Source organism: Cupressus sempervirens, chromosome 8 (genome assembly GCF_028749045.1).
Source record: "Cupressus sempervirens isolate cs-2001-9-10 chromosome 8, ASM2874904v1, whole genome shotgun sequence".
NCBI classification, from domain to species: Eukaryota; Viridiplantae; Streptophyta; class Pinopsida; order Cupressales; family Cupressaceae; genus Cupressus; species Cupressus sempervirens.
Genome location: NC_143125.1, coordinates 509,137,663 through 509,281,841, shown reverse-complemented (window position 1 = coordinate 509,281,841; position 144,179 = coordinate 509,137,663). Strand labels below are relative to the sequence as shown.

The 144,179-nt window shown below is 35.5% G+C and overlaps 1 protein-coding gene across 4 annotated transcripts; it reads right to left on the bottom strand.

Annotated features, from left to right (window-relative positions):
- Window positions 1-48,957: 48,957 nt before the first annotated feature.
- On the bottom strand, window positions 48,958-129,872 carry LOC149543428 (mitochondrial uncoupling protein 1-like). Of its 4 annotated transcripts, none has more exons than XM_089798217.1 (10): window positions 129,749-129,872; window positions 129,404-129,608; window positions 128,893-129,102; window positions 92,452-92,530; window positions 60,302-60,435; window positions 60,115-60,213; window positions 59,904-60,008; window positions 50,697-50,774; window positions 49,461-49,547; window positions 48,958-49,342 (listed from the first exon to the last, which is right to left on the bottom strand). In XM_089798217.1, the coding sequence occupies exons 2-10, from the start codon at window positions 129,488-129,490 to the stop codon at window positions 49,307-49,309; spliced, it is 915 nt and encodes a 304-aa protein (XP_089654343.1). In that variant the 5' UTR covers window positions 129,491-129,608; window positions 129,749-129,872; the 3' UTR covers window positions 48,958-49,306. The 4 variants fall into 4 exon arrangements, with proteins under 4 accessions (XP_089654343.1, XP_089654341.1, XP_089654342.1 ...); XM_089798215.1 differs by having other exon boundaries at window positions 129,731-129,864; XM_089798216.1 differs by having other exon boundaries at window positions 129,727-129,841.
- Between the last annotated feature and the right edge of the window lie 14,307 nt (window positions 129,873-144,179).

The following is a 144,179-nucleotide window of genomic DNA, read 5'->3' as shown; positions in this document are numbered from 1 at the left end:
AATGATATTTTTAAACATTTATATGCTAATACAGTCTACTATTTTGGAAAATACATTTAAATCATATTTACTTATGTAAAATTTTGTAGTCCTTTATTTTATTTGAAATGCTAGAAAAATTAAAGCAAAGGAACATAGTCTAAACAGTACTTTACTTCTCAATTTTTAGCTATGCCACCAAGATGTGCAAATTTTCAGTCTGAAGATGAGAGAAGAGAATATCAAAGAGATTACGGGTGTAGACAAAAAGAAAAGATGGATGATATAGAAAAGGAGAAACAACGTCTACTCTATAATGAAAAACGAAGAGAGAGATATGCTAGAAAAAGACAAGACATGATGGATACAAAAATAAATAATCAACATAAATTTCTAAGGAGTACAAGTAATTTAGGCAGTCCAACTGTCTATAAACAATATAGACCATCAGAAGTTGAAAATGAACAACACTCAATTACAACTTTTAACTTTCCTTCTATAGAGAATGGCATGCTTCAAATATCTCAAAATCAAATGGACTATATATCATGTGAACATGAAGAGGTAGCTGAAAGCCAAAAAAAAAAAATTTGCACTCGATATAGTGTTCAACAAGATGAGCATAATGTTGGAGACATGGAGCAAAGAATGTTGGAAGGAACACAAAGTGGAAACATTTCAAAAAGAAGTGTGGGTAGAAGGAATTGTAGGAGGAAATATCATAAAGATTATAGAAAATAACGAAAAGATGAAATAAATGAAGCTGAAAAGGAAAATAAACATCTCATTCACAACCAACAAGATAGGCAACATAATGCTAGAAGAAGAACATAGAGAATATTAGAAGAAATACAAGTCCATAATAATAGTTTGACAACTGCATCAATGGGTGAAAATGATCGTCCTACATTGACAGGTGTAGCACCACTAAATTCTATGGATGATGTCATGCCTGACCACTACTTCATTTTTTTTGCATATTAGGACTTTGTTGTTATAAGTTCCTTTCAGATGTTATGTTTTTATTTTTGTAGAACTTGGTTTTATTAATGTCCTTGGGACATGTGATTATTGCTGGACAAACTTTTTTGTTTCAAAAATACTCTATTTTGAGCTTTGGTAGAGGCACTTATGAATCTGACAAAATTTCTTATGTATTTAGAATTAACGTCTGATGTTTCTAGTTTAAACAATATTGCTGTGTATAGACTTCAGGTAAAATATGACTGGTAAAACTATTGAAAAGTTTTTAAATTAAGCTTAAGTTTTATGGTTGTAGCTTACATATTTTATTGCATGTCAACATATTGTTTATGATTATCATGATTTATGTTCAGTGTAACAGTATTAATATTAATACGCTATAAATTGGACATTTACGGAGCTTTGGTATGATTTAGTTGCAATTAATCCATTGGCCTGTGTTGAATTTAATTTAACAATGTTGCTTAAGGTTATGAGTTTATGTACTTGATATTTTCCTAACCCTATGTTGGCATGTCATATATGTGTGTGTGTGTGTGTGTGTGTGTGCGTGCGTGTGTGTGTGTGTGTGTGTGTGTGTGTTGTTTTTTTTTAAAAGGGTCTATATATACCTAAGTTTATTTTCTAAAATCTATTGCTATTAAAAAGGGGTTTAAAAACCCGCGGCTGTTATAACATATGTGGCTATTGTTTTATTCATATATTATATTTGAAATGAATATTTTATTTCCCTAAAACCCTAATGGGTTTCGAATGCAAAACTTAGGGATTTCCTTTGTTAGCAAGCCAACTATGGAGGTGGTTGCCATATGCACGACTCTATGTATGGTTTCAGTTTCTTTTAATGCATTTTATGAAGGCATTAATATGTCATTTATCACCTGGTTGGCCATTTCATTTTGGTTCAGTGTTGCTGGGTTTTGGCCAAGAATTGGGCCGCTTTACTCTGTGAAGTGAAACACATGTGAGGTGTTTTTGAAGTATGGGCACCATGGTTAGGAAGAAGCCTTATCTTATGAGGCTGAGCATGTTTGTATTACACACATCTTGTCATTCAGTTGCATTACTTCTAGTTTCTTTTGTTATTCTTTTTTGTCAAAGTTGCTCTCAAGTTTATCAATGTTGGCAAATTGGAAAGTGTGGTTTTGACTTGGCATTTGGGGCTTTGGCAATGAGCTTTATTGTAGAGCTTTGTGTTGAACATTTTCCATCCACTATATCGCACGTAGGGGCAATTTCTTACCCTACTCTCTCTCTATTTACAATTGCATTGTTATTTTGATAAGCATGTTTGTAAATGGTTATTAGTTTGATATGATGTGTATTAACACTCAAGAATGGATATATGCAGAGCATGGCACTGTGTGCAATGCTTAGCCCTGTATATATCCACACTTAAATGTGAAGTATGGAGATATCATTTTGGGTTTTGCTATATATATATTTGGGCTTTGCCCTAAACATACATTTTTCTCCAAGTTGAACCTGATCAAAAACTCATGCTTACGACAATAACAATGCATGTGATTGTGTAAAACATATGTGTCATGTCCCCTTTTCAAATAATTAAAAAAGAAAATCTTTGCTAAGGCAGGTGGGCCCAAGAAAGTGAAGTTTCAGAAAAAGGGGGTTAATCTTTGGAAACCGTTGGACTAATAAATGAAAATTATTATTAAAATAAGTTTCATTAACCTCTCTTGGACGTGAGTTACAGTTATGCCCTCTTTTAAAGGGTTTGGAGGCATTTTGGGCTCATTCCAGAACTTGATTTTTGCTCATTCTTTGTTATTCTTCAGAGGCTGCCAAACCTGTGGAGAAGGAGACCCAAGAACGGGAGTTTGCAGGTTTCCAGGGAGACCCAAGAACGGGAGTTTGCAGGTTTCCAGGAAGGCTAAGGACGGGAGTTTGAAGCCATTCCATGTGCATGCTCATACAGAGTTTGCCTTTGTGCTAAACAGTGCAGATTTGTGAGTTTTCGGGTGTATTTTTTGTATGAGTTTGGTATTTACAGTTGAGTATTTCATATCAGTTTGGGTTGCTGCTGTATATCAGACTTTAAATGTTAAAATAGAGCTGAATATATATATTGGGACGTGATTAAACTTCTGAGATAGATTATTAGTGTTTTTGTGGTGTTTCCGGGCATATTTTGTGCTATTTCGGGAGCCCGATGAGCATAGTTTTGGTCCTACATTTTCGAGCTGTTGTGTAAAGGCTATACAGATCTGGAAATGTAAATTTGTAGGCTGTTATGCTGCTGAAAGTTCTTTAAAAATTTCCACTTTCAGATTTATTAATAATTGGTGAAGCTGTGAAGCTTTTGGCACAATTTCTGGCATACCCGATTTGGGGTTTCTTGAGAAATTTGGAGGATCTTTGTGATATTAGTTGTTTGATCTTAAAGATCTGATTAAAGGTTGGAAATATCATGTAAAATCAGAAAAGGGACATTGCAGTGGTATCAGAGCCATGATCTTGCCAGCCTGAGGGTTTGTAGAAGTTGCAGGTTAGTTTTGACAACTACCCAGATCTTGCATGTCAGTTTTGACAACTACCCAGATTTTGCATGTCATAAATTATGGTTGCATGTTTCTTCTAATCAGATGCATGTTAAAATTTATGTTTACATTCTACTTCTAATCATTTTCATGTTAGTTCTTGGTGAATTTGGTGGTTGTAGAAGTTTGCATTTCAGTTTTGACAAGTACCCAGATCTTGCATGTCAGTTTTGACAACTACCCAGATCTTGCATGTCATAATTTGGTGGTTGCATGTTGCTTCTAATCAGTTGCATGTCCAAATCTATGGTTTCATGCTACTTCTAATCATTTTCATGTTAGTTCTTGGTGAATTTGGTGGTTGTAGAAGTTTGCATGTCAGTTTTGACAACTACCCAGATCTTGCATGTCATAATTTGGTGGTTGCACGTTGCTTCTAATCAGTTGCATGTCCAAATCTATGGTTGCATGCTACTTCTAATCATTTGCATGTTAGTTCTTGGTGCTTGAAGAAGTTATATCCTATTGGGGTTACACTCTACTTTATCCAGAATGGACAGGTATAGTACAGAGTCTCAGAGGGAAGGATCTTGGACAATTGATAGCCAGAGTCAAAATAGTAGAAAGGATGGTTATTTAGACATTCGAGATAAACTTATGAAAATAAGCCATGACATGTCTAAACAGTTGGTTGAGCACCACCGTATAAATGACATGTTATCTGACCCAGCTAAGGTGGATAAGTTGACTGGATTTCTATTTGGCAGATTTTCTCACAGGACAGATAACACAATTCCCAAGAACTTGCATGAGGAGTTTGAGAAACTAGCTGATAGCCAGGTAGAGGTCTCAGATTCTACTCTACCACAAGAGGTGGTGGGAAAGGATATCACACAGATTGATAGTAACAGTCAACTTGATACTCAAATTGAGACAATTGTTTACAGGTCGTCAAAGGGTGATGCCACAGGTATTCAAGATGGTATAGTTACAACAGGCAGTAACTACAGTGTAGTGGGTTCAGATGATGATTATGAGGATGTTGTTGTGCAAGATGGTGAGATACCTGGTAGAGATGAGCAGACATTGAGCATTCATGACTTTGCTGAGAAAGAGTACCAGGCACAGTTAGATGCTTCATCACATGAGGTTGAGGCTGGTAGTACTTCACATGATTTGTCCAGCCAGCTGAAGGTGAACCAAGATAGTATTGTGACTTCATTATCTCATCATGACAGGTATGTGGAGTTAGTTGGTATTGGTCATATTACTCAGGTGAGGAGTTTGCTTGAGTTACCAGTTGATTCTAGTTTACGGATATGGACTCGAGATTGTTATATTGGCATTTGGGATTCAGTTGACTGGAGATCTTTAACACTTTTTGGTAGCAGTGTTTGTTTGGGTGCTATCATGGATTTGATTAGCAGATTACACAGTGTTGTCTTTTCTTGTGCCAGTATCTTGTTTGATGTTGGTATTAGTTTTTATACACCAATGTTGGGCTTTGTTCATATATCCAGTCGACCATACTTGCTGGAATGTGTTGATGATATTTCATATTTGGCAGTGTGTATAGATGAGTCCCAGGATCATATTGGCATTGATGACATCCAGGAGGATGCAGTGGGCAGTTTTGAAGACTTAGTTTCCTTGGGTACAGAGGAGTTGGACAGCAATGCTAATGTTTTTGATACTCCGTATGTTGATATGAGCTTTAGATTTGATTCACAGGATATGGATGGTAATACTCTAGAGACTAGTAACTTTGAGGACACTCCTTCGGACAGTGCATCAGAGGAGGTTTGTAGGAGACAGTCAAGCCAGTGCCATCATGTGTCTAATCAGTTGAGAGTTAGTGACCAAGACATTGCTATCACTTGCCAACATTTCGATGCTGCTCGTCAGTTGTTAGCAGTTTATGGATGGGGTTCTCCTACTAGTGATGAGCAGGGAGGAAGTTATCTTTCCTTGACAGAGATCCACTCTTTATGGGAGGCTATTCGGATTTTGAGACAAAATTATATGCAGTTGGTAGCCGACAGAGATTATCTTATGGAGTGGGGCAGTACAGCATATGATGCATTGTTGGCCAAGGAAGATGAGGTGAGTGAGCTTACTGAGCAGCTTGAGGTGACTTCTGAGATTCTTGAGAGTACACAGTTGGCTCTCAAGGAGTCACAGTTTCATTTGGCTAAGGTGACCATGGAGTTAGAGCGACTACAGTCTTTACCTAATTCTATACAGTCACAAGCTGTGGTGTTTGGTGATTCAAGGATGTCCATGGCCGAGATTGTTAGAGACAGTGGAGATGGGGATGCATCCATCCTTGATACTAACATTGGCATATCAGGTTCATTCCCACTAGAGTCAGGTTCAATTGAGTTGGGTGCTGTAGCAGATTTTTGTGGTGTGCCTGACATGGTGGTGACCTCTAGTACTAATGGCACGAAGACTAGAGATGTTGTATCAAAGACCATGTGTGACGTTGGTGAGCTGATAGTTGGCATGGTTCCTACTAGTAATACTACTCCCTTCGCAATGTCTTCAGAGGTAGTAGTCAATTCCAACTTGGTTAATGATCGATTGCAGTTAGTTACATCTGGATTGCAGTCTGAGCCACTGACTGAGATTGGTGCATTCTATCGGCATTACACTGTGAGGTATGCTCATCTATCTACCTTTGATGACCATGTTGATGAGATGATGATACAGAGATGTACTTTGGTTCCTAGTGCTTATCATCAGTTATGGGATAGTTTGATGCCTCGGGATGAGAGTTGTGATGGGCATGACATGGTGATAGGTCCTGCAATTGACAAGTTGATAATACATGACTTAGAGCAGGAGTTTTGGAGTGATGCTTTAGCAGGTGTTGTTATTGATTCTACTCCTTTGGCTATGACATCTCTTGACTTAGCTGGTGATCAGTCACAGTGGGTTGTATCACTTCTTCATGGTGAGCTGTTGACTGAGGTTGGTTTTTTTTATCAACATTATATTGCAGGGTATGTACATCATTTAGTATTTGATCCTTGTGCTGAGGAGTTGATGGCAGACAAATTTGGTTTGGATTCCATTTCTTACTCTTTATCTTGTAATGTCTTTTCACCATTAGCACTGTATGGGAGTTATGGTTATGAGATAGTGGCCGATGATTTGCAGAGTTGTGTTGACTGCAGGAGTTGTACAGTGTGTGGATTCTCCATACTTGGTATAGTTTCATTCGAGAGGGTTCACCATTGTTGCAGAGTTGGATTGTACATTCCATATAGGCCAGTGGGATGCGTTGATGGTATTTACTGTGTTGGTAGTTTGATTTGTCCACTTTACTTGGGTTCTAATGTTCTAAGAGTTTGTGCCTCATGGATTTTTGATTGTGGTAGTGGTGATTTCGGAGTTTGGTTGAGCTATAATTGTCAATTTGATTATGGATTCCTCTTGGTCATATTGCAGAGGATATTACAGGAGCCTGTGTTAATTGGTAGTAGTATAGTTCATGACTACATTTGGGATCCAGGTGGATTGATTGGTTTATTGTTCAGCAATTGCTTGAGGACAAGCAATGATTGGGAGGGGAGGACTTGTCATGTCCCCTTTTCAAATAATTAAAAAAGAAAATCTTTGCTAAGGCAGGTGGGCCCAAGAAAGTGAAGTTTCAGAAAAAGGGGGTTAATCTTTGGAAACCGTTGGACTAATAAATGAAAATTATTATTAAAATAAGTTTCATTAACCTCTCTTGGACGTGAGTTACAGTTATGCCCTCTTTTAAAGGGTTTGGAGGCATTTTGGGCTCATTCCAGAACTTGATTTTTGCTCATTCTTTGTTATTCTTCAGAGGCTGCCAAACCTGTGGAGAAGGAGACCCAAGAACGGGAGTTTGCAGGTTTCCAGGGAGACCCAAGAACGGGAGTTTGCAGGTTTCCAGGAAGGCTAAGGACGGGAGTTTGAAGCCATTCCATGTGCATGCTCATACAGAGTTTGCCTTTGTGCTAAACAGTGCAGATTTGTGAGTTTTCGGGTGTATTTTTTGTATGAGTTTGGTATTTACAGTTGAGTATTTCATATCAGTTTGGGTTGCTGCTGTATATCAGACTTTAAATGTTAAAATAGAGCTGAATATATATATTGGGACGTGATTAAACTTCTGAGATAGATTATTAGTGTTTTTGTGGTGTTTCCGGGCATATTTTGTGCTATTTCGGGAGCCCGATGAGCATAGTTTTGGTCCTACATTTTCGAGCTGTTGTGTAAAGGCTATACAGATCTGGAAATGTAAATTTGTAGGCTGTTATGCTGCTGAAAGTTCTTTAAAAATTTCCACTTTCAGATTTATTAATAATTGGTGAAGCTGTGAAGCTTTTGGCACAATTTCTGGCATACCCGATTTGGGGTTTCTTGAGAAATTTGGAGGATCTTTGTGATATTAGTTGTTTGATCTTAAAGATCTGATTAAAGGTTGGAAATATCATGTAAAATCAGAAAAGGGACATTGCAATATGGGTATTTGGCTTCCTCAGAGTCGAGCTCTAAGAGAACCCATATCTCAGAGTTCATGGGTATGCGTGGCTCGGCCACAGTCACGACCTTGCATTAGATTGCAGACTCATGACTGATTAAGGGCACAATCACTCTATTAAAAAAATTTAACTTGGACCAAGGGTTAAGTCATTATATTAAACAGTGCACTTGAATACTAAGGCTCGGTCATTATATATTAAAAATAGTTTGTTGAAACCTAGGGATTCAGATAAGGTGTTGAACCATTGTTAAATGACGACATAGATAATATAGTGAACAGTATATGACAACTGATGGTAATGACATTTTGTCAAATAGTTAAAAGGAAGCTTGAAACAAGTAGAAATATCATTGCAATAGCATAATTTACTTATTGTGTTATGGAAATTTGTAGAAAGATATCAAGTTATAATAGCTTATGTTTTATTGAATTGTGCATGTGATCTTATTTCATTCACAATTGTATAAGGTATTACATGATAGTTGAAAAGTAGATAGCTGATGTTACTCAATGCCAAAATGGACATTATAAATTGAACAGTAAGTGTGCATCTTAAAATATAGTAGACTTCCATTCTAGTTAATTACGATTTTTGGCATGCTAGAAATTTTATAGTACCTATGTGAATGGCATAATGATTTGATTATAGTTTCATAGTTTCGTATGTTATTGAGATTTTAGTTATGGGTAGTAGCGTATTGTCAAACAGTTTGTGTAAATTCAAAAATTGGTAATAGCCTATGAGTTGTCCATAAGTAGAACTTGCAATTGGAAATTGGAAATAATGTTGAACATAAGGTATCATTGTTAATGTTCTTCTGTTTAAAACATTGACAGAGCTTGAACATTGTGGATTCTGTTAGATATGATTTATTTGTTTGGTTATGTTGTGAACCATTTCTATGGTATTTATATGGTGTTTTTGAAATGAAGGTTTTATGAATTAGAATCTATTATGTTAATGATGTTATTCAATTCATTATTGATATGGAAATTATTTTCAATGGAAAAGATGGACTAATGATATATGTTTGATGAGAATTTTATATTGAACAAGAATATCATATGCATTTTGATTTGTTATCTTGGTCATTTCGAAGTTAAATGTAGACAATTATGTCAGCAAGAAATTGATTGTATAGTATTAGGATTAAGTAAGTATCGTTAAGCTGAGATAACAGTTTAATTGTATTTGTGTGATCTTGATATTATAGGTTTTGTTTATGTTGTTATAATTTTATAAATTTACCTTTGAAATTGGCAGAATAAGATGTATTACAAATAGATGAAAGGATGTAGTATCATGTTGTATACTGATTTTATATCTGTTGTATGTACATTCTTTTGTAAATTTGTTGATGTTTATTTTAAGAATAGTTGTGATAAACATATATCGGTGTGGCTGAATTTGGTTTATCCTATTCAGTTAATTAATTCAGTGATAAGTTTAAAAGGAATTGGGTGGGTTAATTACATATAAAAGACATTGGCCTTACCTATGACTTAAACCAATAAGGTTAAGTATGGAGAACAAGGCAAATCTCTATTACGTCATTTCACGAGTACCATAGAGAATCCCACTATGAGTTGTCTATGAGCTTACCATACACGGATGCAGTATCTTAGCACCATAGTGATGACACTTTAGTATATATATGATTCATTTACTGGCTATTCTTAGTGCGAGTTTAATTTTGCATTGTTAAGTAGATGTTTACTTCTTGCATATTAATTTTAGAATTGCACTATGTTAAGTGGATCAGATATCTGCATTATGGTTATGTGTATGTTATTCTAACATGTATGCAGGTGGATTATGCTTTTCAACTCAGTGTGTATTGAGCCCTCTTTGTGTTGTGTTGCATTTTTGTGTGTTTTTAGGTGCTTCAAGTTGATTAACAAGTAGCTAAGGATGATTGTTGAAGTTACATCTAGAATCAGAATTTGTTACTTGTAGGGTCCATAAGTTGGACATAGGCATTTAAGAATGATATCGTACTTCATTATTGTATTGAACTCAATATGTATTAGCATTATAATGGAAATTTATTTTGATGATATCTTCTTCTATTTTGAAGTTTACGAATTGAGAGTGGCTTAATCATTGTTCTTATTCTTGTAATATGTTGAATAATTTTTTTTTTTTAAATTGTGTTCATTGTACTTGTTCTTTGTTTCAAATTTATTATTTATGTTTAGTGTAACATTACAAATAAAAACATGAGTAAACAAAATGAAGATGATAGTTGTGGTATAGAGACTGAGAGGAGCTGGAGTTGAGTACCCTCCGAATACATTAGATGACGTAATTCGTGATATAAACCCTCGGTTTGATTTTGTATGTATTTTGGCTATGATGGATTTTCATATTTTACCCTTGTGAGTCTTTGGAGTATTTTCTATTAATTAAGCCTAATTAAAAGATTTAATTAATGGTTTAATTTAATGGAAGATTAATATGATATTTTAATATTTATTTTATTTAATTAATTGGGAAATTAATTAAATAAAATAATTAAATTTGAAGATAAAAGTTATAAGTTTAAATTTGGAATGTGACAATATTTATTTTAATAATAATATATTTGGAGTTCATTTTTAAATAAATGACTAAATAATATTATTATTAAAGCTAATTAATATTTTAGCAATTAAGTTTTGAAAATGAAATTTAAAAGTGGAAAATATATTAAAATTATTAAAAGATTAAAGGTTGCATGATGTGTGCGCATGATTAAAATATAAATATATTAAGATAAGAATAAATGGAATTATTATAGTTAGTGCATGAGATTTAATAAATTAATAAATTAAATTGGAAAGAGTAAATTAAATATTATATTAATTAATGTGCATTATTTGCTCACATAGGAGTTTGTGAATTCTTGAGAGTTGTCATGTAGACAACATAGGAGTTTGCACTCTAATAATGCACAAGTTGTCTACACTTAGTCCAGTTAGCATTTTATTTGAGCACATGGTGTCTACAACCTTATGACTCATCTAGAAGGTTGGAGAAGACTCATGCTTGGTTGTCATGCTTATCTTCTAGTTGTTTCTAGACACATTCTAGATGCATCTTAGAGGCTTTTAAATAGAGGCTCTCTTAGTGTGTTTGGACAAGCTACAAGCTTCAAGCTTAAATGGAAGCTTCAAAGCTTACATGCATTTTGAGAAGCTCATATGCTTCTACATGCTCATATGTTTCTACATGCTCTTATGCTTCTTCTAGCACTTCTAGTCTCTTGGAGGATTCGGTTGGCTTGGATCTTGGGAGAATTGTGAATGATGGAGAAGGAAGGGATTTTCTATGGACTTCTGAGGCATGGAAAATTAGCATCAGTGTCCAGGTGCACTCATGATAATCACATATTCTATTTTCGCTCTTTCTCTTCCTGTCTTCATCGTGTCTTTTATATGTGTCTGAATCTTCTCTATGATTGAACCTATAATTTGAAATTGGAATCTAGATATATTATTGGTTGAGAAGAAAACAATAGAAAAACCCTAGATCCAATTAAGGAAGAAATTAGATCTGAATCGGGTTTGGGTTCGAATTAGAATCAAATTGAAATAGATTTGAAAATGGTTTCAAGAGTTATAGCCAAATCCATTAGAGGAATTATTGGACAAATTTAGAGAACAAATATTTTATAGGAAATTATTAAAGTTGGAAGCCTTTTTGTGCATATGTTCTTTATGGAAACATACATGTTTATATATTTTCAAAATCTCCACACACACACACACACACATATATGTTTATACTGAAAAGAAAACTTTGCGTGTATACACACACACACACACACACACACACACATATATATATATATACATATATACATATATATATACATACATGTGTGTGTGTGTGTGTGTGTGTGTGTGTGTGTGTATATATAATGGAAGTCGAATAATTAAAAAATTGAAATCGCATTTGAAAACATTTTTACAAAAATGTTATAAAAAAAAAATTATACAAATGTTGGGGGGGCAAGGGTCTCACCCCACCCGACCCCTTTTCCTTACTTATTTCTATCGGCGGTCGCCTGTACCCGCTAACGCAGGTACTGCGACTGCCGTCATAGGCCCTACGTCAGAGGGCAGGGCCGCACGGCCTTTGTTATAGTTGTTCAGCGATTTTAATCGCTTAAACTTTGAAACGCCTCCCTCTTTAAAATATTATAAAGTTTTTAAATTCGATTCATTAACATTAGTTGTTATTGTGTTTTAAATCGATTCTATTTATAAATTGATGTTTATGAATATTGTGACTCAACATTAATAGTATCAAGTACTAATTAATGTAAATTTCATTGTATATATTTAATAATGTATATAGCTATCAATGGCAATATATGTTATTACATATTATTTAATATGTCTATAAAGTTATGATTTAACATTAATATTTGTAAAGTTACAAATATTAAATGTTATGCTCAATATGTTACATTGATTATTATTATAGTCACAATAATGCTAAATATGGATTATTAATAATAGTCTGTTAATTATTAAATTAGAATATAAGACATTAGTATTCATAGTAATGAATCTAGTATAATAGAATTTTCATTAAGAAGACTAAAGCAAATTGTTATTGCACTATCAGTATGAGTATTAGCAAGTTGGAGTCTAATGGTTGACTTTTAATATTGATTTTATTTAATATATATTAAATACTATTTAATATACATTAAATAATTGTGAGATGATAATTTATATTGTGTTGATTTAAATTTAGAGACTCTAAATGATATTGGATTAAGATTGAATTATTATGTTGTTGGTTAATACGTTTAAATAACCTATTAATATACCTTAATGGTGTTAAGAGTTAGTAAAATATTAACTAATGAAGTTATGGAGGTATTCTCTAGATCGATTATTTATAGTTGTGATAAGTTTATTATTTATTACTGTTTGTTGTAAATTATTAATAAATAATAGTATAATGGTTTAAATGATTATCGTTAAATGTTAGTTTTCATTGAGGAGTGATGAATGTGATCATTATAGATTTATTGATAAGATTTCCAAGATAACTTGTTATTATTATTATTGAAATATTAATATTTGGATTGAAGTTGACTTTTTACGTACAAACTATTGTTAGTCAACTGATATTCATTGGGTTGATGGTATGGAGTGTGTAATTATTAACTAAATCAATTAACTAGAGTTAATTGGATTTAATTAATAATTATGTTATGTGATAGAGATTTAATTGATATAATTCTTTTAACGAGATTGCAAATATTTATATCGAAGTTGATAGGTCTTATTTTTATGACTTGAATAATGACCTTAGATCTTTTAATAGTGAGACGTAGTAATATTGAATTGAAAACAATTAAATGACAAGAGTCATGGAATCATGTACCTATGTTAATTGGTAAATTAAATTGATCATTTTAATCAAATTATAATCTTCTTATTCGAAGATTGATAAATTGGCTCTCTTATAATGTAACGAATAATGATCCTTGAACTATGTTGAAAAGTGAGGTAACATTAAGTAGAGTCATTCAATTTGTAACATTGATCTTAGCAAAATAAAGTGAATGATTTTATTAAGTGTCAAATGATTTAATATTTATCCTTCAGCTATTCTTAGAATATTATTTTAATGATGGAAAGAATAATGCTTTTGGGGAACAAACGGGTTGACTTGTACGTCAAATGATAAAATACACTTGAAGTATACTTGAAACGAAAATTGGAAACCTCTACACTTGATTCAACTATGTAATATAGCAAAACCAAAACATGTGTTTGCATTGTGTATTCTATATGCTTCTTGTTTTGGGTTTTTGGGTTGACTAGTGTTGACCAGTCCTAGGTTGTTACCAGAGGCTCGGGGGCTATGAGATGTGATGGCATGTTGATCTTATTTGGTCTCGATCTTTATAAAGCCAACCATGGTTATGTGATGGAATGCTCTATGAGATGTTTGTATTTACTGATTGTTATTGTTCATCAGTCTTCATGTGTGAAGCTGAGAGGTATGTGTATGAGACACTTGAGCTAATCATTTTTGAGTCATTGATCAGTTATCCTTGGTTTATTTTCTAGTCGCCATGATGGGACTGAAATGTTGATTTATTTTTTGATGATGTCATGTTGTGACATGTTTGACTCAACCATTTTGGAGTCTTCGATCAGTATGATTTTGAGATATTCCTGGTTGCTTGTTGAGAACCAATGGATATGGTGATTTATTTTGAGATATATTTTGGTTATTGAGAACCAATGATTATTATGATTATCAGTGATGCCTTCAGTTGCCAATAGAGAACTGTTGTGGTCATTATTTTCTATGGATGCTTTTTAGATGCTCATGGAGATTTGATGATTCTTATTATGGAAATTTGATGATTCTTATTGTGGATATTTGATGCTTTTATCATGGATATTTGATGATTCTTTTTATGGATTATCTTTTGGATTTTCTTTACAATCGCTTGTATAGGACTGTGGTGATTTATGATTCCATGAGCTTAAGGTAGGTTATCTACTTGTAGTGTCGGGAAGTGGCTTGCAATGGGGGTCGGGGTCCTAAGTGGCTGCCAAGGTAACTAATTGTAAGTTTGGTTAAGTGATAACATTTACACACTAAATGGGGATTAAATGAACCTAAAAAGATAATTTTTTTGGTTCTCGCCCATGCCTTGAGTGCTTGTATAGGCTAGGATGGGAGTAATGAGAACGCATGGTTGTGACCGTGCATTTCGTAGTACGCCTCATCAGTATGAGAGGATACTAGTGGCCACATGAGATCAATATGGACCCGTGGAGTTTAGCTAACTGTCAGGGTAACTTGTACGTGATAAATGCGATGACACTTTCCCGCTTGCAGAGTAGGTTTCCTATATGTCATTGTGTGCCTCTGGGAATTAGATGTCAGTTTTGTGTGATGGAACCTTTGAGTTAGTATACTTTTAGGATTCTTGGACTTAAAGAGATTTATGATATGTGTTTTGGATAGCTTGTATGGGAATTGAGATTATCTCCTCAGCACAGTGGGAGTGGACCACTTAGGTTCCACGTGGTCAGGTGGTAGTGTTTTTCCACTCTTATCATTTGAGATCCGTCTGAGACACCGTGGCTGATGTTTTCTTGTTTGGTATTTATCTTCATTATGTTCTTGGAGCATTATGATAGATGATATACCTTATGATGGATGTATTTATTGGTATGTTTCTTATATTGATTATTTGCATATGTTAGATGATGGTATCCTATGCTTTACTTTGCATCTTAGTAGGATGTTTTAGGAGTGACATTCCTACTATGATAATGCCGATGATCTCTTTGGTGCTTTGGGATGTTATGCACGGAGGGATGGCTAGGATCCACGATGGTCTAATGATGCTATTTACGGTTGTGAGGAATCCATGCACTTAGTTATTTATGTTTGTGATAAATGGTTATCTTTTATGATGGATGTTATATCTTTATGATGATGATGTATCATGTATGATATGTGGTTTCATTTACTTTAATTGCATCATGGATTAATACTGGATGATGATGTACTTTATTTACATGGATGATTTATTTTTTTAAGCCTTTCATACCTTGTAACATGTACAGTGGATGATTGAGCTAAAAATGTAGTTACAAAAAGGACACTTGTAATATTGTTTAAGAATATTGGATGTAACATTGCTAAGGATGTGATGTTAGATGAATAAATAATTTAGATGTGATACAACGTTAAGGGATCCTTTAAAGAATGTAATCTGTTATGTATGTATGTTATGTTTACTTTCAGTTGGATGTTACTATTGCTTCCGTGAATATTATGAATGGTTTTACTTTCATGTTTATAAAAAAAAAAAAATTTGGCAAACTTAGTGAAATTATTTGGATCCCTTGGCGGGGCGTTACAGTTCAACTGTCCATTCCAAACTGAAGATTCAAGTAAATAATTTTAGACAGTTGGAAGGAACATGTTTGACAAGTTTCTAAGAAGAACTAAGTCAAATAAGATATATTTTAATAGATGAAATGAGCTTTCTTGGGGAGAATTTGCTTGAGAATATAGACTCCAGACTTCGTCAAGCATTTCCTCAAAATTCCCATCTTAACTTTGTAGGTATTCTATAACAAATTTAGAATTGATGTAGTAGAGAAACAAAAAATTAGCATGAATAGTTTTTTATTATAGAATTGCTAATAAGTATTTTATATTTATTTTTAGGTGTCTTAGTGATTTTGGTTGGTGATCTTGGCCAACTCCTTCCTATGAAAGATAGGGTAGCATATGATAGTAGGAGACATGCAAAAATACTATGGGAAGACTTCAAGATTGTGATTACATTGGAAAAAGTTTATAGGCAAGAGGGAGAGAATCTAGATCAAAATAAGTTCCGCTAGTTGCTCACAAATATTAGGTTTGAAGTATATGTTATGTAGGGGAGAGAGATTATTAGAGAGAGAGAGAGAGAGAGTACAATAAAAGATAGAGCCAAAACTAAACCAAACGAAACTCTAACCACAAAATAACCTTAAATACAATTTAATGTTAAACCTTCCTTTAATTCATTACATAATAACCCTAGCCAAAAGTGAACCTTATTAGTGATTAAATGTTGACCCGAATTGAATCATAACCTTAAACCTAATAAACCTATAAATGGGAATGAATCCTAAACTTAGTTTTTAGAAAATTGTATCGTCATAAATTTTCTAATAACTCTAGATATGACACACTAATAAAATTATTGTTTCATTTAATTTTTAATGTGATATCAAAACCTACATTCTATTTGATTTTTTTTAAATAATTGAACAATAGGTTTTCTATTAAACCAAAATAAATGATAATACAAAACCAAAATGAAAGATAATCCTAACTCCAATTGCTTAAAAAGTCATTTTGAGTGCTAACCCATACATTCAATTGGGTTAAAAAATTTAGTCTAAAACCTATTTTTTATTCTTTATATAATCCTATAAAAGTTCAATTATACATATAATCAAAACCCAACATTTAATTAATATATATTCCTATTATTTTAAAAATAATAATAGTGACCTAATTTTTATTCTTTATATAATCTTATAAAACTTCAATTATACATATAATCGAAACCCAACATATAATTAATATATAATCCTATTATTATAAAAATAATAATAATAACCTAATTTTTATTCTTTATATAATCCTATAAAAGTTCAATTATACATATAATGAAACTCCAACATTTAATTAATATATAATCCTATCATTAAAAAAATGTTATTTCAACCTAACCATATAAACTAAACTAAAAAGAAAAAAACCTTGTCCCTAAACCAAATAGACCCTCGATCCTACTCAAATTGACCATTTTTTATATTGAACAAAACAACCCCAACCCCAACCCCATATTAAATTAGACCCATTTTCCCAATGAAAATCTAATTCTCTTAGAAAAAGTAAATATATAATTACAATTTTGTACAAATCTAAATTAGAGAATTAATATACTAATCTAATATTATATAATAAATATAAGAATTTTGTTTGCACAATGTCCTCTCCCAATGCTACTAGCTATATCCATATTATATATTTATATAATATATATAGATAAGCCTACAATATCGAGGCTTTAATTTATTTGCAAATAATCAAAATCAAAAATTAAAGCCTAGATATCTCTCGACTTATCTATATATATTCTATAAATATATAATATGTATATAGCTAGTTTATTATTCAATCATTTATTGTAGAAAAGTAACTAAATGTACTTAAATAATCTTATTTATATCTATCATAGTCTTTTTCTTTTCACCTAAATAATGTATGACAAAAATTAAATTAATTGATTGTTTAAAATGTATCTTATTAATTTCAGATAAAAGATTTTACAATATATTTTTAAAACAATCTATAAAAATATTATACAATTCTTAATCTATAAAATAGGAAAATTCCTTAAATTAGGTATCAATATATATAGAGAAGAGTGTAAGTATTGATGATCCAAATTCTTTTACTAATATTTCTAATAAGATTTTGTTTCCTATAGTTTTATCGAAGGTTTTCCAAATACCCTATATGATAATATTTGATCATTTTTATTATATATTTATTATATTAACATCTACAAATAATTTATTTATGTCTAAACATAACGTATTCATAAATTAGATCTTTAAATTAAATTATTAATATTCTTATTGTACTTGTCATAGGCTAGTACTATTGTATTCAGTTTACACAACTAGTGAATTAGTTCTACACAAATGGAGCAATTACAATGAAGTATTTTTACTTCATTTCAATATGTCTAAAGTTTCAATTTTTTAATTGATTAAATATATTCTTAAAAATAATTGATCTCAAATATAATTGGCTCAAATTATTTGGTCTTATAAGACCCCTTTTTTTGGAACTCCACCATGGTGCATTTTTAACAACAACATTTTACAAGACTATTTATAAATATAAATATGTAACATTGTAAATAAACATAATTGCATTTGTCTACAAATTAAAAGCATGATGTATTTGGTTTTTCCATAGATATATGGGAAATTTATGCTATGCTTCAAACATTTATTGAAGAAAATATAAGTTAAACTTCTAAATCTAGGGCAACAAAAAATTCAAATATTTATTTTAATAGTTATGATTCTAACTAATTATAAATTCGTTTAAAATGTGCTCTTATTAACTCAATACAATTCTTTTTTTAAAACATATTTCTTGATAGCTACAAAACCTATTTTAATAATTCTATGATTAAATGTAAAACTTTAAATTTGTAAAATATACAACTACATAATTTCCAATAAAATATTCTTGAAAATTCTACTTACGCAAATTAAGATATCAATTTATTCTTTCTCAAAACACATACACTAATAACAATAATATGAATTGACACAAACAATTTCAAATTATTTATTTCAATAATTTTAACAATTTATTAATGAGTCTCAAAAGCATATTTATATACAATAAAATAAAATTATAATTATATTATAAATAATTTTTAAACTCTGACGACAAGTACACACCACTACTTGGCACTTGTTTCTATATATCACAATTGCTAACTATATCTTCGTAATTATTTCTACAAGGCAGTAACTCTTGAGATAATAATTATTGAGGTGGGAGCGAGTAGCTTTGTGGTTGTCCGCATCAAGAAGATTCTCTTGCAAGATCCTCCTTTTCCTTAATACCACTATTCATGTTCCTCAAACAGTGAAACACAAATTGTTTCTCAATGGGACTAAATTTCATGCCTAGGAATCCCATCTTTTCAAAGATGCACACTTCAAAATAGAATACAAGAGAACAAATTGGAGGGTGGCCTGAGCTTAAACTATGAGAATAATGGAAGGGCCCTGATTCTCTCCCTTTATATTGGCATTCCAAGTGGAAACTTAGTCAAAAAATTAATAGTAGTTCAAAGCATTTTTCAAAATAATTTCAAAAAAAAAAATCGTACAATTCAAATCAGAAAAACTCCAAATTCAAAATTCAACATTCCCATCTTGAACATTTCCCATTAGGGCGTGATGATTCTAGCAGTGATCTATGCACTCAATAGTCTAAATAAATTATTCTTCATTTGTTTTAAACTAATTATTCTAACCAAATCCTAATTGGATACAACAAGATTAATAGGGGAGAGGGACCAATAGTGGTGAGGGCTAACTTCGTCAACATGTAGCCGCTACATGGGATGTCGTAAGACCTTCTTCTTTTTTTAAATGTAAAATGGACATTGAACTACCTACAACTAAGGTCTGAAGGTGTGACTCATCATGCAACTCGTTAAAATAGTACACCTAGTGAAATGTGTCTAAAAAATGACTTTTTGAACATTCAACCAAAGGTTAATCTAAAAATCTCTACTAATTGAATTTAAAATTATCATTTGTTGTTAATAAAGTATTGTATAACTAAATGAAATGTAACATATATGCAACTTAAATGGACAAAATAGTTATTATTAATCATAAATATTTGTTATATATAACTTTTATATATAACACAAAAGGACAAATACTTCAACATAAAAAGATTATTTGTTGTTATAAAAATAACACGTTATTATATAAAATACAACCTATATCCAACACATAGGGACTATTAGTTGGACACTGATTTTTTTTTGACAATCTCACACATTTCATGAGAAAATACAAGGCATTTATCGGTATTCACCTTTTATATTTGTGATTATACATATTATTGATATGGTTTACTTTATGCATATACATTGCAATAGTTGTACACATAAGAATAGTATGTGTACACTAAGATATCAATGTTTATTTAAGTGAGCATATTATGTTTTGAGTGACATACATATATTAGATAGCTAGGATATTTTGTTTGGGACAAAAAAGTTGTTTATTTCACTCATTAATGAATTCATTTATTTATTTTTTCTATAACATTTATAAGTTTTCATGTGTTCAAGTATTGGTGTATTTTTTATCAACATTTAGATTTTTTTATATTTACAAATAGATCAATTAATTACAATATATAGTAAAAATGTGTTGGAAGATTGGAATCTATGTTCACCATAGGGTGATCCACTATTGGACCCCGCTCCACCATTGGGTCCTCTCCCCTATATAAACAAATTGAGAACATGTTATGCTAAAACATTTCACAAAATTCCACATGGCCTTTTATACTTCAAATCAAATTAGGACATGGTAATTAAAAGGTTGCAAGTTGAAGTAACCCAAGCAAATGACGTAGCCCTAAAAACTAAAAGATAACTTACACCTGTCCTTAAAAGAGACTCCAAAATAAAATGGAAATCTAGCATTGCCACAAGGACATTGTAACCATAAAGATGAGATAACTTTGCTTCCATAAAGGATGATAATGTACCAATTAAAAAAGTGTTGTAGGGCAGCATAGTTCCTATCATTGTTGGTAGGGTAATTTAGTGAAATAGAAGAAGGTAGAAAAGGTTTTGCAGAGAAGTTCCTGCATTGAAAAAGATTCTTCAGGATGACAAAGATTCTTCAAGAGGAAAATGTTGTGTGAGAAGAATTATGGCATCTGAAAAATATGAAGAAAAAAAATTCATAGTCCCAAGAGTCATATGACTAAAGATTTCATAGAAATGCATCTTACAAATGTCATGTATAAAGTGATTGTACACAACATATGTAAGATGTGTCTCTATGAAAAATACTTCTAAAATAACCACAAGCATATAATCTCATAACACTTGTAAATTCACTGTCAAATATTATACAAGTCATAAACAATAATCAATCCTACAATAAGAATATGTCATAGAACACTTTATCTCAGTCAAAGATTGAGTTGGGGCCACCTAATATGTCTAATCTTGAAATCCACAACAAAGGGGAGACGACAAGGTCAAAAATATTATTAACTATTCAATATGTATTTTCAAAATATTTCACAACCACTTGAAGTTTCAAGTGATTTCAGGTATATTGATTCTCAATATTTTCTTACATATGTGTACATTTCATTATTCGATTCTAAAAAATGAAGCATCAAATACATGCACAAACTTACAACTCGGCCAAATTTATCCTTATAAGTATTTTCCAAAGAAAACTATTGATTTCATTATGGAAATATCTTTGTTTGTAAAATAGTGCAAGATGACATTAAGTAAAATCCTTTTTTTTAAATTGAAATATACCGAAAGATGATTAAAAGAGAATTGAGGACTAGAGGACTTCAGCAAATTTGGTGTAAACAAGAGCTTTGCCCTCTTGTTTAAGCCTTTTGGTCATAATATTGCTTCAGATGTAGATATTTACTCTTTCATATGTTTCTTTGATTCCTTTCAAAATAAATTGAATGTTGTTAAAAAATAACAATCATTGAAATAGTGAAATCAGATATTCACAATTCATAATGATTAACATGTTATGCTTATAACTATGCTTAATTTATTTGTTTGGATCACACTTCATGATCCATCATCAGGATAAGAGAGTTGTAGTAATAAAAATGAATGAAAATGTAGACCAGTATTTCTTACAATTGGGATAAACTAAAAAGTGTCATTTTCCTAAAATATACTTCTCTAAAGATAATATCTAAAAGGAAATATTCATATACATTCTGAGTCCCTATAATAAAATTAAAATAACAATTTTTTCATGACTTATTAAATGTAGAGAAACTTCTCCTAATCATATATATCAGTATACGTAGTAGTTAAATATTAATCAAAATAAGTTGAAATAGAGCATGATGGAAGGTTTTTTTTTTAAATAGCTTCCAAATGAATGTATCCACTTATAATTCAATGAAATTGATAAAAAAAATGCAACTACAAAATTTGGTTATCAACCAAATTATAGTCTTATTGAGTTTGGACACAATAAATCCAAGTGTCAAATGGAGGAGGATTCTCAAAAATAAGAATAAATAAACCAGAGATTATTTTGATCTAATGTGAATTATCCATTTTGTTGTAAATAATTAACTTGGTACTTATGTAGTGAAGAATTTTTTTCTTGTTCATCCAAATAAAAATAAATAAATAAAATAGATACATCAGTATTTTTGGAATATGGAATAGTAATGTAACACACCTGCTCCAAAGTCAAAAACATTATGACAATCCATGATCCAAGTTGCCCAAAATTGGGGATAAATCCTTTGTAAAATATTGGGCCCTGCAAAAAAATTGAGATACTTTCTCAATCATAATCTTGATTTTCATATTGTCCAAAAAAGAAATATAACAAGTGTCATAGAAGAGATTTTAAGAAACTTGTTCTTTTCTAGCTACCACTAAGTTACCATTCTGCTAAAAATTTGAATGCATTTATCTAATGAAGTGCAACTTTTACTGATATACTTGAAACACCAAATGTTTTGTTTACTTCTCAAACACATAGAACTAATAAGAATTTTATGAAGTTTGATGAAATAAGAACTAAAACTCCAAACCTGTTGAAATATTTAATGCAGTAGGTTGGTTGTCCCTGGAGCCAAATGCTCACCTACCACCCTGATGGTAGGTAGGTGAGTTCAAATTTGAAAAGAGGAGGAATGAATATGATCTATTCCATTAGAGTAGAGGGATTGGATTAGTTGCAGAGCAGAGAAGTGCAAGAGCACATATTAGAGAAGGAAATCCATTAGAGTTATAAGTTTAAAGTCTTAAGTTTTCTCAATTTGAAGTTTTTAGGGTTTGTCTAGTTGAAGCTAAATGCTCCCAGATTTTGTAATAGTTTTGTTGAATAGAATATAAGCAAGCAGGAATACTTGGCAATCTATTGCCCTCTTTCTTTTTAACTCTACATGTTTTGCATTCAAGATTTCCATACCTGCAAGTTTAGAAGTTATTCTCTCTGTTTTAATGGAAGTTTGTTATACTACTCACTTGGTGATTCTATCTTTGTTGTTATTGTCCACCTTACTCGGCATCCTCTATTGCCGAGCTCACTGATTTCTCCAGGCATTGTTCTATGCAGCCATTAGAGTTGTAAGTTTAAAGTCCAAAATTTTCTCAATTTGAAGTTTTTTGGGTTTGGCTAGTTGAAGTAAAATGCTCCTAGATTTTGTAATAGTTTTGTTGAATAGAATATAAGCAAGCAGGAATACTTGGAAATCTATTGTCCTCTTTCTTTTTAACTCTACATGTTTTGTATTCAAAATTTCCATACTTCCAAGTTTAGAAGTTATCATCTTTGAGTTTTAATGGTAGTTTTTTATACTACTCACTCGGTGGTTCTTTCTCTGTTGTTATTGTCTAGCTTACTTGGCATCCTCTATTGCTGAGATCACTCAACATCCCTTTCTACCAAGCTCACTCGGCATACACTATGCCAAGTTTCCCTAAGAGTTGAGCACACTCAATTCCTTCATGTGCCAAGCTTACTTGGCACCGTCCAACTATCACTTGGCACCCTCTTGTACCGAGCTGAGCGAAAAAAATTTGAAGTTGTGATTTATTTTTCACAAAACAAAATATAACGCCATTGAAATATTCCTAGGATGTGTGCGTACATATTTCAGTGGAGAGCATCATAGATAACGACCTTGATTAGATTTTTTTGTTTGTGTATCAAATTTCTTTTTATCAAGCTTAATTCAATACGTAATGATTTGAAATGATTTAAAACTTTGATAGAATAATGATTAATAGTAAACTTTGTCACTGCTCAAGTTAGAAGTTTATCATTTGTATATGTCATTGTTATATGATTTATGATCTTCTTGTTCATGTTTAAAGTCTCCCTTCTCTGTTATGCATCTAAACATTTAACATATATTATTATTACAAACAAATTATGAATTTGAAACTGAAAACAATAGATTATATTTGCAATCGATCAATATTTTTGAAAAGCTATTGTCATAAATCTTTAAAAGGCGTCGGGACCAATGTGTTGAAAACATATTCTTTTCAATTCTTTCGATTGGGAGGACTACTCTTTTCACTCTCTTTTGGAAGGAGGTTTCCCTAAAAAATTTGAATTTTGTGGCCTTTGTAAATTTGGACCACCTTCATGAGGAAGATTTTACAGTGTGTCTGATCCCAACCAAACAAAAACTCATTTGTTAATTATTGGCAAATAATTCAACATTAATTCAATAGAGCAACTACAAAAACAAAGCAACTAACCAACTGGTAATGTTTACTGTTTGAAATAGAACATTCTTTCCAACATTCCAATGATTGAATGAATGATCTTTGCCATGTAAAAAATACCTTGTGTTATTGGAAGAACAAGAATAATGTTAAGAAAATACACAGAACTATTATGCTATGCTAGATGAACGTTTTTTCAAAATTATCCTACTTAAAGTCACACTTGAAATGATCACAATTCTATAGATTTTAACATTGTCAAGGTTTTATATTGTTGATTGGGACATGCTAATCTCCAAGGTTTTATATTGTTGATTGGGATAGGCTAATCTCCAAACAAAATGTACTAAAGACAAAATAAAGTCAAACTTTTGTTTTTCCAAATTCACGAAAACATAGTTAAAATCATGATTTTTTTATTTTTTTTAAATTGGTCAACCATACAGTTTGTAGGGAGGATAGCTGTGTCCTTGTTGATTTTCTATCATTTATCATGCTGCTAATTTGACTATTATAGCTTACACATGTGAATAATAAAATAAAAATATGAATAATATTAGTAATTATAATATTCTTTTCTTATTTGTAAAAATTAAAATAAATATAATATAAAAATTTTAAAATATAATATAGAATAATAATAACAATAATATAGTAATATAATACTATTGTAATTACACAAATGAATACAAAAATATGAATAATATTTTTTGTGTATTAGATATATAAGGAGTTCAAAGATACAAAATAAAAATCACAGAGTATCAAAGAAACAAAGGACCAACCTCACACAACAAAAAAAGAAGATTACATATAACCTGAGAAGATAAGAAAAAGATGGAGTAGAGAAAAACAACTAGTGGAGCACATCATCAAAGGTGTCCACCCACGTTGTCCCACCCATAGGACCTTCCATCCAAACCATGATCTTCTGATCTTGAGTTTTTTTAAGCATGTAGATCATCTCGCTAGTAGTGCTTTGAGGGTTTCTTTTAATCTCCTTGTTGATGAGGTTGACAGTTTGATTGAAGGTGTGTATATTATCCAAGTGCAACCTCTAGAAGTACCCATTCTTCACCTCATTAGCGAAGAAGGTGGCATGACCATCCTTAAGCAGCCTTTTGAACTTAGACTTGTTGATTTTCATGGTAATTTGAATCTGCAAAAAAAATTTAAAATATGTGAGACTTCGAAAAGACTCAGTAAACAATCAGGGGATGTTTTGAAACCTTTCTTCATTTCTACACTTCCAAATTTTCCACAAAATGTTAGATGAGAGAATGTCCCAAAACATGTTAACATCTTTTTTAGCATTAAAAATAAAACCAGTAACAATTTCAAAAATATTGAAAGTAGAAGGGATGGATATACCAAACATCAACCAAACCTCTTTAGCAAAACTACACTCAAAGAAAATATGTCTTCCAGTTTTCGAGGTTCTACAAATGTTGTAATAATTAATATCAGAGAAAGTGTTCCTTATAGGAAGCTTGTTGAGAATAAGCAACCATTTAAAACATTTAATTTTAGGATCAATAGAACTTTTCCAAAGATTATCAAAAAGCTTATTCTAGGAGGGAACATCCAAATTAGTATACCAAGTATTATTAACATGACTAATAATTTCTTCATTGCAATTTATAACAGTGTAAATATTCTTAGCTTTAAGTTTGGAGATGATGATACCATCAGGCCATTTAATTTTTAAATAACTATTGGAGCCAACATGACATAAAGTAGGAATATTCGTACTAGCCTTGACTATCATATTATAAGTCTTCTTATGAGAATCAGGAAGGTTAAATTTATTCTTTAATTCATCCCACTGGATAAGTCTATCCTTTTCAAAGATATCAATAAATTGTTTGATCCCATGGTTGGCCCAATTCTTGGTGGAGCACCCTTGGGTAAGAGCAAGGGGTTTATTACCCAGCTTAAGGTTCCACCAAATGGATCTTTCCCCATGGAGGGTCTTATCATCATAGAATTTTTTTTTTTGATGAATTGCCTAACATGGTTCCAGGCTTTCCAAATGGACTTAAATACCACCGAGCCTTGAACAATGATAGGAAAATCACCACAAATGAGATCAGTGAGGGGAAGATTCTTCCAGAATTTGGCATTTTTTGGATATCCCCTCTCAATATTGTTACAAATCAGAACTTTCCAGGGGTCATCTCCCTCCAAGGCATGAAAGATCCATTTGGAGGCCAAAGCAAGACCACCTAGTCTTAGGTCTTTAAGCCTCAGGCCCCCAAGGAGCTTGTCAACATGACATCAATTACATTTGATAGAGTGAATCTTGTTACTCCTTTTCCCATCTGACCAGAGATACTTCTTAATAGCTTTCTGGATTTCCAACACTTGGTAATCATTAAACATCCAAGTAGAGGCATAGTATATATTGTAAGAAGAGAAAAAAATTTGACACACTTGGATTCTACCAATAAAAGACAGAGACCTATTGTGCCATTTTTTTAGTTTATTATGAATCTTATCCTTGGCCAGCTCTGCATCTCTTTTAAAGAGGGTTCAACGGAGAATGGGATACCTAGATATTTGACAACTTTAGAGGGGCCACCCCATTGGAAACCAAACTTATCAAACTAATCAGGAGGTTGGTCTTTCCATCCAAGACAAATAGACTTAGAATGAGATAACTGAGCTCCGAAAATTTACAGAAAAAATTGATTATATTGATCATGGTTTCAAAATTAGCTTCAAAGGCTTCATGAAAAAGAGAGGTGTCATCATCAAATTGGCAATTGATAATTTCCTTACTATCAAGAAGGGTGATGCCTTTAACCATAGGGGATAAAGTGTTGTCCCTAAGAATATAGAAGAGAGCTTCAAAGGAAATAACAAAGAGGGTTGGGGCAAGCGAACAGCCTTGTCTAATCAATCTTCCCAAAGGGAAAGGGGCTGAAAGAGATCCGTTAACATCAACTTGAGCATGAGCATCTTTGAGAAGCATTTTAGCAATGCCACAAAAGAAAGAGGGGAAACCAAAAGCATCAAACATCATATTGACAAAATTCCATTCAATTCTATCATAAGCCTTTTCAAAGTCCAGCAAAAACAAAGAAACATTTTGATCAGTGTGCTTGGCCCAATTAAGAGCTTCCCAACTAGTAATCAGATTTTCTAAGATATATCTATAACCCTTAACAAATTCAGTTTGGGTAGGACAAATGAATTTGGGAAGAATGGTTTCCAGCCTACGAGGCATAATCTTAACCAAAATTTAATAAGAAACATTTAAAAGAGTTATGGATCTCCAATTCTTAATAAGGGATTTATCACCCTCCTTAGGGATGAGTTTGATAATTCTAGAATTAATATCTCTACCCAGAGTTCTAGTATCAATGGCTTCATTGTATATGTTAAGTAAAACTTTGCAAATCCATTTGCTATTGGCTTTGTAGAATTCCATAAGTAGCCTATCAAGTCCAGGGGCTTTATCATTATTAAGGGAGTTGATAAATTTTTCAATTTCCTCAAGAGATATGGGTTGCTCGAGGATGGAGGCATCATGATCCGAAATCCTTTTAAAGATAAGATTCCTACATTGATCTCTAAGAGCTCTAGCATCCTGAGAGTCTTTGGAAGTGAACAGATCTTCATAAAATTGAGAAAACTCTTTCTTAATAATGTCTATATTCATAGTTAGTTGATTGTTAATGAGAAGCTTAAAAATAGTCTCCTTAGCCTATTTTTGCTTAATAAGATTGAAGAAAAATTTGCTACCTCTATCTCTAAATTGTAACCAATGGCCTCTTGATCGAATTCTAGCTCCTAGAGCTTTTTGATGTTGATATTTTCTAAGAGTGTTCTTAGCATGAGCAAGTTGATGACAAAGATAAGGGTCATCAGACTTGTTTTGGATAGTCATTTTAGCATTATAAAGATTATTGTTAAGCTAGGACTCCTTATATCTATAGTCCTTGGCCTTCTTTTGACCAACAATCCTTAATAAATTTTGCCAAGCAAAAATATCCAAGTTCCATCTACTAATATAAGATAAGTAGGGATAATGAGACTCATTAATGAGTCTTATAATAGAAATAACAGTAAGGATATCTTCATCTTCCAGAAGACTAGTATTAAGGATGAATTTATGGTTAAAATGATTGCTGAAAATAGGGGAGCAACCGAAGTTAACTGAAATAGATATAGGGTGATGATCTAAGAGAGTGGTAGGGGAAACAAGCACAAGGTTATTATGCTTGTCTAGAAGCACAGAGAAAAAACTATTATTAAGATAGAAACGATCTAGCCTAGAATAGATTCTAGACTGACCTTTTTGAAAATTGCACCAAGTATACCAAAGCCCAAGGTTATTGTTCTTGTTCCCACTTAACGGATCAAAAAGAGATTTAGCAAATTTAAAATTATTCTAGGAAAGTTTTTCCTGATCTTTCTAGGAAAAGGGAAGACCTCCCATTTTATCTTATTGATCTTCTATCATATTAAAGCCACTTCCAAACATCCAAGGGATATCTAGAAGCAAGTTGAGCCAAGACTAAAACATAATCCTTTTAGTATAGTCATTGGCAGCATAAATAGAACATATACCAAACTCTAAATCATTGTAATTAAAGATCATCCAAATAGCTCTGTTGCAAGGAGAGAAATCAAAACTCTTAATTCTAGGTCCCTAATTAGGGCTGACTAAAATTGCCACTCCTCCTCTTTCCTAAGGATGATTAGTGGAGAATTTGATAGCATCTTTCCAAATAAAGTTGAGATTGGATTCAAGATTGAATTTGATAGATTTAATTTATTGCAACATGATCATGTCAATATTATTTCTAGAACTGAGAAAAATTTTAACCATAGACTTTCTATCAGGACATTCAAGTCCTCTAATATTCCATGAAATGCAATTCATTGAGATAGAATTTTAGAGTTAGATGCCTCAGCACCCACAATGTCTTCCATAGGAGAGAAATCACCAGAGTTTTTGTGGTTCTATTTTTTATTGTTCTTGTTTTTTTTTTTGAACCAAGAGGTCTCCCTTTCCTTTTTGTGGTGAGGATATCCTCACTATCAGATAGAGAAGGAGAGGCAATATCTAGCATCGAAGGCTAGTTATTAGCTAAGGATGGGATTGTCGGTATAACTTCAACAAAAAATTTATCAGAAATCTCTTAAAAAATTTTAACTTAGAGTTTCGGTCCTGAGGTTAAGAGTTTGGCGAGGGTTTTTAAAGCGGAAGAGTAGGGGGCAGAAAGCTTAGCAGAGTCATTAACATTCAATTTAACCGTTGGAGGAGGGGGACAGACATACAGATTTAGGGCCAAATTAATTTTATTCAACCCATTTTCCCTTTTTTGGTTACAGTTTGAAAACCACCAACATCCACGATGCTAGTAGTAGTCGCATTTTGAGAGGATGGTGTTGGCAGAGAAGAAGGGAAAGATTGCTAGGAGGCATAATGAGAAGGCAAAGAGTTGGTTTTAATAGAGGAAGAGGGAAACAATTGGGTAGAGGTAGGGATATTCAAAGGATTAGAGTTTTTAGGAATTTTATTTATGATAATGGGGCAGTCCTTCCTAAGAGGCCCTTCTTTTCTGTACAAAAAACATGCGTTCAACCCTCCTAGGGTTTCAACTAGACAGGAAACCTCTTCACTAGCAATAGTAATGGTGAGCTCTTTAGGTAAATCATGACCAAGTTTCAAAGCAATAAGAACCCTAGCATCTAGATGGGGGACCAACCGGACAAACTCATCCATGCACAAAAATTTTCCAAGGGGTTTGACAAGTTGAGGAACAAATCGCCATAAAAATGGAGGAATATGCTTAATCAAGACCCATTTGGGGGCTGAGAGGGCAACAACCTCATATAGGTTAGCCTTAGAGCTCCAAGCCAGAGCTCGGAATGTGGAGTTGCCAATAGTCCAATATTCTTTCTTAAGCACAGCAAGCTAAGATTCATTATTGTTAAAGAAAACAACAAACAAACCTTTATGTATTTTCCTACAAAAGGAGATTTGATAGCCAAGTTTCAAATTCCAATAATTGTGAAACCAATCATTTAAAAATTTCCTGGCAAGAACCTTGTCAATTTCAACCGCAGAGAAGAAAATGGCAGTGTTCCTTAACCTTTATTTTTCCTTAATTATCTCAATTAACATTTTAGGGTTAGGAGTAACATTAAATACAGAAGGATCCCCAAAATGCTTACCATTTGTTGGGTTTTCATCGCATGAGGGCGTGGTGAAGCGAGCACCAGAAATAATTGGAGGAGACGAGCTTGCGACTGTCTCTAGAAAGGATAACACCAGTGTTAACATTAGCTTTGGTAACATTGTTACTAGTATTAACCACAACATTAGACTTGGGCATAGACGAATTAATGGTTAGCAGTATAGAGCCAGCCAAAAAATTAAAAGACATATTGATTTTAGGGTTAGGGGGAGAGGATAGATCACACTTGGAGCAGTTCTTGTTCGTCAGGTCATTGTTGATGAGACCTTCATTGCTTGCCACCTTTCCATTGCTTGCGTTATTCGAGTTCACAGTGACACTAGCAATATCTGCCAGTGGATCGCGGTCTGACATGCCCCTATCAACTAATTTCGCCAACTTCAACAAAATTCGCTAAAATCCTAAAACTCCAAATATGAATAATATTAGTAAAAAAAATATGAATAGAAACTTTAGAAAAAGTGCCACATTACTTGCTCTTATAGTTTTTATTCTAACTATTAATTTGAATTTGAATTTAAAAAATTAGCAATTAAATTAGATTAGAATATGGTTTGCCAAATTCATTTATGAGATAGTTGAAATTTGGTTTGTTTTGAAATGTAGAGTTTAGCACAAAATTTTAATATTAAGAATTGAATTTCAAAATAGTATCAGATTAATTTAGCATTCATAAAATACATACAATATATCAAATAATTGTAAATAGAAAATAAAAATTAATTTTTATAATATATTAAATTAATAACTAAATTAAAAAAAATTAAATACCAAAAACTAGTTATATGTAATGTAGAAATTAATTGACCTAGATAAACTATATTATTATAAATTTTGTATTTACAATAGTTATCAAAATAAAATATTAATTTTACAAAAAATTGATTAACTAAAAAATAGTTCTTTCTCATTCATTGATTGGATAGTACTAGCCTATGGGAATTATATTTTTGTTGGTGATTTCTAACAATAAATCATAGTTTAGAAAATAAGATTTTGAATTTCATTTTGTTAAAAAAAATTACATTTATCTACATAGAAACTTAAAAATATTTTTTTTTAAATTAAATCTCTAACAATTCAATAAAAACTCCATAAAACACATCAAAATATAAGATTGTTTAGAGAATAATAATAAATTTATCATAAAACAATACAAGGTTGTCATTGAACAACAAGAAAATTACAAAGACAAAACCATACTTTAGTAACAATAAGTGTGTGTTTTGTATTTTTTTTTAAACTTAGAAATAATGTGAGAGAGTAGAAATAAAGATTAAACCATAAAATGCATTAGTATTAATACATCTATATTTGTTTAAACCTAATGCAACTTGCTTGTTATATGACGTTTATTATGCTCACAACAAAAATTTCAAAGGATTGGCCTATTACATTCCTTTTTTTGGTGTAAATGTAATTATACCTCAACACGTTAATTCTTATCTTGCAAGTCACATCGTGTAAATGTATTTGTTTTTTGATGAATAGTTTGTTTCTATTAAAAAAATATACTCAGATTACAATTCACAAAAAAAGGTCGGGGGACACAAAATCACCCTGTGAATGAGTTCACACAGTCAAAGCTGGACTAAAAATAAAGCCACAGCCAGAAACAACAACTATTTATAAAAAGAAAAACATATAAGGCAACCTCAGGCTACCAAAGCAGTGCCAGCCGAGGGTGGTGGATCATCTTTGTCATGAAAACCCCAATCATCTTTGGGATTGGGGGGTGGGTTGGGAACAGTCCAGCCATCATCAGCAGCAGCAGTAATAGTGGCAACCTCTGCCTCTTTAACCTATGGCCACAAAGAGGAGATCGCCAATTCCATACGAGGTCACTTCCTAGAATGCGCACAATGAGTACTAGGAGGAGGAGTCGGGGACCAACCAGAACCACCACAAGGTGGAGAAGCTGAGCAGCGCCTCCATCTACCATCACCACCACTGGGAGAGCGATGGTGGGAAGCCTAGGAGTGCGGGGTGTGCAAGTGGTAGCTCGAGGAGTGGCACCGAGGACGGCGGCCATGAGGCATCGAGGTATCTGCTGAGGCATCAAGAGGAACTCTGGCAATAGTGTAGGGAGCATTGCCCCAGTGGTTCAGTAGCTCCTGCAGGTGAGCTACCTCATGGGAAACTTTGTTAGTTTGCACCAGAATCTGCATAATTACATTATTATAAATGCATGCCTTAGTGTACATAGAAATATTAACATCCAAAAAATTGTGTGTGAAAAGAACAACATTCCTATGTTTCCACAGAGAAAACAAAATTTCCAGCATGAAGGTATGCCAAATCTGGGTGAACCTCTGAGGAAATCTGGGAGAGTCACCTAGTAAGATCATGTGCCAAGAAAAAGACTCAGGCCTAAATGGCTTTAAAAAATAATGAATCCAGTGCCAATAATTTTGAGCACGCTTACAAAACCAAAAAACATGCAAGAAAGACTCTGGTTGTCCACAAAAGGGGCATCTAGGATCAGGAACCCCAATGTGTTTGAGTCGAGGCCCCAGGGGAAGACCTTGGAAGGCTAAGAGCCAAGAAAAATGTGCAATCTTGGGTTTAGTTATAGCATTCCAAATGGTATCAAAGTGTTTTCTCCATTGAGAAAGAGAAGATTGCAAATGTCATCTCTAGTTTAGCGTATCCATCATCAGGAGATGAGGTGAAAGCCATATGTATCCCAAACTTGGCTTGTAATTAGAAAATGGAGTGGTAGGATACCACTTCCAATCAAGCCACCAAGGTCGAACAGACTAAATCCCCACTTTATGAACTAAGTACACAAGGATGAAAGAAAGCAGAAGGTCAAAAGTTTGTCTATCTGAATAGATAAGGTCGTACTGTACTTGCATATCTTCCCAGGTCCTGAAACTCATGGTGACCCTTGAAAAGAGGTCCTTAGGATTTTTGATGTCATGTTTAAAAAAATGCAGAGAATTGGCTCTTGAGTCTTGGCGAAAGGAGTACCCTAAATGACAAACCGGGGAGACCACCAAATGTTCTGCTGATTCAAGGAGAGGCCATTGTGGAATTCATCTCCAGCCCATTAAAGTCAGGGTTTAATAGCCTCCCAGGCTTTCTAGATGCTCTTGATGACAAAGGAGCCCTAAATGGCCATTGGCTCACGCATGATGAGAAGGGTTTGGAAACCAATCCCCTTTCATGTAGGCCTGTTGAAAGGAAAGCCGGAAGAAATGCAGTGCTGAACCAGAATCTTCCAAGCTTCATCTCCTGAAACAGCCCTAATAATCCATTTTACGCAAAGAGAAAGGCCTTGTTTCTGAGTGGACAATAGGCCAAGACCATCGGACTCTTTTGGGAGACAACAAAAACCCCAAGCCACTCTGTGAAAGCCACGATGGTCAGAACTAGAGGCCCAGAGAAAATCCCTGAGCAATCTTTCCTCCTAAAGCTATGCTCCAAGAATGGATTAGCAAGAGTTGGACTCCTTATGGAGTCTGCCTTGACGCTATGCAAAACCTTACCAAAGGTTTTTTTAAAATTCACTTCACTAACCCATCGCAAGCAGACGCGATCTTTAACAATGAACCTTGGTCTATGTGTTCTTCTTTTCTTGTTTTCAAAAAATGGTCATGAGACTTCACAGTCTCGGATGATAAAAAGCTTAGGGTTCCTGTGTGGGTCGAGTTCCCAGGTTTACCCCTGCCATGCTGGCCTTTCATTGATTCCATTTCCAAAGCCCTTGGCAAATTTTTCACCAAGGAGCCTGAGAATTTTTTTAATGCTCGCCCACAGCAACTCATTTGCATTGAGGTGGATCTTTCCAAGGATCTTAAGGATTCTATGGAAATTTAGATTGGGGCTCAAACCTTCTGCCAGAAGGTGTTGTACTTAACCTCCCCAACACCTATTATAGGTGCCAGTCCACGAAACACAAGATCAAGGACTGCCCTTTGGCTATGCCTAAGGTCAAGCCCACACCTAAAAAAGTGCCTGTCAAACAGGTTGAGGCGAAAAAAGAAGAATGGGTTACTGTTGGGCGTAAGGGAATGGCTCGCTTGAATCCCTTGCCCCCCAAGCAATCTTATGTTGTGATCGCCATGGTTCCTCCTATACCCACAGGAGTGTCAATTCCAGCCAGCATAGGAATGCAAGCAGCAGACAAAGGAACTACTCCCAAGGTTTCACAGGTTTCAAACCCTGCTGGCATGATGGGGATAAAGGTGGCCACCAGGGCTTCTGCCTTGGCTGGGGTGCATACTCCTCTTGCTACTTCCTCGGTAGCACCACTAGCGACATGATGTTCTCACAGTCCTCCTAGATGTGTGGAGATACCAGAGGTGAAATGACAGGTTGTAAGTTCAGAGGGTTTTCCATTTGACTTCAACCATGTGTCTACCTTCTTGCAGAATAGCTACTCCTCTCTTGAGGACGAAGATGATATGGAAGAGTTCTCATGAACTTCCTTTCATGGAATGTTCAAGGTCTCATAGACCTCCCCAGAAAGTACTATGTCCGGGATGTTTGTCATAGACTTGGTAATTTAGATTTTTTGTCTGCAAGAAGTTAAAATTTATGGTTTCAAGCTTTCTTCGGCATGCCACGTAATTTGGCAAGATGGCATAATGTTTTCTTCTCAGCACGAAGCTAGCCAAGGTGGTGTAGTTACTCTCCTGTCACCTCGCCTTCATTTTTCTATTATTTTGCATGGTTCTGACCCCACGCATAGAATTATTTGGCTTTTGCTTTCCATTAACAATTATTCTTTTGGAGTCATTAATGTTTATGTTTCCAATGATGTTGTGGAAAGATCTCAGATGTGGGCCTGGTTGGCTGACAATTTTCCTCCAGCTACTTGGGCCATGTGTGGAGACTTTAATATGGTTGAAGTGGCCTCTAACAAAGATGACATTGTACCTTTTCGCTAGACAGCTGGGGAAAGACAAGCCTGGTATTACATGTCCAATAAATTGGGCCTTTTTGATCCCAATACCAACCATCGTCAAGATAGTGGGGTTTGGCACACTTGGTCCAACTTTCGAGCTGGCTCTGATCACATATTAAAATGCCTCGATTGTACTATGATCACTACGAATTCCCTATCAAATTCTGAGTTAGCCAAACAAGAATAGGAATACATATTCTTATTCTCTATTTTAGAATAACAATTATTCCTATTCTCATATTCTTATTCCCGCAGCCAAGTGGACCCTAACCTCACCATAGATCTAGAGAAACACTTTGAACTTTACTCAAAATAAATAATCTATTATGCTATAGCAAAAGATTATATTATTATTATTACTATTATATTATACTATTTTGTTATTGTGTGAACATATATCAAAATATATACTTTTATTATCATAATTTAGGTGTATTCTATATGGTTGGTGTTGGTAATGTGAAAATCATAAGGTGTTTATAGATTATAAGTGTTATTATAATATAGAATATATATGTAATATAAGCTATTTAGAGTAGATTGTTCATTATAATATAACTTATTCAAAATTTAAATAAATCCAGTTTTCATAGTTATGAATGTTTGAAATCTTATATCTTTTATTAGGAGCATGTATGTTTATCTAGGTAAACATTAGACTTTGCTCAATTATAGAATTATGGTAGATAGAAGGAAATTGTCACTTTACACAAAAGTATTTTATTTTCTTAGAATGACCCTAGATAAAAGAGATATGATTATGTTTTATTGTTTGGTATCTTGTTTATTTCAATTGAATTTATTAAATAATTAAGTGAGATGGTTGTCTTTTAGTTTGTAGCACCATATATTGTTAAAATGAGCATACACAAAGTGGGATGCTTATCTTTCATTATGTAGTGTATTTTTTAATAGAATAGTTAAAATACATAAAAGGAAGATGATAGTATTTTATTGTGTAGTATCTTGTTTTCTTAAAATGATCATAGATAAAAGGAAAGTGGTTATTTTGTATCGTGTATTATTTTTTTTCTTATGATGGTTGAATACATAAAATAGGGTTGGTTGTGCTTTATTGTGTAGTATATGTTCATGTTATAGCATGGAGTGATACTTTTCACTAAATTTGAATTATAGAAATATTCTTTCTTTATTAAAGACAAAAAAGGGTCCTCACTTCGAAGAAGGGAGACATTGAAGAGTCAAGACAATGAAGAGCTAGAAAATTTTGTATATTGCTCAAAATGTATAAAAAAATTGTGATTGATATTTCTTGTTAAGTATTGTATCAAATGCGTATTTCATTTATTTTCTACAAGACCATGGGGTAATGATCATTGATTCAATTTTATCTTAGTTTTGGCATTGCAAAGGAGTCTTCTACTCTTTCATTAATATATAATTGATATACTTGTGGTTGAGTTTTTTCTCCCTCAAATTGAAGGTTTTTTCAAGCTAATTCTTTGTCTGATTGCACATTATTTTGTACATTATGACTTCTTTTTTTATGTTTATTTATTTTAGTTTGTTATAATTTGAGCATGTATAAAATCTTCAAAAGAAACATCTTGACAGAGAAATTTTATGTAGAAGAAGGTCTAGAATTATAAGTTTCCACACATATATATTGACAAGACACTTAATTTCCCTAAATCACCAAACTCTTTATATATATCTAGAAGAACCAAGATGCTCTCCTATAAATATTTAAAATTACTATAACAATCCTATCACAAATGTTCAATAATTCCTTATGTAATACATTTTGTTGGTGCATTTTCAAGAATTCCTTATAATTAAGTTTTTTTAAAATTAAAATAGAAGTCCTCCATTGTGAAAAAAGTAGTAAGATCTTGATTTATGTAAGAAATTAAATTTTTATCCAAAGTGGTCTTTTTATCTTTGAAGAAGAGCCTATAATGCATTGGTAAATTGTGAGCCTCTCATCAGAGAGGTCTTGGGTTTGACTCTACTCGAGATTAATATATATTAATAAATAATCCTACAAAAACAAAGCTTGTAGAAGAAAATATAAAATTTTCAAAGAAATATAAACTTTTTTCCCTACTTAATTAGGGAAGTAAAATGATTATGTAAACCTTTTTACTTCTAAAAAATGTTCCTATGATTAGTAAGTTTTTTATTTTCTCACTAATATCTCACAAGTAGTGTAGAAAAGTTTTTGGTGGCTTTGATTATGGATTGAGTTTTAATCTTTATTCTATTGAATCAATGGCTTTAGGCTCTTGCTTATCAAAAAAAAGTTAATCCCATGATGGAATTTTTCTCTTAATTAGCTCACCGCAAATCCATAGAAGCACTTGAACTTTACTCAAAATAAATAATCTAGTATGCTATGGACATATATGCAAAGATTCTATTATTATTATTATTATTATTTAAAAATTGTTATTGGGACATATATAAAAATACTATATTAGTATTATTATCATAATTTAGTTATATTTTATATGGTGGATAAGTGCAAGAGATTATATTATTACTATCAAAATTTAGTTATATTCCATATGGTGGGAGTTAGTAATGTGAAAATTAGGACTTAATTGCAATCATGTTGTAGAGCTAGTGTAATACAATATAGGTTTATCTTATTATATTATAGAATTTTTATGTAATTTAAGTCATTCAAAGTAAATTGTTCATTATTGTACAACTTATTCAAATTTAAAGTAAATCAAGTTTTCAAAGTTATGAATCTTTGAAATCTTATATGTATATCTTCTATTAGGAGCATGTATGCTTACCAAGGTAAACTTTAGACTCTCGTCAATTATAGAATAGTCATAGATAGAAGGGAAATGGGTATCTTATTTTCTTATAATGAACCTAGATAAAAGAGATATGATTGTGTTTTATTGTTTGATATCTCGTTTTCTTAAATTAATTTATAAAATAAGTGAGATGGCTATCTTTTAGTTTGCAGTGTCATCTATTGTGAGAATGAGCATAGATAAAAGTGCTCGATGATTATCTTTCATTATTATGTATCCTTTTTTAATAGAATACTTAAATACCTAAAAGGAAGATTGTAGTCTTTTATTGTGTAGTATCTTGTTTTTTGAAAATGATCATAGATAAAAGGAAAGTAGAACTATTTTGTATCATCTATTATCTTGTTTTCTTATTATGGTTGAACACATAAAATGGGGTTGTGTATTTTATTTTGTAGTATATGTTGATGTTATAGGATGGAGTGGTTTTTTTCCCTAAGTTTGAATTATATATATAATTTTATTTTTATTAATGACAAAAAAGGGTCCTCACTTTGAAGGAGTGAGACATTGAAGAGTCAAGACAATGAAGAGGTAAGCAAATTTTATGTATTGTTTAAAAAGTAATTTTCTTTTGTGGTTGACATTTCTTGTTAAGTATTTTATCAAATAAGTATTTCATTTATTTTCTACAAGACCATAGGAGTTATGATCATTGATTCAATTTTGTCTCAGTTTTGGATTGTAAAGGAGTCTTCTACTCTTTTATTAATATATAAGTGATTTACTTGTGGATGAGTTTTTTCTCCCTCAAATTGAAGGTTTTCTCAGGGTAATCCTTTGTATCTTATTGCACATCAGTTTTTACATTATGGCTTCGTTGTTAATATTTATTTATTTTAGTTTAATATAATTTGAAGTTGTACAAAATCTTCAAAAGAAGAGCATCTGGAATTAAAATTTCCACACAAATATTGACAAGATACATAATTTTCCTAAATCACCAAATTATTTCTATACATCTAGAAGCCCAAAGATGCTCTCCTATAAATATTTAAGATTCCTATAACAATCCTATCATAAAGATTCAATAATTCCTTATGTAATACATGTGTTGGTGGATTTTTAAGAATTCCTTATAATTAAGCTTTTCTAAAAATGTAAATAGTAGTTATCCATAGTAAAATAGTAGTAAGATCTTGATTTATCTAAAAACAATATTTTTTTTCCTAAGTGGTCTTTAATCTTTGAAAATATGCTCATTAAAATGTAACCCTACAAATATAAATCTTGTAGAAACAAATATATTCTTTCATAGAAATATAAATTAACAAGTGATACAAGTAAGTTTGAAAAGCTAGAACACTATAATGGAAGTTGTGTTGAGATTGGAAATGATGCACCATGTTATGTGAAAGGTAAAGGATCTATTATATTTAATGACAAGATCCAACATGACAATGCATATAGGGTTGATGGACTAAAATATAATCTATTGTGCATGGCACAGCTGAATAGTTCAGTGACCGGGTTGAATTTTAAAACAAGAAGGCAAAAATCTATGATGCTATTGGTGAAATGATTGGAAGTGGAGAGAAAAAAAGAGATAACTTGTTCTATCTAGACCTCTCTAAAAATACATACTTATTTACACAATTTGAGGATGTTTGGTTATGGCATAAGAGGTTGTGTCATGTGAACTTTGATAATTTGGTAAGCATTAGTAAGATGAAGAGAATAAGAGGATTACCAAGATTGAGAAAACCTAATAAGGTGATATGCAAACAATATCAAATAGGAAAAATGACAAAGTTCAGTTTCAAGAGCAAGACTTATTCTTTTGATGATGTTTTGGAGTTGATTCATACTAATTTATGTGATCCTATTGGAGTGTAAAGTTATTATGATGACAAATATTTTATCCTATTTTATTGTTGGTTTCTCTAGAATGATGACTGTGATGTTTCTCAAAGAAAAATCAGATGTTCTTCAATATTTAAGTGGTATTTGGATAGAGTTAAAAAGGAAATAGGTAAAAGTTTGAAATTCTTGAGATCGGATAGAGGAGGTGAATTCAAATCAGAGGAGTTCAATACATTTTGCAATGACAAATGAATGAAAAGACAAATGTATGCACCAAAGACTCCACCACAAAATGGGATAGTTGAAAGAAGAAACAAATCAATCATGGATTGTGCAAGAACACCGCTGATGGAAAAAATATTTCACAAAAGTATTGAAGAGAAGATGTAAGTATTGTTGTTTATACACTTAACCGAGTTCAAGTCAAGAAAAGTACAAACAAGACCCCTTTTGAACTATTGTGGCTATACACCTAATGTCAGATATTTCGAAGTAATTTGAAGCAAGTGTTGTATACTAAAAAATACAAGGAATGGAAAACTTGATACAAAGAGTGATGAAGGTATAATCTTAGGATATTCTACTAAAAGCAATGCATGCAAGTATTTGATTACTAACACTATCAAAATTGAGGAAAGTGCAAATGTTAGAGTTGATTAATATGCAGGAAAGAATGAAGAAGAATGCAAGAAGGAACATAAAGATTACAGAAGCTTCGTATACATCTATGAAAGAGTACCAAATACTTTACCTGAACAAGAGAAAGAGATTGTCGAGCATCAATAGACAGACATTGTTGAGTTATAGCAGAGAAGCTTTGTCGAGCCTCTAGCAAGTTGTCAAGCATCATGCTATAGGGGTTGAGTTACAGAGACAGGAGACCAAACGTCAAACAGAGGAAGCCGAGTTATAGCAGGAGATACCTGGAGAAGATGGGCAAGCTAGACCAAGTGAACTACCACAAGGAAAAAGAAGAACTAAACAGGTCTTAGCTAAATATGTAAAAAGACACCACACACTTGATCCAATCATTAGAGCCAAAGATTCAGGAGTCATGACAAGAAACAAATTAAAGAATGACGTGCTTGCTATGTGATTTTGAGCCAAGAACAATTTCAAATGCATTGGAGAATGAAGATTGGATTAGAGAAAGGAATGAGGAGATTGATCAAATAGAGAAAAACAAAATATGGACATTGGTACCAAGGCCAAAGGATACGAATACGATTAGAACCAAGTGGGTAGTCAGAAACAAGTTGAATGAGAAAGGTGAAGTTACAAGAGACAAAGCAAGATTGGTTTGAGAGGGATATGCACAAAAGGAAGGAATTGACTATGGAGAGACATTTTCCCCAGTTGCAAGGTTGGAAGGAGTAAGAACAACACTTGCATATGTTGCTTACAAAGGATTTAGAAGTATATCAAATGGATAAAAAATCTACATTTTTCTATGGAATCTTGGAAGAAGTCTACATTGAACAATTGAAAGGATTTGTTGAACCTAGCAAGAAGAACATGGTATGTAAGTTGCACAAAGTATTGTATGGTTTGAAACAAGCTCCTAGGGCATGGTATGAAAGATTACATGCATATTTTGTGAAAATTGGTTTTGCAAGAACTAATGACAATGCCAATTGTACTTGAAAAGTGAATTTGAGGATAGGATATTTTTAGCTGAAATATTTGTTGATGATATCATATGTGGGGGACATAATCTAATGTGCAAATTATTTACTATGAGATTAAGAAAGAATTTGAGATGTTAGTAGTTGGTGAGAGTAAATTATTTGTTGGTTTGCAAGTCTATCAAATGAAATGAGGTACATACATTACACAATTAAAGTATATCAAGGAGATACTAAAAACCTTTGAAATGGAAGATTTAAGACTAGTTGGAACACCTATGGTTACTAAACATAAATTTTCAAAGAATGATGATTCTGTTGAAGTAAATCAGACATTGTAAATGTCAATGATTGGAAATTTGCAATATGTTGTTCATAGGAGACCTAACATTGCATTAGTTGTTTGAATTGATGTAAGATTTTCTACTAATCCTAAGCAGAATCGTCTGATGGTTGTGAAAAGGATATTGAGATATCTGAAAGGAACAGAAGATTATGGTTTATAGTATAAGAAGAAGAATTATGGTTTATGGTATAAGAAGAATAACAAGTTTTAGTTGAAAGTTTACACGGATGTTGATTGGGCTAGAAACATTGATGATAGAATGAGTACAAGTGGAGGCACTCTCTTCCTAGGCAAGAAATTGATTTCATGGGCAAGTAAGAAGCAAAATTGTATTGCTCAATCCACAACAGAAGTTGAATATGTTGTACCAACAGTTAATTGCTCAAACATAATGTGGATCACACAATTATTGGAAGGTATGAAGGAAGATATTATTGAACCTATGGTGATATATTTTGATAATGCAAGTGCTATAAACATATCCAAGAATCTTGTGATGCACACAAAGACCAAGCATATTTCAATCAAGTATCATTATTTAAGGGGATTAGTGCAAGAAAAAGAAGTAAGATTGGAATATGTGAGTACAAAAGAACAAATAGTTGATATATTCATTAAAGCATTACCCAATGATTCATTTGAGTATCTAAGAGATAAGTTAGGGGTCATTCCCCTATCTGAAACAAACTAAGAAGAGATGCAACATTGCATCAATTGTTTTGTTTAGAATATCTTACAAATTGATGTAAGAAGTCACACTTTAGGAGTTGCCTAAAGATGTGAAAAGAAGTATAGTAATATGATTTGATGAGGTTGCAAGTAGAAGATGAAAGAGGGAGAGATGATTCAAAGATCATTTAGTACAGAGGTTAAGGACATCATGTACAAGTGTATTTGGCATTGTTGTCAAAGAGGGAGATGAATGTAAAGTTACCATCATGAGAGATATGTAAAAGATGGAGTCAATACAATTTTTATTACAGTGGATATCAAAATAAAGATTCACAATTGGTATCATAAAGGGAGAAGTGTAATGAAATGCAAAGAGGGAGCATATCAAAGATGGTATGGATGAGAATCAGAATGAAACTAAGGATATTAATGAAGATTTGATACAAAACATTGAAGGAGTTGACAATGAAAATCTAGTGAACACTTTTACCATTGCATGGTAACTAAAGGTGTTGTCATCAATGCCAAAGAGGAAGATTGTTGGAAACTACAATTGGAACAATTGTTATATTGTCATTGATGTCAAACCTTACTAATAAGACATTTGCTAACAGTGTAGAGTGTCATATTATTTGATTAATGAAGAGGATATGAAAAGAAAGATAACAAGATGGACTAGTAAAGTTGTTAAATAAAGAGGAGTAAGTATGATAGAATTACAAAAGGCACTTGATCAGTTAGTGTTTGACAAGATAATGTATGGTTTGAACATTCTATTAAGTGAAGAAGACATATGAGTTGAAGTATAGAAGAGATGATTGATAGAAGTCAAGAAGTTGAGTAAAACACTAAGTTTGACTGAGTGACAAGTTTCTAGGTCAATGAAGAAGTTAAACATTACTGAGCAAAAGATTAAGGAACTTAAGTATTAGTTGAGTGATGGTAATGACCGAACAAGATGAAGGAAATTGAACTAATGACCAAGCTCAATGATGGTTGAGCAAGCTAGTGTTAGCCAAGTGAGACAGGTCAGTAGTGACTGAACTACCTAGTGATGACTGAGTTGAAGAACATAGTGGTTACCGAGAGTCAGCAAATTAACAATTTGTGAAAGAATCAAGATTTGAGGCTGACACAATTAAATTTACGAAATGGTTAAAATACGTAAAAGATGAGGATTGGTAAGCTAGCATATTTAATGCATGAATTGAGTTTGTTAAGCGGCCTAAGGCAGGGATTTAATGAGAAGTTTCCAAAAGTTCCAAGGAAAGGAGGACTAGAAATGGACAAATTCAATGAATTTGATCAAACCCTAAGATCTACGATTATTTTTTAGCGGCAAAAGATTAAACCTATCTATTTAATGAGGCATGTGAGATGTTTTATTGTTGTTGGCTGACAAATTTGTGAAGAACAAGAGTTGCTGAGGAAAAGTGAGAAGTTGGTGAGAGTGAGATTGCTTGAAGCATTGTCAAGCGGATTAGAGATAGAGAATATGATGAAGATGAGGATTGGTAAGCTAGCATATTTAATGCATGAATTAAGTTTGTTAAGCAATCTAAGGCAAGGATTAATAAGAAGTTTCCAAAAGTTCCAAGGAAAGGAGGACTAAAAAATGGACAGACTCAATGAATTTGATCAAACCCTAAGATCAACGGTTATATTTAAGCGACAAAAGATTAAACCTATCTGTTTAATGAGGCATGTGAGATGTTTTACAATTGTTGGCTAACAAATTTGTGAAGAACAAGAGTTGCAAAGGAAAAGTGAGAAGTTGGTGAGAGCAAGATTGCTTGAAGCGTTGTAAAGCATATCAAAGATGATGACCAAAACAATGAATCAGGAATGAGTCGAATGGAGATCTGAATTTGCAAAGGTTGGCTCTTAATCAAGCGCATTTCAAAAGAGTGAAAAGTGGTAGCATGTTACTTCGTGGTTTTTCCCAAATTGGGTTTTCATGCTAAATCCTAGTGCCAAACTTGTGTGAATGTTATTTTCATGCTTCATGTTATTTACTGTTATATGTTTCGATTATTCAGCATACACTAATAAGAGAGCTAAGTGTTGATATGAATAAGTTGGATTATAGATGAATTATTATACAGACCGAGTGGATTTATGAGTTTGATTATGTTGTTTGAAATTGTTAAAAGTTGAATTGGTAAATCTAGACCTAGGGATAACTGATTCACCCTCTCCCCACCATACCCTCTTAGTTATTCTAATCATTCTAACAAAATTAACATGTTATCATGCTACTCATTATTATCCTAATCATTTTTATGTCTTGAGTTGTAAGCTAAAACTTAGTATACTTACACTTAAAGTTATGAATCTTTAATTTTTTAATTAACTAGTATCAAATTTTCAATTTCAAGTGAAACGAGGATTCTTCTAATGCATTGATAGGATGTATGACTCTAAGACTATTAGGCAGGTTCACCTTGAGTAGACCAAATTTCCTACTCTTTAAGGGTTATGAAGCTAGAGGAAAGGTGGACATAAAAACATTGGCATAAGAGGATCCAATTTTGTGGTGGAAATGTTGTGAACCTAAATTAACAACTACTTCACCAACCATTTGTCTCCTACCTCAAGTTTCTTGTTCAACTTTAGAACCTAAATTCTAATTATTTGAATTAAATTTTATCACTTTCAATTTTACTTTTGGTTATGAGTTTCAATATTTTGCTTCTCATACTAGTCATTTGATTACTATCTTAAGTATCTAATTCTTCAGCTTCTAAGAGGAACTGGTCTACTTATAGCTTCATCCACTCTCTTCAGAGTAAGTGTCTTACCTCTAAGAGAGCACAAAAGCTAGTGGTTGTACATTGTGCCTTGTGTATCAATGATTGCAAGAGATAAGTGTACAAGGAGAGCCCTGCAACCCAATGGGATGTAGAGACAAAGTAGCCATCACAAGCTGATGAGGATGAGGATACTTCTGATGCAGGGTTTGGCCAATGTTCCTCTCACAACACTTACCCTTGGAGAGTTTTGAGAGTTTGGATGATGAGTTTGGTGAGCTTGAGCTTGACAAGGACGATTAGAGGCTTATAGGCTCTACTGCATTTTGGCGTTCCTTGGGCCTTGACATTTTGATTTTGTACATGTTTTTTTAATCTTGAGACTTGGATATATGAATCATTGAACATTGAACATTGTGATCATATCATGTTTGATGCTACCTAATGTAATTATCTTTATGATGGCATTGATGACATAGTGATACTCATACTTTTGATGAATTGATATCTATGACTTGAATTTTCTTTGATTATTTACTTTATTTGATAGAAGTGAGACATTACAAATTAGATTTTTTTTATTGTTCAATTTTCAATGTAATGTAAAACTAAACTAGCAGTAGCGGTCATGATGAACTTATACTTCATATTTATGTCTTATATTGTTATACGTCTTTTCATAATTAGCACTTTAGCACCATATGTATAGTATATACTATATATCCCGCTCCATCCCCTATCGTCCCCAAATCAAAACACCTATGTCCCTCGTCGCCACATCCCCCAAGGTACGTGGATCCCCATTATTGGCGACAGATCTTTTTAATATTTAGATTTCTCAAAAATCCCCCCGTGAGTATTTACGCTAACTCTATGTCCCAACCACTCTGGTTTAAAGGAGAGATAATGATATTAGAGAAAATTGGCAGAAGCTTTCCCTCCAATGATATTGAAAACTGACTGAAAGACAAAAGTTGTGAAATTCTAATGTTTGTGGAACGTGAAACCCTGAGCAACAGCAACATGCCTTCTTCATTGAGTTACTAGTGTGTCTCCTTAGTCACTCTAGCAGCATTTATACTCCGATCTTGTCAAACCTATGTTTGAATCTTGGTTTCCAATATTTTTCAACAATTGAAGAAATAAAAAACGCATATGATTTGCTCCAAATAATAAAACGGTTAAGCAGACAAATTTACAACTTTGTCATAGTGGGTCCTCTCTAATTAACCATGAAAATGTGTAAAATATATATGAGCACTCATTCTAAATTTTATTTGCATTATATAAATAATAGTACTTGAATATTGGTTCTTGATTCAGATATTTTATGTAGAGATTGACTAATTGAGATGAGTTACAAGCGAAAAATGAAAGCTATGATGGGTTACTACAAGCGTCTGCAAGACTATTATACTGATTTGAATGAGATTGAGAGGTGTAGGCTTAAGAGGGTGAGGTTTGCAATAGTTTTTGTTGGAACAGCATTGTCCACTCGACATAGCGTGTAGAGAAGACTCTGGGTGAAAGATAAATCCAAGGCCTCCTGGGTGCAATGCAATCATCTTGAATTTCCTAATTCATATGTGTGTAGTTCATCTTTCTAGCATTTACATCACCGCCAATTAACTCCACAAGATAAAGACAATGGAGGAATTAGCAGCATCTCTTAGAGAATCTCACATGTAGGCAAAAGTGAGATATTTAGGACAATTAAATTCATTCAACAAAACTCGTCGATGGCAGTGTTTTCTATGGAATCCTCAGTTGGATCTTCTTCTTTCTTAGTTGTCAGTAACAAGTCAATTATGGCTCATTTGGATTACCGATCACAACTTCTGAAATCTTCAAATTTGGCAGACTTATATCATCTCGCGGCAAGCAGCTGCACGTTCAAATCCAGTAAAGTGAACCCTCTTTCGTCTATAATTTGTCTGTAATTTTTCCGTCTTGAACATTTCCCACGAGGACATGATGATTCTAACGGTGATCCATGCAATCAATAGTCTATCAACTAAATAAATAAATTATTCTTTATTTATTTTTAAACAAACTAAGAGTTTAATTCTCTAACCAAATCCTAATTGGACACAAAAAGTTTAATATACAAATTAAAAACATGCCATGCTAAAACTTTCCACAAAATTCCACGCGGCCGTTTATATTTCAAATGAAATTAGAACGTGGTAATTACAAGCTCGCAAGTTGAAGTAATCCAATTAAATGGTGTAGCCCTAAAAACTGAAAGATAACCTACACCTGTCCTCAAAAGCGACTCTAAATTAATATGGTAATCTAGCATTGCCACAAGGACATCGTAACCATAAAGCTAGGATAACTTTGCTTCCATAAAGGATGATTATGTACCAATGAAACATGATCCAAGATAATGTTATTCTATAACACCAAAAAGAACACTTCTATCTCGGTCAAAGATTGAGCTTGGGCCACCTAATATGTCTAATCTTGAAATCCACAACAAAGGGGAGACGACAAGGTTCAACATATTATTAACTATTCAATATGCATTTCCAAAATATTTCACAATCACTGGAAGTTCCAAGTGATTTCAATTATACCGATTCTCAATACTCTTTTACGTATGTGCATGTTTCAGTATTCAATTCTAGAAAACGAAGCATCAAATGCATGCACAAAGTTATCCTTGTAAGTATTTTCCAAAGCAAGCTATTGCTTTGATTATGGCAATATCTTTGTTTGTAAAATTAGTCTGAGATGACACTAAGTAAAATCGTTTTTAAAAAATTGAAATATACAGAAAGATGATTAAAAGAGAATTGAGGACTAGAGGACTTCAGCAATTTTGGTGTAAACAAGAGCTTTGCCCTCCTGTTTAAGCCTTTTGCTCATAATATTGCCCCAGCTGCAGATATCGTTCTGGAGTTACATTACATATTTCATGGCCTTCCTTCGAAAAAAAAGCAATCATTGGATTAGTGACATCAAATATCCATAGTCCATAATGATTAACTTGTTATGCTTAGGAGTTAACTATGCACAATTTATTTGCATCAAGGTTTTGGATCACACTCCATGATCCATCATCTGGATAAAAGAGCTGTAGTAATAAAAATGGTTTTGGATCACAATCCATGATCCATCATCTGGATAAGAGAGCTGTAGTAATAAAAATGGATGAAATTGCAGACCAATATTTATTTCTTACAATTGGAATAACCTACAAGTGCCATTTTTCCTAAAATATACTTTTTTAAGATAATATTAAAAACGAATTATTCATATACATTCTGAGTCCCTATAGAACACTTATAAAATAACAATGTTTTTATGACTTATTAAATGTAGAGCAACTTCTCCTACTCATATAGGTAGAACAAGTCGTAGTTAAATTACTAATCAAAATAAGTTGAAATGGTGCATGATGGAAGGTTTTAGAAAAATGCCTTCCAAATGAATGCATGAGCTTATTGGATTAATTCAATGAAATTGATCAAAAATGTAGCTGCAAAATTTGGTTACCAACCAAAAGATAAAGCCTTATTGAGTATGGACGCAATAAATCAAGTGCCAAATGGAGGAGGATTCTCAAAAACAAGAATAAATAAACCGAGGATTATTTTAATCCAGGGTTAATTATCCATATTGTTGTAAATAATTAAATTGGTACTTCTCTAGTGAAGAACTTTTTTGCCTGTTCATCCATCCAATCAAAAACATTAGATACGTCAGTATTCTTGGACAAAACATAAAAAGTTCAATTTAAAAATGAAATTTTATGCTTAGAAATATGGAATACAAATGTAACACACCTGCTCCAAAGTCAGAAACATTATGACATTCCATGATCCAAGTCGCCCAAAATTGGGGATAAATCCCTTGTAAAATGCTAGGGGGCCCTGCAAAAATTTTGAGATACTTTCTCAATCATAATCTCGATTTTCACATTGTCCAAAAAAGCAATATAATCATAGAAGAGATTTTAAGATCATCAACTTGGTCTGTACTAGCAACCACAGAGTTACCATTCCGCTAAAAAATTGAATGCATTTCTCTAATATGTGCAACTTGTGCAACTTTTACTGATATAGTTGAAACACCCAATGGTTTATTTACTTCTCGAACTTTTATGAAGTCTTGTGTGATAAGAACCAGAACTTCAAACCAAACACAACACCATTGAAATATCCAGAACCATTGAATTAACATGAACCCTCTCAAAACATTAAATAGAATAGGATGAGAAGAAGAAACCTGACAATTTTGATTGAAATCTACCTAAAAATGCAATCCTGTCTAGTGGGGCATGAAATATATCATATAATCAATAAGCCAATTACTAGGGATAATGGACCAAGCTCTGAAAACCTGAGATGCTTTGATATTTTAAAATTTCGGGCATTCAATCAAGATTATACATTATACTTACAAATGAAGACCCCATTAGTTAGAGCACCAAGGAAATAAGGAGAGGATCTAACTTTAGAGTCCCCAAATTTCTTAAGGGTAAAAATTTATATAACCTGTGAATATAGGGTGACATCAAATAACTATTCAGTCAAAGAATGCCATTCAATTCAATGCATAGAATCATAGGGGCTCGGAGAAAAATGTTGTTCTCTGAAACAGCCAGCAGTTAGGTTATAATCATCTTAGTCAATGCAATTAGTGACATCTACAAACTCTCCACAGAAGTTTTATCACTTTTCTCTCAGATTATTAAACCTCTCATATCTATCAAAACAGTCCATTATGTACAAAATGACTTCAAATATTTCCAGCAAATATTCCAGTGCATAACCTAAATATATTTCAAATTTACAATAAACACAAATTTAAATAGTTTCTAATTCTAGATGTTTTCTCCAAAATAAAACATCTACAGGACAACTCTGTCAGTTGAAGTGATGTAGAAACATCATCAAAGATTCTAATTTGCTGAAACTATCATCAGACATTGAAATAAAAAATAAAGAAGAAAAGAAATGCTCCAAAAAAGAATTGGAATGCAGATTAGGATAAAACAAACAGAAGTGTAACACTTTTACATCATTTTTTAACGTTTTCACAAAGCAATCTATTGTGCCTTTGTACGCTTGTGAGTTTCCCATCATTCTTGACTTTACCTGCAAGGAAAGACCATAAGAATAATGATCAGAACATTTTTAAATACTTAAAAAGACTAAAGTGCATTTTATCTTGCACACAGATGCTTGTGGCAAAAAAAGAATTGATTACAAACACAAACTCATCATAATGCATAAAACATCGGCTCAAAATAAAATAATAGAACAGGCTTTATCAAGCCAGAACAGGAAATATGACCCTCAAATAAGGAAGGGATGGTTATTACTTATTCCAGAAAAGTTCTGTGCCACTGTTTCCTTCTTAGTATGTCAATCAAAGAACAAAATAAATATCAGCAGTTGACATATTAAATATATCGGAAACAACATATTACTACCCAATGCATACTTCTGCAATATAAGAATTGCTGACACAAGATCCATCAGAAGTAATAAAATGAACATAAGATTCATGTGTTTCTAATTGCATTCAACACTAGATAATAACAAGAAAGCAAGCATTTAAACCTATGTTGCATGGGTACGCATATCCACAACCCTAGGAAAACTACCCACAAACCCGAGTACCAGATACTCAGTAGAGAGCATCATAGATAAGGACCTTGAATAAGATTTCTGATTTCTATTTTGGTTCTTTGTTTATCAGTTTTCTGTTTATCAAGCTTAATTCAATACATAATCAGTTTGAAACTTTGATACAATACTGATTACTACTAAACTTTATCACTGTTCAAGTCAGAAGTTTATCATTTGCAATGTCGTTATAGATTTAAGATCATCTTATTCATGTTAAAAGTCTGTCTTCTCTGTTATGTATCTAAACATTTTGCATATATTATTATTACAAACATATTGTAAATCTGAAATTGAAAACAATACATAACATCTGCAAACTTTCACTGTTCTTGTTTTGAAAAGCCATATTTTCAGATTTTCTATAAATATTAAATTATATTAAAATAAAACTTTTGACATACCCAAGTACCCCTGTCCCCAATTTTAAAAAATAGTTGTACCTGTACCCGTACCTTAAGTACCCCCGTCCCTGTGCAACCTTAATTTAAACATGTTTGAAGAATATGGAGAAAACTTTCCAAAGCCACAAAATCTAATATAAGTTCATATAAAATAAATAGCAACATATTCCTTTGCTGGTGCAAATTTAAAGAGCCCTGCCTTGCACACTGGGTTTGAAATTCAGAACTAGTGCAAAGTCCATCACATTTCAATTCTACAACATCAGAATCAGAAAAATACTATCATGGATTTTATTAATTTGGGCATACAAAAAACTTGAGATAGCAAAGCAATGGCAGTGTGTTTGTATCTCGCAACTAGCTACATATAGGAAAACATGGAACTAGTCAACAGATGGATGATATAAAGTATATCAATATTTATCCTTCAACCAAGACTTTGATCAATCATTTTATCATTTATTTGTGGAGAAACCTGGAAATGCATTGCCAGCATAAATGCAGGTGTTTCGGAAATGGAAACTGCTCTGGGGACAAGGAGATAACAGTACACATTTCTGAGCTGTTTCCAAATTTGCCAAAAACAGTAGTGATGTTAACGGTTCTGAGGGACAGTGCTAGGATCTGGTGGGGACAGTCAGAGACATCTATAATGTCCCCTTTTTGGGATTGCTCTAGTTTTTGCCCTAGAATCACAAATTCAATTAAGATAAGAATTGTAAGATGGTTAGGGATATAACTTTACAAATTAAAATACATTTTAACAAGGTAAATCTTGATAAATAGGAGATATTTTCCACAGCAAGTCAAATTGTGATATTCCTATCAGGATTTAACTGTGTAGTTTTCGAGTCAAACTTATTGACCCATATTTCATGAGTAGTTGTTCATAAGAACCCATCTCTCATGAGAAAGAATAATCTTGATTTTGATTAAGTTGTTCATAAGGTAAATCTTGATTCTGGTCCCACAATGACCAAATATTGGACAAGTGCATATATACATATATATGAACTAATTATATTGTTGGTGCAGTATAATCTGCCTAAAGCTTTACAATTTAATAATTCAAAGAGATGTACAATTCTAACCTGTATTTTATGATATTTAATATAGATTCCCTCGCAATAATGCCTTTGTATGATGCATAGTTACACTGCCCTAAGGGATGGGGGGACAAAGGGGCCTCAATTTGGGGACAACAGGGGGACAACGGCGTGGGGCGGGGGGGTTAGGTGTTGTATATACTATATACTATACATGTGGTACTTAAAATGCTAGTAATGAAAATATGTATAACAATTTAAGACAAAGATGTAAAATACTAGTTTACTAAAATTTAAATACTCGAGTCTTGAACATTGCATTGAACAACAAATATTAAAATTTTAAATACTGCGATGAAGAAATGAAAGAGTTCTAACTCCTACTATATAAATATTAAATAATAATAGTCATAGATATCAAAAGTATGAGTATCTAATCATAGAGATGATTACATCAAACATAATATGATATTCAATACGCCCAATAGAATATTAAAACATGTTTACTTTAGTTATTTTCTGGTTGGGTATGGCACACCCAACTATCCCTTGGAGGGGTCAAGGGACTTGTTTCCATCCCCCCATCCCCAATGAGATGACAGCCCAAACATGGCACCACTATGGACGCAGGAATGATGTCCCCCGTCTCGGGTGTGTCAAGGAAAAAGGGCGGGGATGCATCCCTATGTTACTATGGTATGATGTAACCTATGCCCATTCCACCACAGGCCTTACCTACTTTGTGAGGTACTAATATTAAAACATGTTTACTTTAGTTATTTTTTGGTTGGGTATGGCACACCCAACCGTCCCTTGGAGGGGTTAGGGGACGTGTTTCCGTCCCCCCATCCCCAACAAGATGACAACCCAAACATGGCACCACTATGGACGCAAGAATGTCATTCCCCATCTCGGGTGTGTCAAGGAAAAAGGGCGGTGATGCGTCCCCGTGTTACTATGGTATGATGTAACCTATGCCCATTCCATCACAGGCCTTACCCACTTTGTGAGGTACTAATCTAGTAAGTACTCTATTTCATATGCCTAATTATTACTAATTAGGGAATATGCTTTACATTATACATTAGATCTCTTATAAATATCAATATATATACACACACAAACACACATACGTACATAGAGAGAGAGAGAGAGAGAGAGAGGCTTAGTCTCTAAAGAAATTCAGATATAATATTTTGCGATCTATATTGACCTATGTTCCATGGTAATGCGTCCCCTAGATTCTTTGAAGCTCTTGTCCCTAGTACAGTAGAGGGATGTGGGGATGTCATTTTCCCATCCCCCCTCTTGTACCCATTTTGCAAAATTTTGGAACGGTCCCCAAAACGACTTTGAAAGTGGTTGAGAACAACTAGAAGTTCACAAGATGGGTAGGGGACTTCAGCCCAAGCCATTTTTGGGCTGCTAGTGCTAAAAAATAAGACATTTTTAAATTTGAAAAAAAGGTTGGCTGACCCACAAGGACACCTATACCACATTTAACAATATCCAAAATAACCAATAAGAAGAAAAGGACATTAATTTTCACATTTGCAAAGGAGAAGAGCAGCAAGAGAAGGTCAAATCTAATTGATTTAAACTATTAGACCTACTATCTATTGATTATGGACTGTTATATATTATAATTTATTACAGACTTCTATGTTTAGTGTTTAGTTATTATATTTACATTTTAATATGTTATGTCATTTCATGGTTGAAACTTGGAGCCTTTGAGCTTTTTTGCTATATGTATGTCATATATTGACAAAAAAAGGCATTTGTATTTTGTTAATTTGCTTATCGATTAACATGTGAATTCTCAATTCAAGTCCAATGCTATGTATTAAGCTTCTAAAATGTCTATGATGAATGCTTTACCAAAGTTATGTTATGCATATTTGAAATTTCTCTTTATATTTAAATATTTTAATTCTATTATTATTTTAATAGCAGCTCCCTACTATCCACTTAAAATTGGCCGTAAACTGTAGCCAAAACACATCCCCGTATGCTAAACCGTCCCCATCCCTGAAACTCTATGGAATATAGGCATTGACTCATAGTTGGGGTCAACAATGTATATTTAATTATCTTCCCCTTTAACTCTTCCTGTCAGGAAGTATCACATATATTGTATATTCTCTTCCATCTGAAGTGTATCCAAATATATTTCATACGTTCACATTATTCCTGTGATCAGTGCTCCTATACTATATTCTTTGATTACACTTCTATTGTCACATACACACATTCATATAAGTTCTATTATTATAAATGTATATGTAACCTGTATATACATATATATATATAAGATAGAATCCCATTATCTCATTTAACTTATATTATTATTTTATTTCTCATTCAATACTTAAGTTAGATATATACATATTTCTGGTTACTTTATATTTATTTTGCTCTACTTGCCCCTAATGGAATTCAAACATAATAGTCTGTAATAAATACCCAACTCAAAATCTACTGTATAATTACTCGAAAATCCGCATAGAATCTTCTCTTCACAATGAGGGCTATTATTGAGGAGGCTAGGCATCGATCTAAGAAAGTCTACTATTGTTTTGTTAATTTCCGTAAGGCTTTTGATTATGTTCCTAGGATGGCCTTATTCCAGAGACTTAGGGAGATTGGGATCTCAGATATGTTATTGACTGCTATTATGAGACTGTATGAGAAGATGACTGGTAGACTCAAGACTCCGGAGGGTTTCTCAAATCTGATTCAGAGCACTATTAGGGTGACGCAAGGCTGTCCTCTTTCCCCTACTTTGTTCGGATTGTATATTGATGAGCTTGAGGATTTTCTTGTGAACTCCTCACAATCTGGTGATGGGTGTTATTTTGCATCAGGTTTTGATCTCCATTCTCCTTTTTGCCGATGATGTGGTTCTCCTGGCCTCTTCTCCTGATAGCTTACAGAGACTTCTTAATGGTCTGGCCTCTTTTTGTGATCAGCATCAGCTTGTGGTCAATCTGGCTAAGACTCGGGTTATGATCTTTAACTGCTTAAAGACCTCTCATCTTCATTTCTCTTTCTAGGGACAGGAGGTTGAGATCACTTCTTCATACATGTATCTTGGAGTGAAGTTTTTGGGACCCCACTTCAGTTTGAGACCGGCTATTCAATCCAGAATCAATAAGGGAATGGGGTCTCTAGCCATGATTGAGAGGCAGTGCTTCAGACATCATTTTCACGACATTTCGTCCAAGTTGTCCCTCTTAGACTCCTTGTTTAGACCGACTGTTCTTTATGGCTTGGTGGTTTGGAGACCTTCTCTTCGTGCTTCGGATTGGGCTTCTATTGAGCGTGTTCAGACATTGTTTTTACGGTGCATCATTAGATGTCATAGATTCACCCCTCATAGTATTGTCCTAGCCAAGTTTGGTGCTCATCCTTTCAAACTTGCGACCATTTTTGACTTGGTTTGGTTTCTTCATCGGCTTCATGGTTTCATGGGTTCTGATGTTGACCATCATAGATACTCTCATCTGGCATATTGTTCTTCAGTTCAAATTACGAGATCTGATACTAGCACTAGATCTCGCTGTTGGTATGCCCTGGACACCTCTTTGTTGAGTTCAATCGAGATTGATATTGATCGTCTTCCTCCATACCAGTTCTCATTGGATGCTCATGCTCATCTCCTCCCCTCTCAGCAGGTGTTGAATGAGTATGTTAGATAGGATATTTACAGGCAGTATATTAGCACTACTTGGTGTAATCCTCCTGTGGATTACGCCCTAAGATGGCATTTTATGCAAAGCATTTTCTTGAGACTCAAATGGTATTATTGTGCATCCTGGTTATCTCTATCAGCGTTGGTGTCACGCTCTTCGATTCTCCTTGGGCTCCTTCAGAGTTGGTTCTCATCATCTTCGAGTCCGAACTGATCACCATTTGGACAGAGAGGATCGAGTTTGTAGATTGTGTACATTGGCTAAGGTTGAGACAAAGACCCATTTCTTATTTCGTTGCCCTGTCTACTATGAGATTAGGGGGAAATATTATTGTCTTTTCAGAGATTGTTTCTCTCTCTCTCTGAGTTCTTCAACTATGACGATCAGCAGTGTCTTACACTTTATCTTCGAGAGGCCACCCAGCTTCGTGAGGATACCCTTCAATCAGCCACATCTCAAAACAACACCTCAGATCAGCTCATTACCGCTTTTTTCTCCCCCTTGTCTCAGTCACGAGGCATGAAAAGGCCTTCCAGCATTACTCCTTCCAAATCAGTCAAACATTGCACCAGTCTTTCCAGACAACGGCACTCCTCTAGCGGACCTCAGCGACAATCTATCACATTGTATCGTCCACAATGTAAACTGGAACTGAACAACCATGTAGCAGATCAAATGAATTTGTGTTAGAAAACACAAAAGCCCTTCCATTTTTCATATGTATTCAGTTTCTATTTCTATAGCTTCCAACTCCTGCTTATGCTCCCTTATTGCTAAGAGGACAAACTTTGCACTCGCAAGAGGATTGTAAGAAGCCGTCGTCATTTTTTAGGAAGCTTTCTAAACTTGGCAAGGTTTTTTTTCATCTTTACTAAACTTGTAACAAGTTATCACTCAGTTTTTTCCGAAATGAATTGCAAATTAATCCTAGAGAAAGACAAGTAAACCTTATGTAGTCCATCCATAAAACTTTTTTTTGAGGCAAATAGTTCCATAGTTATGAGGTATATTTTCATTCACCAAAATTCAAGTGTTTCTCTTCCAATATTAATATGGTCAATAAACTTAAGGAGACAAACTCATCGAGCTCAGAAAAAATTATCACAGAAGTTGTGGTAAAGGATAACTGCAGCAAATTAACCTCGTCGTTAAGCTTTTGTATGAGCCAAGACTTTTGAGATGAATATCAGAAAATGGAGTATCCAAGCACAATCTGCAAGAGAAGAAGACTGCTGTCCTCCCTAGGAAAATGACAAATGAAACAAGGAGCTTTTTCGGGGCTTTAATTATCTATCAAAGATGTGACACCTCAATCCGTAAGCTTTTGAACTATCATTATGATTGTAGTCAACTTTTAAGGATTTAGGAATACAAAGGAAAAAGGAGAGAACACCAAGATGACCAAAGAGCACAGGCAAGCTATCTAGAACATGATAGAAGTTATAGATGCGGAAAGGGTTGCCCACACTCACTAAATACAGATTATTATGCTCAATAAGGATATTTTCATAGACAAATCAAATGACTCATCTAACACATTACAAATGCCAGAAGTCATACGATCACAGTTGTGGGAACAATGTGCTTTACTAGATCATTACAAACATGACAGTGATCTCAGCTGGTTGTCTGCTTTACCATGTTATCTCAAATTTCGATATCTTCCATAGATTTATGGGATAGTTCTTCTGGTATTTTCTCTACAGGGCTTGTAAGGCACTTTCATTATTTGAGCCATATTTGATTATTATGAGATGGTTAAAACTGTGTGCATGCACTTGGGGGCATTATATTCTAACGACATGATACATCCTAGTCACAATACATTTATATTTCCCGGTCACCTTCTAACTCCCCCTATGTTGCATGGGTACGCATACCCACACCCCTAGGATGCGTGCCCACAAACCCAAGTACTGGGTGCTCAGTGGAAAGCATCATAGATAAGGACCTTGATTTAAATTCTGATTTTGGTTTTGGTTTTTTGCTTGTGTATCAGCTTCGTGTTTATCAAGCTTAATTCAATATGTAACCAGTTCGAAACTCTGATAGAATACTGATTAATAGTAAACTTTATCACTGCTCAAGTCAGAAATTTATCATTTGCAATATGTCATTGTTATATGATTTATGATCTTCGTATTCATGTTTAAAGTCTGCCTTCTCTGTAATGCATCTAAACATTTAGCATATATTATTATTACAAACATAGTGCAAATCTGAAACTGAAAACAATACATTACATTGGCAAACTTTACCACTGTTCTTGTTTTGAAAAACCATTGTCATGACTCATATTTTCAGTTTATCTATAAATATTAAGTTATATTAAAGTTCTTGATGTACCTGAGTATCCCCGTCCCCTATTTTGAAAAATAGTTGTACTCATACCTATACCGATACCTCAAGTACCCAAGTACCCCCGTCCCCGTGCAACCTTGAATTTCCCCTCCATTTTTCATCTAATAAATTAAAAAATACATTTCATTTTCCATTTATACAATTTCAAACTAAGTTGAAGGCATAGGTACAGGTATGAGAACCAAGTATGCTGTATATGCAATTATTTTCCCCTTGGCTAGGATATGTTTGGAAATGTTTTTCAGCAATCTTAAATCATCTTTATCATTCAAAGTTGAGCTTCTACCATCAACGCAAGAGATTACAAATTGTGAAAGGATCGCACGGTCTCTCTTTTGGGGATCCATTTGCCTTCCATAGTGTTTTATGCTTCTCAATTCTTTCGATTGGGAGCCCCTAGCACTACTCTCTTCACTCTCTTTTGGAAGGACATTTTCCTACAAATTTTCTCTTCTTTTATAAATCATTTTGTACATGGCGTATCATGGATACATTTGTTAGATTTCATTTGTCCATCTATCCTACCCACCTAAGCTACACTTATGGGGGATTTTGGTGCATTATTTTATTTTGGTATTTAGTTTATTACTTTACTGCAAAGTATGCGCCTACGATAGGATAAGCTTGCTGAAATATATATTTACTTGGACAGATTGCATATGCATCATGTGGCTTATACTTTTCTATTTGGTGGAATTGTACTACACGTGTGTCCATATATCCTATCAAACTATATTGGCTGTCCATTTACGCTCTTAGTGGTGTATCCTATATATAGCTACCTCTTACTCTCGTTTGAGCAGTCTCTAGTACATAATATCATTGTACTGCACCAATCAAATAGAATATAATTATTCTGTTATAAAGGTTTAATTGTGCTTTCCTATAGGCCTTCTTGACCTTGGGTGGCTATGTCTATAGCCAGATTATACAATATATAAAAGTAATAAAAATATCCACGAGTTCAATTAACAGATAGTATTATGGTAACACAAAATAACTGAAAACAGAAAAGAGGTTGTCAAAACAAATGTGGGGTAACAATTACAACAGGGACCAGAAAGAATACAATTATTATATAATACGTACAACATCAACTGGTGAGCCAATACAAACTGCAAAGAAGCCAGCCCCAAGTCCGGACAGCAAATGTGTAATGATATTGTCAGAAAACCCTGGAAGCTTTAACAGAGACTGCATAGTTTAAACAACACCATGCACAATTTGTGAGAATTTATATAAAAAAATCAAAATGGAGACCCCAAAATTAAATATTGGCTTCCAATAATCAGCACTGTACCTGTTTTACTTGATCATAACTTGCCAGCTCAGCAGCATTAATTATGGCATTTCGTGCCACATTGGGCCCAAGTCCTGTCCACAAAGCACCCACACCTTCCTGGAATATATAGTAGGATTTGTGAGAAAGGCTGGCAAAGAAACTATTCTTACTAAACTTCACCCAAATATGTCCAACGGGAACTTACTTGTCTGACAATTGTTGCATATGCATTCATTGCTCCTGAATAACGTCTTGGCACCCCAGGTGGTAGCTTCCCTTCAGCTTGTAGTCGTACCTTCACAAGATCAGTGGGACTGGCCACTGTGATAGCCAAAGCCCCTATTTGACAGTCCAACGAAGGTTAATCAAAGGTCTCAAAATGTATTTGTCAAAAGCACATCCATAATTGCAATTTGAAGTTTAGTTCCTACAGAAAAAAAAAACAGATTAAGAAGTTAAGGCTTAATTGAAGCTCATATAGAAGTACTGGTATTTACCAAGATTAAAAAAAGTAACTTCAAGGTAAATTCAAGTTGCAATTGCTATATTTAATTTGCTCATTTAAATTTAAAAAATTTGATAAATTGTATATAACTTTTCTTATATCCTCCTTCCTAACCTTGATCTGTGAGATCCAGGAGATCCTACATACAAAGATTCAATTCCAGTTCCAGCTCCACCACCTCTTCATGTACGAGACACCTCTAGAGACAGAGACAGCAGCACCATCGGCATTGGCATTGCTCCACTACCACATCCACGGACAATCCCTTTCTTCGGGGGTTTTTCTTTGTCTCTTTGGCTCCTTATTTTTGTTTTGTGTGGTGGAGGTGTCTTCTCGCCCCTTCTTCCCCCCCCGCCACCCTCCCCGCGCCCGACTTGTCCTTTCCTTTTCTCTTTTTCTTGTTGTTTTTGGTCACCGTTTGGTGCTCTTGTTGTTGGGTTTCTTTCATGTTGTTCCCTTTGACCCATTTTGTGGTCGCTTGCTGCACATTTGTAAATTAATCTATCTTAATATTTATTGACATATTGTTATTGTGTCATATTTAAAAATGCAAACTTCCTTTGTGAGACCTTTTAGCCCTCCTTGTAGCAATCTCCTTGGTAGGTGGATGTATTTATGCTCATGTTTTTGCCTTTCCTCAAGCATCTACCCATCCTCTAGATCTCAATGACCATCCTGAGGCTCAGCAACCCTCAAAGTAAGGGTCAAGGTCATCCCTTACGCTCAGGTTAGGGACAAGCTCATCCCTTACCCCCTCCCTGGTTAGGAGCGAGGTCGTCCCTTTTCTGAGGGGTTTTCCCTCAGATCCTAGGCCAGTTTTGGATTTTTCTATTTGTTTTCTCACCTAGTGTAGTCAGCCCTTTCAATTTTGGTTCTGAAATCGCTATAAAAGTAGGTTGGCTCACTTCATTTGGGTATCTACGATAATCCATTTTGATCTAGGGCAATCCATTATTATTGTGCACATTCATGCTATCAATTTTAGGAGCGAGATCCATTCAAGTCATCACCCATTCGAGTAAGCATTCAAGGAATTCAAATCAAACAAGCAACAATTCACTGAAGGCCATCATTTCCATGTCATCAATCATGCATTTCCATATCAAGATCTAGCTTCTTTCTTCATTGGAGATAGCAGAGTTGACCATAAAGGAAGGAGATCCACATTCATCCACCTTGCACAAGCATTCAAGCATTCAAGAGCATACTTACATTCATGGATCTATAGTTTGGCACTTGCAGATCTATTTCATTTGTGGAGACATCCTACATTATCATTTTACATCTCACTCACAACTACATACAAGCATTTATGCATCTTTGTGGATAGCAGATCTGGATCCATCCATTGAGATTTCACAAGCAAGGAACTATTTACATTTGTCTTACTCTAACATGCTTTTTCATTTCAAGGTTAATTCCTAAACAGGAGCTTGAACAAAGAAAGCCCCTCCCCCCAACAAAATACCATTTTTCTTATGTATAGATGCAGATCTACAAGTTTTTCAGAGCAGCGAATTCAGATCTTGAAAATAGGGTTTCAGATCTCTAGCGGAAGTTTCAAATTCCAAAATTTTGTGATGAATGGGTCAAGGACGACCTTGTCCTTGACCCAAGTCATTCGTGACCTCCAAGTCGTCCCTATCTAGAGGCCTTCATTTTTTCAGATTTTGTACACATCAATTCAAGTCCTGAATCCACATCTGTATCAACTTTTGTCACTATTTGCTACCTAGTTCTCATATTTGAAGTGGTCTCTCTTATTAACCCTCAGGGAGAGTTTGGTTTCTCAGTCGTCACTTCATCGTGCTTACTTAAATGTATCAAATCTGACCCTTTCAAGTACTTTTTTGTCATGAGTGTTTTGTGCTACTTGCATTTATTTGATCAGTCTACTTGAACTAGATAAACACATAATCAAAGTAATCAATAACACAACAATAACGGGAAAGAACATTTAATAGAAAGAGATTCCTTAAGTATACATCTTGGAAAGGGACTTAGATTTAGCATTGGCACCCCTTACATTCACTAAGGGTATTGTCGATCTAATTTGGCCCATTGAGGGTTATGCTTGAAGGTTCGTCTTTCAGTTGTGACATTTTAAATTAGGGGTAATCAACACATTCAAAACTTTCATACTACATTTTGATAAAACCCCAAAGTTTTTATGTTACATTTTGGTGAACCTGCCTTATTACACATTATTGTATGCACCTTGATTTGGCAGTTAGATCTCATTCTGTGTCTTCTTTTAATGCATTAGTTTATCTTGCTTAAGATTCCATACTTTCCTTGCTAGATCTACTTTCTATGCATTGTGATCTTCTATCTTTACATTATATCTTTGCTACATTGTTAGTTTATCTCTCGTTGCATGAGCTTTATCACTTTGAGTCCCACTCATAACATTCCAGTTAGACGAAGACGTAGACTCATGGGTTTTTTGATCTCGATCCCTCCTTTCCTCGGAATCTTGATGAGACCGACATGCTCCCTCATGATCCTAATTAGCATGTAAAATAACTCCTCTCATTCTTCCCATGATGATGATGTTGTGTGCTTTCCTCCTACCCAAGTCCAAAAGCTTTCTAATGAATTGGAGAAATTGGAAAATTGGTTAGTTCAAGAAAACCACAATCCTAAAACCATTTCCACCATAGAAGTCGTAAGGAGACTCATTCAAAATGATGAACATGGGATTACTCTCTTGCGTAGCATTTCTCACCTTGATGATTTCAATGTTACTATTAAAGTGAGATTGCAGCAAGTGTAATAGCATTGTTTGTAATTTTTGTGTGTTTCAAATGCAATGATCTCTCTTGTCTTTATTTTGTAATGACGCAAGGAGAAACATGTCCCTTCATTGGACATGTCTATTCATTATTATGAGATTAAATAATGACAATTGATTATATATATATATATCTTCATGTTACATTCCAAATTTTTGCTCTAATTTTTTATTTTGATCATAGCCGTTGGTTTAAAGAATTATTATCATGTGAAGTGAGTTAGTTAATTATAGCCATTGTATCAATTTATTTCTTCCTGATCATGTGAAGTGAGTTTGTTAATTATAGCCATTGTATCAATTTATCTCTTCTTGATCATGTGAAGTGAGTTAGTTAATTATAACCATTGTATCAATTTATTTCTTCCTAATCATGGGAAATGAGTTAGTTATTTATACGTTGATGAAATCTCTAACGGTCACTAGATGATCGACAATGGTTTTGGATTAACAATTAATATATCTTGAATTAATGTCTTGGCAAGAATGTTTGTTTGAATGATTGCAGGAAGAAAACTGAAGAGAGGGGAAGCATTGCTAAACGGGATCATCGGAAGGGGATGGTCGAATAGTCCAGTAATCTGAATCGACAGGTTTGACCTAAGACCACTCTGGCAAGGATACTAGGATTGACAACATGTTGCATTATGGAACCGCATGAGCTACTAAAAGAACAATATAATAACCAATAAAAAAAATTAAAACTATAATTCATACCTTTGAGGAAAGTATTAATGAATTCATTATTTAATCATTATTATTCACACTTAAATACGAACATATGTATATAAAAATAAGGTGACACCAATAAATTATAAGCTATAATCTAACGATGCCACTCTATCAATACATACACATGAACATATATAAGAATGAACAATAATAATTAAATAATTAAATCAAACTTTTCAACTTGTTATTCTTTCCCTCTATTTTCTTCCTTCTTTCAAAAATCCGAATTAATTTGCAATCAAAAAGTCTCTTGTAACCGATGGCAGCCGAAGAGCCAAAAAAATTCTTTTTATAGTCTCATGATCGTATTTTGACTGAAACCATTACTATTTCGTCTTTTCCCATATCACCTTCACATTCATATCTGCGGGTTACCGAGCAAGGAGTGGAGCCCTCTTCTTCCAACCACAAAGAATCCGAACAAAACAGAGGAGTCATGTAAGATTCTGCCAAGCCTTGCCTCTTTATTTCTTATATTCTTTCTTAGTGCCAAGTCTATCGTGCTTCAAGTAGAGTATAAAGTTCAAAAGCCGTCAAACCATGTATGTAAATCTTCCATGTTGTTGCACCAGTCGGCTATTCCTTTGAACATAAAGTCAAATATACTGATATCTAATTATTACTGACCGAATTCAAGGGGATGTTAAATAGATTATCGAATATGGACTACCATCTATGTCATTGATGTTACTTAATCGAATTCAAGGGGATGTTAAATAGATTATCGAATATGGACTCTACCATCTATGTCATTGATGTTACTTAATCAAGATAGTGTATCAATCATGCATGAACAATTATCTCAGCTCAAAATTTATTACACTCAGGAATGAAAATGATATCATGAAATCCGAACACCGAGGAATTCACCAGGCAATGATGCCATTATAGGTGAAGAGGTGTAAAGGAATGCAGTGGATATAAACTCGCGAGCACCTAGGAATCACCGGCATGGTAGCTTGAAAATGGTGAGGTGTAGAGAGTTTGCACAAATAAGAATGGCATCAGATTAAATAAATAATAAGCTAAAACTACAATAGCTCATGCATGTTCTTGTTATGTAAAATGTTGTCAAGTCGAGTGGTGGAGATCGGATTTGTAGACCCAACTTGAAATCCTTGGCCAAGGTAGAAATTAGGCAGATGTGCCAAACATGTGATCTTTGTTGATTGTCCAAACACTTCGGTTATTTTGGAGAATAATTGTTGGGACTTTCAACCCACCTGATTACTCAAATGGCTGGGCTTATGAACATCCCAAGCCCGATCCCGAGGTAAGGAGGGCCGTTCTATTAATTTATGATGTGTGGGGATAAGTAATGATCCGCGGTTAGGAGGTTAAGCCTATGTCAATGCTTCTCCTCTCACTAATGTCGAGGCTTGGACAACGAGTTTAAAGAGATTCTTTGTTAATACTATATGTTTCTTTCACTTTTAACCTCTGAAAAAATAGATAGATAATTTCATTTCATGATAGAGAAAACATTTACCTTTATGTTGAATAAGCATTTCAATTGATATAATTAGCCGTTACTTTATTTTCAGTAGAATATTTAGTAGTTAAATTGTTAGCAATACATAAGTATCTCTTTTTGTTTCTCATGGAATCAGCTGAATATGTAAAATAGATTGAAAAGAGTTTCTTTAGTTATAATCAATTGGTAGAAATCATTGTCATGTGAAATGTAATCAGTTACTTGTGAAATTAGATTAATTTGAGATTAAAATTGGTTATGAAAATTTGTATGTTACACTTCAATAGATTAGTCTCATAGGATTTATCCGACAGAAGCTACAAAACATCAACACTCCCTCTTAGCTAGGGAGGATAAACACAACATATAATATTACCTCAGCATAATATCAAGAAATGGCATGTTTTAGAATATCCTTAATTAGAAGATATTCACCATTAGATATCGTCTCATGATATCAAGAGTAATGGCCTCAGAATATCAAGTCGCATGATATTCACCATGTACTATGAGTAATGGCCTCTTGAATATCATGTTGCATGATATTCACCAAGTACTCTGAGTAACGGCCTCATGAATATCATGTTGCGTGATATTCACTAAATACTCAAAATGTCCATAAGGTACGTGCACACATATTTTAAATAATACTTATCATAGGAACATTACATTCATGATTTGTTAAAGGAAATTAATCCACCATGCAAGATATAATCTATCATGATTTGCTTAGACATCATAAAATATCCATCATAATAGAAGATTAAATTATTGTAAGATCATCACCTTCCAATATCTTTAACAAATACAAGTGATAATCATTTGGAAGTCGTCACTTCCTCGTGTTGTACACAGGGGATAGGCTCATGCACACATGACATCAAAAGTTTATATGAAGTCACCACGAATATTCTCATGTGGTGTTGTCATGACATCCACCATGAACCATATCAGAGAATAAGGGTTTTCACCTCAAACTTCTCTGTCAGAGAAAAACTCACTAACAGATATCAATCTGTTGATCTTTTCATCTAAGATTGCTTATGATAAGCTGTTAGATTCCCTCTAAATCTAATATCAATCTTTTGAGCTCCTCGTCCAAAGTTACCTCTGATGAAGTATCAGACTCCCTCTATATATGATATCAATCTTCTTTTTTTTATTCATTTTCCTTTTCTTCCACTCACATCTCTGTTTTTTCTATTTTCCCCTTGTGTTCCTCCTTGAGTTCAAATGATCTGCTTTTATTTACATTCAATCATCACGCACACACACACTTCTCTTATCTCAAAATCAGTCACTACTTATATCATACAATTTGTACCCTTTGGATAGACGAATCATTTCATGAATATGTTTACACCTTTTTTTTCATTATGTTCACAACATATTTGTCTTCAAGCAGCCTTAGTTATCATTAAAGACTTTGTCTTAATATAATTGCAGCTTTTATAATTGTTTGTTTGTGTTTGACTAGGACAAATTAACATGTCTTACGTAATCATTCAACCGCATCATTCTCCGTCGCCAATGCTTTGTAATGCAATTACTTGTAGTTTATTTATCATTGCATTATTGACCTTCCTATGCCAACTGTTACTTATGTTTCACTTGGTATTTCTGAGTTCTAATTACCATCACATGAACTTTTAGTCACACTACTTCAAACAAAAACTCCTGCCATGTTCCAGTGCTTCGTTACTTTGGTCATTTGCGTCATAATACATCCAACTTATCTTTGTTTTCTCTTCCCATAGATTTCTGCGGTGGCAGTTCTGACATGATTGTTTGCTGAAGATTTCAATACTCAAAATTTAATGTTAGTATCCACCCTTGAATCCTTGAGGCTCCTGACTCAATTATCGCTGATGTTGAATATATCATAGCCTTTCTTTATACTGTCACTGCCTTGGTTTTTAAACAAACTATAGCTGCTCGTTGCTTTTGATACATATAGAGAATGATGCATGGTCATTCTATATTTCCCTATACAATCATCACCTCCTTTGCATTCATTGTTAATCAATATTCAAATTACTTTGCAAATGTTCCTCACCAGATTTGACGTTGGTATTCAAAATTACTATCCACATACGCTATAATGTTGTACATCACCACTATGTAGGTTCAAATGCTACAATTAGTAAATTGTGATCAAAGCCATCTAATGCCCTGTAAAGCATAAAACAATTTACCTCTTTTTCAAATTGTCTGACTTTGATTTCCTTATATTTCTAATTACAGAGTGTTGACTGCTTCAAGAATGCTCTTTCCATTGTTGCTTATATCCTTACACATTATCGCTGCCATGGATTATTCTAAGTGACTACTTCTTACAAGATTTAAGTCGCTATCACTCTTAGTCATTAATAAATTATTTATCGTTTGTACTTACATTTCAAACTTTATCATTTCTTATTGATTCCTTCACAAACAAGTTTGTGCATTCCACATTATCGTTGTCTCTAATTTTCTTAAATTTGCGGCCTAGCTCTAATACCATGTTAAAGTGAGATCACTGCAAATGTAATATCACTACCTATAATTTTTGTGTTCCAAATGAAGCGATCTCTCTTGCCTTTATATTGAAAATGAGGCAAGGGGAGACATGTCCCTATTCATTATTATGAGATTAATATAATGACAATTGATTATGTAGCTATATATATACATACAATATCTTTGAATCATTATTATATTAATTTCTCCTAATAGCATTATATATATATATATATATATATATATATATATATATATATATATATATATCTCATAGGATTTATCCAACAGAAGTGACAAAACATCAACAAAAACCTTTAGCAAATAGTGCTCAAGAGATAGGATATGTTCCTCTTACAAGTGTTGAACTTGAAACTTCCCTACCAATTTCCGCTTCTACTTATTTATGTGTCACCTCTTCTGTTACCACATTAATCTAGGTTTCCAATCCTACCACCGTGAGTCTCCCTAATCCCACTCTTCCTATGAGTGTCCCACTGTTTCAATGCCTTTATCTATGCATTCCTACCATATCGTTCCCTTAACATATTTTTATCCTCCTCCATCCACTTCTACCATGCTTCATGCCTCTTCCAACATTCTTTTTGCTTCACATAATTTTCCTAACACGTCAAATGTATCTCTTCCTATCATTTCTTCTATCAATTCCACCATTAATAGCTTAGCTCAAATGATTTCTTCCTTGCAACAACAACTTGCTTCATTGACTCAATCTAAATTCAACATTCCCACATTGACATTGCTAATCCTTTGTCCTTAAACATTATTTGAGTTGTTATTACTCAACACATTGGGATCCCTCCTCTTGAGATGTATAATGGTAAGGTTGATCCAATGACTAAGTTGTTCACTAGGACCTTCCGAGACAAAGCTATCCAAGATCTCATTGAATCTAATGCTATATATGTTGATGCTAATGTAATCGTGGAAACAAGTTTGTTGCACCTCCTAATCAGAACTTGCAAGTTTACACAAATCCTTGATCATCTCACTCTACCAATGTTATTGCCCAACCCTCTTCTTTTGCTATACATATTATCTATGCTGATAAAATTGAAGAAGTCAACCATGTTGTTAATCATGTTGAGCATGTCCAACCTCAACTTCCACCTAAACCTCAATCTCAACCCGAACCTTTACTTTCCTTACCTTTAATCATGCCAAGACAATTAAAGCACATAATGGTCCTCTTTATAATAATGCTAGGGTGGTTGGTATTCCTTCATGTGGTGTTTTAGTGTTGACCCTTCTTCCGTGGTGAATGTTATAACTGAAGAACATCTTTTTAATAAACAAATTTCTATGATACATTTGCAGTATGGATTCAAACTTGCAATGGTTTCCTTTATTGCCCTCATGGTTCTATCTGTTTTCTTGTGGAACTTTGTGGTAAAGTTGTGGCTACTACCTTTATTGTTATTCCTACTTCCGATCAATTTCAAGTCAAGTTTGGTCTTCCTCAAAGTCACCGGAGATGGGGAGACTTAGAGGTCTTCGATACTGGTACCAGTACGACAATTTTTCAAAAATAGGAGATGGGGGTACTTGGAAACAGCAATTTTATTTTAATAGTTTAAAGAGTTTAATACTAAATAAAAAATTTGAAAATAGTAATACTGTAAAACTCAGTGCACCCAGGCCAAAACCCCAGCGCACTCGGTGCTAGTGCATCACGCACCCAAGTACCCCCGCCAGGAGTTTTTCCGCCGCCGCACCAGTCAAGCACCCGGGGGGGACACGGTGCTTGGGTGCTTCCAGGGTGCTTGGGTGCGCGGGTGCTTCCTAGGTGCTCGCAAGGTGCTTCCTGGGTGCTCATGGGGTGCTTCCCGAGTGCTTGTGGGGTGTTTCCTGGGTACTCACTTTGATATGGCTATGATACATTATTATTATTTCACTGTTTCATGCTATTCGGCTCATTGTCATCATGAGCATCTTTATGATATATGATATTCATAGAATCATATTTGAAGAATGAATTTTGAATCTTGCAACTTGAACTAAGTTAATTTGTTAAATGGTCATTAGTAATAGTTATGAGGTTTCAAGTTTCAAGTTTGAACTTATGGTTTGTGAATCACATTTCAATTTTCTCTATTCATTGTATTCAACTACATTTGGTATGTTAATGTTATATAACATATTGAAGTATCATTTCATAATTAGCATTTTCACTCATATATATTATATATATACTATGCAACCCCCTCCCTCCACTCCCCCTCCTCCCCTACCCCCCCACCCCCCCTCCGCCGCACCCCCACCATCCCCAAATTGAGGCTATTTTTTCCCACACCCGAAACTCATCCCGACATCCCCCCGCACCGTCGCACCCCCGCGCCGGGGTAACACTGGTAAAACTAAAAGACTAAAGTAAATAATAATAGTAATCTCAGCCAAATATTTCAAAACTCACATACTCACCATATTGTATCTCATTGGTCTTAATTTTAGCATTAAAAACATTAAAATTGAGGGCTATAATACATAAAATTATTTAATATTATATTTTACATTTATATTTTATCAGGAGACTTTTGGAAGACTTCACTTTTTGGATTAGGAGACTGGGAGACTTCAAGAGACTTCGTCATGAAGTCTCCAATCTTTTTTGAGGTCTCCGGAGAGACGAAAAGTCTTCGAGATGCATCTCGGTCTTTGAGACGCGACTTTTAGGGGGGAGATGGATCTCCCAGTAACCATGGTCTTCCTTGGCTCTCGTCCATCAAGTCGTAACTTCTCCTATTCACAAATGTCTTAAGTTTCCCCATGATGGTGAAATCAAGACCATTAACCATAGTCTTTATCATCCTTCTAGGTCTTGTGATTGTGTTGACCTTTATTTCTTTTGACCTTCTATACCTCAAAAACCACCAACTCATTCTAATTAACTCTTTGGATCTTATCAAGCTTTCAAAACTCAAAAGATTGTTAAACTTGGTCAACCTAAGCTTGATCCTACTAGTGGTCTTCTTCTTGTTCCACCTATTCCTCTTTTATCAACTCCTCCTATTCAACATCCTCTTGTTCCTCTCTCTCAACCTAGTATGGCTCCTTTAGTTGTTCCCTCACATAAGAAAGGGTCCCGAAGTTGATTGACCCCCCACCTTAAGTGTCCACCAAAACCAAACATAACTGACACGCCTATGATCGTTGTAAGAAATGTCAAGCTAAAGCTAAAGCTCACACCCATGTTTCCCAAAATACTTCATCTCATACACCTTCTACTTCACTTCCATTTGACCATCCCATAATTGAGCTTGTGGAAGAAGTGAATTGGAATAAAGATAAAATGGATAAACATGATAATACTATTTGTATCTTGGATTCTATTACGATTAATCTAGATGAAGAAGATATTTTTGATGATGTTATTGATACTAACAATGATATGCATGCTAGTTATTCTAATGATTTATATCAAATTGTTGATCTTGATCATGATTTACCATCTATATGTTCTCAATATGTTTTCTCAACAATTATCAATCACTCTTGGTAACAAACGTACTGACCTAGCTTCACACCATGGTCCTTTTTTGGAATTGCTTATTGTTCCTTCCACTATGCTTGATGTTGCTCCTCTTGCAAGTTGCCCACCTTGCCTAAACATTATAGACTAAGATGGGGGGCAAACCATATGCTTGATTAGCTCCTCTTCCACACTGGTCTTGATGTGTTTTGTAGTTGTAATATGCTTCCCCCATGATGTGTTGCTTGTTATAAGTTTTGTTTAGATTGCTTTAAATAACCCTTGTTTCTCTGTTGGCATAAGGTGATAAAGGAATCTAACATGTTGTAATCATTCTTCTATTTGTATCTCTCTTCTATATGTTGCCATGTTGTGTTGTACACGTAATATTGTTTCTAAAAGTGCCTTTGTGTAGTCTGCTTGGAATGTTGCAACAATGGTAGCACCAAATCTTTTTGGTCTCCATGATGACAGCCCAGAAAGACTCTTCTTAGTAACTCTTACGTGTCTTTCTTCCATTGTGTTGTAGTTCTACTTCCTTTGGGGAATGATGACATTCCATATTTGACATAAAATTTCATATATTATCATATGATCATACTAACCCCAGTGATGGTAGATCCCTTCTATGTTCTCCTTTTGTCATGTGCTCATTTCCCTTTACATGTCCTCGTTTGGGAACATTTCACAGTAGAAATGTCTAGTGGATGCATGTACACTCCACTAAAGCAATTGCTCCCATTGCGTCATTAGAAATCGCTTTAACATGGGGGCATACACTCCTCTCACATTTTGCACACATGCACTATTGTCTCATGATCTTTTACATCTTCGGATCCCTTATTGGATTATTAACAATCCTTAAGCCCTGATCCCTATATTTTTGGATTCTTCCTTGAATTGTTAACAGTCCTTGAGGCCTAATCCCTACATTTGCATCTTTCGATACCCTAAGGACACAAACATCCTTATGCCTGGATCGTCCCTTATCGGATTCCCCTTCTTTCGGAGACACGAGTCCTTGAGAGTGTATCAATGATGGGATGACAAGCATGTCACACAAACCTGCTAGACTATTAATGCCATCTCTTTGCAGCACATCTTTTGTGTGATTTACAGTAAGAGACAAATCTTACTGGGCCAGCCAATCACACCCCCCTTGTTTTTGTTTTTTGCCAACGACATCTCTCTTGTTTTGATTTTAAACCCAACAAGGACTAAAGTTTTTTGGGGGCTTGATTGTTTCCTTGTCTCCTTAATCTTGATGAGATCATCTTAGGCATTTGATCTACTTTACCGTGAGTTTGAGTTGGGCTCATACTCCCACTAAAGTGGGAGCTAAATGTATTGTCTTAAAATGTGTAAACTTGCTTTGTAAGACCTTTTAACCCTCCTTGTTGTGATCTCCTCAGTTCGTGGATGCATTTATGCTTGAACTATTGCCTTTCCTCGTGTTTGTGCCTGTTTTTGGCCCTTCCTTTTCCATCCCTAAGATCCTAGTGGCCATCTTGAGGGTCATAAACACTCAAATAAGGGTTGAGGTCCCTTAACCGCAAGTCAGCAATGTCTCTCTTGTTTTGATTTTGGACCCAGCGAGGACTGAAGTTTGTTGGGGGCTTGATTATTTCCTTGTCTCCTTATTCTTGATGAGATCATCTTAGGCATTTGATCTACTTTACTATGAGTTTGAGTTGGGCTCATATTACTGCCGAAGTGGGGGCTAAATGTACTGTCTTAAATAGTGTACACTTTCTTTGTAAGACCTTTTAGCTCTCCTTGTTGTGATCTCCTAAGTTCACGGATGCATTCATGCTTGAATTTTTGCCTTTCCTCATGTTTGTGCCTCTTTTCGGCCCTTCCTTTTCCATCCTCGAGATCCTAGTGACCATGTTGAGGGTTAGAAACACTCAAATAAGGGTCAAGGTCGTCCCTTAACCTCAAGCTAGGGACGAGCTCGTCCCTTACCCCTTGGTAAGGGGTGAAGTCATCCCTTACCCAAAAAATCTGTAAGTTGAAATTTCTCCAATTTATATCTCAGGTTAGGGTTTTATGCAAAAAAGGCCTCCATTTTGTTGGCTCCTAATTTGACAGGATTTTAACAACCCTTTAAGACCATCAACCCAGTGTCACTCCTCTGCCTCTTGGATGTGTCTCTATCCTAGGGTCTTTCCTCTTCTCTTTGCCTTTTTTGACGACTTTCATGCCAAGGAATCATATTAGAAGTCTTCAATAACAAATATAAACTTTATGCATCCTCTACAAATGTAACCTTAAACACTTTGACCCCACCAAGCTTCTCATTCATAATGTCATATACTTTCGAAAATTTATTAAAGATAATTCTTAATTTTTGGTCCCACGTTTTTGCATCTGGCAATGGGTCATAGTTAGGTTCTACTTCCTTGATTTCATCCCAGAGATCTTTAATAGCATGCCAATATCTTTTCTTCTTCTTTGAAGATTCCATCTCCTCATCATTTTTTATGATGTCTTCTGGAAAGTCAAACTCATGCTTACCCCTTGATGCTACCTTTACTTTCTTTATCAACATTTCATAAAATCGCTCCATATCATTCAACCTTTTAGAGCTAACACTCATTGAGTAAGGTCTGAGCAAATGGACTAACTCATTCTGTTCCCCTTTATCATGGAAAAATGATGAAAAACTATTAATTCGAAGAAGAAAGTCCCTTTGCAAGCTTTGGTTGGGAAATAAGTCTCTTGAAGCATGCCAATTTGTCTTATTACTTCAAGGAATCCAATCCTCAATGGAACATATCTAGGTAGCACAAAAGGTCTTCCTAGAAAACCAAAGACTCTGATAATGAGGATAAAAATAAATGTTACCCCATTGAGGATAAAAAGAATGCTCGAAGGAGACAGGGAAAATTTCTAACAAATGGCAAAATTCTTCTTCTAAGAGCAAAAGCGAATTCATTTTCAAACAAAGTGAAACTAAAACCATCTCAGTCAATAGACAAAATTGTAGACCATAATTGAACTGGTAATACTTCATCCTCCCTTTCAAACTCCATATATATGTGTTTAGCAAAATAGTCCTTGTTATGGAAAAGAATCATATGTATAAGCAATGAATACCACCTAAAGTCTGCGGACGGTCCCTTGTGTAAGATTGTCATTCCTTCATTAATCTTTTCTTCTAAGTACTGAGGGAAATCATAAATCACCACTTCCCCATACTTTTGAATTCCCAAGCACATCCACATAGTAGCCTTACTAAATTTTCCCATGTTGGTTAACCCTAGTACTTGATACAAAGCCATATGGGTGTTCACCAATGTATCATCATAGTGCTCCAAATTACCTAAAGTATAGGATATGGCTATAGGGGTCAATTTTATTCCATTTACCTCCTCTTTAAGAATAGAGTTAGCAATTTCTGTTGCATATCTGGCCCAACACGGTCAAAACAAACATCTCGAAATCTACTTCGTCAGTTACATCTAGGGCATTATGGAGATCAAATGCTTTCCTTATAGACTTAGTGTCAATTTTCAGTAATACTTCCCCATCCAAATCTCTAATTACATATGTTATGGGATCATATTTCGCCGCCAATTCTAACAAGAGATCAATATCCAAAAAGACAGTGGGGACTACTAATTTATCAAAGATCGTATTGCCATACATTATGACATGGACTTCCAACATTACCCTGGCCATACCACCTTCTAAAAACATCTAGGCCCTTGTCAGGTATGTTTGTGTCACATGCATTACAATATTTATCCTTCAACCCCAGACGAACCTCATTGTTTAGGGTTTTCCATACCTCAACAGCTTCTCTACCCTCTTTGATCTATGAAATCATCATGTAACCTCCTATCCTCATAATTGAATTTTCTAGAATATTTCTTGGGAGGCATCTTGTCAATTTTCATACTATTTACTCAATTAAAATCAATGAGGATTTTCACAAATGAGCAAACAATCGAAGAAATTCTAGGGATCAAATCCTTGTATAAGTAACAGAATTTTTAAGCAAGTCTCTATACTTGTTTTTTGCCCTTTCGCTGAGAATTCTTTTCTCTAAACTCTATTGTGAATACTCTTGCCACAGATAATCTCAAAACTTGAAGTCAAAAAACACTAGGGTGATGAAAAAGAAAAGACAATTCTTAACTCCTTTGAAGTGGCATTAAAACCATTTCATGCAAAGTAACTCCAAACTCAAGTAGAAAGCCTTCTCTTTCGTTGCAGTACAAAATTTGAATCCTTGTCATTGATTTAGCTTTGTTCTAGATCCAACAGCTACAATCTCCTTTTGAGCTCCTCTGACCATCATATTCATCGTCTGGGACCCACGGCCTATCCAATAGGAAAAGACGACGACACCTCATAAGCATCTTTGAAATTTCTACACTTTCAAGAAATATCCACGTGTCAACATCTCGCACTTTCGCCAAGCAATTGTCAAAGCTCGCGGCTAAGTGCGGACCATCAATCTTACTCCGAGATCTCTCCACATAAGTGAATCTCCTCCATCTTGAGATTAAGTCCCAACCATTGATTGAAGCATGTGAGGAATCTTCTCTTTAAGTAACTGGATCCCGTAGATACCAAGAAGACACGTGGAGACATCTCGCTTCTTCACCATCGAGAATAGAGAAGCTCGCGAACAAGCGAGAACTGTCTAATCTTCTTCCCTTTCGCTTTTGTCTGTATCTTCACTCGAGGCCCACTGACATGATCCACATGGCCCACTAGAATTCCCTTCTATGGCCAAGTACTTGGTCCCACTAACCACTCATCCTACCAGCTTCGGACACGTATCTGGATCATGCTTATTCGCCATCTATGTGAGAAATCTAACTCCTTCGCCATCGGGGAGAAAGAAGCTCGCGAACAAGCGAGAACAATCTAATCTTCTTCCCTTTGGCTTCTGTCTATATCCCACTGACCACTCATCCCGCCAGCTTTGGACACATGTTTGAATTGTGCTTATTCGCCATCTATGTGAGTTAGGGACACGAGTGAGCATTGACTGTCCGAACTTCTATCAGTCAATCCCTTGTTTGACTATCATTTTGTCGAAATGGCATAACCTGATAACTTTGTGTTTAAGATTGTATTTAGTATTAGAATAATCTTTAATGCTCACTATTATAGCTTATTGTAAATATTAGAAACATTATAATATTTAAGTGTAGTCTAGAATAGAATGTTTCTATTCTATTCGATTCTCCTTTTGTATATATTGATCGTTTTGATCTCTGTTTAGTTAAGGTAAGTATTCTGCCATTTACTTTTGTAACATGGTATCAGATCTATAACATCATAATTTTGTTTTTTCAAAATTATCTAGTAGATTTTTTTTCACAATCTGTTCTTCAGCCTTCTGGTATCTTGCTCGCGTTAAGGAATCGCGCGTTCTAGACGCAATCTGCTACCCTTGCGTGAACTGATACCCTCTGGTGATCCGCCTCTTTCGATCGTCTGCAATTTTTTCAAATGCGAGCTGTCTCCATCTCTCACGCGACCTATGCATTTTGAGACTGGTTATACTTCGTGCTGGTTATACTTCATGCTCGCGACTAGTGCGTCTAACTGTATTTCGCGACTGGAAGTGATATGTATTTCGCGACTGGAGAAACCCGCATGTGGACTGGTATTTTTTTGGGACTGATTTATTTTCGGACTAGTATATCCATCCTCTCTACCTTCATTGTCAAAAATCCTGTGTTCTGAAATAAATCGGGCATTTTCAGACCTGCAAACACCATTTTTTTTAGTTGTTTTGACCTCCATGTCCGCCGACTAGTTTTTTGCTCGAAAACCCTAGTTTTTGACCTCAAAATTTTTTTGATCACATATTCTTGGTGGGTTTTTTGAGATCTCAAATGGGTCTTCAATTTTTTGTGGGTGCCTTGTTTTTCATGCCTCAATTTTCGAGCTAGTGGATTTGAATTTCGACAACATTTTATTTCTGGGTTTTTCGAGCTCTTTTCTAGGTACTTCTCCAATTTTTCTAGGTCTTTCATTTTCTCACCTCGAAGTTTGTGCCATTTGAGATATTCACATATTATGAGCATCTATATCAGCAGCATCAGAAGTCGGACTCAATTCAATAGCAAGCCAATGCTGCCGAACACTCAGAGTAGAAAGAATCTATCTATCATGCCTTTATGGCTAGCGTACCTGCAAATCATGTGAAATCTTCTGCCTGGTACATCAATTCTGGTGCCTCCTGACATTTCACTCATAGGCGTGATTGGTTTGTTGAATTCACTCCCAATTTTGATTCAGTAATCTTTGGAGGCGGCGAAGAATACAATATTGTCAGCAAGGGCAATGTTCAGATTCAGTCTGCAGGAAGAAAACTCATGTTCCTCAATGTATGTTATGTTCCTGGCATGAAACATAATCTCCTGTCTATTAGTTAGATTATGAAGCACTCTCCTCAATTGGATGTCATTTTCAGTGGAAATAAGTGTTTGATTATTGATCGTGCTTCTCGCACTACCCTTGCTGTCGGTCTTGAAAATCATGGTATTTATAGGCTTGTAGATTCAGGAGATTCCCTTGAGCGTGCCTTCATCGCCGAATCATCCACTCTCAGCAGCCTCTAGCATCAGCGATACGGTCATTTGAACATTCAATATCTAGCACAACTTGCTCGGGATAATTTAGTCCATGGCCTACCTAATATCCAGACCCAGAACCATCGTGTTTGCGGAGCTTGTCAAGTAGGGAAGCAACATAGGACACCATTTAAGAATAGCGAATCATGGCGGGCATCTAAAGTGCTCCAGCTGGTCCACGCTGATGTATGTGGTCCTATGAATACTCCTATTACTGAGAACAGGTACTTCTTACTCTTTGTGGATGATTTCAGTCACAAAATGTGGATATATTTTCTTAAGCAAAAATCAAATGCTTTTCCTGTATTTCAGCAGTTCAAAGCTCTAGTAGAAAAAGAGTCAGGTTCCTCCATCCGTACTCTTAGGACTGATAATGGGGGGGGAATTCTGTTCTTCTACTTTCTCTGCCTTCTGTACTACTCATGGCATTAGACGTCAATTCACCACACCTCACACCCCTCAACAAAACAGTGTTGTAGAGCGTCGAAACCGTACCATCACAGAAATGGCTAGGGCTATGCTAGAACATAGAAATGTTCCCAAAAAATATTGGGCAGAAGCAATATCCACAGCTGTCTACCTTCTTAACCGGTCACCCACCCTTGCAGTTAATCATAAGACTCTTGAGGAAGCCTGGTCTGGTCGCAAACCTAGGATCCATCATTTGAAAGTTTTTGGCTCTCTGGCATATGTATGGATTCCTGATGTCAAACGCACTAAGTTGGATTCCAAAAGCCAAAAACTTATGTTTACAGGATACAATCACACACATAAGGCCTACAGACTGATTGATGTCAATACTGATCGTTTAATCTTCAGTCGTGATGTTGTGTTTGATGAGGAACTCGGACTATTTCTACTCCCTGACTCCCCACGGCATTCCGAGATTCAGTCTTCAGCAATCTTTGACTTGGGTTCTTCTATTTTACATGAGTCATCTGATGCTACTGATACACCACCTCAGCCACTTCCTGATAATATAGCTCCTACTCCTACTCCTCATCCAGCTATTCCGACAGCATTTGATATTGGCTCCTCGACTCTTCGGCCAAAATAGTGGGCTCAAACGATTAATGATCTTCATCCTGATGAACTCGTTGAGGGTAGAACCTCCAAAAATAAGAGCATTCAGCACAACACAATTAATATAGCTCTTATGGCCAACATCCACAGTATCCCTGAGCCCCAAACATATGCAAAGGCTAAAGGAATTCCAGAATGGGAACAAGCAATGGATGCTGAGCTTCAGAGTCTTCAAAAGAACCACACCTGGGTTCTTTCAGATCTCCCTCTTGGGAAGAAACCCATTAGTTGTAAATGGGTCTATAAGGTCAAGTACCATGCAGATGGTACCTTGGACAAATACAAAGCCAGAGTTGTTGCTCGAGGATTCACCCAGCACGAAAGCATTAACTATGAGGAGACATTTGCTCCGACAGCCAAGATGAGCACTATTCGCATTCTTCTTGCCATTGCAGCTCAGTATGGTTGGAAAGTTCATCAGATGGATGTGAAGAGTGCTTTTCTCAATGGTGAATTACAGGAAGAAGTCTACATGACGTAGCCCCCAGGTTTTAAGGTTGTCGGTTCAGAACCAAAAGTATGTAGACTCCAGAAGGCCATCTATGGTCTTAAACAGGCTCCTAGGGCTTGGTACATAAAGATTGATCAGTAATTGGTTAATCAGGGATTTCAGTGCAGCCCGTCAGATAGTAATCTATATATTAAACACTCTGGTACTGATATTCTTTTTCTTGTTGTCTATGTAGATGATTTGATCATTATTGGGAGTTCAGAACATTTGATTTCAAATATCAAACAGGATCTATGCAAAACTTTTGATATGACCAATCTTGGATTGCTTCATTATTGTTTAGGTATTGAGGTTTGGCAGACTGACAACAGTATTTTTTTGTCTCAGTCCAAGTATGCCAGAAAAATGCTTGACAGGTTTCGAATGCAGGATTGCAAACCTGTCTCCACTCCTATGGAGACTGATCTAAAATTGTCCGCACAATCTGATTCTCCTCCTGTAGATGAAACACTCTTCAGGCAACTAGTAGGTAGTCTCATCTACCTTACTACTACTAGACTTGATCTCAATTTTGCAGTCAGCTATATCTCACGGTTCATAACGAACCCCAAGGCTGATCATTGGATTGCAGCGAAACGTGTGTTACGCTATGTACATGGTACTTCAAATTATGGTCTTCTTTACACAAGGAGTACTACTCCTCAACTCAGCAAATTCACCGATTCCGATTGGGCCGGCTCAATTGATGACAAGAAATCTACATCTGGTTATGTGTTCAATATCGGCTCTGCAGCAGTTACCTGGACTAGTAAGAAGCAACAGGCACATGCACTCTCCTCTACAAACGTAGAATATAGAGGAGCTGTCAAGGCAGCTTGTGAAACAGTTTGGCTCCATCAGATGCTTGCAAATATGCATATTTCTCAAGCAGGTCCAACTTCTTTGTTTTCAAACAATCAAGCAGTACTCAAACTTGCCAAAAACCCAGTGTTTCATGAACGAACCAAGCACATAGAGCTTCATTGCCATTAGATCCGACTGTTAGTAGAAGATGGATCTATTCAGTTACTCTATGTCCCTACCTCCGAGCAACCAGCAGATATTTTCACAAAACCCCTTGGTCCTGACAAGTTTGTTAAATTCAAGGGATCTATTGGTGTGGTAAATAGATTAAGCATTAAGGGGGGGTATTAGAATAATCTTTAATGCTCACTATTATAGCTTATTGTAAATATTATAATGTTCCTAATATTTAGGTGTAGTCTAGAATAGAATGTTTCTATTCTATTCGATTCTCCTTTTGTATATATTGATCGTTTTGATCTCTGTTTAATTAAGTATAATATTCTGCCATTTACTTTTGTAACATTTAGGACCCACCATCCTTGATCCAAGTTGGAAGGACGTGAACCAATGAAAATGATAATAACGTTGATGATGAGACAAGTCTTATCGCAGAATCCATACTTAAGTCATTGTCACACGGCATAATTGTGCTTCTTCACTTATCAAGAGATAGAGGCTTGGGGTTAGCAAGAGTCGTTGATTCGTTTCATGTAATTCAAGATCTTGGGCCCGCCCTTGGACACATGTTTGAATCATGCTTCTTCGTTGTGTCTGCTATCGAGCCTCGTGAAGATGCGCCAACCGTTGGTTATGGTCCCTCCGCGTTCATAAACAAATGAATACCTAAAACTTTACCCTAGGGTTTTAATCTTTAAATAAAATTCTGACAACGTGCACACAACTTATGATATAATCACGAATGGTTAGGTCATATAGGGGGCCAACTGGATGATATAATGACCTTCCCTCAAGCTATGGTAAATAAGAACATTATTCTACGGGCTCTTAACTTAAAGATGTAAGAGACTAGGAAAAGGACGTAGCTCTACGATGGGCAGACCCTTAATTAAGTTGCTCAAAAAGGTAACTCAAAAACATAATAATTCGAAGGGCCACAACATACTTGCTAGGGTTTTAACACTCGATGGCAAAATACAAGGGCTATTTTGCATTAAACCCTAACCTGAGACAAAGACCACATAAATTTCGTCAACTTATAGATATTTTGGGCCCTATTGTTGATAATACCAACACCTTACCCAATGGGTTTTCCCTTAGATCCCGTGCCAATTTTGGGTTTTTCAATTTGTTTTCCCGCCTAGTATAGTTGACCTTTTCAATTTTGGTTTCGAAATCACTATAAAGGAGGCTTACTCATTTCATTTGGGTATCCAAGATAATCCATTATTATTGTGAACATCCATGCTATCAATTTCAAGAGCAAGATCCATTCAAGTCATCATCCATTTGAGCAAGCTTTCAAGGTGCATACAAGGAGTTCAACCCAAGCAAGCAGAGCTTCATTAAGGCCCTCATTTCAATCTCATCATTCACAATCTAGCTCCTTTCTTCATTGGAGATAGTGGAGTTGGCCATCCAGGAAAGAGATCCACATCCATCCACCTTGCACAAGCATTCAAGCATTCAACTCTTCAAGCATTAGAGAGCATACTTAAACTCACGGATCTATAATTTGGCACTTGTATATCTATTTCATTTGTGAAGACATGCTACATTATCATTCTACATCTTACATACATATATACAAGCATTTATACATCTTTGTGGATAGCAGATCCAGATCCAGATCCATCCATAAAGATATGACAGACGGGGTGAACATTTACATTTGTCTTATATTTTCATGCTTTTTCATTTAAAAGTTAATTCATGAACAAGGCTTGACCAAGGCAAACCCCTTTCCCCCTAACAAAATACCATTTTTCTTGTGTAGGTGCAGTTGTATAGGAATTTTGGGGCAGCAATTCAAATCGTGAAACTAGGGTTTCATATCTCTAGCAGAGTTCCAGAATCTAGAATTTTGTGCATAACGGATCAAGAACGACCTTATCCTTGACCCAGGTTGCCCTTGACCCTCTAGTCGCCATTGACCTCTAGGTTGTCCCTATTAGAGGCCTCAAGATTTTCATATTTTGCAGATATCAGTTTTTAGGTCCCAAATCCAAATTTGTTTCAATTTTTGTCACTATCTGTTACCCAATTCTCAAATTTGAAGTAGTCTCTACTATTGACCCTCAAGGTAAGTTTGGTTTCTCATTTGTCATGTCATAGTGCTTACTTTGATGTATCAAATCTGACTCTTTCAAGTACTTTGTTGTCATATATGCTTTTCATTACTTGTTTTTCAATTGATCAATCTACTTGTACTAAATAAACACAATCAAATTAATCAAAAACACAACTATAAGGGAAAAGAACATTCTAAAGAAAGAAATCACTTGAGTATACATCTTGAAAGAGGACTTAAATTCAGTATTGGCACCCCTTACATTCACTTTAAGCAGTGCCAATCTAATTTGGGCTCTCTGGAAGGTTATGTTTGAAGGTTCGTCTTTCACTTTCTCTAAAGTTACTATTAACACAAAAGTTTGCACCCTTGCTTGAGGTATGACCCTCAAGCGACCTTGTGTAACATTGAAACAGCCTCCTAGTGTGGAATTTGCGCTCTGAGGCTGAATCTCCAAAGAAGGCCAGCTTCCTTATTATCAAGATGCGCCTAAACTACTGTTGGGGGGGAAAGGGAGAAGGAGAACTGAATTTAAGAGCTGAAAGGGAAAGAGGGGTGATGCACCGAGATAGAATGTGGTTACAACTCTTCCTGTAGATGCACATGACATTAACAAAAGACACCAAAAGTCACAGATCTTAACTCTAATTTGCTCCTTTAAGGATTCATATGCAAGTTAAAATAAAGGAGATGTTGGAAGGAAGAAGAATTTCACAACACAACACCCATCAGCAAGTAAACACAACATACAAACTTAAATGATGAAATAGAAACATTCAACATAAGGCAGAATATGCACAAGATAGTCAAATGGCAAGAAGAGGAAAACAAGGGTTTCTATTAATGCAAGGCAAGACAAGAAATTTACAATCATAGAGCATAATGCTGCTGTAAAAGAATCAGAGAAGAACCCTTTGAAAGATATTTAGGACTACCTTTATAGATCAGGCATAACTTTGATTTAACTTGAAGTTCGAACCCCACAAGACTGGAGTTGAGTTGCAAAGGAAGCAATAACTGAATATAAGAACTAAATCTGATCTTGAAATCATCTTTGCCATGAAAGTGACAAGAAGAAACCAAAACAAGACATCCAGCCGTAAAGGAGATTAAATCACAAGATTTGATTATTACATGCATTATTACATCCAAAACAAAACAAGAAGAAACCAAAACAAGACATCCAGCCGTAAAGGAGATTAAATCACAAGATTTGATTATTACATGCATTAAAAGGGCATGGAGATGTATTGGCGTCGTGGAACAAGGCCCTAGATGTCGTCCTGCAATAAAGGAACGGTCCTTGTAATGTGTCATGGCCGCAACAAATGAATTCGTGCCGTTGTCAAAAAATGCGGGGTGGGATAACACGTAGGTCAACCACCCGCGAAAATACAAAATTGACCTACGTGGAATAAGTCTAATTTGCCCCAATAAAGATGAATCATCGATGTAGATCTTCCTTTTAAAACAAATGGCACAAATGCTACAAGAAATCTCCCCAACAAAAGATTAAAACACAACCGTAGATCAAGATCTTCTTCATTTCCAACGAACGGCTAAGATGCAACCAAGAAATCCATAAGATGTGTCCAAATCTAATGGCCATCGCATCTTCGCAAGAGCAAAAAGCAGCAATGTGAAAATGCAAAAGCCGTCAAATCAAAAGCAACCCAACAAAGAAGAATCCACCACGTGGCACAAATCTCATGATTGGCACGTTTCCCAATGCACGATGGAGGAGGCAGCATCGGTTTTGCAATTTCTTAGAAGCAAGAAAAGCCATTTTCCAAAATAGCAAATTTCGCTATTTCGGAAAAGAAAGAAGATAAGCCTTCCAAAATAGCAAAATTCACTATTTTGAAAAGAGCATGAAAGTGCCTCTCCAAAACAGCAAAAACAGTTAACACGAAATGTTAACCCCAGCAAAAATCGTGTTAACCCGCAGCTCGGTCAAAGAAGAAAATGAGCCAACTCGGCAACAGAAGAAACCAAGTTCACTAAGTTAAAGAACAAACCGAGCCAAAACTGAGTCACTCGGGCAAAGAGTAAACCGACCTAACTCAGTTAATGAAGGACTTGAACTAACTCGGTAAAAGAAGGAACCAGATAACACAAAATGTTAGCCACCAAGTTTTAGCGTGTTAACCCAAAATAAAGAAATTAGCCCATTGAAGGTCTCTCTGATCGGTTATCCATGATGGGCTGAATAGGGAGCAAAAATAGCCAACAGTTACATTTAAAATTAGAGATAATCAAAACACATTCAAAACTTCCAAACTAGATTTTAATGGAACCCCAGAAAGTTTATGCTACAATTATTGACTTGCTTAGGTTGTGGAGACCCGATTTACATCTAATACTATTGCTATGAGACGACTTGTCAAGGTGCAAGGGGCATTAAGCCAAATGGTTATCTCTAATAAATCTTATTTGGGGGATGTGTGTGATGGCATGGACACAATGGTTGAGAAGGTAACACTTGCCATACCAACACATGACTGTGACCCTACAAAATGTAAAACCTTGTGCAATAAGGCGGAAAGCATCATTCGTCGTTGTTGGGAGATGATGGCCACCCCATTGCACCTCCTTGCATATGCCCTCTCTCTGAGGAACTATAGCGAGAAAGTACTTTCTATGCCAGATCGAGTAGCACCATATGCAAATGAAGAGGTTGCTACTAGGTGCTACAAAGATTTTGGAAGAGTCTTCCTAGATGAAGAATTGCATAGAAAAATTAGGACAGAATATAGCTTATTTGCCTCAAGAGCTAAACTTGTTCTGATTGCAATATAGGACCAAAACGAAATGGGAGCTATCACATGGTCATACCTTTACAGTCAACCATTTAAGCATCTAAAACCTCTTGCATTAAGGTCCTCTCACATGTAAGTTTTTTTATTTTATTTTTACCACTTGTGTTCTACAATTCTTTAATTTTCCTTTCATTTTTAATATTTATGTTTAATTTTGTGAGCATTGTCTCGGTTGCAAGATCTTCAGCTGTTGAACGGAATTGGAGTGCACACTCCTTTATCCACTCCATGAAGCATAATCGGTTGGGCTCAAAAAAGGATGAAGACTTGGTCTGCATTGATACCAACTTGCATCTTTTGTCACATAAGAAGGATCACTACAAGAAGGGGCAGCCAAGCTTTGGGATGTAGAACCTGAGTGTGCAAACTTAGATGCAACGATTCAAGATCTTACTACAATCATGGATGATGATGGTGATAACATGACACATGGCGCATCTAGCACAACAGGAACCATTTTGGGTTCAAATGATCTTGAACTTGCAGCAGTCGGAAGAATTGGAGTAATGAGGATTTTTTAGCGAATCCATATGATTTTGATTCAGATTAGTGAATCTTGAATCCTTCATTGATTAACATTATATCATATAATAAATTTTGATTTTGTAATTGCATTGATCTTCTAATTTGCATTGGAAACGTGAACATAGATGTATATGATATAGTTTACTAGTTATTTCCAAAGTTACCGGAAACGCCACCCAATGACCTGTGACACGTGTATTGTCGTATTTGATACTGATACAGATATGGTACAACACAAATATGGTGGAAACAACATTTCCATCTGTTTTTAAAAACATGTCGTTTTTTCAACAGTGCCAGAATCGCAGGATGCAATTTTAGAGAAAATAGAGCCGACTTCACAAACATTCTCCAATTAACTACAAACTTTAAAAAAATTGAAACATCAAATTGTTGTGTTTTCAAAAAAGGATTCAGTTAACTATAGGTTTAACTAAAACTACAAATTAAATTGCTTTTTATAGCACATAACTCTTTCATTAATTATAAATTTTAACTGAAAATACAAACTAAATTTCCTTTTTTGTAGAGAAATTTGTTGTAGATTTAAAATGAAACAAGAATTAGACTATTGTTTCTGCTCCTATAATGGAATCGGTGAATAAATTTTTAAAAATAGACTAAGCTGAATATAGAAAAACTCTCAGTTAACTACATATTTAGGGAAGAATTTTTTTTTTAAATTGTATAAATAAACCCCAAAGATGTTGAATGATACAACACTTAATCGGCAATCATTTTTGGTCTACTCTACATTGATTCATTGATCTGTTTTGGAGACTGCAAGGATATTTTTTGGAGCTTTTCTTAGCAGTGTTAAGCATACATTTGGTGCCTTCGTCGATTCCTGGTGCAGCCTAGTTCATTCATTGATTTCTGGTGTAGCATTTGGAGTTGATATCTAATTATCTTCTTTCGTAGACATCTGCTTTCTTTTCCCTGCCTACAAGTAAGTTATAATAGTTTGTGTCAAATTTATTCATTTGATTTTAGGTTTTGTTTTTTAATATTATACGATGGTAGATAATCATAGTTCACATTATAATTATTATAAACATTAAAATTATATTTTAAAATTATAAATATTAAAATTAGTTATAAAATTAAATAAATAGATATGAAAAATTAATAGTTTAATATTAATCTTATTTATTTATTTTTAATAAATTTATATTAAATTTACAACTATTAAAGTTCAACTTTATATTTTTATTTTTATTTAGATTTTCAAGAGTTTATAAAAATCATTAAATACTAATAAACTATTAAGTAAGAATGGTCCTTAAATAAAAATATTTAAAATTTTAATTTGTTTAAATTTATTATTATTTAATTTTCTAAAATGAGTTTATATATTAAATTTAAAATTATTAGAAACTTTAAGTTAACTTGTATTTTTATTTTTATTTAAATATTTTACTTTATATAAGTAAAATTGTTTTAGTAGTCATCATTGAAACATTAAGTATATAATTTTGATGGGATTAATTAATATTATAAATCTAAATGATTTATTTATTTTTATTTATTTTAAATTAATAAATAATTTAGATTTAAGTTTTAAAGTAATATATTTTTTAATTAAATTTGAAATGAGGTTTTTGAACATATATTATAGACTATTTAAGTTACATTGAATTATATTATTAAATAAATTTATAAATTATAATTATACTTTGTGTTGTATAAGCTCAATCTAAAATTGTTTTTGTTTTATAAAAAAATTTGCAGGAAGTTAATAATGACATCGTCTTCATTTGACATCAAAGCTTCAGAAAATGACAAATGGATCAAATCAAACCTAAATATCCATTATGGAAACATGTAACCATCCTTAAAAATTTCATGGTGGTGGAAGTTTTAAATGGAGGTGTCATAAGTGTCTAATTGATTATAATGGTTCTTATACTAAGGTCAATGGGCACTTTTGTCACATAAAATGTATAGGATGTGAAGTGTGCCCCGATCCAAAGGTTGATGGTCAACCAGGGAAGGGATTGTCAACTGAGAAGATTACAAAGTATCAAAAAGAAGAGGACTAAGCTAATAATCAAGTTGAAATGTCAACTCAAAGGTCAAGTCAAAATAGACCTCCTTTGCATCCAACTTCAAGAACATCTACTGGTCACAAGAGGAGCAATTTAGGACCTCTTGAAAAGGCATTTAATTTGTAAAGTCGAGAGGATACAGATCAAAATATTGCACGTTGTCTATATGCAAATGGAATTTCATTTAATGTGGTTCGCTCCCCATACTGGCAAGAGATGGTTAGGTCTATTAATGAAGCCCCAAAAGGATACAAAAGCCCTGGCTACAAGAAAGTTCACACTACCCTTTTGGCTAAAGAAAAAGATATTAATGATAGGCAGTTCCAAGTGATCCAAGATGGAAAATTTCAGGGGTTTCCATCATTTGTGATGGATGGCAGGATGCTAGAAATAGGCCACTAATCAATGTAGCTGCAATGAGCCCGAGGGGGCAATGTTTTTGAGAGCAATGGAATGCAAGGCTAAAGAGAAAGATACACAATTTATCGCCAACATTCTAATTGAAGCAATTGAATCTATGGGGCCAGAAATTCTTATTCAAGTGATCACAGATAATGCAAAAGTATGTAGAGCAGCTGGGTTAGTCATGGAAGCAAGATATCCAAACATTTGGTAGACGCCTTGTGTAGTTCATTCTTTAAACTTGATACTACAAAAAATTGAAAAAATTCAATGGATACAAAAGATTTATGAAGAAGCCAAAGAAACTCAGATGTTTATTTGTAATCATCACATGTCGCAGGCCATTTACAAACAATTCGCCAAGCTAGAGCTATTAAAGGTAAATTTCTTGTCTTAAAAATATTCAAATATTTTTTCATTAATTGTTTTATTTATTAAAATATATGTAAGATTTATATTTATTTTTAAATCATTATTGTTTGATTGAAGGTGGTTGAGACACACGTTGCTACACACTAAATTGTTCTTAAAAGGCTTGTAGATGTCAAGCAAGCCTTGAAAAGTATGGTGATTAGTGACATTTGGACAGTATGGAGACAATCAAAAACAGATAGAGCAAATAATGTCAAAACTTCAATTCTTGATTAAGATTGGTAGGCTCAAATAGATTATTTACTATCTTTCACTGTGCCAATATACACCCTCATTTGTCGTTGTGATACTGAGAGGCCAATATTAGGTGACATCTGTGATTGCATAGATATAATGATGGAGCAAGTTAGAGCTATTATTACAGCAAAAGAGCAAGATCCATCTAAAAAAAAATTATAAGCAAATATATGAGATAATCAAGAAGAGATGGGATAAAATGACAACTTCTTTGCAACTTTTGGCATATGCTTTAAACCCCAAGTACTACCATGCTGATATGTTAGCATTGCAAAATAGGACAGGTCCAAATAGGGATGTTGAGGTCGTTGAAGGATATAAAAAAGCTTTCAAGAAAATGTCTACAGATCCCAGAGTTGCTGCAGAGATTCGAGAAGTGTTTGGGACATTTGCATCCTCTGATGGAACTTATGTTGATGTTGATGCAATGGCAGATTAAAAAAAATGGACCCCACAAAGTGGTGGAACTTCCATGGTGCCATGACTACACATTTGCAAAAGCTAGCTATCAAATTTCTATCACAGGTTTAATTTTATATGAATTATTCGAATTAAAATTATTTATTATTTCAATTTTATTTAATTTTTTATGTCTTTGTAACTTATAATGTGAACTCTTTTATTACAGGTTTCAAGTTCTTCTGCATCTGAGAGGAATTGGTGTACATATGGTTTCGTCCATTCTGTGAAACGAAATAGTTTGGCAGCTAGCAAAGCAAAGGACCTTGTATATGTGCATTCCAATCTTCGTCTCTTGTCACATTTCTCCTCAAACTACATGAAAGGACCTAGTAGACTTTGGATGTACAACCTAAGATGAGTGACATTGATGCATCCATAAATACATAGACACATCTCAATCTCATTGTTGAGAATTCTGATATGATTGGAGGATCCTTTGGTGAATCTTCACTAGGTTCTGTGAGTCTAGTTGGCAGTCACACTCGATCCAACTATCCTAGCTTTTCAGCTATGTTACCCCAGGTTTCTGGGACAGCGAGACGTGGGGACAGGGAAACGGGTTTCCGGAACAGATTTTTTTTTCTCAAAGCAAGGGACGGCAAGGGACGGCAGTGGGAACAGCTATATAAAAAGTAGGGAAAATTTTAAATATTCATATAAAAACATGGATAACGCATGCTTATATAAATTATAGAACCTTAACATATAATGTTTGTGTTAATTAATTTAACTTTTGAGTTCACATGAGAGTGGAAATCAAACAAATTATCAAAACTGAAACATTAATTTTATGGGACAGCCAAGGGAAAGGTTTCCGGAAGTTTCCAAGTTTTCGAGATGGGGGGACATGGGGACGGGGTCAATTTTTGCCGGAAACGCATCCCTAGGTAACATAGCTTTTCAAGATAATAGTGATGATATTTTTGATAGGATGTGATTCTACCAAACTACTACTGTATTTGAAGTTTTAAGTTTTAATAATAAAGCTGTATTTAAATATAGTATTTTGGAATATGTCACAATTATGTGTTCATATTGTTTTCATTCTAATGAAAATCCTCTTTAGTGGATTTGAAAATTTGTTAAATATAAATAAATATATGTATGTACACATATGTTTTGTATGAATGTCGTATAGTGTCATTTCCAAATGAGAGGTCTCAAAAAATGGTCATATCGGTACCCGATACCGTACCTGTGTCCATGCAACTCTGGTTATTTCAATTTGAATATTTGTGAACTGTCAGATATCTTGATCAATGCTCAAGTATCATACTATCAAATGATTTAATTTCGTATAGTTTTGGCATATATACATACATACATACATACATATATATATATATATATCCAAAATCAAAAAAAAATTGTGCATCCACACGCTTGATTCTCGCACCCGCATCCAAATGAGCAACTTAGGATAACATGAGTATTTTATATAGTTTACGTAGGATTATTAAAGCATGATTTACCTAAAGAAAGAAGAGGAAACCAACAATAGCCTTTGCCACCAACTAAACTCTATAAAATTCTTTGATATTGAAATTTATTCCCTTCGTTGTATTTTTGTTCTTTTTTAAAAAATTTGGCACAACATTTACCTGTATCATTAAGACAAATTATTTTCTCATTCCCAACTCCAAAAGTTTGGGTAGCCTTGTGGTTGTTACTTACACAAATACATCCCATAAACCCTCAACAAAATTGTTGCAACAATGCATACTATAACATGATATTCAGCACAACTTTTACTTGTATCATAAACACAAATTATTTTCTCATTCCCAAAACAAAAATTTGGGGTAGCCTTGTGGTTGGTACTTATACAAATATATCCCATAAACCCTCACAAAGCTGTTAAAAATGCATGCTATAACATGATAACACTAGCTCCTATTTCCATTAAATTTTGAGCTTGTTATATGTTTTTAAGGTTGACTGTATCACAAATGAAAAACTAACTTATTTGGATTAAAGTGATTCATAATTTTAGAAAGGTTAGCCATGTTCTCTAAATGAAAAATAAGCAATACACATCAAAGCAATTTTAGGTGCCACTAATGTGTTAGAATGAAGAAAAAGCATATTGTCAGGTCCTTTTGAAATGCCTGCAGTTGTGGTATATCATTGGATTATAGCTTGCAAGTGTTAGTGAACTTTCAGTGTAGCATGCATTTACTATATCAATGTTGTTAACTTAATAGATCAGCCTACATTTATGTCACATGCTTGAATGGTGTCTAGAAGATGTCAACTTCTCACCACATCATCAGATTCATTCGTACTCCATTCCATTTCATAATATTTTTCTTTTTAGCCTTTATCAGCACATCTACGTATTAATGTTCTTCCTCATGGAGTTTATTATTTGTATAATTATGGACCTGACTCCTTAAACCTCATACAACTTATCAGCCTCGCAGGTTTAATGGCTATATACTCTCCTAGTCTTTGAAATGCAAATTACAAAAATGTATGATAGAATGATAGTAGCTAAAGAAAGTCAATGAATAATCCAGATATTAAACCAAACACTAAAACATTTCAAGTTAACTCACGTGAAATTTGACTCTGATACAACAGGCCAAACACACCCACTCATCAATAAAAACATGTTAACCCTCAAAAGCTTTCAGGCAAAAACCAAACAAATTGTTTAATTTTATTTTTGTAGCAATAACTCAACACATTTCTGGTAACATTTACCTGTTGTGAGAGCAGCAAGAATCTTCTTGTGTAAAGGAACATCCCCGACATGATCCTTTCCAACATATAAACTTTTAACCTGCACAGAAATAGTATGCATTGATACATCAATTAGAATGGTTGGAATAATGAAACTGGCAGACGAGAATTTAAAAAATTAACTTATATTTGCATGCAACCAATTATTGATTTACCAAGATCCACACTAAAGAAATCAAAATTCGGAATGGAAAAACACAGTCAATGCATCACTGCAGATTCAATCGCAGTTAGAACTAGGTATAATTCATCAGAGAATATTTGAGTAAAAATAATCATGCAAAAAAAATTATATTACTCCAAATTTGAGGCCTGCAAGGCATAATGAAAACACAGTTATGCTCAGACAATCTCACTGGACCAACCTAGCCTATGTGGTTGTAGATGCCACGCCCTTGGTTGGGATTAAAATGCTCTTAAAATAAACTGTGGATGCTCTCCAGAGTCTCCACCTGAGAAATGAGTCAGATGATGCTTTCCTACTCAGCAAGCTCTGCACACAACATGACTTTGCAATTGAATCTCAGATAATCCAGCAACTAGACTTTCTCGAGCCAACTGAGAGAGAGAGAGAGTAAATATTCAGATGCAAATGGAGTTCACAATAGTCTTGGAGTGTTTGCGCTATGAACAGTCATTTAGTTTAACTGATATAAAATGAATCGTGATGGCTTTCTTGTCCTTACAAATACAATGACAAATGGAGCTTACAATAGTCAATTACTTGAAACTCATTAAAGAATGATATATTTCTTACAATCCTCGTCATTTCAGAGAGGGAAAGGCAAGAATTTTGATGGTTAATTTGTCTTAAGAGGGCTAGTGGACCTGTTGATGTGAGTATTGTTCCACTATAACATACAGAATCCAATACTTAGTATTTCAAGATGAAACACTAAATTTCCAACTCCCTCTTGAATAAGGATGCTCATATGCTAAACAATGTAGACAGATTGTGAGATCAAATGAGACAACTTTAGGGTTCCTTCTTATTGTGGTCCGTGGACTTTTACTCAATTATAATGATGTGATATATTGATTATTACAAAGGAACTTACGCTATTCATTCAATGGATATTAACTATTTTAACAATTTCAGTTACTTTCAACCAAAATTCCTTGCAAAGGAGCAAGAGTTTAGAAATTCTAACTCTAAGTAAGACAATTGTGATGATGGGGTGAACCTCAAACCAATCCTTGCATCGTCAAGTCAACTAGACATAGGAGGGTGCTATCGTCTATGGATGCAGGAATAATTTTCACATTGTCAATATACATCCTAATACCTCTGAAGACCCAATCCAAATGAACACTTAATTTAGGCCTAGACTAACCTTGCGCTTTTACTTACAATCAGCAAGTACTTAAAGGTATGGACACTAGCTCCGCCCTTAACCACCATTCAACAATATATTACATCCATCTACTTCTACTTCTATTCAACATTATATGAACTCTAATCTAAGTAAGGAATTGAAGAAAGCATGCAAAAACTTAAAAGCAAAATCAAGTGATCCACCATGAAGACCAATAATGAATCATAAATTTCTTTGATAGTATCATAGCAATAATTTCATCAAGTCTCCTCTCCTTCTCTACATCTACTACTAACACTCCAATGAATCTGAAATCTAAATAGTTACAAATGAGAAGGCCTTGGCCTTTTATAGTTGTTCAATTACAATGCAGGGCCAAGATTTACCCATTACAAACCCTAATTAGGGTTGTCACCATATCAGCCAATTACATAAAGGCACTGCCCTATGGGCCAATAAGAAAATTACAATGCTTTTGAGAACCAATGAGAAAGATGTACACTTAGCACAATGTGATTGAAACACGTGTAACTAGAATTTCCTGATTGGTTGAAGACAAGTAGGCCTCACCTCAAAATCTTTATCTCATAGACTTGATCAATCCTTCGTGATGAGAAAATATCTTGATACCCAAATTGCTTCATCTTCATTCTTTGAAATTTTCTCATTGTCATGACTGGAACTTTACTATACTTGCAAACATGAATCTTGAACTTCTTGAAGTGACGAATTCCATGTAACTAGATCCTTCAAATAAAATTGAATTCCAAGAAAATTCAAGTTGATGATAGTCTTCTCTAATTTCTTTATCTCCTTGTTCTTTACTTCTTGATCTTCATCTTCGAATTTTCACTTTGATTTGAACCTTCTTCTCACTTGAAGTCCTCTAGCATCCTCTTGCTTGAAGTCTTGAGCTTGACCTACTACAATCTCCTTGCCCTCCTAGCTTCTCCTTGAACTATTTACCTTGCAAAACAAACGAAAGATTTCATTTTGCTCACAAAATTACTATGAAATAAACAAAATGAAAGAAATCTTAAAATTTTCACAAGATTACATCTAGATCAACCTTTTCTTCTATATAGAGACAAGGAGGCAAAATGCAATTTGTCATGGAATTTCCTTAGTTCAAGATCAAATTTCTCTATCTTCTTGCAATTCCAACTCTTGATTTTATTGATAAAAGTTAAAACAATTCTTATCTTGCAACTTGGTATGGTGTTACGAGACTCGGACTTGCCTCTGACTCGAAAAGTCGAAATTGGGCTCGGACTCGGACTCGGACTCGGCCACAACTCGGCAAGGACTTAGAAAACCAAAAAACCCATGAAATTCAAAGATTTTAAAGGATTTAAAGATTTTTTCATGCATCATTTAGTCAATTAACATCAAATACACAATAATTGAGATAAATAGAAGCTACTTAACACTCATACACAATTTTGCATAGATCACATAAGTATAAAAGCGAATTTCTCGAAGGAAAAAAACTTAATAACATAATATAAAGTTAAACATAGTGTCACTATCAAATGTCTACAATTTATGAAATCCTTGGAATCAAAAGTTCATAACATATATCAAAATATCAGCTAGAGTGTAGAAGACTAAGGTTCATAGTAGCCTATGCCTTCCTACGAATACACCTAAGATAAGTCATGGAAGACTCAGATATTGAGAAATATGTTTGTTACAACTTATGTGCACATTGTAGACAACAATAGGGCTCTCAAGTATGTCTATGTATTCAACTATGCAATTTGCTATAACCTGGTTAACAACATTTGAAGATTTGAAGTTAAACATTAAATTTCCTTTAATATGACAGATATTGTTCATATTTTCAGACTGGGAGCTGACTATTTTCAGAATTAATCTACACTGAAAAAAAACACCTTCCAAAAATCTCTATATCTATTATCTCACAAATTCGTAATTTTTTTATTTGTTTATTTTTCCAGAGTCCTGGGCTCAGGACTCGAGACTTGGCAAGTCCACATGGACCCTACCAGGACTCGATCGAGTCCGAGTCTAGAGGCCATTTGCCTCGGAAAGGTCGCCTCTGCCTCGGACTCGCAAAGTCTAGGAACACTGGTATGAATTCACTCAAAATTTGGAAACTGAATTTTTCAATACATAACATGCCCAGATTTTAGTTTTCTCACCCTCCTCATCTCTGATTTTTCTTGAAGATTAACCTGCTCTTTATGCTCAAAGATTACTGCTCCTTTAAGAGAGTTTACTCCGTTTAGATACTTTCTCTTCTCCTTATGACAGATTGTTGCCCTTTTGGATGAAGTTTCTGCCAATTTAGGAGGAGATCACTGCCTTAGATGAAGAGAAATTGTTGCAAAATATGAGAGGTCATTGTTAATTAGCAGAGCTACGCTTGTTTTGTCTTCATGTGGAAATGAATTAACTTCACCTCCTTTATATAGACAATGGGGGTATCAAAAAAGTATGTCCCTTATGAGGACCAACTTGGCCCTATTTAAACCGATAAAAACATTTATTTAACCCCCCTTTTATCTGCTAAAGGGCCAACATACTAAAGGCATGTTTTCCTTGTTTAATCATAAACCAAATCACCCTCTTGTCTTTGACCAAGCGTCCTCTTCCTTGGGACAGAAATCAAGCAAGGGGGAGGAATAAGGATTCCTATAAAGGGTGGCAGAATCCACCTCTTATAGAAATTTTCCTCTTGTTTCTCATTTTTCCTTCAACCTTTCAAGACCTCTCAAAACTGATTTTATTATCGTTTCATTTCCTCTATCATCACTTGCCTTCCCTTCCAATTTCCAGGTTTTGATCATCATTTAATGAAGTTAGGAAGCAAAGTTTGGTATTTTCAGCATCATGGATGCAAGGCAGAAATCGATAGGTGGAGAGGATTTTCTTTCCTCCAAATTTACACCTCCATGTAAGTCGATTTTCACTTCAACGCTCCACTTTTCTAATAGTCCTCTTCTTTTTATTGCAACATCGGGGGTCAAAGATTAGGATTCAAGCACTATAATATAGGGTGAATTTTACCCTACAAAGGAAATTGGAATCCTCTAGGGGTGGCGGAACATTCCTCTCTTCACTTCATTTTCCTCAAACTCGTGGTTTCTCATTAAACTCAGTCAGTCACTCAACTCCATTTTGTTGTCATCTACTAATTTTGGAGGACTTTTTCATGTTTTCATGCCATAGAAGCAAGCGGAAATCAAGGGGGCAAGAGGAATTTCCGATTCCTCACCTCAACTCAATCTCCACCTCAAGAAACTCAGCCAATTAATCTTAACTTCTCATTCTTAGGATCAGATTACCCTCAAATTGTGTTTTAGACAAGTGTATGGGGCTTAATCTTTAATGATCATTACATTATTTTATATATGTATGTATGTATGTATGTATGTATGTATGTATGTATATGTGATTATTTATATTATTATTATACTAACTAATGATGATTAACTCATGAGACATGTCTCCTCCTCTCATATTTATGAGTCCTCAAATCTGCATTTGAAACATATCTATAACAACGGCAATATAATTACATTTGCAGAAAAAATCCATGTTACTAAACACTTCAGAATTCAAAACACCCTTGAAACAAAACATGTTTCTTCAAGCACAGGGTCAACCTTGGCCAAAATAGCTTCATCATTCTTTGCTGCTATTAAGTCTGAAAATTCTTTATCCAAAACAGAGCAATAAGAAGGGCTTATACCTGGAGTTTCCATAAGAGCAATTCCTTCATCAGTTGGGAAGAATTGGGGCACAACTTCTTCCTCATGAGGCAACATATCTGCTGAAACTTTTAATGATTCTTGAGACCATTACTTTGAAACGTTGATGCTCTCCTTGTTTTATACTTGCCTCAACATTTTCTAATCCAAGAGGAAAGAAACAATCTTTCTCACCTGAAGGTGATTCATATATCTGGAAAAGAGGGTTATCCATTATAGTGGCATCTTCACAAAACCCCATTGGTAGGTATAACGGGCTAGGCTCACTCCAAGTGACCTTATCTTCCAACTCTCTAAATTCTTTCTCCATTTTACTTGCTGCTGTGGGAATTTGTTGAAGAGTGCCTCCTTCAATTGGGCATGTGAGAGGGTCTCCCTTTTGGAACTCATTGCTGTCAGGGATGAGCGTGTTTACCTCTGATTTTGGAAGGTTGTCAAGTTGGACCCTGGTATTAGGCCGTAAATCATCATCTGAGACTTTCAAGAACCCCATCGGAATGTAAAGATCCTCTTGTTCTTCTGGTAGTCCCTTTCCTAGAGAAGTAGATGTCTCTTCTTTTCTCTCTGCTTCTATGCATGATGAAAAAGTACTCAACTTCATAGTTTCAACATGGTAATCTTCTTCCCGTTGTTCGTGATCCAAGGACATGGATGGACAAGTCAATGGTGTCTCAAGAATCTCTTCACCGAGAACCGAGAAAATACAAGATATTGGTTCTGTTGTTTTGCTGGCTGTAGTATGTGTCCCTTGTTTGAGACTCTTGAGGGCACGGTACTTCTCATGTCTACGTCTCAACAGCAATGAAGAGCGATGATCTTTAGAGGGGTAAAGCTTATTCCTTTCAGCTTCACAGGTACTCCTCTTAAAGGCATTCCACAGATGTTGAAAGGCTTGATCTTGCACATTATTGAAATCTTCAGCTGTAGGTTTTCTCCTGAGTTGCTTCTAGGCTTGGACTTCTTTATTACTAAAAACTGAAAAAAATTGGGAGCAAAAAGAATTTGGAACAGCCACAACTCCCCCTCATCGTCAGCATGTAGTTCTTTCCTCAGCTGTACTACCCTCTTGCCATGAGCTCGCAGCAAGTGTTCTTCCTCTTCTAACTCTTTCAACTTGTGGAACCTCGCACAAAGGCTCTTCCTTAATAGTGCATCTAGATACATAATCATCTTCTATGCTTATATTCATTCTAACAGCTCTTGAAATACTACTCCTACAGTAGTCCCAAAAATCGTGCAATACTTCATTATCCGTCTCAAGAATCTCCTCAGTTGTAGGGTTTGGTCTTTTCCCCTCTTTCATACTTCTTGGATTGAGCATGATGTTGACAGAGCCGCCAATCCTGCATACGCAAAGATATCTGAAAAATGATTAAGGAAACAAATTAGCCATCAATCTTTGCCTGTGTCTACCCAGGAGTTGCCAAAAATCTGTTAGTAAACAGATTCGTCCCTTTTATAAATGTATACAAAAATGACTCATGAATACCCGCATAACGAGGCACAACATGTGACTAGCAGTTCAGTCACTTATAATGGCTATGTGCAAGTGCTATCTGAGTTTTGATACGAAGGCAAAGCTCCCTTCTAAAAGATATTCAATGAATTAGATTACTGAGTATGCCTTTCACCAGAAGACACAAAGGTTGTTCACATTCATCCATCACCATGAGATGAATGTAACTGTCATGTGAAGAACTCAAGAAAAAGTAAATAGATGACCAACAGATCATTTATTCAATCTTCCTTGATAGCAGAGAAATAAGGAGAGAAGGTTTACTATCATATTGCATATATCAAAGCATGAAACCAATGGAATTCATAGCATGCGCACACTTGACATAATGAAACAGGACTGTATTTGAAAACATAAATGAGCAAACCGACAGATTAACTTCATTCAGAAAATTAAATTTTCAGACAACCAGATCTGAGGATAAACTTTTCTTTATTTTCAAATACATAGAAAGACAACCAACAGATTACTTTCTCCCCTGCCATCAAACAAGCTGCGAAAACAATAAATGTAGCTCCTCCTTTCTCCCTATTACAATAAACATTCATAAGAAATATTCCTCCTCCCGTAGCCTCAAGACCTGCAGGAAAGAACCCCTGCTTTCCTCCTCTTTTTCATATTTATTCTCTTCTTTCGATCAAAATCTCCCTTTTTCGATTTCCATAACCAATTCTTTAAAGAGCATGAATAGTTTCCTTTTATCTAACTTTTACCTCTAGCCTGTAGCTTTCTGATTTTGAATATAATATCTTTAATGATCCTTGAAATAGATTTTATTTAATTTAAACTTCAATAAGTATAATTAAATTATTGGACCACTTAAATTTCCTTCCTTATTCCCGATTTGTGTTCCACCAAATTATAGAGAGTTTTGATAATTCAAATCATCAACAAATGCCACTTGATGGACATCCCTCAATACTACTCTAACTGCCAAATGTTATCCCGAGCTTCAACTATTCAATTATGTATCTCTTCTAAAAATGCTTTAACCTGAGGTTCATACTCTTTCCATCCAAACTGGGGCTGCGACTTAGATGTCTGAGTGTAGACGTTGGATTTGCATTCATTGAATGTTATTGATATCGCAAATTACATGGATGTGCCTTTGAATTCATCCCAATGCTCAGATGTCAGGTAAGTGCCAACGTGACCAAGAGTATTGATTGCATAATCATGGTGTGACAAGACATTGTTTTGTGCCACAAGGATAACTGTCTAGTCGGACTTGATGTGGAGTCTCTCGATTTGAGAGACCAAGTATAGCAAGCCAAGTCAATGTGAAGAGGTACTCCTCCAAAACTTATCATGCTCAAGCCTTCTGCCAAACACATTTTGAGCATTGCATTTGCTCCTACAGGTTGGAGATGGAAGTACAACACTTTCTGCAAGCCATTCACATTCTCCATGAATCCTACTGCTTGATTTACGCGATAAAATAAACATTCAAACCATATTTTCATTTTGCCAAACGGTTTATGCACATTCTTCTCTATTCTGCTCTCTCATATAGATGAGAGTGATAGGATAGTATCCTTTGGTTGGTTGAGCTCTCAGTCGCTTAGGAATGGTTGTACCTAAGCTGACATAGCCGATAGGGCCATCCTTATTGATGATGATTACCATATTCACCCAGTATAAGGAAGGCGGCACAAAGTGTCTCTATTCCAGAGTGATGCCTACCTTGAGATGTCTTGACACACAATTGGCATGTAACCCGACACCCTCATTTTGATTGTAAAGTTTATCTCATGCCACTACTTTAGAGCTTTAGTGATTGTCACCTCTTTCCTTGATTGAAGTAATCACACACAATATGAAACTTGAATGAATCATGCCCACAAACTCGAACTTTGAAATTGGAACTCAGGTTTATGCTTCTGCATCACGATTGGGATCCACGACATAGGGTGTTCCACAATGTAATAGTTGATTTCCTTCATTTATCCGAAGGTCTCTCAAATTCATGAAACCTTTGCATTCTAATGTTGTGACATTTGTCTTCAGTGGCTCTTTTCTTTGCAAGCATTTCGTAGAACACAATCTTACCCTTTATATTGTCAAGTGTAGTGCGGAGTTTGGAGAATTTCCAAATTGCCTTTGAGACATAACCGACTATTGCCTCAAGAAGAGTCATCTCCCATTAATGATGTGTTTCATTGAAATGGGCCTTGGGGACATTGAAACTCTCATATCTCGACACCTTTCAACCCCATGTTTCAAAAGCCTCATCTATGAATGAAATGGTGTTTCATATTCTTCATTGAACAACATCCTTCTAGAGTAATAATGAGTTCAAATTTGTGCCAAAGCATTTGCACAACATTTTTAACTTGAGCTCCACCTTCTGCATCCACAGCAAGGAGAACGTGCCTTTTGATAAAATCATTAAAGGTTCCAAGTGCCAGTGTCTTAAAAACCTCTATGCAACAACAAATTTTGACCGAACAGTTGTGCTTTTAAATGAGACTCCTCCAAGATCATATTTATCGGGTCTTGAAATAAATTATTCTTTGACAAGGGTTTTCTTCTTCTAAAAGACTTCACATCCTTTTCCATTTGCATGAGATCCCTTTTAATAATGTTTATGAAGAATAATGGGCATCCTTGAAACTTGCACTATAGCTTCTAACTATCACAATAACTGAATTTATTAACCCATTGGTTTAGGGCATTTGGATTGATGTGCTCGTTTAATAAGCTCTTCACTTCAACGAGTAGGATAGGTGGAGTTGAATACTTGAAAATATGAATTGTTCGGATTAATAATCTCTTTGAACTTCATGAATTTTAACTTTTCAATTGATGCATTGTGGATCATCAAACTTTACGCATGGAGCTGCACAATTTATGCTTTGATCATGTGCATTTGAACATTTGGACTTGGACCTTTACACCAACTTCTCAATCGGAATCTGAACTTGAATGATGATCCTTGAACCATGTGTGCTCAAATCTTGAACTTGAACCTTAAACTTGAACTCTTTGGCTCAATAGTTCAAAGGTTCATCTAAACAACACTCTCTACAAAATATCAACCTTACAAAAACGTTTTCAACATAGATCAATATATGACCTATGAGAATTAGGACAGCTTCTCTTTGTGACTCGATCTTGAAAGTTTAGAAGTTGGGTGCCGAAAGAAAGCCAACAAAACTCGCCAATAATAGAGTTATGAACAAGCAAAATGAAAAAATGAGGGGGAAATGGAATGGGCTAAAAATTACCTCTTTTCATCGAAATAGGAGGAGAATCTACAAAATGCAAACCGAACAATTGTAAATGGCAACCACCCAAGGAGGGTTGGTTCAAGCTCAATTTTGATGGAGCCTCATGGAGAAATCTCGACAAAGCAAGTAATGGATGTATTATTCATAACTCAGAAGACAAGGAAATAGCAAAGATAGCAAAAGCAATCAGAAATGAAACCAATAATGGGGCAGAACTAAAAGCCCTATTGAAGGTTTGGCACTAGGTAAATCACTAGGATGTAAGTATTTAGAGATTGAAGGCAATTCTGCAATTATTATAAATGCTTTAAGAAAAAGATCCCTTTGTAATTGGAAATTAGACTCGTTGTTATCTAAAGCTCTCTATTTATGAGAGGCTTTCGATAAAATTACAATCAATCAAATCTACCAGGAAGGCAACCAAAGGGCTCATGAATTAGCAAATATAGGAATAGATGAAGGATAGGCATTCAACTCCTAAAGGGACTCCTAAAAACAAATTAGCTTGTAGCTAAGAGAATTTAGCGATCTCCCTCGCCACCCAAGAAAGACCTCTCATAAAGGGAGGATTGGCAACTATAATCCTCAACTAGAGAAATCATGAAAACCAATCAAGATATCAAATCGAGAGAAAACTCTAAAAACTCTACCTTTCAACATAATTTTAATAAAGTATACCGATGTGATAAAACTTCATAGTATAGAAAGATTAGAATGCTTTTAAGGACAATGTGCTATAATTTTAATACCACCCTCATTAAGTGACAGATACTTCATCTCCCAAAAATGATGAACTCCTTCCAAATTTATTATGATGGCAAAGGACATCATTTTATGAGATCGAGGAACCCTTGATTTAATCGATATGATTTTAAGAACTTTGTTTAGAATAAAACAGACCCTATCATTCATTCGCAATTGGAGAACGGGCTTGCATAAGACAAGCTAAAAGAGTTCACTGAAGAAATTAAAGACAAGCTAAAGGAAATTAACAGGGTACTGGCTGTCTAATTTTTCTCTAAATTACTTCAAAAAACCCTAGATTCATCTGAATTTAGTATTTCATGTAAATTACAGATAAATCTCTGCGACCTTCTATGACATGTAGAATTTGTATGACTTATAGTAAATAGGCTTTAACACAAGGTTAGAATTATAAAGGCTTATTTGAGTTTATATAGGTAACAAATTTGTTTACATGTAACAAGGAAAAACACACTTTTGTATCTTGTCTCTAATTTCAGTTTAGTTATTCTTAAGGATTTAAGGCTAATTTCTTTTATGTTGCCCATCCATGTCATACATTTAATTTCAGTTTAGATAAAGGCTTATATCCGTAACTTTCATTTATTTAATTAGGCATTTCTGGAGGTAATTTTATATTGAAATTTAAGAGAAATTAAATTTTAATTTGAAATTTAAGAGAAATTTAATTTCAACCAAGATGATCTAAATAAGACTATCCACGTATAAGATTAATTAAAATAACTATTTCATCGGTATTGCATCCTCTTATCAAACTATAAAATATAGAATTTTATTTGACAGTTTATAATATTCGGCAAATCTTAGTACCTTTTAAAATGAGATAGGCATTAGATTTTTTTCAATATGCTTTGATTTAAAGGCTTTATTGGAATAATGAATCCTTAATATAATCCTCAGAACTCTGATTTAAAGTTTTTTAACCTTTGATGATTATACTAACAATTGATCTTAGTCAAGGCTTGGATTTCTTACAGATCATCACAAAGAAAATTATAAGGATTGGAAGATTAGAATGACTAATGAATCTGTGCGTTCTTCATAAATCAGCAATTCAGCATTTATGAGGAATCAAATAGACAAAGAGATGTATTCAGAAGAAATTCTATTGTATTATTATATGGCCAGCGGTGTTTTACCTATCAAATATATATATAGGGATGGCCAACCTCAAAGTTTAGGATTCAATCTCTAGAACTTTCTTGGGGCTAAAAATTGCCTATTTAATAAAGGCTCGTAAGGTTATCTAGGATAGCTCTAAGAATGTATATGTTTGAAAGATCCCAAAAGGATCCTTTCACTGAACTTCTGTAAATTTTAATTAAAATAATAGATTTTCCCGTGCTTTCCTTATAGTCCCAGAGAATTAGACAAAGGTTGCAAAAAGATTGTTTGTTCTTTTTAGTATTTTCCAAATATAAGTAAAACAATAATTAACAACAGCAGCAAATAATTTAATATTTAGTCAACCAGAATAGCTACAAATCGTACTAGGCAAGATATGTAATCAGTATGCCAGCAAAGGTGTTTACAAACAAGGAATGAAGACGCCAACTGCAAGAATGGACCAGCCACACACCAAAAGGGTAGAGATGGCTGATGTAATCCAACCAACAAATCACGTGTCAGCTGAAAGGTAGTCATACGGCTTCTATAGTCACACCAAGGCAACAAGAAGATCCCAACGTGCCAAACAAGACCCTCAACGTGCAATGCACAAGCACCCCCAAACGTTGAACTTAACAATCTTTGCCAACTGCTGAAACAATACTAAAGAATATTGTTGAAGCCATCTATTGGAGTTTGCGTCCTAATAGCCAAGCTCTAGGGTTTGTGTCCCAATCCTCTAGAATTGCTCCTTAGAGCAAAATAGCAAATACCAAGAATGAAGATGTAAAAGATAATGAAGGAATGAGCCAACATCTCCTTTTATCTCCCTCTCAAAGCCAATTGAACCCTAAAGGGAGAATATGCCTTTCCCTTTATTATAAAATGGCATCTTCTCAATTAAAAGGCCTTTATGTATAGGAAAAGCACCCCTTTCCTCAAATAGCATAACTCTAGGTGCCCGAAGGCCTATGTATGATGAAAATAAGTTATAATAATTCAAGACCTTTCCAACGAGCTATAACACATAGACTGCCTGACCAGATGAAGCCAAAATCCCCTTATTACTCCAATTAGCTATATAAATAGCTTTATTTTAATTTATTTAAACGCCATCTTAGGAAATATTAAAAAATATTTCATTTTATTCAATTGGAAAGCCAAATTCAACTAGAGATCCAAACCAACCAAATTATCAGTGAACGGGTCCTATCACTTGCCTATGTCTGATGCCGAGCAATGTGGGCCAACTGGCAATCTCATCCTTAAAAACTAGGGATGCTCCTAGAAACTAGGGAATATACCTTGTCACCCTAAAACTGAAACTGTATACTGGTCCCGAAGAGCCACAAATCTTATCACTGCCACAACCTCCTAAATTTTAGGAAAATCCCTAAAATTAAGGAACTGCCTTGACTGGCTCTCAAACTGATTATAGAACCAACTCTGATCACTGAGTATCCAATATGAGTCTCTATCCACCACTGCTAGCCTATGAGACTCCAATAATAGGCCAATTCTCATGAATCTGTAGTCAGACTAGAGAGAGGACATGACAGTCCTCCCCTCTCGGAGATGCTTGCCCACAAGCAACTGCAACACTAGATACTGCAAAATGGACTCACCCTCCCAAGTGGTGTCCTCTATGGGTAGACCTCTCCAGCTCACCAAGTACTCCCGAATCACCCTACTCCTCAATTGTCTCTCACCTCCAGAATCTCCTCAGGCACCAGAGTCAATTTACCCTCTTCATCCAAAGGAGGTAAATCGCATGATGCTGTAATATGCTGCCCCAGTGCCTTCTTCAGGCATGACACATGGAACACATTATGAACCCTACTATCTAGTGGTAACTCAACCTCATAGGCCACCTCTCCAAATCACCTAAGTACTCTGTAAGGTCCATAAAAACAAGGCTTGAGCTTTTCAACTCCTCCCCGTTTAATGGTGCTCTGTCTGTAAGGCTGTAGACGAAGGAAAATCATGTCACCCACCCCAAATACTCTCTCCGTCATGTGCCAATCAGCATACAACTTCTGTTGATTCTGAGCATGCTGCAAGTTCTCCCTGAGAGATCTCATGATATCTTGGTTCTCCTGCGACCAATCCTGTGCCAAGGGAACTCTATTGTCACTGAAAGCCAAATCAACAAGGACTCTGAAGGGAGTCATGTCAATGGACATGTGGTGCGTAGTATTATAACAATATTCGCCCAAATATAGCCAACGCACCCATGCCTTCTACTACCCTAACACATAGTTGCGCAGATACCCCTCCACCCACTTATTAACTACCTCAATCTGTCCATCCATCTGAGGATGGTCACTAGTGTTGGTAGTCAACTTTGTGCCTGCTAGCCTGAAAAGTTCCTGTTAGAAGGAACTCGTGAACCTACCATCCATGTCACTCCCTATGGTCTTGGGGAGACCATGGAGTCTAAATATCTCTCTAAAAAACAACTCAGCTACCTGTAAAGCTGTGAAATCCACTGCAATAGGAAAGAAGTGGGCATACTTAGTCAACCTATCCACCACAACATAAATAAAGTCCTTCCCTTGAACTTGAGGAAGACCTATAATGAAGTCCATATATATCCCTGTCCACTTCTGCTCCAGTATAGGCAGAGACTGCAACAATCCAGCCGAAAAAGTATGCTCGGACTTGTTCTGCTGATAAATCATGCATTCATGAACATGACATAAGACATCATCCTTGAGACCCTTCCAAGAGAATCTCTCTCGTACCGCCCTATGGGTCTTACCATAAACCGAGTGTCCTGCTATAGGAGTATCACGGCAAGCATGCAAAACGTGCTCCTTCAACTGTGCTTCAGGAACAAGGTAGACCCTGCCATTGCAGTAGATGACATCATCCACTACACTATATCCATCATTCTGTGTCAACCCATCCATGATTTCACAAGCATGCTGATTTTTGGAATACTCAACTAAAAGTTGAGCCTTCCAATCTTCCGAAATCTCGCTCAATGAACATAGGGCAGAAAATGATGGCTTCCTGGAAAGTGCATCAAGAATAATATTGTTGTTCCCCTTGATGAACTCTGTGTCAATACACATCCGCAAAGTCTCATCCTTCTTCTTAACAAGCACCACCGAAGAAACAAAAAGGCTAGAGATAGGGCAAACAAATCCCATATCCAATAACTCATGGATGGTCCTCTCAATCTCATCCTTGTATCCTCTAGGATGATGATACGGGGTAGCAATCACGGGCTTAGCCCCATCCTCCATCTCTATCCCATGCTCAAAACCTCTATCAGGACGTACACTAGGAAGTATGTCACCAAAGACACAACCATGTTGGTTCATCACTGACTGTATGTCTACATGAGAGGCGGCCCTACCATCCTAAGGTGTAGGTATTTTGGACTTCACAAAACAATGTGTAGCCCAAAGTATGTCATCATGACGAATGATAGTCTCCATCCTGCGGGAAGTTACCTTCTTAGGACTACCACCTGAAGCCGCCTTCAAGATAGGCCTCTTCCTTCCAGAAAGAAACTCCAGCTGCATGCGGTAGTGGTCAATGATGTATCACCCAATACCCTGTAACCACTGCATGCCCAAAACTACATCATAATCCTCCAATGGTAGCACATAAAAGTCATCTGTCAGAGTATAGTCCCCCATCTGGATGCTAAGCTAAGGAATCCTCTTAGTACAGCTCAATACGGCACCGTCTGCAACCTTCACTCCAAAACCAACAAACTCCTTGGACTAGAACCCACGCCTATCAATAAAGTTGTGTTGTACACTAGTGTCTACTAAGCTCATAACCCGCTGGCCTCCCAATGTACCTATCAAACGAAAGGCATGAAATCTGGGATTACTAGAGAGAGTAGTCATACTCACTTTCACTACGCCAAAGGCTCTAGAGTGTCTAGCTCTAACTATGGGTGTGTTGATGTCAGTTTTGTACCATTACATAACATATAGCAATTGATTACTTGATATGGAATATCAAACACTCAATCCCTCTTTGGAAAAGTAAATACTCATGAAGATATGAGAAAAACTCCAATGTTCCTTACACCTGTGGATACTAACTCAATTATATTAATGTGATTTGTTGGTTAATCACGTAGGCGGCCGTACGTTGTTCAATCAAGGATTGTCAAACTCTTGTTGTGATAGTGATGAATCTAGCTCTGCAATGTATACTAGTGTCAAATAATGTTGATGGTGATGATGGAGGGTATGTCTACCAATGATGCTTCTCCTTTTTCTAACTTTCTTCTTAAATGAACTTCAACTACTAAACTACTCGTTGATTTATTTCTACTCCTATGAATGGAAAGATTAGCGAATGGACAGGAATCGAATATGATAAAAGCTTACCAGCAGCTCTACCTCCATAGATGCAATAATTCAAGGGAAAAAGACTAGATTACCACACAAGGCTTCCTAACTAGCCGCTAGGATGCTAGTGGCCTAGTTTATAGATCCCTATCAAACATCCACTAATATCACCATACAACTATCCATCTACTCTTACTCTTAACAACTATCTTAAAATAAAATCTACTTTAACAACTTCAAAGGAATCTAACTCTTAACTATTTGAAGTAAAAACCATGCAATAACACCAAGTGTTCTTAATCACCATGCAAGTCGCAACAATGATAAAGAGAAGCAATTTTGGTATTATCTTAAGCAACAATTTTCTTTAACCATTGGAAGTAGAAACCATGCAATAACACCAAGTGTTCTTAATTACCATGCAAGTCACAACAATGATAAAGAGAAGCAATTTTGGTATTATCTTAAGCAACAATTTTCTTCAATCCTTTACAAATGAGAGCAAATGGCCTTATATAGAGGCCAAAATTACAACCAATGGTAGAGATTAAGAGGCAAAATCAACGATCTAGATCAAATCCCAAAAACCCTAGTTAGGGTTGCCACCTCATCGGCCAATGAGAAGATGCCACCTCATCAATGGACAAATGAAAAAAAAAAAGTGGAAACCAATGAGAAGGCACCAAAATGGTAGCCAATCAAAATCAGATACCTATTGTACCCAAGAAGAAAGGAGAATTTGCCACTTGGGCTTACATCAAATGATCCTCTAATATAATTCTACCATTTTCTTTCATCTCTTTAGCCAAGGCAATGAACTTGGCTAGCCTGTCGTTAACTCCTTCATGGGAGGGCAAGGCGTGTGCTTTATCTTGAGCTCTGTTGTATTCATCATGTTGCTTGCTGCTTGTAGTGTCTTCTCATGATCCTTCTCATATTCTTTCACATATCTGATAAAGGCATTGAGGGAGGCAAGGGTGCCCAAATGCTTCTTCCTGATGGCAACCTTCCCCAACTCATCCAATCTCAATCCAAACTCTATCTCATTGACGTTCTCCTCTTTGATATCCTCAAAATCGAGTGCAACCCCAACATCGCCCAACATGGTTGAAATGGAAGTGTCAACGCCTAGGCTATGTTGTGCAATCTCATTTTGTATCCCTCCAAGCATCCTCAATCTGATGGTCAAGGTAACATACCAAGAGTCCACTGTACTCATTCCTCCTTCATCCACCAACTTGATTCTCTCCAAATATCTCTCCAGTAGCCCAATAAATGCTCGTAGCCTAGGAATGGCTAAGTCCTTGACTGGAAGGAAATCCTTCCACTCCCCTTCAAATGTTCTAAATTTGTATCTAATAGCCACCAATGACCTGAATGTTGAGATAAAGGAAGGCAATAAATTTTGCCCATCTTGGATTATATCACTGATCCAATCTTTGATTTTCTACAGTTGAGTCGATATCTCTTCTATGTTGTTCCCGTTGTCTTGCGGAAAGGCTGCCTAATGCAACTGTTGGATAGGTTGGAAATCTCTACAATACTTGTTTTCGACTTCCAACTTTACAATCCTTTCGTTTGCCTTCCTCAACCTTTCTCTAATTGAAACCATGCCTTCCTGGATCTCCTCACATTCCATGTCATCTATGATTCTTCCCAAGTTATGCTCTACTATCTCATACTCCTGGGCTACAATCTCATCTACTAGTTTGCTAACCTTTGGTATAGCAATCTGAACTTTTCGGTGACCTTCATCATCGCTGCGGATTACCTTTGCCACCGTTTTTGCAATTTGTTTTTATTTCTCACTATCTTCCTTTTCCACTAACCCTTGAATATCTTCAACTGTTCATACAGTCACCACCTCCCCTCTTGGCATAAGCATTTGCCTTAACCATAGTGGTGCAGTGCATCTCCCCAAATCTAGATTCGGTTCAACTAGCAAAGCATCAACAACCTCAGGCGCCTGGCTTATTTCCTCAATATCAATTGGCCTATCCTCTTCTTCACTAGTGACTGTCATATCATCTCCATGTTGGTTCTCCAAGAGAGGAGAGTATTTGGTACTGTCACTTTAACCACCTGATTCCGAACCAGAGCTCACCTCTACCAAGACCCTTTGTTTATTTGTAATAATATCCTGGCTCCTAGCCTCAATTATGCTCTCCCTTGACGGTGCTACATTCTGTCTCTTTGTTGGAGGCTCCTAATGTTCTTTACTTTTCTCAACCTCCAAATTTCTCTTCTTGCTCTTAACTGCTCTTTGGTGCTAGCTATTGCCCCCAACTTTCTGTCTGATTGACTCTACTAGACCTTCTTCCTCCGGTTTCATCTTCTCATAAGTAAGGTGTACCTTCCAACTTTGTAATTGCCTTAACTTCTCACTGTACCATGACTTGGTGTGTAGATCAATTGTCCTTGTAACTGCCTCTAAGGAAGGACCCTGATGATCATCCCAATCCACTAGACCCAATTCTATTCCGTCCACTGTATCATAATTTTCTCTTAGCACATTTTCATCATCTTCCGATTGATCGGGAATATCAAGGCTTCTCCATCTAATTGCCCTCATCATGCCCACTGACAATCTTGAGAAAGCTAGCTTTCTCACATGAAAGTCATCTTGTGCATTGGCCCAAAAATCTTCTATATTAGGAATATGTTTGAATGTGTTTTCGTGAGATGCCTTGATAAGACCATTAGGATCAAATCCTTGTCTTGCTCTAGACCATCATAGATGATATCGCTCTAACAATTGCTCTGCAATTGCAAAGGCAACAGGATTGGGGCAAGTATCATTGCCTATTCCAAATGAGAAGGTGATGCCTATCTCATCCTTAAGTTTCATCATCTTGTCATAATGCTCAAGTTGCCTAGCCAACTCCATCAAAACTATCTTGTCGAGTGGGTACCTTGGAAGTCTCTTGGGACAAACTGTACTTCCTACTACTCTAATGTATGTAAATCACGGAAATTGGATGAACCAACTCCCATACCTCTTAACTTTTACTTCCGCTTCTAATGAGAGCCTCTTAGCAAGTGTCCCTTGTAATATCCTTACCATCTTCATGGAAAAGGCATCATAAAACATCTTATAGTCTTTGGTGTTGTGCAAATGAAGCTGTGGATAGCACTCATGCACCAGACATTGCCCTGGCCCATTACCAATCACTCCTAAGGCCTTAAGTCCAGGATTTTCATATAGTCTTGCAATCAGATAGAAAAGATAAGATCCCATATAGAATTGCTTTTGATTTTGCACTGTCCTTAGTTGCAACTCTAAATTTTCACTTATAATTCTAGCCCAATCAAATTTTCTCTTTCCATTTTCAATTTCATCAATAAAATAATATATACAGTTCTCAAATTGCATACCTTGAGCCACACCCATGATTCGGTCGAGAAGCACAATTAGATCACCATACTCCGGTTTGAAATCTGACTTGGTGAGCTTTGACGACTTGGTGACTCCCTTCTTGCCTTCGTGTAACCAATTCTGCTTTAGATGAACGAAGTAGGCCTCTTGGTTACCCTAGAAGAACTTGGTTGTTTGATCCATTGTTAGCACTGTCATGCCTCTATGATGGGGAATATTGAATAGTTCTTTGAACACTTGTCCGCTGATATTAGCCAACACTCTCTTCCCTTCATCAAAAATGATGGATTTGGTAACAATATCAAACTGAGATGCACACTCCATTATCGATTTCGAACAAAGCAAGGTAGGAGGGAAAGCCGTCACGTGTACAATTCTGCTCTTGTAGACCTTCTTTACCATGGGGGATCGTCCTTCCTTCAGTCTATCATTCAACTGTACCACGTTCACTATGTCGATATCGGTATCACTTATTCGCCTCATTTTCGAGAAGGTGGTCTTAGGCATCATATCTTCCTTGTCTTTTTTGGTATTCGTTCCCTTTGGGTTCTTACTTGCACTAACATCTACCATCTTAAACACTTATTTCTGCCCCTTCATTCTAAATGATATGGACTACACTTACCAATCTCCAACTTTCTTTCTATTGATGGAATCTAACTTATTTCTGCCTCTCCAAGTCCTATCTCTACACTTATCAATCTCCAAACTTCAATCCTAGGGGTGGGACTACCACTTATTTCTGCCTCTTTGTTACCATAGGATGGACTACACTTATACCTCCCAACTTCAATCCTAGGGTGGCCTAGCTCATTTTTGCCTCTCCAATTGTCCTATCATAAAATCTTCACTTATATCTCCCAACTTCAGCCTATCAATGGAAACGATGAAATGGTGGATGAAAAATGCAACAAGAAGATAAGGGAAACGAACCAAGCAAGAACAAGGAATAGAATCCGCCTTTAAAACCAATCTTCACCTCAAAAAATGAATGGGAATTTTACCTTAAATCTACCTTTAGCAATAATCGGGCCCTCTTCAAGTTCGGATCTGATCTCAGAAAATTTAATCCCACTTCAAAATGTGATGCCCTAGCGAACATCAAAATTCACCAACCTTGCCAAAATCTGCTAATGCCACTGAATTTTGACCTTCTTGCAAAAATCACCCAAAATGAAGGAAATCGCTGCCGGAGGGCAAAAAAATCAGCTCTAAATCAGAATTTTGGTTCTCCAAATTTGCCCAAAATTGCCAAAATTCAGACCATAAATCGCCTTGCCTCTGCCTCAAACAAAATCACCATAGCTGAAGAAGAAAATCACAGCCCTTGGAGGAAAAATCAGACCCCAAAATCGCTCATCATCTCACAAAAATCAGGCCCCAAACAAAATCAACCTAGGGCAGAAATTGCCCAACCAAGGAGAGAAAAATTGCTGCCAAGGATGGAAAAAATCAGACCCAAAAAATTCCTTCGGGCAGAAATTCGCTCCCTTAGAAGAAAATCGCTCCAACTTGCAAAAGGTGGAAAGAATGAATTTGGAAATAAGAGGGGGGAAGCCCCTCTTATACCAAACTTTTTGCCTCTCCAGGTGGACCGACCTGCGTGGAGGGAAAACAAAATTAAGTTAGTCCCTTAATTAATGGCCCAAATTTAAATGCAACATTAAAATTACTTGGTCTTATAGTGAAATTGGCCCATTTAATTGTCAGTTTTGATTGAAATTGTCAATTTTGAACGAAATTGCAAAATAGAAACAAGGTAAGCTTAGGAGATGCCAAAATTTTCATTTAACAACGCTTTGGTAATTAAAATATCATTAAATCAAATCTAGCAAGCCAAAATCGATTTTCAATTCCAAATTACCAATATCCTCTAACATTTATAAAATCCTCTAGATAAAATTTCAACCAAATTAATGAAATTTTGCAATTTAATCCAATTTCAATTATGCAATACGATTTCAAATTTTTAACTAAACAAATCCTTTTCTTGGCAGTGGAAATTCAAACTCCAACTTCAATTTCACTATCAAAAATTTCCTTTTCACCAAAAAATTTCAAGATTTTCCAAAACGACTAAATCTAACAAATTCATTTTGAAAATGCTCAAGCTTATACAATTTATATCAAATTTTCAAAATCCATCAAAGTTCAAAATTTGCAAATTTATCCTGCCAAATCATGTTAACCATTGAAAAAAATGTTGTTGAATTCTGTTTGGCCTAAGGGCAAAATTACATGTTCCGAAAAATCAAGTTTAGCACCAGGTGAAAATAAATCGAATCCCTCCTAGAGACCAAGACGTCCAAGGTGTAAAATTACCAATTTGAAACCTTTAGACAACTTCGAAAATTCACTAAGGCAAACAAAGACTTACAACACCCGCAAAAATTGCCAAAGCCTACCCGGAAAAGGGGGGGTCCCCAAAGTTTTGGGGCGATGGTGTGAAAACCTCACAACAGGGTGGTCCTACTCAACCTCCTCTTGACTATCCTCAATGTCAGTATCAAGTATCTCCTCATCACCTATCTCAAATGTCACCTCTATCAAATGAACCTTGCCTTTACTAAGGCAACGATGTTCAGGCTCCCATGGCTCCTTACAAGAGAAGCATGGTTTCTTCCTCCTCAGCTCATTCCTCGACTCCTAGTCCATCCTGGGTGGTCTAGAAGGTGGTTCCCCTATGCCCTGGGAAGTGTTGACCTTTTGAGGAGGCCGAGAATCTCTAAAAGGTTTCTTGTCTGTCTGATAAGGAGTAGTAGGGGTGCCCAGTCTAAATGTAACATCAATGCCCTCCTTGAGGGTGGTTGGCCTGAATGCTCATACCAATCGCTTCAATTTGTCCTGCAAACCCTCTATGAACAACATCACACAACGACTATGAGACATGTCTGGAACCATGATTGCAATACACTGGAACTCATTCACAAAAGATTCCACATTCCCTATCTGCCTAATATGTGCCAACTCTAGTAGTAAAGCTTTGTGTCTTTACGATCAAACCTGGCAATGAGTCGCTCGGTGAATTTAGCATAGGAGTGTGCCATGGCGTGATCCTGGGTGACCAATCCATGGTGCTACCAGTCATAGGCAACCCCATCTATATGCAAAATCGCAAACTGTATAGCCTCTCTTTCAGGCATAGATCTCACTGATAAATAGATATCCAACTTGTGCACCCAAGCTCGTGCTCTCAAATCACCTGTGTCATCATAGGTAGCCAGTGTGATCTTCCTAGTGGCTCTACTGAGGTCATTGTTCTATTGTGGTTTGTAGCCCCTGCCTACTCTGAACCTAGTGTTATCCCTACGCTATGCACAATATTGTGGAAAGGGAAAGGCATCCCTAACCTCTGGGGGTAGGTCTCTCCACTTAGTTGTAGCTACCATGACTGAATCCTGGAATCCAACCTCAAGTGGCTGCACCTATGTCGGCGGCCAACTTGTCCAAACTGAGGCATAATGGTCTATCCACAACAGGAATACATGGATGTTCCTGCCTATGGAAATGAAGGGAGCTCTTTGCTGAGACATGGCATCAATGACTACATTGGCTTCCCGCAACGAAAACCGACCTGTTCCTTCCTTGTCTTTCCTGTCTACCTCTACGCCTATCCAATTCCATCCACTCCAAGGTATCCTGTAATCTGTCCAGTGTCTGGACTATCCTTGGCTGCGAAACAATCAGAGTTCTCATGAACTCTCTCTCGTCTGCCTCTGTAGGCATGCCGTCACCAGCAGCACCCTGCGCCTCACCCATAGTTGGTGTCTCTGCGTCTTTGACGACCTCTGCTCGCCACTGGTTTCTCCTACACTTGTAAAACCTATGTATTTCTCCACCAGGATGCACAGAACATGTATAAAAATAGATGTCAAATGCTAAAATGAATTATCAAACCCTTTTCTGTAACCTGTTGTGATAATTTCACTAAAACCCTACAGGCTAGCAGGATTCACGCTCTAATACCACTGAAAGATCCCAAAAGGATCCTTTCATTGAATTTCTATAAATTTTAATTAAAGTAATAGATTTTCCTGTCCTTTCCTTGTGGTCTTAGAGAATTAGACAAAAGTTGCAAAAAGATTGTTTCTTCTTTTTTGCATTTTCCAAATATAAGTAAAACAATAATTAACAACAACAGCAAATAATATAATATTTAGTCAACCAGAATAGCTACAAATCGTACCAAGCAAGATATGTAATCAGTATGCCAGCAAAGGTGTTTACAAACAAGGAATGAAAACACCAGCTACAAGAATGGACCAGTGTAATGGGCACCCTAGAATGCCCAAAAATTGAAACAATTGCCGAAATAGATTTTTTAATGCAAACTGAAGATGGAACCGATGCTGAAATTATGTTAATTCTCAATATGATGAAATCAAGTACAAAGCAATATGTTCCAAAGGCCAAACCCCAAGGGAATGACGTCTAGAATGTTACAAGAGACGATGAACGTCCCCTATTGCCAAGAGAGATAAGTGATTCACACATCTAAGCTCTTATCAAATGTCATTCACAAAAATCCCATGCTCAACAATGAGACTTTCACCCTTATTTATCCTTTTCCTTCACCCTTCTAGAAGGAACTAAAACATTAATTAATTGCAAATGCTAGAAGCTTCCCCCTTCCAATAATTAATGCACTCTCTAGAAACTCCTCCCTTGCAATACAATAATTAAATGTGCTTCTAGAAAATTAAATTACTAGAGGCTTCCGCCTTTCCAATAATTAATACACAAGCTCTTATCAAATGTCATTCACAAAAATCCCATGCTCAACAATGAGACTTTCACCCCTATTTATCCTTTTCCTTCACCCTTCTAGAAGGAACTAAAATATTAATTAATTGCAAGTGCTAGAAGCTTCCCCCTTCCAATAATTAATGCACTCTCTAGAAACTCCTCCCTTGCAATACAATAATTAAATGTGCTTCTAAAAAATTAAATTACTAGAGGCTTCCGCCTTTCCAATAATTTATACACACTCTAGAAGCTTCTCCCTTTGTAATACAATAATTAATTAAATTAATTAAATATAAAGTCACCTTTTAATTTAATTTATTTAATGACTTTATAAGAAATTAATTTAATTTCCTCTTATGCTCCACTTAGACTTTGGAGAATGTGAAGGTTAAAAGATGGGGTCATTACAGTCTGCCCTCCTTGAAATTGCTTGTCCTCGAGCAATCTCAGTCCTGTTTGCTGTAGCACCTACTCACTCTCCCAAGTAGCATCTTCCTCTAGCAGATATCTCCATTTGATTAAATATTCTTTAATCAACCTGCTTCGCAGAGTCCTTTCTCTAGCATCCAGAATAGCCTCAAGAATTAATACAAGCTTTCCCTCCTCATCTAATGGTGGTAATTCTACTGAAGGCACAACTTTCTGACCAATGGCTTTCTTAAGCCTTGACACATGAAACACATTATGTATCTGACTACCCTCTGGAAGCTCAATCTCGTAAGCAACCTTGCCCACCTTGCGAATCACTATGTAGGGACCATAAAACCTAGGCTTCAACTTCTTTGCTCCACTTTTCTTGAGTGATGACTGTCTGTATGGTTGTAGCCTCAGGTAAACCATATCCCCAACCTCAAAACTGCGCTCTATCTGGTGCTGGTCCGCATACAATTTATGTTGATTTTGGGCTTGCTGTATATTCTCCTTGAGCACCCTCAAAATATCCTGACTATCCTGCAAGAAGCGTTTTGCTTCGAGCACTCTACTATCCCCCAAAACCAAATCCATGAAACTAGGTGCTTCATAACCGTATAGTGCCATGAATGGAGTCATCTTGATGGACATACGACAAGTGGTGTTATAACAGTACTCTCCCATATTTAGCCATTTGACCCAAGCCCTCTGTTGCACAGTCACATAGTTCCTCAGATATCCTTCCACCCATTTATTCACAATCTTTGTCTGCCCATCTGTCTGTGGATGATAACTAGTGCTAGGTGTAAGATTTGTACCACACAACCTAAACAGTTCTTGCCAAAAAGTACTCATGAATTTACTATCCCGATCATTGACAATGAAACTAGGTAGCCCATGTAACCTGAATATCTCTTTGAAGAAAAGATCGGCCACCTATGTTGCTGTGTAAGTGGATGGAATAGCAAAGAAGTGAGCAAGCTTCGTCAGGCAGTCCACTATCACATAGATGCAATCTTTCCCTTGTACTCATGTTAACTCGATGATGAAGTCCATAGAAATACTTTCCCATTTCCTATCCGGAATGGGCAAAGGTTGTAACAACCCTACAGGATATGTGTGTTCTCCCTTATTCTGCTAGCAACTTGCACTCCCTGACATGCTTCTGAACATCATCCTTGAGCCCTTTCCATGTACCGCTCACGAATTTGCCTGTAGGTCTTAAAGACCCCTGGATGTCTAGCTATAGATGCATCATGAAATGCCTTCAGTATAACCTCCCTAAATTGTGATGAAGGAATCAAATATATCCTACCCTGAAACTTCATCAATCCGTCCATCACCACGTAACGATCATCGTGTATGGTGCCTGCAATTACTCCAGAAGCCCAAGTGTCCCTTGCATACTCTTCTATGATCTTATTTCTCCAATCTCCTGTAATCTCAGCTAGAGCACATATATGAGGTCTCCTAGATAAAGCATCTACCACCACATTCTTCTTACCTTTGACAAACTCAATGTCAAAGTCATAGGCCTGTAACTTTGTAATCCACTTCTGTTGTCTATCATTCAAATCACGTTGGCTCATGAAGTATTTGATGTTGTTGTGATCGGTTTTGATAACAAACTTTCCCCCAACTAGGTAGGACCGAAACTTAGCCAATGCATGCATTATAGCCAATATCTCCCGATCATAGATGGAATAGCTCCTCTCCACTCCACGGAGCTTCCTGCTCTCAAAAACAATGGGATGCTTCTCCTGCATCAAGACCACCCCAATCCCATCTCCTGACGCATCATAATGAAGCTCAAATGGCTTTGTGAAATCTGGTAGAGCTAGTACTGGACATGATGACATCACCTTCTTGAAATGATCAAAGCTTCTCTGAGCTACCTCTATCCATGTGAACGCCCCTTTCCTAGTAAGGTCTGTCAAGGGTGCAGCGATCTGTGAAAATCTTTCAACAAATCTCCTATAAAATCCGCAGAGACCAAGGAATCCCTTACGCTGTGTAAGATTCGTAGGAGTAGGCCAATCAACAATAGCCCTAATCTTTTCAAGATCTACCCAAACTCCATCTGCGCTGATGATATGCCCAAGGTATAGTAGCTCAGTCATCCCAAACTCGCACTTAAATTCCTTGGCGTACAATGACTCTTTCTCCAAAGTGGACAACACCATCTCAAGATGTTGTAAATGCTCCTCCCAAGTCTTGCTAAAGACTAAAATGTCATCAAAGAAAATCAAAACAAATCTCCTAAGCTGCTCCCTGAATACCTGATTCATGCAACTCTGGAATGTAACAGGGGCATTGGTTAGCCCAAATGGCATAACCAAAAACTCGAAGTGGCCATAGTGACACCGAAAAGCTGTCTTCTTAATGTCCTCCTCCCTCATCCTAATCTGATGATACCCTGACCGTAGATCAATCTTTGTAAAAAAAGCATGCACCATGTAACTCATCAATCAGCTCATCTATTCGTGGGATGGGATATCTGTTCTTAATGGTTTTCTTGTTTAATGCCCCATAATCGATGCACATGCGCATCGTCCCATCCTTCTTCTTTACCAACACTGCTGCTGAAGCAAAGGGGCTCTTACTAGGCCTGATATGCCCTATTTCCAACAACTCCTTAATTGCCTTTTCTATCTCATCCTTATGTTTCTTAGGATGACAATAGGAAGTAATCATGATTGGTTTGGCTCCCTCCTCGAGCTCAATAACATGCTCTATCACCCTGTCAAGAGGAACCCCATGCAGAATCTCACCAAATACCTTAGTGTGCCTGTCAAGTATCTCCTGGATATCTGGTGGATGACTCTTCACCTGTGGCTCTTGTGAAGTTGGCATAGTGAAACATTCTACTGCCCACTCTATGTTATTATGCCAAAAAAGTCTCTGCATTCTCCTTAGGGAAACTACTCTGCAACTCCCATCTGAAAGTCCTCTAAGTACAACAGTTTTTCCCTCATGCTAAAACTTCATCTCCAATTTTGCTAGGTTAAGTGTGAACTCTACTAGCGAGGCCATCCATACCATGCCAAGGATGACATCATAGTCTCCCATGTCTACCACATAGAACTCATCTTCCAATTCATAGCCATCTCCAAACTTGATGTGAAGATTAGATATCTTTTAAGTGCATAATAGTTTGTCACCATTAGCTACCATAACTCTAAATCTGGCGTGCTCCTCAGTCTATAGACCTCTCTTAGCTACCAATTGTGCGTCTATAAAATTATGTGTAGCCCCAGTGTCAATGAGTGAGATCACTTTCTGCCCTTGGATAGTACCTCTGACCTTAAATGTGATTGCCTTCTGAGCCCCAGTTAATTGTGCTAATGACTTCTCATCCTCAGGAATGTTGCTCTCCTCTGTAGTGCTATCCTCATCTGAATCAGAGTGTTGATCCTCTCTCTCTGATTGTGACTCTTCTGCTGAGAAATACTCCGTTTGATTTGCCTTAGCCTTGAGAGAACACTTATGAGATAGATCCCAAGGCTCTCTGCAATGAAAACATAACTTCTTCTTTCTTAATTCATTCAAGGTGTCATTATCCAACTTATCTCTTTTGGGCTGAGCATCCTTGTGAAAAGGTTTTTTGTCCTTCTCCTTGTCCTTTTTCATATAAGAATCCTTGTGCTGAAATTTGCTCCTAAATGAAGAAGGTGCTAAGTCACAAGCCTTTTTAGTGGCCTCCTGCAATGTAGCTGGGTCATGCCCCTTGACCCAACCTCGTAAGAGTTCTGAGAGTCCATCCATAAACAACACTACTAACCTCCTTTCTGAAATATCAGTGACCAACACAGCTAACCTCTGAAACTCACTGATATACTTCTCAACTGATCCCCACTGCTTGAGTTGTGCCAACTCTTTAAACTGTAATTCGGGGTCCTTGGTATCAAATCTCTCTATGATCTTCTCAGTGAACTCGTAAGATGTGATTTGATTATGTCCCAATGTTACCATGCCATGGTGCCACCACTCATGTGCCGGTCCATCCAAGTGAATAGCTGCATACTTTATAGCCTCCTCTTCAAGCATAGGATTCAGCTGCAAGTATGTATTCATCTTCTGCACCCAAGCTCGTGTGGTCATCTTCCCTGAAGCATCATAATAAGGTAAAGAAAGTTTCCCAACTTTCTTTCTCAGCTCAAGGTTTTGACTTCTTCCTCCTGATCTGGGCATGTGTCTCATCCTCAAGTCCAAGTAATCTCTAAGAGAAATGTCCACCTGAAACTCCGGTCCACTAGCCTCCCAATCCCTCCCGAACTATTCCTGTAACTCTACAATCTGCAGTTCATTAATCAGCTAAACTGGATCTCGGGGTGGGAAGGTGGGTAGAACAGATCTCGAGCTGGCTGTTCGAGTTGAGCATGCAACACGTCTAAAGTTATCAGCCTCATTTCCATTATTGTCATGTCCATCATTAATGTTGTCTTGACCTCCATTATCATTGCCCCTATTATTGTTGTTTCCATTGTTGGCATCACCTAGATTAATATTGATGCCCATCTGTCTAGCCATTAACTGCAACATCATATCCATTCGCCTATTTTACTCCTGTTGCATCATATCCATTCACCTATTTTGCTCTTGTTGCATCCGCTACCCCTCCTCCAATGTACCCAATAACCTGAACATTACATTTTCTTGATTTGGACTGATATTCATTTTGTCAAACATTTTTCTTTCTATCCGACTATTCCAAATTCTCAATAAGACCTCCACAAGATGGCAGGACTTATAGCTCTGATACCACTGTAATGGGCACCCTGGAATGCCCAAAAACTGAACCAAATGCCGAAATAGATTTTTTAATGCAAACTGAAAATGGAACTGATGCTGAAATTATGTTAATTCTCAAAATGATGAAATCAAGTACAAAGCAATATATTCCAAAGGCCAAACCCCAAGGGAATGACGTCTAGAATGTTACAAAAGAGGATGAACATCCCCTATTGCCAAGAAAGATATGTGATTCACACATCCAAGCTCTTATCAAATGTCATTCACAAAAATCCCATGCTCAACAATGAGACTTTCACCCCTATTTATCCTTTTCCTTCACCCTTCTAGAAGGAACTAAAACATTAATTAATTGCAAGTGCTAGAAGCTTCCCCCTTCCAATGAAAATTAAATTACTAGAGGCTTCCGCCTTTCCAATAATTAATACACACTCTAGAAGCTTCTCCCTTTGTAATACAATAATTAATTAAATTAATTAAATATAAAGTCACCTTTTAATTTAATTTATTTAATGACTTTATAAGAAATTAATTTAATTTCCTCTTATGCTCCACTTAGACTTTGGAAAATGTGAAGGTTAAAAGATGGGGTCATTACAACTAATCACGCACCAAAAGGGTAGAGATGACTGGCGTAATCCAACCAACAAATCACATGCCAGTTGAAAGGCAATCGTACGGCTACTATAGTCACACCAAGGGAGCAAGAAGATCCCAACGTACCAAACAAGATCCTCAACGTGCAATGCACAAGCACCTCCAAACGCTGAACTTGACAATCTTTATCAATTGCTGAAAACATATTGTAGAATGCTGCTGAAACCATCTATTGGGGTTTGCATCCCAATAGCCAGGCTCTAGGGTTTGCGTCCCAGTCCTCTAGAATTGCTCCTCAAAGCAAAATCACAAATACCAAGAATGAAGATGTAAAAGATAATGAAAGAATGAGTCAACATCTCCTTTTATCTCCCTCTCAAAGTCAATCAAACCCTAAAGGGAGAATATGCCTTCCCCTTTATTATAAAATGGCATCTTCTCAATTAAAAGGCCTTTATGTATAGGAAAAACACCCATTTCCTCAAATAACATAACTCTAGGTGTCCGAAGGCCTGCGGATGATGAAAATAAGTTATAATAATTCAAGGCCTTTCCAACAAGCTATAACACATAGGCCTGCTTGACCAGATGAAGCCAAAATCCCCTTATTAATCTAATTAGCTATATAAATAGCTTTATTCTAATTTATTTAAACGCAAACTTAGGAAATATTAAAAAATATTCCTTTTATTCAACTAGAAGCCAAACCAACCAAATAATCAGTGAACGGGTCATGTCACCTGCCTATGACTGATGTCGAGCAATGTGGGCCAACTTGCAATCCCATCCCTAAAAACTAGGGATGCTCCTAGAAACTAGGGAATATACCTTGTCACCCTAAAATTGAAACCATATACTGGTCCCGAGGAGCCTCAAGTCTGATCACTGCCACAACCTCCTAAATTTTAGGTAAATTCCAAAAATTAAGGAACTGCCTCGACTAGCTCTCAAACTGACTGTAGCACCAACTCTAGTCACTAAGTATCTAGTATGAGTCTCTATCCACCACTACTAGCCTACAAGACTCCAATAATAGGCCAACTCTCATGACTTTGCTAGTCAGACTAGAGAGGGGACATGACAATGGTAGCCTTGGCTTGCAAAATATTGTAAGGAAAATGCCCATGTGGCTTTTGGAGATAATAGAAAGCAAATTTCATTTCTTGCAATTTGTTTTTATTTCTCTATTTTGTTGGGTGTAGTTGTGTTAATAAGAGGAGTATCCTTTATCAAGGGGAAGCAGAGGAATCTTAGTAAGAAAAGGGGAGCTGAATCAAGTATGTCGAGCAATTTGGATTGCTCTGGGGTTGGCAAAATCCACTATGCACAAAGGAATTTTCATCTTTGCAACTTCTCAAAGAAACAACATTTGTGCATCTGCTTTCACTTTTTCTCACCAATTTGGATTTGGAACTCACTTTTGCAAGGGGTGGAATTTTGGAGGGTCCGAGGAATTTGGATTCCTTTGGAAAAGGTAGTATTTGCCATGCCCAAAGGAATTTCCTCTTTGAAACTTGTTTATACCTATCCATTTTCTCGTCTTAGACAGCAAGAGAATTTATATAAAATATAACATATAAATATAAGTTATATTTTATAGTGGCATGGTTAGGCAATGACGGAAGTGGGGGCCCTTGGGTACTCCAAGTAACCAATGCAGGGACGACCACTTCAAGTTTTTTTTGTGGGGGCTAGGGGGTTGTGAGTCCTTGGTTTCATTAAATAAACACAAAAAAGGTATATAGAAAGCTACACTACTATTATAAAATATTGGAGTGACAATTACAAAGGAGTTTACATCTTTGAATAAAGATTGAGAGATGTAACCAACAATAACTAAGACATTTGTCCAAGATATTTAATGCTAATAATGGCTACTATTATTACAATATCATTAAATCACTATAGTATCTTTATTACAAAAGGTAAGTCTTATATTCTAACCCCCTCTCTTACAGCTTACTCTACTAAAAGCACAACATACTAACACCCTAAACTAATAACAACATAACCAAATGGAACCATGTATTCTTTAGATTCTTCTCTTTGAAAATAGTTCTTGGATCAAGTAGAACTCCAGTATTCCACCTTGCCAAACTCTAAAATTAAAAATCTCCCAAGTTATTGAACAACCATCAATGTTGAGCTATATCCACAATGCTCCATCAAGTTGTCTCATGACCCTTAAGAAGATATAATTTTGAAGATCCACAAACTCCCAAAATAATTAGTCAATCATCCATGTCAAGCTTCATCTATACTAAATTCCTTCCTATCTTCAGAGTGTGGAATTCTTAAAACATGCATTCTTTATCAATGAATTATTCGCCAAAATCAACATCCGATGGACATTCAACAATGGTCGTAAATCAGATTCATATGGATTGTCTTTAAGCTTTCCCTTGAGAACATCATTGGCTTAAATTCTATGGTTCTAGGTTGTGTGATATGTTTTCTTGCAATAGTAACATTTGTTAATTTTTTGCCTAGAAATAAAGATAAACAACAATAACATCAGAACAGAAGCAATAATGAATGCTAAGACAACAATTTATACTAAGAAAAACCTGCAACTTGAGGCGGCAAAAGAACCCAGCCACAAAATAAAATAACTTTTATTGAATAATCAGAATAAGTCTAAAATACAATATGCCCAAACATAAGGCTCAAACTGCAGTAATATTCAAAAACACAAAATGTCAATATGTTTTCATATAACTCCTCCTGAAGAATATATAAAATTGCCTTGACCCTTCATTATCTTGCCATTACAAAGTGAAGACCCCTTTGTTGTTTTAACATTTCATTGTCTTAACTCTTCATTACTTAATGCTGAAGACTCTTCATGATCTTCAAAAGACGTGGCACTTCATATGAAAGATCGGTCATAAAAGACTCTTCGCAGCCTTGTCATATTATTATAGGATTAGATAATGCAGCAGCAAATGTCTCAAATACAATGCTGATGCAATCACAGGTACGCAGATATCTCCTGCAACTACTAAACTTTAATAACATTCAATCTCCCCTTTCTCTTTATCTAATCTCCTGTGATTGCTTCTTGAGTAAATACTAAAATGCCACCTCAGGTTGAGTACCATCTGTATGCATGAATATGTGGCCTCTGTTTAACACACACACTTCAATGTGGTCATTACCTGCGAAGTCATCCTGGAATGAACATTGAATTGTTCATCCAAGACACTCGACAGTGCGACCCGTTGCCTCCTATCTAAAGGGATTTTGCCTGTTTAATTTCCTCAAATTGGAGGTATAGGCAACCAGACCCTCTAAGAATGAAGGATTTTGAATGCAATTAATCTATGTGATATGCAATTATTTTATATGAAAGATGCAATTAATCTAAGAAAATGTAAATCAAACTAGATTAACCATATGCATTTTTAAGAACTAGATGAGATTAAGCTAAGAATGTAAACATATGGGAATATGTGAGCTAAAATGAGTATAAAATGCAGCAGCAATTCGGTAGCAATAATCTTCAACCCTTCTAATGAGGGAATTAAGAGTCCTTTAAATAGAGTTCACGAATTGATCAATGGTTGAAATCAACTCGGATCGACAGTGAGGATTGAAGTATAGTTTCAGTCATAGTGGAAGATTCCAAATTTAGATGGAGTTAACTGCCTCAGATCCGGAGTGCAAGAAACAGTTAACTCAGATAGACTTCAGTGTGAGAGCAAGTGATTTGGATCACTTCTAATTTGATCAATAGTTAACTAAGATTTTCCATTTTGAACTGAAGAGTAGAATTAGGAAAGATATTTAATTTAATAAAATGAGATATGACCTCATAAATACCTTTTCCATTTAATTAAATAATTTCATTCAATTAATTAGAATAGGCATATTTATTAAATTAAATAAATTTAATTCCTTAGTAAATCAGCCTTAGGTGATAATTTAATTTAATAAAGTATGAATACTTTAGATTATATTAAATTTAAATCAAATAGGTTCAATGCAACTAATATGGGTAAATACTATAGGAATTAAATAATAAGTATGATGAATGCAAATTAGGCTTTCCTGCATTTGACAATTAAGTCAAGTAGCGAGTAGCAGAATAGGAATTGCCTAGTGACGTAGGACTTAGGATTGATTGAAATAGACCGAAATTGGTGATCGTGGCAATGAGCCAATTTTGGGGTATTACACCATCTCCTATATCTCTTGCAATTGTTCTCTTTTCTTTGCTACTTGAGGTGAAATCATGTCTTCCAAAGTTTGCAAATGCACCTAATTCAGAGTAAAAATGACTTTGTTGAATTTAGAAGATAGACTATTTAACAAAATGGCTTTGGCATCATCATAGTCTACCATAGCATTGACTTTGACTAGCTAACTGATGAGATATCTCAGATTATTTATGTGGCTAGACATAGTGACTCCACCAACCATATCATGTCTATGTAGCTAAAGATTCTGAGAAAAGTTTAAATTAGTTGCTTTTGTTCTGACCATATTTTTCAAAAGCTTTGGAAATTTTCTATGGATAATTTTTCCAAATCAAAATCAAAGAGAGCATAACTAATAATGGTTTTGGTTTTTTTTAGGCAAGAGCCTACAACACAACAGTAAATTGTGAGCCTCTTATGTGGGAGGTCTTAGGTTCGAGTCTACTCGAATATAAATAATAATTAATCACAAAAACATAATACTAATTAATATTAGCTTCAGTTAGGCAAGAGCCTACAACACAATGGTAAGTTGTGAGCCTCTTATCAAAGAGGTCTTGGGTTTGAATCTACTCACGCTCGCGCTTAATAAATAACAATAATTAATCGCAACACATAATAATTAATCTTGGCTTCGGCCTCTTACTGATCCAAAAAAAAAAATTAATCTTAGCTTCGGCCTCTTATCAATTGAAAAAAAAAATGGTTTTGGTTTTGTCATCTTTGTTGTGCCAATCTAGTAACTTATTCACACATGTAAGTGGTTTCTTATTCCCATTTACGACTCCCAACACATTAAGTTCACAAGTTGCATTTGGATTTTCACTTCTAGGTATAGAAGTTGAGGTCAAAATAGTCTTATAATGGAATTTCCATTCTTAGAAAAATTACCCTTATTAATTTTTGGACCTTTAAAGAAATTCAATGCAGACAAAAAAAATTGACAATGTGTACATGTACTAGCTGTGTTCTGAAAATCATGCCCTAGACGTGGCTTTAGAGAGCCATCATGACTGCAAAAACCCCTAGCCATGATTGCTGCAAATCCCTTGATCTTTTGAAACAAGAAATATCAACTTCCTACCTCCCATGACCTCCTCTACCTCGTGATTGTGAATCCCCATGACACAAATCTTTGACATAGAAACCCACATTTTTTCTTGGCTATAATCCCTTTTTCCTTGTTGATGTGTCACGGGTGGAGTGCATCCTTCAAGCATGATTAGGCCATGAGATCTGAGATTTGAATTTCTGCCCTCATTGAAACCTATGACAGGTTATTCTTCTCGTGATTTTGTATGAATGATACTTACAAAAATGCTTGCAATTTTCTGTTTCCTGCACACCCTTGCTCCTTGCACAACTTGATTTTCCACACAACGTTTTTTGAACTGGAATTCCTACGATCCTTGGCTCTAATACCATATTATAAAAATGAAAAAAACACAAATTAGGTATATAGCATAAGACAGTGACACAATATATTATTATAAAAGAAAAAATACTAGAATGATTATTACAAAGGAGTTCATCTCCTTATATTTAGTTTGAGTGATAGCAAATAAAAAGCTAAAAACAAATGATTACAGATTCAATTCCATTAATTCACCTTCCACATGGGTGGAGGCAGCTTACGGATGGAAGTCACCGTGGTTTACACATTATTCACTTCATGAGTTCCACCAGATATTAATTCCTATATTAAAAAATTTAAGAACAACAAATAAATAAACCTAACACTTGTTCAGGATTCTAAATACTAATAATAATAGATTATCACACACTGGTAAGTGGCAACAGTGACTTTATGACAAAAGGTAAGTCTTATACCCCATGAAAATCAAACTCCGTTGAATACTTTCTTATATGTAAGAGGCAATGTAAGGTAAATTAAAAGATAATCCTTACAAGGAATGCAAATTTCAGTTTCCATAAAATGATACATTCTGAGATCACCAATGATGCAAGTATATAGGTTCCACTTCCACCCAATTCTATATCAGGGATAATATGGGAGGGGGAACTGATTGGGTGGACAATGGGTAGTGATTTGTCCAAGTGAAACAGAGACAGACACTGAGTGCAAACAACCAAGGCGTGTTTATAATACACTCAAAGATTATGTTGCCTGTGGAGCAGTTGAAAGTCCAAACGCTACTGGCTGAAATCCCAGCATGCATTATCATGGCAATATGTATTTTTCACTCTAAAAATGCTGCGGAATAATGTACCCTTTGAAGAATTAAATGGAGTCTAACTTAGAATAAAAACGAAGATTGTGCTCTGTCACATTAAAACACAAGCAGAGGAGAGTAAAAAGAATGAACTCACAGGCTCATAAAGTCCGATCCGTAGTCCACCAAAGAGGCATTGACGATGTAAGCCGGGGACTATGCCCTTCCACAGAGATGCAGCCCCTTCTTCCCTCGCAATGGTGGCTATCGTACCAAACATGCCCTTATATTTCAATGCTTCCCCTCCTGTTTGTTTTCCTTGCAATTGAAGCCTCACCTTTGCAGTGTCAATGGGGATCGTACATATCTACGGAAAGTGAGTTAAAATACAGTCATATCCAAGCGATGAAAAATACATATTGATACCTTGCAAATCATCAATAGATTCGTGGTTCGAATCCCATTCCACATGCTAGTCAAAATCATATATAGAGAGGAGGAGGGACAGAGAACATGAATAATATAGTTTTACATACATTCCACTTGTCGAAAAAATGGAGGAAAAACGGGTAAGCATGGATCTGAAATACAATATAATCTCATTCCCACGGAGAAGAGGGAAAAAAAACTGCGAGATGCATTTACAGCAAACACAAAATGAAGTGTACCTCGGCCCAACAGGCACTGAATGCACTGCTGGCAAATATTCCGGCCAGAGATATCTCTTTCTTGGTTTGGGGCTTCGCCTCCGCCATGGACTCTATTCAAGAAGGATATACAGAAAGATCTAGAAGGCTGGTTTGTGCTTCTCACGGTTCTCCTTGTTTTTATTTATTATTGCCTTTTTATAGGAACACCCCTTTATTCCCAACTCTGCGGAACGCCAAAAATCAAAATGATGTTAGGACAAACTATAAAATTTGATTTTGACCAGGAATTTGGATGCTTAGCATCTATCCAAGAACATATTCCAAAGGAATGAATTGACAACCAACATTTCTTGCGTTCCACACCCTAGCCTAGTGGAGCACTCTGACGATCAAATTGCTTTGATGATGTCTTCACCCATTGGCCTTCTCCAACGGTGTCTGACAAGGCTAACTGAACTTTGCGAGAAACTATTGCTATGTGTGCGCCTTTATTCGGTAGCTAGTGTTGCATGATGTCACTCTTTCCTTCCATAGAGATTCTTTGTACGTGGACTAATATCATTGAGTGCCGAGGCTATGAAAAAAATTTAAAATAGGCACAAATTTAAAATGTTTTTAAAGCGTCACTCATAATCACTAGGGTAGATTTTGTTTTATAGCAAAGGATGGTAGGTATGGATGATATGATATGATATGATAGATTTTAATGACGTCCACGAGACTAAAGTAGTCTATGGGACCCATGCAATCACCCTCCCAAGTCAGGGGCGGAACTAGTCAGTTGTAAAGTTTTGGATAATTTGTCTCTCCTTCTCTGAAGTTTGGTAATCAAATCCGCTGCTCTCTTCACTTGATCTTCCTCGAATAAATATTTGAAGTCCTTATTCTGCAATATTTTTGTATAATCAGATATGATGTCATTGTAAGCCTGGCAGTCCTTGACAAAGTGTTGCTCTGTCTCAACTATTCTCATATTACAAAATAAACATGTTCTGTCTGCCCACTCTTCCTTTGGAACTTGCCACCTACCAGTTTCACATCGCAGCTGATGTGAACTAGTGCTAAGTTGTGCCATCAACATTTTTGCTTTCCAGTTAATAGGTGCTCTTATATAGGCCTTTTCATCATGACTATAAGTGGGATTAAATTCTTTAATGTAATAGGATTTTTTCCGCCCTATGCGTCTTGTCCACAAAATATTGTGAAATTTTTCATTGACAAACTTTTTTATTTCTGTAATGTTATCCGGGCAAGTTTGGATGTTGATATCCCATTTTCGCATCCATTTGTCATTTTGCTTCATCCATGTGCTTTTCCGCCTCACAAGTTTTTCCTCTATGATCAACTTGGGCCAACGATGTGTTTCCAGACCTTGGGTTTTCTTTAAGTAGCTTATCATTCGGACCAAAGCAACGGCTTCTAGTGGATAGGAACCCACCTCCACCAAAAGGATCTCATACGGAACTGTGGTCTTGACTTTAAGATTGCATGTGATGAAGTGTTTTTGAATTCTTTCTACTTGCTGCCATTTTTGTTCGGACATACTACCTCCCCACACTTCACATCCGTATAAAATAACCGGAGTGACCAGCAAACCAAAAAGGGTTTTCATGGTCGTCCAATCCCATAATTTTGCATTCCTGCACTTGTTTTGTAAAGAGTATAACGCCTTCCATCCCCCTTTGATCATTTTTGATCTGCAAGTATCCCAATTGAGTTTGTTATGAAAATCGATGCCCAAGTATTTGTACTCTTCCACAATCTCAAGTGGGCTATTTTCCAATAGAAACTCGTCTTGTATGCCCCTATTCTTCTTCAGCGAGAAGATCATAATTTTGGTTTTACTAGTGTTAACTTGCATTCCAACTTCATGACAAAAAATTTCTAGTGTTGTCAAGTGCTCTTTCAAACCTATAGCTGTTCTAGCAAGAATTATGAGATCATCCGCATATAAGAGCAATCTTATCACAAAGTGGGCTAGCTGCACTCCCTCACCATTGGTCTTGTTTATCCACTCTTCTAATTTGTCAATATAGAGCCTGAATAAAGTTGGAGATAACGGACACCCTTGCTTAACCCCGATGTTGCTGTCAAAGTTTTCTGATAGCCCTTCTGTCGTTCTGATTTTGGCTTTGACCTGCTCATATAATCTGTAAACTGCTGACCTAAGTTCTTTAGGAACTTCCAACTCTTCCATTCTATCCCATAATTTATTACGTAGCACTGTGTCGAATGCTTTTTTAAAGTCCACGAAACAACAAAAAGCCTTGTTCCCCGGAGTGTCCCAAACTTTCTCAATCAAGTATCTAAGAGTGATGTCATGATCTATAGTAGAGTGCTTCGGTCTAAAGCCTGCTTGCCCTATTGCACGTTTGCCTTCTGTTTCAACCCAGTTGCTAATTTTTTGTTCTACCAAGCTGCCAAATAACTTGCCAAAAAGTGGATTGATCATGATGGTTCGGTAATTAGAAGGATTATTTATATCTCCACTTTTGTGGAGTGGGATCACCACACTTGTTGTCCATTTTACAGGGAAACCTTCTCTATTGACACTGTTGAAAATTTTAGTGATGTGTGGTGTAAGGGTTTCAACACCCCATTTTAATATTCAGCTTGAAGCCCATCTATATCTTGCACTTTACCGGCAACTAACCTCTTTATGCCTTAGATAATATCATTTTCGCTGAATAACTCCCCTGTAGGCCCTGTTTCCATGGTTCTACGTTCTCCTAGATCACACTTGTAGAGAGTCTTGGCATATTCCAGCCATTTGGTTCCTGTTATTTTGTTCTCTAACTGAGTTTTTCTCTACTGAAGTTCTTTCCAAAACTTTCTGGGGTTGTTTTTACCAAGATTAATCAACTCGATTCTTCTCTTATTTACAGACTCTCCTTTCTTCTTTTTAATCAGCTGATCATACTCCTCTTTACTTTCTTTATTTATGTTCTTTTTCCAATTTCTTTTTGTTGTTTTGCATTCTTCATCAAACCACGGATTAGCCGGAAAAGTGTTCTTGGCTTCTCTAGTGGCCTTAGATCTTTTACACTCCTCCAATGCTTTAATGATAGTAAGAACAAGATTATCCTTGTCCATGAAATGTTATTTATCAGACTCGGGATGGTTTTCCAGAACTCTAGACAGCCGCAAAAGAGAGTTTTGGAAAGTAGCATGGTTTTCTTGTGTCATTAAAACTTTGCCAATCGGAATCCTCTTCCTCTTTTGTAAAGGTTTTGGGACAATATGTTGATCTTTAAAGTGAGTGGCTACCCTTATCAAAATGGGGTTATGATCAGATTTTAGCTCCATGGGGTAGTCCTCTATATCAAAGTTAATTATCTTTGCGACATATTCTTGCGAGCATATTACATAGTCAACAACACTTTGTCCATTGTATCTTTTGCATGTGATTCCACCTGATTTAGGCCACTTTTCCAAACCGTTACATATGACCATGTTATATAGGCAGCATAAACTTAGTAATTCGGCACCAAAATGATTAATCTTTCCCATGCTATCCTGCAAAGATCTTTCCCATTTTTGTGTCCCTTCTTCTTCAAGCCAAACTGGGTTTCTGTTTTCACTGTAACTCTCCTTAAGATTGAGAGTTTGGTTGTTTGTTGTTCTAGCATTGATATCCCCTATTATCATTATTTCCCCTAGAAAGCTAAAGGCTGCTATGTCTTTTTTGAGTGTAGCGAAAGGGTTTTCTCGATCCAATCTATGCTTTTTATACATTTTTTAGCCTTTTGGGGCGAAGTAACAAACAGCCACCCTCGTAGTAATCTGATTCTCCGTTATTTTAATCCAAATATATTGATTGTTTACATCTGATGCCTCCATGTCCCTTACCATTATCTATCTTCTCATTCCACAGTGATACCTTCTTATACCCTTCAAAATCTGGAACCCTACATCCATCATGCTTATGTGTCTCGGTAAGCATAATGATGTCATTATCTTTAGCTATCGGCCCTAACCCAGGTCCTCTTCTCCAAGGATAACCTCTACAGTTTCTACTAACTATAGTTAAATGTTCCTAGGTGGGCCCGAGTTCCTATTTATTGTTTGTGATTTTGTCGTTAATTTGGGCTTTGCCATTTTGTAGCCACGCCCACTTGCCATTTTCTCTCGTTGTTTTCACTTTTTCCCATTCCTTCCTCCTTTCTTCTTGCTAAGTTACGGTGAGGTCATCATCAAGATATATGTGTGTGCCTCTAAGAAACCTCCTCTTGCTGAAAATGTTGTTTTTATCTCCTGTATTCCTCATTGTCACTCTAACATGTTTGTCTTTGCCTCCTCTAATCCATTTTCTGATTCTTTGTGCTTGTATAGTTGTTCCATGCCAGTCTAATTGGTCTTTAAAGAAGTCTTTAACTAAATTCGTTGTTTTCTCCTGTTCTCCATAGTCTCGTAGTCCTTTGATGATAATATTTGCTGCTTTCTCATTTCTTTCTTTTTCCTCTCTAATCTGTCTCCAAACTTGCTTTTCTATGTTGTCAATAGAAGTGTTTGCTGGTCCCTTTACTATGTTAGCCCATGATCTAACTTCTTTAATTTGTTCTCTGAGTTGATTCTCTTTTATTTCCATATTGGCCATGGCATCTTGTATATTTTTCATTTGCGGAGTTTCATTTTTTTCCATAGCCTCTCCTTCTCCTGAAGTACTTGTTGTTGTCCTCTTTTCTCCTACTTCTTTCTTTAACAATATTAATTCATACTCTCCTTTTTCCATATTAAATTGCAATTTTTGAATTTGTTCTCTAAGTGACTTGACCTTCGCTATCAAATTCCAGTTATACTCAGTAACTCTTTTCATTGTGATACTTTCTATCTGGCTCCTCTCTTCAAGCGCGCACACCCTCTCCTTCATAGCTACCAAATCGTTTACAAAGATGTCTAGATACCACGTCATAGGTGTCCTTGTGGGGCTGTAATTATTTGGCAGCCCATCTTCCACTGTGTATATCACCTGAGAATTATTTGTCTTCTCTTTACCGTTAATATCTTTGATATTATCAAACCGCTTAATTGTTTCAAATATTTTAGTCAGCCTCAGATTTATTTCTGCCTCACTTGAGCTGTTTGAGGTATGTGGAATCGGTTTCGAAAGTAAAGCTGCTAACTTCCCTCTTTTTGCATTTTTAAACTTTCGTATCATTCTCCGCCTAATTATTCTTTTATATTGTTTGGCATTCACATAGGTGTAGTTTCCTCTTGTGGGTGGTCCACTGGCTTGTGAGAAGCTCAAAGTGTTTGTGGGTAAATTACCATTTGTCCCTCCAAGATTGAATGAACTTGCGTGTCCGGCTGAGGGTCCTGGAAGAATGAGGAAACTCCCTTGATTCCACTTGATGATGTTGTTGTGCATTAAACTATCCCCGTATGTCAGGACCAAGCCATTGTTACCAGAAATGTCATTGTGTTTCATAGTTTCTCCCAGATTAGTTTGTTGTTCTGTTGTTACAGGTGCCCTAACTATCAGATTCTCTGCCACCCTGTTACTGACAGATCCTGTGGTTTGCAAGGTGGACCCACCTAGTTCTAGCTGTGTCTCTATTATCTTTGGTTGGTCAATCAATGATACTTGTACAAGTATCTTCTCTACAGGTGTTTCTGTGATTTCTTCATTTGTTCCTTCCATGAGGGCACATTGGTACCTTGATATATATTCTTTATGTTGTTTTACCGTTGTAAATTTACCAAAGCCAAGAGCAATAATAAAAGAAGCCCAAATAGGTTTACACTGAAATGTAAGAGGTAAGAATAAGGGAAAAGGCGTACCTGGGATCTACCTCTGGAAGCCCGCAAATATGGACCCACTAGTAATAACAAAGCCTTTTATCACTGGATGGTTGGGCCCACTAGTTGCCAAGACTACTGACCAAACCAAATCTGCCCACTTTACGCCTATCAAACGCTTTTGTCTCCCACTCGCACAACCTTCCACCAAGGGAACTGCCTCAGACACGACCTGCGACCTGCCTCATACGCATGACCTGAGATTTGCGGCTAGCAGCAAAGGAACTACCTCAGACGCGACCTGCGACCTACAAGAAAGGAGCAACTATGAAGAGTCCCATGGAACACTTAGGGTGCGGTCCCATGGAGGGGGTTGTCTAAAAAATTCAGCAGGTGCTCTAGAAATTTTTTAGGATTATTTTTAAGTGGGAGGTCTCATAAATTTTGTAGTGGAGTTATTCTTAAAAAGTTTAAGCTCATAATTGATGGGAGCGGGTGGTCTCGTGATTTTTTTAAATTTTAACATATTCAATTCACTTATTAAATAAATAAATATGTTTAAAAAAATTATTGATAAAAATTAGAAATTGGTATACGATTGACAAGTGGTATAAGAAAGCCTAAGCTGGTGGGGCAATTTCTAACCCCCCATCTTTTCCACCCGCTTAAAGCTGCTCTCTAAAATGTAGAGGTTGCTACTTTTGAGGAGAAGATTCCAATTGATCCTATAGGAAACTTTTATTTTATTTCATAGGACCACCCACTCCACAAAAATAGATCCTGCAACCCCCCTCATGGGACCGCACCCTTACGTGGTTTCATGGATGGGGGTTTCCTTTAAAAAGTCAACATGAATCTTACAAAAAATTTATTATTATTTTAAAGTGGGAGGTCCTGTGAATTTTGGAGTGAAGTTATTCTTAAAAAGTTTAAGCCCCATAATTTATGGAAGTGAGTGGGCTCATGCTTTTTTTTATTTTCACATATTCAATTCACTTACTAAAATGATAAATATGTTTTAAAAAATTATTTATGAAAATTAGAAATTGGTAGATGGTTGACAAGTGTCACAAGAAAAGCCCAAGCTAGTGGAGCAATTTCTAGTCCCCCATTTTTTTCACCCCCTTAAATTTGCACCCTAAGGTTGGGGTCCCAAGGATGCCAGCTTCCTTAAAAATAAAGCTACACCCGCTGAGATTTTTTAGGAAATTTGTAAGCTGAGCAATCCTGTGGATTTTGTAATTTGTTTCACTTTAAAGTTTCAACTCCCAAATTTAAGGAAAAACTTTCTAAAATTTATTTTATGATAAAGACTTTTTTAGTTCTAAAGTGTCAGTTTTTGACAAATGGCTAGATTTTTTCCTAAGCTGGTGGGGCTATTTCCAGCCCCACCCCATTTTCATCTTCTTACTAAAAAATCGAGGCTCCTATTATGAAGGAAAAGAATCTAATTAATCCTGTAGCCCCTCAAAAAATTTCTTATGGGACCTCTTGTACCTAAAAAATAGACCTATAGCCCCCCCTTATGGGACCCCTACCTAAAAGGTAGAGGTTGCTACTTATAAGGAGAAGATTCCAATTAATCCAATAGCAAACATTTTTTGACTTCATAGGACCACCCACTCCACAAAAATAGATCCGTCCCTCTCATGAAACTGCACCCTTATATTCATGGAAATATTTTGCAAGTGAACAATCCAAATGAGATTTCTAACTGCCTTTTGCGAGTGAACAATCCAAATGAGACTTATGAGTGAAAGTGGTGGAGAACTTGTACTCTTGAAAGAGAGGTCACAAGTTGAAATCCTATGGGGGTAGGGTATGTATGCCTCGTATAATAAGAATTTATTTAAATGGAAGAACTATGTCATATTAAAATTACAAAAATTTAAAATATAATATTGAAATTTAAAGTGGAGTATTTTGTAGAATAAAATACATTTAGAGTCTAAATAGGGCGAAACATTTGAATTATAAAATATCAACTAAGATGACTAGAACATAGAACTAAAGTAGACAAATTCAAATTAAAAAACTAAACTTTTTATTAAAAAAAAAAAAATTAGGTACATCTTGAAATTCTTAAAATATTGCCTCATGGTATGAGTAGTGTATTGTTTGTGAGGAAATTTGCTCCTAAAGATCATAACTAATAATAAAAAGTAAAAAAATATTGCATCTAATTGGTTGAAATCAAAAATATAATCACTAGTTAAGTATAGGTGATTGCAATAGTATAGTGTACGGCAAATACAATCAAGAATAATGAAACAATTCATATAAAAAGAAATTCATATAGATCAACTTCAACTTTCTTATTCTCTTCCTTTCTTAGTCTCTTCCTTTCTTTAGTTAAAATTTGTTAAAATTCATACATTTCTTAGTTCAGGTCTATATAAGGCACGAAATTTAAGTTTTCCTTTGCTTATGTTTAAGTAATTTTTATAATAAAAATTATTGAGTTTTAAAATTTTGTATTGTTTTACTTTTTAAAATAATTTAGAATCAATCATTTTTAATTTTTAATTAGTTCTTTTTTATTTTATTAGGATTTTAATTTTTTCCCAACTCAAAAAATAGCAATAATAAAAATTGGGACCACCAATAAAGGCTTTTGCATAATGTGTGACAATGGCAATGTCATCAATTTCACTTTGGCTCATAGTGAGTCATTGATTTCTCTGGCGAAGTTCACATTAGGTGAGAATGTTTTCTACAACAAGAATCTTATGAATGGTCACAACGTTCCTTTGTCCATTGTTGTCATTAGAGGTACCACAATGTGTGATGCAGGAGCATCCTAGGTGTAAGGGCAATCTTGCATCACCCAAAAATATGTTTGGTTTGTCTTTCAATAAGGGTTATCTCAATGTAGAGTTGTTATTCCTAGAAGCTTACTATTTTTAGTAAGCTAGTCATTTGAGCTTAGAATATTTTTATTTCTTCTTTGGAGGTTCATTTTAGATATATCAACCTATCAATAAAGTTTCATTGCAGTATCAAGTCTATTTGTGAAGTTATCAAAATATTTTGGTACTAGCAATAAGGTATTAAAAAAAAACTTATTTTTGAATTATATGGAGGTTCCAAATAGGGTTCAAACCTTAGTTGGTTGGTTGGAGCTTGTACCAATAAGGCATTGTAGAGCAGTTCATGGCATTTCTGAAATGAGGTCATAATAGTCAATCAGAACAACTAGTGATGAGTTATGGTCTTTGGAATTTGTGCCACTTGAAATAGATGAAAATGAATTTCCTTCAAAAATTCTTTTGAGTTCTAAAAGTTGTTAAAACCTAGTCTAATGTAATAAACTATGAATAATAATAATAGTTTAGGGTTGGTTGGCCTTAGGATCTAGGATTGAAATTTCTAGAACCCTCTAGGGTGGTGAAAATTTGCCTATATAAAGAAGGTCTATAGGATTATCTAGGACAATTTTGGGGACATTTATGGTGGTTCTAGCTTACAAAATATTGTAAGGAAAATGCCCATATGGCTATGCATCTTCTTCTACCATGGGATGTAGAATAAAAAAAATGTTTAACTTTTTTAACCATTGGCACGATGTAATGTTTTCTGAACCATCAAAATGCGGAAGCTTAATTTTTTAAATATTATGTCTGAGTTCTTCATTTATAGTCCTTCTAGATGTCTCCCTTCATTTATCATCACAAAATTCTCTAAAAGATTTTAGTTCTCTAATGTTAGGTTTTAGAGCTACGTATGCCCTTGCAATTTCTCCAGTCCTAGTCATTGGTTGTTCTATTTGGTCTTCTTCTCTCGGTAGCTCTGCTCTGCATAAGAATGACTGTTGCAGTATTTTGATTGCAAAAAACACATTATTATTTCCTAAGTGAGTGGATCTAGTCTCTCTTGCCTAGTTAAGTTGACCTCTCAAATTGTTGATAGAATTACCCATATCTTGCAATGCTTGTAGAAGTGCTTGATTCTATTTTTCCATTTGATTCAATATAGTTTGGTTGGTTTGGTTGTTTTGTCCATATAGGATCTCACCTCATTTGCTAGGTCGTTCATTGTAGTTTTATTTGTCCTCCTTTTGTATGTTTCCATAAGCCTTCACAAGATGGCAGGATTATGCTATGATACCACTGTAATGTCCCCTCACCTTTCAGCTTCAATATGAAATAGGACTGAGTTCTTAAATTTGTGAGAGTTATTTGAATGTTTGGATATGAGTGTATCTTCAATCCTTTATTGTAGACTGATTCCTGTTTTGATTTAAATGAAGATTTGTATATAATGTCCTAGCAAGATTTTGTCCAAATTTATATTTACTTTAATGTTATCACTTGAACTATTAGTTGACAAATCAACTAGAAGAGGCAAGCCTCCATATAGTTCTAATTAAATATATCTTCTTATCACTGCTAAAAAATAGGCAACTCAATATTATTCGTAATATGACAAGATATGCTAGACCAATATGGATGTATGCATTTATGCTTGTATTGATATTCTTCAATATAGTCTGATAATATATATATATATATATATATATAGCCATGTGAACTGCGGTCACTATTACCCTATTTGCAATTTGATTATTAATGCGAGTCTTGAAATATTAGGTGATTAGATATATAAACTAATATGTAATCTGGTGTCGTGCCTTTGGTAATCGAATATCTTTGGAAGTTAATTTTGATTCCTTGTCTTAATCTATTCTCATATCTCTACCCTAACTGCACATGCCCTATTTATAACTTTGTCTTTGTCGATATTGGCTTGACTACAATCCATCTTATTTGGGTGACCAGGTTATCAATATGCCTTCTTTTCCTCTTGTAGCAGCTCGCTTAGTATTGATCAATTCCTCTCTACTCCTATGTTGATATGCCATCTTCTAGTTGAATATTGCTCCCCCTCTTCGAAAGGAATCGATTCTTCTCTTATACTAATATCAATGGAGGGATGCTTCTAATTGACACGTATGTATCTCTTCCCCACAATCGTCATTATATCCATACTCTACTCAATTGGTTACCCTCCATAGACAACTTAAATTGTTTCACTTAGTTAGCAATTGGATAATTATCTGTCAAATGTAGATTAATGTTGATTTTCTGAGTCTGTTGATATTATGAATTTGTCATTCTTTCCGACAACATAGGTAATCAATAATAATGAAATTACTAGTTTGATACGGCATTCAAAATGAATATTCAATTATTGTTAAACTCTGCCTATTGACTTTGTTTAAGATTTTGATCGTCCTTCCCCACTGATGCAGGAGCATCTTGCATCCAAAATAAAGGGGAGGCATGTTAAAAAAAAAATTGTGGAGGAGAGAGAAAGTGATGAAAATTAGAGGAAATAAATAAATAAATAAAAAGGGAAAAGAGAAATTTCTATTTTCGAGGTGAATAGGTGGCATAATAGAAAAATAAAATAAAAATGGTTGTCATTCCATTTATCGAGGTGTGTGGGTAGAATTCTAGAAAGTTATGGATATTGTAGAAAGTTGTGGATATTATAGAAGGTTATGGAAGTTGTAGAAGGTTGTGGATATTGTGTAGGCAGAATTCTAGAAGGTTTTGAATAAGTCATGTATTGGGTGGTAAGAGTCTTTTAAGCAAGGCATATGAGCATTTCTAATCAAGCTCGAGAAGTAGAAGCTAGAAGGCGTGAAGACTTCAAGGTGTGAAAGCTCTAAGGGAGTAGCTCTTCAAGTAGAAGTTCTTGGTGAAGCTCTTGTTGTGAAGACTCTTATTTGGGATTTCTCTTATGTTGAAGAATTTGCAAACTTCTTTTTGAAGAAGTTATATCTATGATATCATCTTGTGGGTGTTGTAAGGATTTTCAAGTATAATAAAATTGCTTGTGAAGCATTTATTTTTATTTTCTCTTGGTCTCCATATTGTTGCATTCTTGGTTATGAGTTGGTAGGGTGGTGTGGCCTTACATCAAGTGGTATCAGAGCAGAAGTTCCTAAGTGTACAAGCAGATCACTGAAGTGTGAGGCAGTTTGTACCAGGACCTTGGTTGGGTGAAGTTTATCAGAGCGGGAGTTCCTAAGTGTGTGGATAGATCGCCAAACATGAGGCAGTTTACACCAAGATTTGCAAAGAAGGTTGATTTTGTGGCTGACTGATCTTTTAGATTGGTGAATTTTTTGCTTAGGGTTTGCTAAATTTTTCGAAGATGCCTCCAAGAAGATTGGACCCTAAGGAAAATGATGACCTTAGTGAAGCTATGGAAGAAAGAATCTTAGAGAAGATAAGAGCAGAGCTCAAATCAGAGATTGCATTGATGAAGAGTGACATGATTGCTGAAATTGTGAGTGCTTTGGGTGGTGTACCTAGGCATGTGGGTACTGAAGACAGATATGACAAAGTTGCCGAAGACTTTGAAGTTGCTAGTGAGGATAGAAGTGATCATGAGGAGAGACGTATTGGAATTAGGGCTAGTCAGTTTGCTCGACTTGGATCTCAGTTGAAGCTGAAGCATAAGATGGAGGTTTCTAATTTTTCAAGTACTTTGAATCCTAGAGACCTGATTGATTGGATTGGTGAATTAGAGGACTACTTTGAGCTTGAGGGTATTGAAGATCCACTGAGAGTAAGGTTGGCACAAACTAAGTAGAAGGGGCATGCTGCTCTTTGGTGGAAGGAACTGCAAAGAGACAGAGAAGAGGAAGGTGAAATGAAGATCACTAGATGGAAATTGATGGTGACTAAGTTAAAGGCAAAGTTCATTCCTGCTGATTATGAACTTGAATTGTTCAAGAGGTTGCAGAATCTGAAACAGAAGGATATGACTATGAAGGATTACACCAAGGAGTTCCTCAAGTTGACTATTCAATCTGGGCATATAGAATTGTCAAAGGAGAAGGTACCATGGTACATTAATGGTTTGAGATTCAATATTCAGGATGAGGTTGATATGTTGAATATTTCCACAGTTGAGGATGCTTATCAATATGCTTTGAGAGCAGAGGAGAAGCTAAAGAGGAAGAATCAAGGTAGTTCCTGAGGGAAGGAGAAGCAAGATAGTTTGGTACAAGCTAAACCAAAAGCAGAAGGTGAACCAAAACCTATTAAACAAAGAAGAAGGACAGGTGGAGGTGTATTCAGAGGTAATTGTTTCAAGTGTGGTCAAGAAGGACATAGATCTTTTGAATGTTCTATTGGTAGGATAGCTACTATTGTGAATGAGGATGAAGTCCGGGAAAGTCAGCCTGAGGAAGGAGAAAGTTTGTTGGCTCAGTGAGTACTAATGGGTAAGAAGACATTGGATTCTTGTCAGAGGACTAGTTTGTTCAAAACTTGTTGTAAGTCTGGTGGGAAAGTTTGCAAGGTGATTATAGATGGTGGTAGTACTGATAACCTTGTTGTTGAGGAGATGGTTCAAAAACTTGGTTGGAAGAGATTGAGACATCCTTGTCCTTATAGGATTGGCTGGTTGCAAGGTGAACATGCTTTGGAAGTGAGGGAGCAATGTTTTATTGATTTTCAGATTGGGCAGTATAAGGATCAAGTATTGTGTGATATTGTGGATATGAATAGTTGTCATGTGTTACTTGGTAGATCTTGGTAGTATGATTGTAGGGCTATGCATGATTGTGTTAGGAATTTGTTTACTATTGAGAAAGGTGGTAGGAAGTTTTCCTTGATTCTTTTGCAGAATGAAGTGCTCAGTAGGAGAAACCTGAGTGTTGGCAGTCGAGTTGAGTTGGCAAATTTTGAGAAGATTGAAAATCAGCATGGGAAGCAAACCTATGGAACACCTGTGGTGGATGTGAAGGAGAAGAAGAAAAACAAGGGAAAGAGTGTGCAAGTTGAAGATTTGGAGGACATATATGTGAAGAACCAGTTTGGGATTTATGTGTTGAATCCCGAAAGATGTTCTTCCAGTTATTAGAACATCTTTTTGGACCTGGGGAGTCTGATGTAGGAGCATCTTGCACCCAAAATAAAGTGGAGGCATGTTGAATGTAAAATTTAAAATTTAAAAATTTTTTTAAAAAAAAATTGTGGAGGAGAGAGAAAGTGATGAAAATTAGAGGAAATAAATAAATAAATAAAAGGGGAAAAGAGAAATTTCTATTTTCGAGGTGAATAGGTGGCATAATAGAAAAATAAAATAAAAATGGTTGTCATTCCATTTATCAAGGTGTGTGGGTAGAATTCTAGAAAGTTATGGATATTGTAGAAAGTTGTGGATATTGTAGAAGGTTATGGAAGTTGTAGAAGGTTGTGGATATTGTGTAGGTGGAATTCTAGAAGGTTGTGGATATTATGTAGGTGGAATTCTAGAAGGTTGTGGATAAGTCATGTATTGGGTGGTAAGAGCCTATTTAAGCAAGGCATATGAGCATTTCTAATCAAGCTCGAGAAGTAGAAGCTAGAAGGTGTGAAGACTTCAAGGTGTGAAAGCTCTAAGGGAGTAGCTCTTCAAGTAGAAGTTCTTGGTGAAGCTCTTGGTGTGAAGACTCTTATTTGGGATTTCTCTTATGTTGAAGAATTTGTAAACTTCTTTTTGAAGAAGTTATATCTATGATATCATCTTGTGGGTGTTGTAAGGATTTTCAAGTATAATAAAATTGCTTGTGAAGCATTTTTTTTATTTCTCTTGGTCTCCATATTGTTGCATTCTTGGTTATGAGTTGGTAGGGTGGTGTGGCCTTACATCACCCACACAGATGCTAAGAGTGTTGATCTTGTTTTCTTACTTTTTAGTCAGTTCGTGAATAAACATCTGATTTATACGCCGTTAGTAAGCATTACCATATTTAAGTTTGATAAAGTTTATTACATTTATATTACATATTATATACATAGTATGCATATAATTATATAGTTGTTTATTTTATTTTATTTTATTTTAATATATGCAATATTATAATATAATAAAAAATGAACTCTATAGGGGTTTCACAATGATAAATTATTTAGTTTGTATTTCAATATCATTCATTTATTTGATTTTTATTATTTATTATTTATTATATTCCCCTTTAGGTTTCTTCTTTATGTCTTTCTTTCCTTTGTTTTATGTATAGTTATAGTGTTGGCACCATTTCATTCTATTTGTT

What these genes read in the sequence shown, in the direction of transcription:
- LOC149543428 (XM_089798217.1), bottom strand. Translation starts at nt 129,490, where the DNA reads ATGGCGGAGGCGAAGCCCCAAACCAAGAAAGAGATATCTCTGGCCGGA. An exon ending in TCAGTGCCTGTTGGGCCGAG is followed by an intron (nt 129,103 to 129,403) that starts GTACACTTCATT and finishes CACTTTCCGTAG; the next exon opens with ATATGTACGATCCCCATTGA. An exon ending in GTTATGATCAAGTAAAACAG is followed by an intron (nt 60,009 to 60,114) that starts GTACAGTGCTGA and finishes TAAACTATGCAG; the next exon opens with TCTCTGTTAAAGCTTCCAGG.